Source organism: Notothenia rossii (assembly GCF_949606895.1).
Source record: "Notothenia rossii genome assembly, chromosome: 3".
Taxonomy (NCBI): domain Eukaryota; kingdom Metazoa; phylum Chordata; class Actinopteri; order Perciformes; family Nototheniidae; genus Notothenia; species Notothenia rossii.
Window position 1 is genome coordinate 69,132,134 of NC_136901.1, and position 144,179 is coordinate 69,276,312.

At 40.5% G+C, this 144,179-nt stretch overlaps 7 protein-coding genes and 2 long non-coding RNA genes across 16 annotated transcripts; 5 read left to right on the top strand and 4 right to left on the bottom strand.

The window, feature by feature from the left end:
• Positions 1-13,927: 13,927 nt before the first annotated feature.
• On the top strand, positions 13,928-16,113 carry LOC307031222 (insulin-like; the record flags this gene model as incomplete). The annotated part of the gene is made up of 2 exons (XM_079668133.1): positions 13,928-14,117; positions 15,813-16,113. 2 exons carry the CDS (start codon positions 13,928-13,930, stop codon positions 15,947-15,949), a joined length of 327 nt encoding a protein of 108 aa, XP_079524259.1. The 3' UTR covers positions 15,950-16,113.
• A 156-nt stretch (positions 16,114-16,269) lies between these two features.
• Positions 16,270-30,607, bottom strand: hmmr (hyaluronan-mediated motility receptor (RHAMM)). 3 transcript variants are annotated; one of them, XM_079668132.1, is made up of 21 exons: positions 30,450-30,607; positions 30,074-30,172; positions 29,881-29,960; positions 29,679-29,756; positions 29,315-29,503; positions 29,087-29,173; positions 28,858-28,969; positions 28,697-28,762; positions 27,461-27,534; positions 27,311-27,375; positions 27,049-27,232; positions 26,865-26,973; positions 26,634-26,782; positions 26,328-26,554; positions 19,894-20,010; positions 19,604-19,801; positions 18,813-19,520; positions 18,643-18,715; positions 17,072-17,248; positions 16,815-16,965; positions 16,270-16,685 (listed from the first exon to the last, which is right to left on the bottom strand). In XM_079668132.1, the coding sequence occupies exons 1-21, from the start codon at positions 30,493-30,495 to the stop codon at positions 16,669-16,671; spliced, it is 3,006 nt and encodes a 1,001-aa protein (XP_079524258.1). In that variant the 5' UTR covers positions 30,496-30,607; the 3' UTR covers positions 16,270-16,668. The 3 variants fall into 3 exon arrangements, with proteins under 3 accessions (XP_079524258.1, XP_079524257.1, XP_079524256.1); XM_079668131.1 differs by having other exon boundaries at positions 26,865-26,976; XM_079668130.1 differs by having other exon boundaries at positions 26,865-27,232.
• Positions 30,608-37,659: 7,052 nt separating this feature from the next.
• Positions 37,660-42,869, top strand: LOC307031372. The gene is made up of 2 exons (XR_013805936.1): positions 37,660-40,800; positions 40,901-42,869. It is a non-coding gene; the product is annotated as an uncharacterized lncRNA (long non-coding RNA).
• cyfip2 (cytoplasmic FMR1 interacting protein 2) lies at positions 42,544-67,001 on the bottom strand. 2 transcript variants are annotated; one of them, XM_079668437.1, is made up of 30 exons: positions 66,832-66,997; positions 60,486-60,638; positions 60,304-60,393; positions 58,539-58,616; positions 57,503-57,604; positions 57,110-57,291; positions 56,922-57,018; positions 56,150-56,278; positions 55,938-56,042; positions 55,757-55,845; positions 55,137-55,374; positions 54,854-55,006; positions 54,233-54,372; positions 53,985-54,132; positions 53,428-53,581; positions 52,719-52,875; positions 52,532-52,628; positions 52,373-52,449; positions 52,186-52,294; positions 51,980-52,099; positions 50,658-50,857; positions 50,481-50,568; positions 50,238-50,381; positions 50,033-50,123; positions 48,284-48,414; positions 46,027-46,099; positions 45,815-45,909; positions 45,439-45,677; positions 44,722-44,869; positions 42,544-44,330 (listed from the first exon to the last, which is right to left on the bottom strand). In XM_079668437.1, the coding sequence occupies exons 2-30, from the start codon at positions 60,600-60,602 to the stop codon at positions 44,163-44,165; spliced, it is 3,759 nt and encodes a 1,252-aa protein (XP_079524563.1). In that variant the 5' UTR covers positions 60,603-60,638; positions 66,832-66,997; the 3' UTR covers positions 42,544-44,162. The 2 variants fall into 2 exon arrangements, with proteins under 2 accessions (XP_079524563.1, XP_079524564.1); XM_079668438.1 differs by lacking the exons at positions 42,544-44,330; positions 44,722-44,869; positions 45,439-45,677; positions 45,815-45,909; positions 46,027-46,099 and adding an exon at positions 46,107-47,944 and having other exon boundaries at positions 66,832-67,001.
• Positions 67,002-67,814: 813 nt separating this feature from the next.
• Positions 67,815-73,782, top strand: LOC307031371. 2 transcript variants are annotated; one of them, XR_013805934.1, is made up of 5 exons: positions 67,815-68,121; positions 68,564-68,725; positions 68,808-68,882; positions 71,767-71,906; positions 73,647-73,782. It is a non-coding gene; the product is annotated as an uncharacterized lncRNA (long non-coding RNA). The 2 variants fall into 2 exon arrangements; XR_013805935.1 differs by lacking the exon at positions 73,647-73,782 and having other exon boundaries at positions 71,767-73,062.
• itk (IL2 inducible T cell kinase) lies at positions 73,195-81,407 on the bottom strand. Its single transcript, XM_079668439.1, has 17 exons — positions 81,177-81,407; positions 80,930-81,034; positions 80,736-80,817; positions 80,291-80,416; positions 80,086-80,123; positions 79,470-79,624; positions 79,284-79,349; positions 79,116-79,170; positions 78,587-78,666; positions 78,152-78,294; positions 77,922-77,996; positions 76,988-77,156; positions 76,277-76,493; positions 76,124-76,188; positions 75,886-76,004; positions 73,637-73,794; positions 73,195-73,529 (listed from the first exon to the last, which is right to left on the bottom strand). The coding sequence occupies exons 1-17, from the start codon at positions 81,312-81,314 to the stop codon at positions 73,473-73,475; spliced, it is 1,848 nt and encodes a 615-aa protein (XP_079524565.1). The 5' UTR covers positions 81,315-81,407; the 3' UTR covers positions 73,195-73,472.
• A 1,240-nt stretch (positions 81,408-82,647) lies between these two features.
• med7 (mediator complex subunit 7) lies at positions 82,648-84,855 on the top strand. 2 transcript variants are annotated; one of them, XM_079672549.1, is made up of 2 exons: positions 82,648-82,786; positions 83,803-84,855. In XM_079672549.1, the coding sequence occupies exons 1-2, from the start codon at positions 82,715-82,717 to the stop codon at positions 84,574-84,576; spliced, it is 846 nt and encodes a 281-aa protein (XP_079528675.1). In that variant the 5' UTR covers positions 82,648-82,714; the 3' UTR covers positions 84,577-84,855. The 2 variants fall into 2 exon arrangements, with proteins under 2 accessions (XP_079528675.1, XP_079528676.1); XM_079672550.1 differs by having other exon boundaries at positions 82,722-82,880.
• A 1,488-nt stretch (positions 84,856-86,343) lies between these two features.
• On the top strand, positions 86,344-101,831 carry lonrf4 (LON peptidase N-terminal domain and ring finger 4). 3 transcript variants are annotated; one of them, XM_079669364.1, is made up of 13 exons: positions 86,348-86,851; positions 87,151-87,453; positions 88,836-88,954; positions 89,510-89,632; positions 91,406-91,588; positions 93,051-93,177; positions 93,389-93,464; positions 93,644-93,758; positions 94,633-94,754; positions 94,913-95,071; positions 97,129-97,291; positions 97,400-97,549; positions 99,259-101,831. In XM_079669364.1, exons 2-13 carry the CDS (start codon positions 87,156-87,158, stop codon positions 99,406-99,408), a joined length of 1,785 nt encoding a protein of 594 aa, XP_079525490.1. In that variant the 5' UTR covers positions 86,348-86,851; positions 87,151-87,155; the 3' UTR covers positions 99,409-101,831. The 3 variants fall into 3 exon arrangements, with proteins under 3 accessions (XP_079525491.1, XP_079525490.1, XP_079525489.1); XM_079669363.1 differs by having other exon boundaries at positions 86,349-86,851; positions 87,069-87,453; XM_079669365.1 differs by lacking the exon at positions 99,259-101,831 and having other exon boundaries at positions 86,344-87,453; positions 97,129-97,238; positions 97,400-97,548.
• A 16,371-nt stretch (positions 101,832-118,202) lies between these two features.
• Positions 118,203-120,255, bottom strand: LOC307034101 (general transcription factor II-I repeat domain-containing protein 2-like). Its single transcript, XM_079672845.1, has 2 exons — positions 118,959-120,255; positions 118,203-118,757 (listed from the first exon to the last, which is right to left on the bottom strand). The coding sequence occupies exon 1, from the start codon at positions 120,232-120,234 to the stop codon at positions 118,963-118,965; it is 1,272 nt and encodes a 423-aa protein (XP_079528971.1). The 5' UTR covers positions 120,235-120,255; the 3' UTR covers positions 118,203-118,757; positions 118,959-118,962.
• Positions 120,256-144,179: the final 23,924 nt, after the last annotated feature.

A 144,179-nucleotide genomic window follows, 5' to 3' on the forward strand; every position in this document is an offset into this window, starting at 1 on the left:
GAGTTATATTTCAATCCCCCTTCTGTCCCTTAGCCAGGTGTTAATGTGAAAGCGCTGACCTCATATTTACCCTCATCTTTGAGTGAGTTCTGTCACTCTCACATTAGAGATGTTTCCTCTTGTTCACATTCTGTGTAGCAGAATGTGTTAAATCCTGTAGCTGTTTTGCATGTTGAAATACGTGAAAGCACCCAAAGTGTATTATTTTCTAGTCGCTTTATAATGTTGATTGACTGCGTGTGAAACTACAAAAGTGACTTCCTATGTAATTTCCCCTGGCTTGAAAATTTTTTATTAGTGTTGTCCACCACCCACAGAGAAGTCCAAACAGGCACGTGCACGACATCAAAGTGGGCTTGAGCCCCTGCCCTTTTTCTTCCTCCAGAGAAAGTGCCCTTTTTTTAAATAAATGAATATATCTACTGCTGTTTGCACACAGTTTCCCTTTCCAAAAATATATTGATTGAATACAAAATAAAAAGATCAGGTCGGGAGATTAGACTGTGAAGTTCCAGCGGTTTTGGTCCGACCTCCTCCTGCGTCACAACCAAGCGGCAAACTCTTGGGCAGAGCCGGGAGGCCAATAAGGAAGTGCCTCAAACTGCAGTTCATCTAGTGGCCAGTAGGAGCAGTCTGCAGAAGGGAGCAATTTCCATAGACCCCCATGTTAAAATGACTTTACAGCAGAAATAAACATGTTTACATCGTGGTTCAAAAAACCATATTCTCTGCATAGTTCGATTCCCCCTTCATGACAACTGTATGGGGGTGCATTGTTTTATAACACAACCCTTTTAGTTATATTAGGTCTTAAAGTGTTTTGCATAAATTAGGGCGCGGTCACCTTGAGTGACAGGTCTCTGGCAGTGAGTGCTGATTCTAGCTTTCTGTCTCTCTGCTAGCTCCGTTAGCTCAGTAAGCTCAATGCTACAGGGGCGAGGCTGTGAGGCTGATGCGGGGAACACAACTTGAACTTGTTGATGTTTTTGCTGTGTTGATGCCTGGTGGAGTATTCTTCATTTAAATATCGGACTTATCTTATGGCTCTGCGGTTAAAACAGACCGTCCCTGAATGCAGTTTCTTCGGTAAGTGAAATTCAAGCACTTTATTTCTTACTGGTCTTTTTATTCAGCTAAGCTACATCTGTGCTAACGATGGTATCCGTAGCATACAAGTTAAAACATATTAGAGAAGTGTAAAACATCAAGAAGGATTATACTGTAGAACGGCTTCTGTGTGAGGTTGGTAAAATAAGGTCATCCTCGTACATTACTTAGTTTGCTAGTTAGGTAACTGTATGCATTGATATTGTTGATTTAAATTCGCTATGCTCGACGATGCAGACAGCTAACGTCTCATTAGTGTTGAAAAGCAGCGTAAGATCTGTGTATCTGAAAAATATGAATCTCACATTTCCAGATGGTTCCAGAAATAACGTGAACTTAGATATTGCATTATGATTTGTTGAGCTGGAGTTGATTAAAGAGAGGCGAAGTCCCGCCCTTCTACTTCCGCCCCATGGGACCTTATTTCGGAAAGATTATGTATTGAAGTCAATGGGGAGAGAAAGATTATCTTTCGATCCCGTTTGAATTGTGCCACGAATTACACATATGATGTTTGTCAATCTTAAAAAATCCTTTCCATGTCAAAAAAGTCACAGTTTGTCGTAAAACTGTTGAAATATAAGACTATGAAAAATACACAACTAGAAATACTACAAATCCCAGAGTCCCGTAAGTGATGTCATTAACGTTACACATTACACTTGTGTTACTCACCGAAACCTTGTAAAGCCGGTCCCACATGCTGGCTCTTATGGAACCGACTAACTCCCCTTGTGTGTATGTACTAGGGGTTTCACCAACTAATCGACTAGTCGACTAGTCGACTACCTTTACCACTAGTCGGCGCTGTAGGGCCTAGTTAACTAGTCGTGAAAAAAATGGAGGTAAACGAGGTGCTGCAAAATGCTACAAAACACGTCCGACATTCTTATGTATGGCAGTACTTCAACGAAGATGTAACCAACTCCACAGTGAAGTGTCAGTTGTGTACAGCTGTACTGAAGTACAATACGAATGCATCTGCTATGCGCAACCATCTGAAGATGAAACACCCGCTGCCGACAGCTAGCACTAGCAGTAATGCTAGCACCAGTGAGCAACGGACCGGCGTCAGCACTGAACAGAGGCAAACGAACAGCAAGAAAACACGGGTCAACAGTGATGCGGATGATGAGCTACGGGATTACTGCCAGCGGACACCGCATATCCCCACAATGGATAATCCACTGGAGTGGTGGGCAGAAAACGTGCACCGCTTCCCCCGCTTTCGAGGAGCTACCTGGCTATTCCAGCCACAAGCACCCCGAGTGAGAGGGTTTTTTCCCTGGCAGGCATCACTGTCACCCGAAAGCGGTCAAGCCTCCTTCCCTCGCATGTCGATGCGTTGGTGTTCAAACCAAAAATATGGAAAGGTGGACGTTATCGTGGAGGACAGCAAATAAAGTGTTGCGCAATGCGCTGTTGCGCACTGGATTTACGTGGCATTTATGTAAACAAGAGTTTTTTGCTGTCGATTTTGGTGAGTCCAGTTACTGTTTGTTATGTATTCAGCCATTTAACACAAATTAAAATGCAGTGTTTAATGTTACTGTATGAGTTCCAATATAAAATACAGTTGTACACCTCTCTTTGTGTGTCTTTATTATGACGTAACGACTAGTCGACTAGTCGACTGCTATTTTGAAAAACGTGTCGACTAGTAAATATTGGTAGTTGTGAAACCCCTAGTATGTACAGTTCTCAACATGCCCAGACTTGTAGTGATTTTCACCTCTTTTGATACTTTTCGCCTCATTCTGAAAGAAAGAGGTGAAATGTGCCAACGTGACGGCCATCTTGGTGTTGGTGACGTGTGCGAGACCAGAGAGGTAGTTAATTGAGCGTTTCACACAAAAAAATGTGTTACTTCACAGTTTTACGAGACATTTTTATTTTTTTGACTTGCAAAATTGTCTTTTAAATTGACAAACATCATATGTATAATTTGTGGCACAATTCAAACGGGATCGAAAGATAATCTTTCTCTCGTCATTGACTTCAATACATAATTTTGCCGAAATAAGGTCCCATGGAGCTCGACCGGAAGTGGAGGGACTTCGCCACTCTATTGAAGCTTACTGGTTAACGTTCATCATAATAAACGAACGAACCCAAACCTGTTGTTCTTATTAATATTAATACCAAGACTTACTAAGCATTTTATTATCATTACACTAGAAAAACCGACTTATTGTGGTAGCAGAACGTGAACATGTAACTTAATAATGCCTGCATTTAAGGACGAAAAGTAGCGTAGTCAATGCTTTGGACAAGGAAATGATTTGTTTAAATATTAGATATGACGTTATGTGTGCTTCTGTGACAATTAAGCTTATTCATCGCATTACATTTGTTAAAGATGTTTGTCTTTCACCCTTACGTGTGTGTTACAAATGAATGTGAATATGGCATAGGACATATTTAATTTGACTGTCTCATGAACAACTATTCCAAAGTAACAGTAAAATAAAGAGGACCCCAACTATACAAAAATACACAATCCAACTGATAAGATACAGTAAGGGCTGTGATATCCAGCACTTTTTTATTAAGGATAATTAAAAAGATTTTGACATGACGTTTGCATGTAAAAAGGTCTGTGACCAACACATTGTTACTTTGCTATCTGTTTGTTTAAAGTTTCCAGGTGATGTAGACAGACCAGAGGATGCTGACCACGAGAGACAGACCTATTCCTAACATCAGTTAACTTCAGCATGGAGTGAAATGTAAAAAGACCCCTTTCATATTGTACAAAGAATCGAGAAAGGTTCTGGTTTAAATAGATAAAGTAACAACTATAATACACTGATATACATTCCATTAAACATGACTAAATACTGACATCAGGGAAGTTGAATGTTCTTTCCTTGCAAAAAGTTGGACTGAAAGTTGACCTGCTCCCTATGTAGATATAAAGGTCTCATTCGGACGTTCTAGCGCGTAGTGACAGAGCCAGTAATTATTGTATTTTCGACATGTGTTATTTTGTATTAGCTTGTTGTATTTTTATTGAATTCTCTTTTTTGAAAGGCATTTTGAAATGTTATTCCGCTGCACTTAGTGTTTTTCATTTTTGTAGAGCACTTTGAATTGCCTTGTGTTGAAAGGTGCTACAGTATACAGTATGTATAAACTCTTGAAGCTATCATCTGAGACATTTTCAGGTAAAAGAGCATTTAGCAGCTGAAGAGATAGAAAGTTTCTCAGAAGGTGTATGAGAGAGAGCAGACCATTGGAATTACATTCATCAGGTGGACACAAACAACACTTCAGATGAATGCTAATGTTGCTCATGTCTTCTGGTTGTGTAAATAAGCCACTGCTTGATAACAAGTTCCCCATACTGATTTTTACAAGTGTTTAATATTTCAAAGTTTTGTTTATCCCCTAGTGAACCAGAAATTAATAACCTGATAAATGTTTCTCTGAGGGGTCAGCTTTGAGGTTTCTTACTTGTGTAGAATAATATCTTTCAGAGATCCATAATAGAGTAAGAAAGTAAGCTCTTTTAACCTCATCCAAAGTCATCCATAACTGCCACATTATATGTAGCCATGTCTACATTTTGTTACATTTGCAGCTTTGATAAAGTTCATGATGCAGAATGAGCATTCAGAAGGATTCACATCATGAGACAAGGCCAGGGCAAAGGCCAATCACCCAGGTGATTGTGCACGTGTGTGTGTATCATGGAAATATTGTGTGGACGAGGTGTTCAGGACCAGATACTGTTGAATTATGGAGCAGGCCCTATCTGGGAAGAATGAAGTATTAATGCACGGTATCAAGAAGTCCTCTGTTTTCGCCTTTCTTCATCCCCCACCCTGCTTTCTGTTCCTTGCAAATCTGTCTTTGCTGCAACTCAAAGGAGAGTCCTCTGCTTTCACTTCCATGAATTATCTTCACCTTTCTTTTATGCTAACGCCGGGGAAAAAAATCTACTTCCATTAATGGTTAACAACCCCTGTGATTGTGCGTCACATATAGTTTGTTGTTTGGGCAACACAAGCCAGTTTGTGCTAGGACATAGTAATGATAAATGGAATTATGCCTAACAAAAAAGGCTATCACTGGCTCTGGTACAAAGGCCTTTCAGCAAATTCTCAATTTGTGGATCTAACACTGCCCTTGAATTGTTTAGGCACAACTGGGACGGTTGAAGGAATTAATTTCAGATATTACCAAACAGCGGGGCACACAGCTCCTCAGGCGCCGCCGACAAAATCTTTCATCCCTGTTAAAAAAAAATTGAATGGGGATTTAAGGAGAACACAGATAATTCAATCTTTATCTGCGGCGAGCCAAAATGAAATGTTAAGTTTCCATGGTATCCTCTTACCTCAAAGGAGGACTCTGGAATGAAAGGACAACACATCTGAAGCATCGCCTTCCTCCTCTTGAGCAAAACAAATGCGCAGAAACACACACTGATAGGCACACAACATAAAAGGTTCTCATCAACATATCAAAGCTGCAGTGCCTACTGTTCAACATGCTATATGCAAACCCAGTGGAAGCCAACAAGGCAAACGTACAGCCCCTCTCTGCACGCTACACAAGACTTATATATATCGCGCTGACAGCTCCTGCAGATAGCAGACAGTTACAGATCGAGATAAGTCCCAGGTGTCAAGTATACAACTGCATACACGCAAACATGAACTTGTTTGGCATTCTGCTCCATAACCCCTCAGCGACTCTCTCAATCGCATCAGCAACTGTTACCAGAGAAAGTTTCAGAGGAAGAGATAGTGCGGGAGGGAGTGAGACGAACAACTCAGGCTTAGTAACATCAACTCAAACTCCCTGGGATAACCGGTCACAGCGTATAGATACCTCTCCAGAAAAGCTCCACTGTTGCATTAAAGTTGTCAGCATACATCTAATCCAACGGTTTGGAGACCGTTACACCCAGTCAATATGCAATTTGAGGAAGGTTGGCAGAGAACATTGGATTGATTGATTCTGACCTTTTACTTGACAGTACCTGCTGTACACATTCTCCACAAAATAATGAGAAGTGTTGAAATCCCTCTATCTTTGGGCCTGGCCTCTTTTCTTTCTCCCAAATAAGCGCCTGTTGTTAATCCCACTCATATGTCTGGCTGTTGGTCTGCTTTCTCTACTTTATCTCTAAGAGCAAGGGGGAGACAGACTCAGGGGGGTGATACCAGCCGTATCGATTTGTGCAAACATGCACAGGCACACACACATAAGCATTCCCTGTGTGTGGCAGTACACAGCTTTGCTATAATCCCCATGATTTACTTCTATCTAACCTGCACCGCAACCACAAGGTGATTTGTGATAAAAAAAAATAAAAAAACGTTTTCTTACTATCAATATATACACATACTAACCCAGAACTGAACCTTCTACCATAATAATACTCTCAGATGGAAAGATACTGCTATGGCAATGTCAGCAGGTCACTCCGTCCACCATATTGTCCAGATTGAAATATCTCAACAACTATTTAATGCCTTCATTTTCCCTGTAATTATCTATTTTAATTGTTGTTTTTAACTTTTCCACTGGGGCCATCAAATCAAAAAGTACCTTTGCTCCAATACTTGATTTATGACTAAATTGGAGGAGTGGCCTTTTCAATTTTAGTTGTCGCTTACCCAGGCAGTCTTCACATCTTTAAAACTCAAAAGACAAGCCAAGGCAAGTTTATTTATATAGCACCTTTCAACACAAGGCAATTCAAAGTGCTTTACAAAGATGAAAGACATTAAGAGCATTAAGAAACATATTATAACATGGCATTTAAAAACCACCTGTTTCCCCTTTAGCTTTGCCATCGAATGAAGAAGAAAAAGAAATGGAGCACTTAATGAGTTAAGCTCATTTTATAACTAATGCACCAGCCCATGTACAAATAACGTCTTATTTGAAGCAAATATACTTTGAATATGTACTATTCTTGTTGTTCTGAGTTTGTTTCAATATGGTTTCACTACTTAAATAATGTAATGTAATTGAAATACCTGCAAACAGAGGGTGGGATAATGTCATTGTTTTGCAAGCACAAGTGCTAAAAAAAAGTCATGATGCATTTCCATCTGTTACCTGCATGTTTTGCTTACGGCAATTTGGAAGATGCATCTAAATAAAAGTGTACCTGTGCACCTCTTTTCACCCTCGGTCTGAAACCAGAGCCCAGTCTGCTCTGATTGGTTAGCTGGATTGGTTCTGTTGTGATTGGTCACTCGAGTACTAGCCGATAAAATTGTGAGTGTTACAAAGTGATGTCACAATGTTTCAGAAGAAATTGAGGCATCTCATGCAGGGGGGGGGGGGGGGGAGGGGGGTGTGTGGGAGAGAAACTTTAATATCATCAGTATGTTAGCATTGTCACTGTGAGAATGCTGACATGAGCATTTAGCTCTATGCAGCTGAGCCTAAGCAGCTCCAGAGTCAGCGAGTCACAACCATCACTACAGTGTCTTACAGCCTTTAAATGACTGCACCAATAAAACTGATGGATACAGTCAACATCAACCATGACAAACACTGTACACCGTCAGTCCCGAGCTGAAGTGAATCCACACCCACTTCCGATGAGGAATGTAGGCGATCAAGCACATTTCAAGCTAATGGGACTTCTCATTGTTGCATTGAAGGGTTATAATACCCATTTGGGAGGGTTGCAATACAAAGAGACACAACATCCTTCTCCCCCCAGATGTGATGTGAAAAAAAAAGTATTCCCTTCAGAGAGGAGGCGAGGCGCTCTCATATCAATCCATCAAACTAAAGATCGCTTCGCACAAACTAGAAAAATGCCAGTTCCAAATGAAATTCTCTTGTCTCGCGCTGAGCCCAACTTGAAAAGGCCGGTCGGTCACATGAGGTTTTTAATAGAAATCTATTTTCTGGCCTGAAAATCAAACTGGCCATCATTCTGTACTGCCTCACCTCTCTCTTGGGAACTTGTCAGATTTATAACATGTAGTCATTTTCTAAGCTGTCAAACTATGGCTCTTACCCAACCTGTCAACTTCTAATTCTAATCTGCCCCAATGTCTCTCTTTGTGTGCTATGAATTGAGTAGAGTTTTTTAAAATAATGTCTTGAATTACAAGTTGATTTCCTTCTTTTTATTCATTATTAGTGTGTGTATTCTGTAAGGGTCCAGGCACAGCTAAGTAGGTCATGACAGAGGTTAGTACTGAATTAGCGACTGTCACTGGATGGACAGGAGGGTGCAGACACCGGGGCAGCCCTCTCACTCACAGTCCCACACACGCAGACCAAGTATTTCTGAATTTCTGTGGCGTTCTGTCATGGTTCTGAGCCAGCGGGCCTTGACACACATGGAGGGCAGTGTCTGGAACAAGTCGCCATGTCCAGTCTGTCTTCCACCAGTCTGTACGCGCAGACAAGCATGAGATAACGTTCGCATATGACAGGCCTGTTTGCCTTTGCAAAAGATAACAAAACAACAAAAAAATAACTTTGACGCTTTTTTGATGATTTCTCTTTTCGACCTTCAGTCATTTTGAATGGCACTCGTTAGGCATTCAACGGTTTGCTCCGTCTTAGCACAGACGAATCTTCACGAAGCCTTTGTATCTGGATCCAGTTCTCAACGTTGACTTATGGAAATCTGTCTCATTACTTCTTACGGCTCCAACTCACATAAAAACATAATGATCCAAGTTGTTTCTGTTGTCTGCTGTGTAAGTAAATTATTTTTTTCTCTGATGTTTCACTGAAGTCAGTCTCCATCCTCACAAAGTCTGGGATAATTATGGGAGTGAAAAGACTCTCGCTATCAGAGCAGATTAACAGCATCTCACTGGGCTGAACTCCTCACTCCCTTTTATCTCCTCAAACGCAGTCGAAGAGAAGACGAGTTACGCAACTCCCACCTTAGGGACCCAGCCGACTTTCCACCCAACTTCTGTCTGTCTCTGCATGTCGAGGGCGTCTGCCAGGCCTCTGCTATTTGATGTGGGTGTTTGATGCAGCCATGTGACCGGGGCGAGTAGGATGTGCCTTTTTGTTTGCAACCCTGCCGCTATGCTCAGTTCCCTGGAGGAACGACTTTCAAAGCATGGCAAAGTTGGACCTTTCCTGGTTCTACATTTAACACCGTCTTAAATCAAACTGCCAAGGGGCTGGATGGCTTTCTTCCTCCTTTCTTTCTTTTATCATTCCTCCAAAAGACTACTTTTTACTTTCAGGTTTTGAAAGACCTGACCCTCCTTAGCTACTACATGTCATAGGAGGAACATTTACATCTGATGATCTTTTCTCTGTGACCAAAGGTCGCTATAACACACTTAAATCCTAATGTGATGGGCTTTCTCTCATGTATAGGAGGAGTATTTGATCCTTTCTGCTTTATTATACATCAAAAATGCTAAAAGGTCACAAGATATTTTACAGTACACTCATTAGATACAGCTTTGATTCATCAAGTTGAACTTGGGGTAATTAGTCTCTAACGGTGCTTGGGGAAATTTCCACTTGGAGAACTTTTGCCTCTGGTTTTCTGTCTTGAATCTGCCTTTAAAGTACTATATAGGCTGAGAGCATATGCTGTATGGTTCGTAAAAAATATAAAAAGGGTACAAAAAGTGGCTTAGGAGGGACCACAATTGAAATGCCAATACCATTAGATTAAAAAAGTAGGTTAGGAATAAAAAGGCATTGAGAGGAATTCATGTATGACGGCTGAGTGTGAAAGATGCAGATGAGGAGTTCCCAGCTTTTTTCTTAAATCTAACATTGTATACGCACATAGCAACATATGCTGTTGTTATTTGAACACCCATTAATTTGAACAACATCTAAAGCAATGTCCGGCAAAAATAAGAAATTGGGTTCAAGAGGCGAGGTGGATACTGATTTGAAATTGTCAATGGCAGAGGTCTTGTTCTAGAATTTCACATACAGAAAGGCATCATAAAAGCTTGACCCCTGTACAAAACATAACATAAATTAGATTTTGTTAAGATCTCTCACATACATACATAATATATGTACATCCTTGCTGGCATGGAAGCATGCTAATCTAGATCTGCCTTTCATAACATATCATAATTAAACGTATATCACGTAACGGGGTCCAGGAGCTGCAGGAGTTGAGGTCTATTACAAGTGATAGCTCTATCAATCAAGAGTTCTTCGGGTTACATATAATTACAGAAATCTGTCTCACTTATTAAAATGGACTGGAATTTATTGGCCACTGGATCATTTTCAAGGTGAGCATGCAGCTCCTGGATGCCTGTAAATCCAATGCCGCGATGACAGCTTAAAGGGGAACGCAACACATTTTAGGGAGGAAATGATTTCTGCTCCTAGGACAGTTCAGCTGATTCTCATGACCATGCTCCTCTATTTACTACAACCGGAAAATGCATATCTGACCCCTGAAGGTCACTGAAACACAGAATACCTGCTACACATGCAATGAATAGGTAATGAGTTTGGTCTTTATAAAACATTTTATGATTTTGCCTAATTAAAAGTAACTACTTTTGTGCATGTTATAAAATGCAGAGGTGGGAGAAGTACTCAGATCTTGTACTTAAAAAAGTAAAAGTACCACTGTGTATGAATACTCTGTTACAAGTGAAAGTCCTGCAATCAAAATGTTACTCAAGTAAATGTAGAAAAAGTATTGGCATGAAAATATACTTAAAGTACCAAAAGTAAAAGTACTTATTCTGCAGATTGGTCCATTTCAGATTAAAATATATTCTATATGTTTTGATTATATTTATTGATGCATTAAAGTGTTATTAAAGCTGGTAAAGGTGCAGCTAGTTGTAATAACTTGTACTGCAGGGTAGCTTGTGTACAAGCAGCATAAAAAGGGAAATACTCAAGTAAAGTCCTCTTTTCTAGTCACTTGTTAAAGCTTGTGTTCTTTTTCAGGGCGCTGCATCATAACAACACGGTGTTCATGGAGTGGTACCTCGTATCGAAGCGGCGGCAGTACAGAGCTGTGCTGCTTCCTCGGGGCCTGACAATTGAGTTATCATTTGACATAAAATTATACAGCGTGTCACCTCTCATCTAAAATTGGCCCACCCTCAGATACCATCAGCACATTACAATTAAAATGAACAGCTGCTGCACATGACAGGAGACAAGTCAAAACCTGCGCAGTAAAACAAAGCTTTACGGGAAGAGAACTAAAACAACCTGCCCAGAAATACATTTATTTTTGTTTAAAAGGAGACCAAATCCGTTTTGACAACACAGAATATCTGTATACATTGCCTCTTTTGTGTAATATCATGACATACACTAATGCCCCATCATGCAAAACACATTTAATACAAGCAGGAAAAATAAAGATAAATTGCCATAGAATTATGAACCTTGACTCCCACTATATCAGAATTTTACTAAACGGTTGAAGTGTCTAAAATAATTATTGATAATAACATCCTCATATCTAAAAAAAATCTGTTTTTAAATGATGCAGTCAAATCTGTCAATTCATCTTTAACCTTTTTTTAAAAATATATATATATATAGCTTAGTATTCTGCTTGTCGAGTTTTATGAAATAAAGGTTACATGCCAACAAAATAAATCCCAAAACTGGTATTATATTTATTTATTTGCAAATAATTGCACATGTGTGAAAGGCGTTGGGGGAGGTAGAAAGATTGATAATGGAAGAAACGGGAATTATTTAAGGGGCGCTGGATTATTTACACGATATTGACATATGTTTCTAACTGGCATATCAACTTAATATTTCAAATGTCACCGATACATTAACCTAACCCTAACCTAACCCATAAGTGGTGTTTAGTGAAAACCATATTTGAATGTAGTATTTTTGTGGTTTACATTATTGTAATTTTAGAATTTAGTGTTATGACATTTTCTTACTAATAGTCAGTGTTGATTGAATTTTTTTCCGATGAGAGATAGACAAAAGTAACCTTATTCTCATGTTACAAAACAATTGAGTTATTCAATATTATATCAATTTCATTTTTTAAATATCACAGTTACCCTCAATACTGTTGTGTAGTGAATCCCCTGTTCTAACATAACAGTTGTGAGGTTTATTTAAATGTTTGCCTGATTTTTGTAGAGTTGATGTTTTACACCTAGGGATAGACAAACATAACTTTTATTCTTATTCTCATTCAATCAGCACCAGCCTAAAACCCATCAACCCATGTTCACTAACGCACCTAAAAGTCCTTATAATCTGCACTATGAACTAGGTCATGTGGTGTTTGTCCCTGAGCATGTGAGCAGAGGTTAATTTGGTATCGCCAAGGGTCACTGCTCTCTCTCAAATGTATCCTAACTCTTCTGTCAGTCCGCAAAAAGACTTACTGTAGTGCCACATGGAAGCAGATTAACATGCTAACACGTCAATGAGGTAATGATAGGGCCGTAGCGTTCTGCACTGACGCTGATAAAGGCCAGACGGACGTGGAGAATTAAAAAGTGAAAGAGAGCGGATTCATTTGTACCTACCAGCTGCTCTGCTGCACTGAGGCCTCTCACACAGGTAAGCCAGCTCCGTATTCCCTCAAGATTTCAACTTTGAATATTGATGTGAATAATAACCAGGGAAGAAAGTAAAGAGTAGCACAGGCAGGATCTATAATTCAACCAAGGAGCCTGGCACACAGCCAAGAGGGATAGAAGGAGTGGCGGGCCAGATAGAGCGCTGTGCCAATGCTTTAATGCCTGGCACAGGTGCATTGTTAAAGACACAGTTAAAATGATTCATTTTCAATCCAATAATCTGCTGTACTATAACATGTCCACAAAAGGTCTATATAGCTTCCAAATGACTGCTAAATATGTTTTTCACCTTGAAACAGGAGCTGCACGTCAAACTCTGGAGCGTACCCATCACAAATGCGATTTGACTAATAACACTAATGACAATTTAGAAATCTTAGATGGGTCATTCCCACTCTTTAGCACTTGGTCGCTAAACCGGCGAGCCAGGTGTGGAGTGACCTTGAGGACAGTATTCACCACGGTGATGCATTTTTAGGGAAAAGCATTCTTTCTATTTTGTAACAGATTTGGGTTTGATAAAAAGAAAGCAAAAGGTATCAAATATAAATCAGTTTTCAATTTTCTTCTAAAGGAGCAGTGTAGAAATAACATTAAGCCCTGGGTGGCTCATCTCTAAAATACTGTTTGTACATAAACACTTTAAAATGTGCAAGATCAAAAAGATAACAAACAGCCCTGGGGTCATTTTAACTTTAAAAATATCCAATTTTTGTAGGGATTCAGATCTACGATTACGACATCACCAGTGAATAACAGCTTGAAGCCAACCTCGCTCAACCAAATGGCATTTTTGCCCCCATCCCTTTTCTGAATATTTGAATTTGCCCGCTTATGGCTCAAGCTAGTTTGTCAGACTTAGAGATTTGAGTCAAATATCAGCCAATGACTTTTCGGCCGCCTTTCATCCCTGCCCTTTGATTTCCAATAAAATAATGAATTGTTCAGTTTTCTGCTCACTTCAAAGCCCTTATTTTGAGTTTTGGTTTGCTGCGTGCCTACAGAGCTGTCTCTGAGTTATTAGAACACTCTCAAAGCCTGGAGCTATCTGGCAGAATTTCACAGGAACATCGCAAAAAAATATCTATATCCAAAGTTATTAAAAGAAAGTGGGCTCATAATACCCGTGTGTCATTAAGAAACGTCTGATCAAACATCTCTTCTTTTAGCTTTCAACCATCTATCCTCGAGGTATTAAGTATTGATGGATTGGTTGAATCTGTTGGAGGAACCTAGCATATACAATTTTTATCAAATGTACTTTTTTTCCCCCTTATATAGGAGTGCCTCTTATGGCCAGTGTACCATATGCAGTGTCCATGCTGCTGCTGCTGGCGCTCTATTCTCGGGGGGTGTCCGCTGCTCCGGCCCTCCACCTGTGCGGCTCCCACCTGGTGGACGCCCTCTACTTCGTATGTGGGGAGCTGGGCTTTTTCTACAGTCCAAACCGACCTCATAAGCGAGATCTGGATGACATGCTCGGTAAGGCCAATAACCTTTTTCAACAAGGGCCACATACAGAAAAATATACGAAGGGCTGGGCCGCTCACTAGAGATGAGGTATATTGCTTCATAAGTTATAAGATAGAAAAATCAATCAAATTGAGGTAAATGATGGATGATATTGATGAAAAAAACACACAGCTCTCCGTAGGGTTTCATTTATTGAGTTAGCAGCTCTTCCCTTAAAACAGGAAGCTCAAATTGCTTATCATAAGAGGAAATATGAAGGGTATATTTCAAGGTTGTTATGTAAATATGTTATTGGGCTTTTTTCTTAACAACTAAGATTTGTTAGAAAATGTTTTCAACTTTAATAGACTGAATTCATTCAGAAATTAGGCTTACACATGAATACTGTTTTATATATTTGAACATATATATTTAAGAAGTACAATAGTAGATGTATAATTTGTGGGCCATATATTCATTATACTTTTTTAATTTGCTGAGGGCCGATTCAAAATGGTCCCTGGGCCGTAGTTCGGACACCCCTGGTGTAGGAATACTCCGTTACAAGAGAAAGTGCTGCAATCAAAATGTTACTCAAGTAAAAGTAGAAAAAGTATTGGCATCAAAATATACCAAAAGTAAAAGTACTCATGCAGATTGGTCCATTTCAGATTAAAATATATTAGATTTGTTTTGATTATATGTATGTATGTATTGATCATTAAAGTGTTCTCAAAGCTGGTAAAGGTGCAGCTAGTTTGAATGACTTTGTACTGCAGGGTAGCTTGTGAATTTACTCCAGGTGGAACTAAAGTCTGATTTAACACTTGATTATATTTCAAATCATTCATCCACATCTGTAAAGTAACTAAAGGTACAAAATGAATGAATGAAAGTACAAGTAGCATAAAAAGAGAAATACTCAAGTAAACAACAAGTACCTCAAAATTCTGTGTGAGAGTTCAATTTATAAATGGCATTACAAAATAAGAGATAGTTGTCCATGCTGAAGGTTCAGCCCCACTTTTTTAAAAGTCCAAACCGACCTCACAAGCGAGATCTGGAAGAGATGCTCGGCAAGGCAAAGTAAACTCCAGGAACAGCTTTGTTTAACTTGTGGAAAATAAGTTCTAATGGCCCCCTTGATGGCAGGAGTTCAGAGAGGAACAGTGCGACATTGCCCCCGACATACAAGGCTAGTTTTGTGTCCCAGCCCGCTGCCCACTTTCAAAGTTCACTCTCAGCCTAATGAGAATGCCAATTTGGATCCTAGCTAGTGGAGAAAATAACTTGCTTGAAACTAAATCTATGTATTTGTCCGATCATTAGTGTGCAAAGCCTGTCTCCGGCCTCTTTTGAATTCTCATTGTTGTGGCTAGGGCTTTTGGTTTTATATCTATGGTGTGACAAATCCAATAATCATGCAACTTGCAAAAATCCCCCAGCTTCCTCATTACATCATTCCCAAAACACATTATTTGGATGTTCCGCATCAAACATTCCATCGATGTCTTTGAAGTGAACTTCAGAGGTGCGAGCTATGATATGCATCTATTGGGATCGCCGTCATATTCTCGTCTTGAAGTGGAGGCTAACAAGATCGAATGGATTTGGGAGATTAGATTACCAAGCCATTAAGTCTCCATTCAAGTGTGAACAGTTTAAAATGGTAGTTTTGAGTGAACAGCAGGATTTAACACACAGCTATGGAATCTTTCTCAAAAGGGTTCCTGTCTAAAAGGGAGCAGCGGCCGCGGAGGGCTAATTCTGGCCACAAGGAGACGAAGGTGAAGAGAGGCATCGTGGAGCAGTGCTGCCATAAGCCGTGCAGCGTTTACCATCTGGAGGGCTACTGCAACTGACCCATCTCTCCACAGCTAGCACCACTCATAGCTTGTAAAAAGTCCATTTGTGGACCCGGTACTCGCTGGCTATGTCGTATCAACTAAAGGAAATAAAGCTTCATGACCCATAACCCGAGGCTCCTCTCTGCAGAGAAGTGAGTTTGTGTTCTTTGTAGCAGATATATATTGTGGATGTGCGCAATAGACTTGTGCTTGGCTCCATCTGTGGCTGTAGTCCTACAGTGCCATCTATTGGCTCAACACAGGCATGACACAGTGTTTTCACACTTGGGGAGTTAATAAATCTCATTAACGCTTTTGTTTAAGAAGAGTGTTAGATTCTGTTTTTATTTACAAAGAGGAAAATATTTAAACAAGAGCTATACAGCATGAAATGTTCACTGTTCTGCTAACCCTACCCTAAGAAATGGTAAGGTAGTTAAAAGAATACAAAATAAATTCATATTGCATATTTAAATGCTGACTGTCATTGTCCTCTGGATTATGTGTCTACTTGCAGCCATCTGTTTGCTCATTCTTTTCCTGCACACGTACAATCTGCTCATTACAATTATTTGTAAAACTTGCTGGCTCTATGTAAAAGTCTGGCATCAAAACAGCTGAGAAGAAAACCAGTTAGAACAAAATGGGACAGAAATTATTCGAACAAATCAGTATTAAAACCATAACGTTAGATGTAATATAGCAGTCAGTTCCCGTCTGGCAGAAGAGCTCCATTATGCATAATGGTTTCCTGACAAATAGAAGAAGAAAAAAATTAGGCATTCAAATAAATATTTTAAGGTGACATTCAACTATATTACATATTGTCATATCTCCTAAGATCGCATATATGTTCAGGGTGTAGCAGTTTAGCACTCACCTTTAAGAGTTTCAGCTGTCATGTTCTCCTTGTCGTGCTTGAAGGCTTTGCTGGGATCAAACTTGCGGCGAGGAGTAGCGGGGGGGTTTGACTTGAGCTGCTCCAGATCACTCTTCTGCCGGTTCACCTGGGACCGCAGCTTCGCGACCTCCTACACGCGCAAACAGACAGACACATTTTAGAGAGTACAGGCACTTCGACTGAGACAAAGTGTATGAGGAATGGAGTGCAGTCAGTGCTCCTCTGGTAGAGCTCACCTGCTTCAGGGCGATGTTCTCGTCTTTCAGCTTCATCACGTGTTTGATCTTCTGCTTCTGGTTCTGGTGGCCCAGCAGACGGACGTAAGCATCAGACAGCTTGTTCAACTCCTCCTGGTTCGCTCCATTTTCATTGAGCAGTGCGTTTCGCTCGGCTGCAAACGCGTTCAGCTGTTCCTGTGGGTACATGAGAGGGTTTTAATGCGCTAAATTAATTCAACTAAAACATGGAATAAAACTGCTGTTCTCCCCAATTTGGGGAAATGAAACAAGCTGTGCACACACCACTGCTAATTAGAGCAGTGAGACTAAATCAAAACAGTGGAATCTGTAAAAACCAAAATAACGAGCTGAAAGACGCCAAAATGAGTTGGTACACAGAAAAATAATTCGGCAACTATTTGGATAATTGTTAAGTAATTTTTCACGAGAAAGTGAAAGAAAAGTATATTTTTCCAGCTCAATCCTGTTTTAAATTGTATTAGATGGGAACATCTTTGGGTTTTTGACTGTTAAAACAGAAATCTAATCACTATGGGTGAGGAAAAATGTTCTTCCCAGTTTCTCAACTTTAAACACTAAATGATTAATTCAATTCTAGGAAAATAACCAGCAAATAAAAAAGTAATTGTGTAATTCTTGGTTGCATGCTTACTAAACTGTCGCTGGAATTGCAGAGATAGACGATTCCAATTAGTATAAAAACATGGATTTAAAGATCCCATGTCATGGCCATTTCCACTGATCATAATTCCATGGTTGAGGTCTACTAGAATAGATTTATATTGTGCAATTTTCCAAAATCACTTTGGTTCCTCATACAGCATCTCTGTAAACTACGTGTATTCACTGAATTTCACTCTGCCTTTAACGGCTCGTTGTAGCTCCAATAGCTCCAGCCCCCACCCTCCCTGTGAGCACAGTGTGCTCTGATTGGTCGGGACGTTGTGAATCGCGCGGAGCTCCGTGGAGGTGTTGTTTCCTTGTTTAGCGATTCACAGCGAAACACAGCCAAACTCACCCTGAGCACACACAAAGTCACAGCCGAAGTAAAAACAATAAGTGTGTCTTGATATTGAGTAAGAAAAAGGTTGATAAACGCTGTGAGAATGGGTCTGCAGAGAGAATTTCGCCACGATCCCAACTGTCTGTTATCAGCCTGCAGCCAGGGAGGAGAAATGAGCAGAGCTGCATTCACTGAGTGTGTGTGTGAGGAAGTCCGTGGATTGGTCAATTTGGACCAATCAGCGGGGGCTTAACGTAACGGCTCCGCAGACGTAACGTAACGGCTCCACGGATTGGTCCATTTGGTTCCGGGTAACGCATGACATCATGCGGCACCCGGAAGAATCAATGGACAGTGACGTATCTCCAACGAGGCGTTTTGGAGAGGTATTTTCTGTTTTAGAGTTTTACTCACTACAGGGTGTACTTTGAGGGTTTCGACTCTGCACACCGTTTACATACAGAAAAACCTTCATAACACACAAGGGGACGGGTAATAACTGGAAAAGCATGACATGGGAGCTTTAATAAAAGATGATAATCGATGTTCTTTTTTTATAACTCACCTGGAAGGGCCTGACTTTTGCAAAAAGCTCCTCATATTGTTTCCTCCACTTTTCATTCTCTGAACTGTGGGAGCTGAGAAGAAGAAAACGCAGGGTTAAAAAGTGCAATTAAAATCAATTAAAAACTCAATTAAAAACTGCGCACACAAAAAGAATCCAAACTCCCTCACCTTTTCTCCTGGGCTTCAGTTATCTGTCTCTTGAGTTCCTGCCGCTGCTCCTCCATCTCCCACTGCAGCGTCACCTTCTGCTGAGTCAGAACTTCCACCTGCTCCTGCAGAGCCCGCCTGTCTTGTCTCTGTTCCTCCAACTGGCGCTGCAGAGTCAGGGTCTTCTCCTCCATGATGTCTAATCGCTCCTGGAAGTTCACGCCACCTTGCACGACCTCCTCCAGGCGCTTTCTCTCCTGCTCTGCCACGTTTAGTTCATTTTCCAGAGCGAGCCTGGACTGCTCTTTGACTTCCCCTTGAGACAGAAGACTCTTCATTTCCTCGTCTATTCTCTCAATCTCTGCGTTGAGTCTGAGCACCTCTGACCTGCCCTGCTGGTGCTCCTCCCTCTCAACCTCCAACGCTTCCTTTTCCACCTGTAGAGCTATCTGAATTTCAAACTTCTCTTCTCTTTCTTGTATGAGCTGTTCCATTATTTCCTCTTTCTCTTGGCGGACCTCCTCTACCAGTTTCTGGGCTTTTTCCTTTTGGAGCTGAGTCAGACCCTGACCTCTCTGTTCCTCTAGCTGCCCCAGAGCCTCTTCTCTCTCTTTCGCCTGCAGCTGTATGTCCAGCTGTAGCTGAGTGATCAGGGCGGCGTGGCTCGTCTCCATGGCTTTTATCTCCTCATCTTTTTGTCCAAGGCAAGTCTGGACCTCCAGCAACTTCCTAATGAGTCAAGGAAAAAAGATAATAGAGAAAAACCTGGAAGAATGAGAGTTATTTCTACGCAAAGGGAATTGGAAGCATACCTTGAATTATCCTCCCTGGCTTTTGCTCCGGCTAACTGTCGCTCCTGGTGCTCCTCGAGCCCCTCCTTAAGTTGGCTGACCTCCTCCTCTTTCTGTTGAAGCCCTTTCTCCATCTCCTCCACCTGCTGCATCACCCTCTCCACCTCCGCTTGCAGTTCCTCCCGTCTTCCCTCTGCCCCCCGCAGAGCATCCCTGGTGCTGAAAAGCAGTAGAGAAGCGTTCTGTGAAGCGTACACATTGACTGAATGTTACCTCATAACTCCAGAAATACTGACAACTGGAGCGCTCACCTTTCAAGCTCTGTGACGGAGACTGCCATCTTGCTCAGAGCGTTTGTGTGCGCCTCTTGGAGTTCTGTGATGGCTGCTACATTTTCCTCTTTGAAAGCCGCGCCCTCATTGCTGTTACTAAAAATGACAAGGAAACACTTTGTGTTAAAATTAGGTACATTTACTGATACAAGTAAAGTAAACCTAGCATTTTACATAATTTATTTGGATCCTTTCTAAAATTGACAGACTTTTCATGCTTGGTTTAAAGGTGATACTAAATGTAATTCTAAAATACTTGCCCTGCTGTCAAGTCAATACAAAATCTAGAAGTTGATAAATAATGACACTTAAGAGAACTGGTCCAACAGTGCTTTTGAAAGCGGAGCAGTTGGCTCATTCATCAAACAGTCGTTGGAGAGAAAAATAATATGCAACAATTTGGAGAATCAATATCATTTTACAAGAAAGAAATGACAGACATTATCTGCTTCCTCGCTTCTGAAATGGGGCAATTTGCTGTTTGTTTGTCATGTTATGTGATAGTACAGTCGATATCTTCGAATTTGGGACTGCTGGTTGGATACAACAACGAGGAGTCATCTGGGCTCTAGCATTTCTACTAATTATTAAATAACCCAGCAATTAAAAGACAAATTAATGATAATGAAAATATGTTTTACGGTGCAGACATAGTTGCAAGGGTGTCTCAAAAGACTGTCGTCCTTTAATTGTCTTGAAAGCCAAGTGCTTACAGCGCATGCGGTATAAATGCAACGGGCCAGGTTAGTTTCTGGCATTCGGACACCTTTTGCACGTCATACCCCTTTCTCTTTTCCCAATTTGTTCTCATGTCTTGTCAGAACATGCAAAAAACAACCTGTCATTGTTGTCAAATATGTTTTTTGAGTGCCAGGCCTAGTATTTTTTACTGGCTCCGCTCTAAGCTTTTGAATACAATAAAAAAAAAACTTTTTTCCCTCCAATGCCCTGGTTTCCCACAGATTCCAGAGATGAGGTGCTAAGGTGACTTGCAAACTTGAAATTGGGCACAGCAGAAATAGGAAATGACCCGCTGTGTCAGATTTGTGATGGACTGGCAACCTGTCAATTATTTTTTTCAATTGACTTTGTACTCACTGCACTGGGACACAATTCCAACTGCTTGCGGCTCTAAATAGTAATACCCAGGCAGTGGCAAAACAAAAAAAGGCCAACTCCGTACAAGTATGATTTCAAACTTCCTCATTTAATGAGATATATATATACATATACATATACATATATATATATATATATACATATACATATATTAAGGCAGATTAATCACAGCTTAAAAATGTATTAATCATGATTAATCACCATTCGAACTATGTCCAAAATAGGCCATTTCTTTATGTATATTGTTGTGGGAATGGAAAGATAAATGAAAGAAGGCGGATATATCCATTTAACATACAGTATGTATGTATGTTTATTATAACATTGTTCTGTGTGTCAAAATGAAAGACATTCCACACACCTATCAATCATCAAACCGTGGGGTCTTATTTCATTACGTGTTGATTTCTATCAACATGTAATGTTGTACTACAGCAAAGGTATTCTCCGTCAGGACTTCCTGCAACAACACCACGCCATTATCTTGATTCTGATTGGCCAGAAGACATTATCAAAGATGTTCTATTGAGAAGACGATCAATACATGACAAAAGTTTTCAAAACCGTTTCTAGTCTTTGGTATTTCCAGACAAGTGACTACTGAAATCAATCTTACTAACTGCCGTCTGTGCAATTTACTCGGCGCGAGTTGGCGGACTTTAACATCATTTTTCATGGTGGGGCTAAGCCATTACTTGGTATGGCTGGAGCCTACCCCAGCGCTGCCACCGGTGGGATGTATGGGGCGGGCCATTGTGCACATGCGTTAAATGCGTTAAATATTTTAACGCAATTCATTCAAAAAATATATTACCGCCGTTAATAATTTTGACAGCATTAATATATATATTTAAAGTGCAACTTCCAGGTTAAAGACACCTGTGAATAAATGTGTAGGAAAATGATGTATACACTAGATTTTCAAAAAGATATACATAAATATACACTACAGTGACCTCTGGCGTTGTTTTTGTAAGACATTTTTACTTCCGCATCAAAAAAGCCTCCCCGAGTGACCTCCCGCGTGTGGCGTAACAAAGGGGAAACAAGGGGGTGTGTAACGTATTAATAAACATGGATCCCAATGCTAGTTTCGACATAGAAGACACAGAAGAAGTTGAACATGTATATTCAAATGCATATGACGGACCACAACCTTATAATTATGAGCCTGCTAGGCGTCCAAGAGACCAGGAGCAGCCAAGGATTAGAAGAAATAACGGCCATCGGAGAGAAATTGAGCTGTGGTGTGAGGAGAACCAGTGGAGAACTGGGCAGCTATCTTGGTGAGTGACCTGCGTTAGCTACAGAATGTTAGCTAACGTCACATCACAACATTGTAAAGTTAGCTATCGTTAGCAGCGAAGGGGGGGGAAGAGAGAGAAGTAATACGGTTTCCTGATAAAGCTGTGTCGAGTATGTGTTGCAGGGAGGTGGATGCACAACGCACCCAGGAACGAACGCTAGCTCCGGTCCTTTTCCCGTGAGGGAAACTGTGGACTTGATGTCCTGACAGGCTGGTATTTGTGCAACCTGCACAAACACAATACTGCACCGTAATTTTCGGACTATAAGGCGCAACTGAATATAAGCCGCAGCAGCTAAATTGAATGATGTGTACATATATAAGCCGCACTGGACTATAAGCCGCAGGTGTTTTAATGTTTAATTACCATATGTAAGGGTTCGTGCACAGAGGGGATTGTCGGGAAAGAGATGGCTGTTTGAGGAAGCTCCCATTTATTAACATTTCAACAAACAAGTCGCATATTTGCATAACGTATTCAAGTGTTACCATTTAGTGCAATAGTAGCTACAGAACATGTACTGTGCTGTGTAAACTGTACTGTATCACATAGCGTTTCAGACACACAAACTTTTCAACTTTCAAACTTAAACGGTGCGCTCCCAGCGCACGTACCGGCAGTGATCTACAGCAGCGGTTTTCAACCAGTGGTACGGGGACAAACTGTCTCGCTCTCATAATGTCTGTCTGTCTTGCTCTCGTTCTGTCTCTCGTACCACTCTCGGTTCCACTTTTACTTTTGCGCGCTACCTGTCTCACTCTTTTCCGGCCTCCAGCTTTTCCTGCTGGAACCCGCAGCTTAAAGGTGGGGGTCCGCGGACCGGCCATAGAGCCCATAGAGTTAAAGGTGGTGGACTGTAACCTGTAAAATCCATAGATTTAGGAGGTCCCCTAGTGGCCGTTTTAGATTAGCCGCACCGTTATATAAGCCGCAAGCGTCGAGAAATGGGAAAAAAGGCGCGGCCTATAGTCTGAAAATTACGGTACAAATGGTGAAATACAATGTAAAACTACCAAAAAATACCAGCTCACTAAAACACTCAACGCAACTCAACGCAACTATTAACTATACCCGCAGTCAGAGAGCGGAGATGTTTACCCTTTGTGATGTAATATGACGCGTTTGACGTGTGACCTTAAAAAAAAGCAGTTTTTAAGAGCAGAGCTCAAAATTGCTCCTTTCCCTCTGAATTCCTGCCCTTATGTCTCGTAAAACATATCAAATCCTGCATTCACTTTTTTTTATTGTAATTTTCAAGCAAGTTTAAGCATAAATGTAGAAAAAAAAAAACCCTGCAAGATGCTCTTTAAAGTACACCCTGTAGCGAGTAAAACTCTAACACAGAAAATACCTCCCCAAAACGCCTCGTTGGTGAAACGTCATCATCCATTTGATTCTTCCGGGTACGTGCTTACGAAAGCACGTACCCAGAACCAAATGGGCCAATCCGTGGAGCCATTACGTTACGTCCGCGGAGCCGTTACGTTAAGCCCCCGCTGATTGGTCCAAATTGACCAATCCACACACACACTTAGTGCAGGCAGCTCTGCTGATTTCTGCTCCCGTGCTGCAGGCTGATAACAGACAGTTGGGACGCGGCGAAATTCTCTCTGCAGACCCATTCTCACAGCGTTTATCAACCTATAAACCTTTTTCTTACTCAATATCAAGACACACTTATTGTTTTTATTTCGGCTGTGATTATGTGTGTTTGTTCAGGTTGAGTTTGGCTGTGTATCTCTAAACAAGAAAATCACACCTCCACGGAGCTCAGCGTGATTCACAACGTACCGACCAATCAGAGCACACAGGGAGGGGGCGGGGGGGGGGGGGGAGCTGCAGCGAGCCGTTTAGTGGAGAAAGTGAATACTGCTGAATACACACTTTACAGAGATGCTGTATGCGAAACCAATGTGAGTTTGGAAAATTGCATAGTATTTTTCTATTTTAGTATACCTCAACAATGGAATTATGATCAGTGGAAATGGCCATGACACCTCTCCTTTAAAGGTGGGGTAGGTAAGTTTCAGAAACCGGCTCGAGATACACTTGTTGTTATATTCCATGGAATGCTCTTAACATCCCGATAGCAATGAATATCTTAAGTGCTTTGACAAAAAATCCATTAAAAGAAAAACGTCATCTGTGGAACCCGTAATACTGTAAAAACTACAACCAATCCGTTTAGCCGGAACGGATTGGATTGCCGCCCTGTCTGTCAGCCTTCCATCTCGTGCACGCACAAATGTATCTCGTGCCCTCATTGGGCGTGCCGTCATTGGGCGTGCATTGCAGCAGTACTTCAATGACTCGCCAGCAACAGGCGGCCACTTTCACCATGGCAGAGTTAGGTTCAACATCGTCTACTGGTCGCAAAAGAAAAAATGTAACGGAGCAAATAAAGAACAAAAAGAAAGTGGAAACTAGGAGAAGTCAAACCAGAGTCAATATCGGAGTTGCTTTGGCTGTGTAGTATTGCTAACCTAGATGTGTTTAGCTTTGCCTGGTATGTAACGTTACTGCAGCCTGCTCTCGTGGAGGAGGTGCTCTGTAAGGAAGTCTGAAGGAAGGGGCGGATTCTTTTTGGCTGTGTACTTTCAAATTTTAGTGCACTCGAGCTGGTTACTGAAACTTACCTACCCCACCTTTAAATAAACTAAACGCTTTCATTTGAAGTTGTGAGTTTAGTGTTTTTGACCCTAAGAAACACTGATGCATTAATCAATAACAACAATCCACAGCTCCTCTCTGCTCCAGAGGATTAAAACATATATATGTCCCAATGCCTTTGCATTTTGAATTTCCATGACTTTTCCAGGTTTTCAATGACCTTGCGTACCCTGTTTATCACACCTTTAATAGAAAATACTGGTTACCTTCTGTTCTCTGGCATTTGACAGACAGAAGGGTGTGTGACCATTGTCAGGCAAATTATCATACAGATGTCACCGGTTATACTTAACATGTCAAAACTTAGACCCCGTCTGGCAACCATTTCAACAGCCTGTAATGTAAATTACCTAGCTGAGACCTTCCCCTTTTTACTGTATAAAGTGCTGGTTCTTCTGTGGTAACTTGGTCAGATCTTGGAGCAAAATCTGCTGCAAACACCTGCCCTTCCAGCTGGAAATAAGATTGATTCTGTTATATGCTTTAAAAAGGTGTCCTATAATGCAAAATTCACTTTTTGATGTCCTTAATACATAAATATGTTTCTCCGGTGTTTCGGGGAACTCACATAGTGTCAGAAAACAAAACACTCTCACTTTTCCTCCGTACCCAAATCTGTGAAAACAGGGGTACAACGGAGCTGATCCAGATTTGCTGCCGACATGACGTAATATCGGAAATGTAGGCTGGCTTCACACCCATGGCCCCATCAGAAACGTCGCTGTATCAGAAATAATGTCTTTTTTTACATTAGCAAGCATCGCTAACACTCAGAGCTAACCTGTACTGGAGAGAGCACATGTGTAAAAGAGAAGGAACCAAAGAAAGGAACTCATCTTGAAGTAAACATGGAAGAGAAAAAGCATTTGAGCTCCATACTGTTTCAGAAATAATCCTTGATGTGGTTTTGAACATAATATGGCGTTTCATCACGGCAGTATTTAGCTGAGAATCTCTCGGTAGAATTCTGAGCAGGTATTAGCTCCCCTTCCTCTTTTTTTTTAAGCTAAGGAACCAAAATCAGCACTTCTCTAACAGGGCTGAAATAGAGGGATATGAAGCATGGCTCGAATGGGTGATCTGTTGGGTATTTTGTGCAAAACACGTCATAGACATGTTTTTTATATATCTGAGATCCATAATATATGCCTAAAAATAGCATGATAGGAAACCTTTAAACTTTTTATCAACTAATACAATTTGGTTTGAAGCTTGTAGATTTGTTCATTTCTTACCAGAAGGTGATTTATTGTGGAATGTCCACCACAGTGTTATGCCTACACATCTAAATCGGCATATTAGCCAATAGTTGCTCACCTCTCAAAGAGTGCCCTGGTGTCACTCAGCTGTTTCTCCAGCTCATCGTTTCCTTGCTGCAGCCTCTGGATCTCCTCCTGCCCGCTCTCCTGCCTCCTAAGCTCCTGTTCCTCCAAGAGAGTGAGCTCCCCCAGCACCTCCTCCATCTCGTCCTTCAGCTGCCTCAGCCGCTCCTCAGAATCCCCCCTCTCCTGCTCCACTAGCACAGTTAGGGAGTCCACAAGGTCCTGTAGAAAAGAGTTAAGGGTCAGTTGCACTTAGGCGATCATGTGAATCAAAATAAGAACTTTCCAAGAACGCTGTTACCTTTTCTTTCGTCAGTTCCTCAGTAAGTGCAGCATGTTCTCGTTGGAGCGCAGTCTGTCTGTTTTGATCCTCTTTTCTAGCTTCCTTTAGCACGATGAGCTCTGCTTTCAATTCCTCGACTCTCCTCATTCCCTCCTCCTGAGTCTTGCCTAAAAAATGATAACATCTTATGATATTGTCACCTCTCAATTTATTTGAATTACCAAAGTAATAGGATCGTACTGAACATACTTCTGTCTCCCTCAGAGAACAGACACCTCTGCTCCAGGTGAGCCACTCTCTCGTCCAGCTCCTTCTCGGTCCTCCTGAGCACGCCTCTCAGTCTGGCGAGCTCCGCCCCCTGCTGGAAAACTGTTGCGTGAGACTCCTGGACTTCTTGGTCGGCAGAATGCATCTGCTCCTCCATGTCACTCACTGAGCTTTGGGAAGACTTCAGCTCCAGCTCTTGGTTCTTTAACCTCGTCTCCACTTCCAACAAGGCTTCCTTTGATGCCTGCAGCTCTTGCTTGAATTTATTTGCTGCCTCCTCTTTTTGTCTGAGCACAATTTGGGTGGTTTCTAGCTCAATGGTGCGCTGCTCTAGGTCGGTCTCCAGATGCCTGCGGGAGAAGTGGCGAGTGAGTGTCATGACATGCAGTTAATATCAGAATGTATAAACAATTGAAGCATCTGCTTACTTTACTTTCTCCATCTGAGACTGAGAGTTCTCCACTGTCTTCTCTCCGAGCTTCAAGAGAAGATCCTGCAAACACACAAACATGACTATCACAAAGACGCCTAAAAGATGCCTACTTTTGTAAGCTTTGTTCTTGAAAGACAATTGATACCTGGATCTGGTCATTGGCCGTATCCAGGTATCCCTCCAAAACTCTGATCTCCTGCCTTAGCTCCCGAATCACACCTGGAAAATAACAGGGAAGAATAGGATTAGGAAGCAAACCTACAAACACATGCAGAAATAGGAAGTTGCCTGTACCCTGTGTTGTACAACAAGGGCATCGTTACATTAGATATACTTTATTCACCCTAAGTTGGGATTTGTTTTTTCACAGCAGTATGTGAACAGTCTATGCAAGAATTACAATTAAAAAAAAAATACAAATAAATAAACAGTAAATATACAGTCAAAATAAATCAATAGAGTATCTAAAGAAAACACATTTTAAAATATATAGAATGAGTTAGAATACTCTTCATACTAGAATAGACCAACATAATTATCAGTATTACTCAAAACACAGGATAGTAAATACATTATCAAAGTGTGAAAAGTAGGTGCATGTACTTTTAATAAAAATGTTAAAGGTCCCATGTCATGGCCATTTCTACTGATCATATTTCCATTGTTGAGGTCTACTAGAATAGATTTACATTTTTCAATGTTCCAAACTCACATTGGTTTCTCATACAGCATCTCTGTATAGTATGTGTATTCATTCTGTCCTAAACGCATTGTTGGATCTCCTGCCAACCCCCCCCCCCCCCCCTCCCTGTGAGCCCATTGGTCAGCTCGCCCACTCTGTTCTGATGAGTCCACCACCGTTACAGCTGAACATCAGTGTTTATGTGTTACAATGGCGTTAGCAACCAGAAAATTACACCAGTAATGACAAACAGATGAGAATGCTGCGTGGGGTCTGGGTGCCATGTTGGCGGACGTTGCGCTGCTCGCTGCTCCGCCCTTTGAGGCTTGAGGAGCGAACAGTGTGAGGTGGGTTCATTTCCTGCTTGCTGCGTGGGGTCTGCGAGACAGCCAGACATCGCGAATGGACGCGAAAAGGTGCTGAGGGGGCTGCAGCACCCCCATCTGCAAGATTCCACTAGCAACCTAGTCAAGATTATGCTAAAATATACTTTCCCCAACTATATTTATGTTCCCAACCTTCAATTTAGAAAATTCCCAGTTTATTCCCATAAATTCCAATGGAAAGTTTCCATCTTTGAAAATTCCCGGAATTTTGCAAACCTAAATTTGAATGTGCTCGATGCAAGCTGAAAAACATTCGGTAGTTCTGGGTAAGAAACTACATGTGTTTCAAATAAAACAGCCATACAGAACTCACCGTGTAATCTAGCGTTCTCATTCTCGAGCTCTTGGTTCTGACGTTTGGTCACGTGATGCAGGTCCTCTGTGAGGAAGAAAACCCCTGTTTACTGTTGTTCCTCTCCATATGTAACCATGTTTGTTTCTTTACTAACACTTTCTGTTGCTTTTACATCTTACCCAAGTCCTTATTCCTGTCCTTCAGAGATTTGACAGTCGCCCTGGCAGCTTTCAGGTCAGTTTCAAGCGCCTTTACTTGGCCTTCAGTGTTAATCTGCAGAACCTTTAACTCCTGGACCCACACAGACACTTTACGTTAGAATTGTATATGTGAATAGCTGTCAGTTGTGATTATAACCAATTGAGGATTTTTGTAATACTCAATATTTAAAGAATGTGTAAGTGATACCTTGTTTTTAGTATCCAAACTGTTTCTGGCCTCCGTCAACTCTGTTGTGAGCAATATAATTCTCTTCTTTGTAGTGTCAGCAGAAACCTAAAAAAGCAGTCACACTTGTCATGCAAGACAGCAAGGAACTCAAACATGCTTTTAGCACTGAAGACGCTCCCATCAAGGCTTAATCAAGACAGGATTTCTAATTATTACACTTAATATAAACATCAGAACTAATCACACCTTGTTTTTAAGGAACTCATTGATTTTCTTGAGCTCAAGCAGCTGTCTGTCAAGGGTGGTAACGTTGGAAGAAAGGCCCGTCTTTTCCCTGACTGCAGCCAGCAGCTTGGCCTCCACCTTCTTCAGGTCTTCTTCCAGAGCCAGCATGCGACGGTCCTGCTCCCCTCGCTGCTGAACCAGGGACCGAATCTGGATGGAAACAAAGCTAGGGTTATGATTTCAACATTTGTAGTAGTAGGAACAATGGTAAAGAAAACTTGTATGTATCACCAGTTGCTCAGTAATGCTTTAATGACATGGAACAGGAATGATACAATCTAAAGTAGTAAATCTATAGCACAAATGTTGATTTGATGAAGTGTACCTCTTTTTCCAGGAGTTTCTGCTGCTTCCTTTCCACGGTCATGCAATTCTTCTCTTTCTTCACACCTGAACCTTCCATCTAGGTGTTCACAAAAATGGGAGCGGGTTAGTTTTATGACAGTAGCAGTTGTTGGACTAGAAAATATGTAAATCAGGAGCTATCTCAGTGGAATATTAACAAGCTTAAATAAAATAGAACTTACAAGACCATCAACTGACATGGTCCTACGGACAGGAGACATAAAGTCAATCCTGGTCGTTGGTGTTGGTGGAGGAAGAGCCGCTGGAGACACAGGACGGTGAAAATAGCAGGGGACACTAAACGTTAGGTTTTAGATCATAACGTTATTGTTGGTAATGTTTTGTTTTAGTGTTGTTCTCATCAAATGTACCCACCTGCCTTAACATGTCTGAACCGATCAGCTCTGTCGAAGGAAGCAACTCCCTTAAGGTCCCCGGGTTTGATCTCATATGAGCCGGGTGCAGGGGCACACCCTTCGGACAGAATCACAACGTTAGCCGCCTCTTCTTAGTTAGCTTCACTAAGCGTTACTTAATTTAAACATGCACTTCATGCATTATGACTTGTCAGTAAACACGACAGAAAACCGTACTGACAAAGTGTAACCGGTTAACGTTTGCTGAGCAATAAACACCGTTAACGTTAAATTGCTTAAGCAAGTCAGCTAACATAAGCTACTTACCGTTGAATAACTTAAAGTGTATAATTTGCCAACATGCTTCTGGCTACTAGCTTGTAAACGTCACTTACCTATGTTCTCGTTGAACCTTTTCAAAGGAGCTCTTGGAAAAGACATTTTAAATCTACTTTCAGTAAAGATTTTTCTATTTCCAAAGGTAAAAAACAAGGCTGCAGTGCAGCTCCGAGTAACACACAATAACAGAAAGTTCACCGCTGAAATTTAAAAAGAACGTCATGCGTACGTTACGTCCGTGTGGCCAATAGGGAGCCTCGCCTGGACTACACAGTCCCGCCCATCGTTGTCGCGCACACATTTTCGCCCAAACCCATATTCTTAAATAACTGATTTTAGAGTATTTTGTGGAATTATTATCAATTCTGTATATTTTTTACGCTATTCATCGATCAAAGATGATTGCAACATGACCGCTTATTCAAAGCTGGGATGCGGTGGGATAGTTTAAAAATCAGCTCCTAAATTCTAAGCCTATCTCCTATTCCTTGACCTCTGAGTGAAACGTCACGGGGTTAAGGCATAGTGGATAGGAGAATTCAAAAGGACTTAGGAGAAGAGACTGCGGTACTTTAGAGAATCTGAATGCACTTTCACTATCCGACGTGTTTATGATGAGCCAGCGGACTTCATTGTGTGCGTCTGCTGCTGTGGTGAAACTATGAAAACTACAGTGTTCTATACAACGGACTACATGGATGTTTATTAAGAACGAGGGACTACTGTAAACTCATCTAGAGACTCTGCACCTTGCTCTGATGTATGGGCTCAGAACAGTCTCATAATACACACATGCACACAGAAGGATTCACACTTGTATTTCATGATCCGCAAAAGGATTCACACTTGTATTTCCGGATCCACACTTGTGTTTTTCAATGCACACACAAATGTGTTCCGTTTCAAGTACATGAAAATAAAATCCTAATACAGAAAAAAGTTTGACATGTGTATTTTTGATCCACACATATTTGTTTTCCGTTTAAAACCTCTGAACCTTGCAAACACAAACCGCTTTCTGTGCATGGATTCGTGTGTGGGTTTTTTGAGACTCCCCTGACGGTCAGCCGATTCGTACTTGTAATTTTTTCTATCTATAGACAATGAGATGTCTCCTCAATTCTAAGCCAATCACATGAGCGTGCCCCCACCAGGGTAGATTTCTTGCTTTCATGACGTAGCGCTTCATGTACGCATTTTGCGCAGTCCGGAGCTGACAGGTCCATGGAGCCTGCCTGCAGGCGCTAATCTCAGGACACCTCCACTCTCAGTACATTGCCACTTTCCGTACAGGAAATGCACGCAAATACAAGCCTTTATATTATTAAGGTACAGCTCCACTTTCCGAACCATTGATGAATGCTTGTGTACACAAAAACGGGAGGCAAAACCGTTTTAAATGTGTGTTTCCTGTATGGCGAATACAGATGCTTTATTTATTTCTGTATGAAGTTGTTGTGAGTGTGGAGGGAGCAGCTACAGGTTAGCTAAGCTTAGCCTAATCGATCAGTGCACTACGAAACCAGTGCTAGACAGTGAACTGTGAACGGGGGGAGTCCCACCGGTCATTATTAACAGGACAGCTGGATCTGATCGAGTTGGACATAAACGCGAGTGAAGTATAACCGGACGCGAGAGAGAGATCATATCAGCTTCTGAGTCTTACGGAGAGAAGCAGCTCTGCATCATCACCTGTAGTGATGTGTCGGTCGCGAACGAGCCGATGAACGGCTCTTTGGTATGAACGAGGGGAACCGAGTCGTACTTGGTGATAGCCGTTCTTGTTATCGTTCAATCGTTAGTCCGCACTCACTGCCTGCCAAAATCCACTCGCCTGTTAAAAAGCTTGATTTTGTTCCCCAAACGTATTATGTGAAGACCCGCCCCTACTCTGATTAGTAGGTTTCAGTAGGAGGTATGAAGTGGGGTGGGTCTTAACGGAATACGCGAGAGAGAGAGAAGTCATAACAAGTGGTAGGCTACAGGACAGGTAGATGACGTGTTTTTAGGATGGAAAATGAGCCAAACGCGTAAACGCAGCAGCATTTGGATGCACTTCAACCAAAACCCAGGCAGTGATAAAGCGCACCATTTGAAAAAGGCAAAAATATCCTTTAAAGCAGACTCTGCACCGTGCTCTGATGCTGTTGTTTTATGCTTTATGAACGTGGACAACAGAAAAACATATTCTTCATGACCAAAGTTGTAATTGAAATAAAAAAGGAAAGTGAAATGTATGCTCGTCACCCTCTCCCTCCGGTCCACATGAATACAAATGATCCCAATACGTATGATTGTATGAAAAGATCTTAAAGAGCATCTTGCAGGGTTTTTTTTTTCTACATTTATGCTTAAACTTGCTTGAAAATTACAATTAAAAAATTGAATGTAGGATTTGATATGTTTTACGAGACACAAGGGCAGGTGGTTCCTAAGCTAAAGGAGGTTATAAAGGAAGTTTGAAACTTTCACTATCCGATGTGTTTATGCGCCAGCGGACGTCATTTTGTGCGTCTGCTGCTGTGGGGAAACTATGGAAACTACAGTTTTCTATACAGCGGACTACAACATGGATGTATAATAAGAACTCATCTATGCAGCTTTCACACCAGCGCTTTTCCCTTTCTAGCTCCGAGCGGGAGCTTTTCTGGTTCAGCTCCGGTTTCCCTTTTCTGCTCCCGCTCTGTTCACACCACCCAGAGCTGCCACTGCTGCGTCATGACGTCACCGTTGACATCGCTGATTTGCTCCCCAACGGCGTTACGGCGCTCACAACAACAACAACGGGGGACTGCGTCGGGTCGATGATCGTGTTGCTTTTAATCACACGAAGCCAGATTAAATTAAATAACGACTTCTCCAACCTTATGTTTTTCTCCAGAGTGCCGTGGTTAATTGTTTATTAATGTGTCTCAGCGGCATTTACCGACCGCTGCAGTGAGAGACGTAAGCGGCGCCACTGAGGTGTGAACAGGAAAAAACTGTACTTTTCAGGCTCCAGCTCCGAGCCGGAGCTGAAAAAAATAAAACGCGTGAAAGGGGCACTAGAGACTGCACCATGCTCTGATGCTGTTGCTTTATGAACAACAGAGAAACATATTGTAACGTTCACAGATGGAGTCGGAAACAGGCTTCCAGTTATTAGGCTTTAATAACTCTTATTTTCTTAGGAGATCACAGGTACAGTTATAGCTTGCGGGTTCAACCTCACACACTCTCTACTAAACTCTCACACACACCTTTATAACCAAGACTACGTCACAACTTCCCCGCCCTCCCCCGTCTGCTCCCCCAATCACAGACCCGCACCTAGACCAGCATCACTGTGCAGCTCTGTGATTGGCAGAGAGACGGGGGATGCCTGAGTGACACCCTCAGCATCCTATCAGGGCCGCTACACTATTCTTCATCACCAAAGTTGGAATTGAAATAAAAAAGTGAAACTAACGGAGCCTACACACGGCGGCGTGCGTTGCCGCTTGCCGGCGGGGGGGGCTGAAACTCAACCAACAACCAATCACATGAATCTCCCGCCCCAGAGACACAAGCACGGCGTTTGATTGGCTAGAGCTTGCACTGGCATATGATTCGATTGGCTGACGCCTCCGTCGAGGCGGCAAAAGTAGAACATTGCTCTACTTTTGCAGCGAGCACCGCGAGGGAAGCTACGCTTTGCTCCCACAATGCAGTTCGGTGAATCGTGACGTCACCCCATTCAAAGTGAATGGGCAGAAGCGTTGAAGCGGCAACGCACGCCGCCGTGTGTAGGGGCCGTTATGCTCATCACCCTCTCCCTCCAGTCCACATTAATATAAATGATCCCAAAACGTATGATTGTATGAACTATGAAAAGATCTTAAAATCAATACAAATGTATTTATTATAAACGTTAGTCTTTAACACCTATATCACCATTCAAACCTCTTTTAAAAGTTGAACAAACCCCACACAGCTCAGTGAAATGTTGACTTTATTTGATAATTTCAGTAAAAACTAACGTTCATATTTCTCTTTTTGATTATAATACTGATGAACGTAAAAAAAAAAAGAAGCTCTTTGGCAACTTACCACATACGTTTTAAAATGCTTAATAAGCACCGTAACTTTCATGATATAATTTCTCCGTCATAATCGTTTGTGTCCGTGAACGGCCGACTGTTGTGTGACGTCAAATTCTAGACTCGGAATTCGAACGGCACTTATCATGGCTGCCACTAAGGGACTTCCGGGCCATTTCACTCCGTATGGTTAGGAAGGTTCCTAAGCTAAATGGACTATTCAACTTCAGCCCTGGGTTGCGTTCCAATAGTCCATTTAGCTTAGGAACCTTCCTAACCAAGTGAAATGACCCGGAAGTACGTCAGTGGCAGCCATGTTAAGTGCCGTTCCAATTCTACAAATGAAAGGAAAGGAGGTTTCAAACTTCCTTTATAACCTCCTTTAGCTTAGGAACCACTGGACCTCCCTTACCGAAAGGAGAGGAGAAAATGCTGCCCCACAATGCCTTGCAGCCGCAGCATTTGACGTCACACAACAGTCGGCCGTTCACGGAAACAAACGATTATGACGGAGAAATTATATCATGAAAGTTACGGTGCTTAATAAGCATTTTAAAACGTATGTGGTAAGTTGCCAAAGTGCTTTGTTTTGAACGTTCATCAGTATTATAATCAAAAAGAGAAATATGAACGTTAGTTTTTCCTAAAATGATCAAATAAAGTCAACATTTCACTGAGCTGTGTGGGGTTTGTTCAACTTTTAAAAGATGTTTGAATGGTGATATACACAGTGATAGGTGTTAAGGACTAACGTTTATAATAAATACATTTTTATTGATTTTAAGATATTTTTATACAATCATACATATTGGGATCATTTGTATTAATGTGGACCGGAGGGAGAGGGTGACGAGCATAAATTTCACTTTCCTTTTTTATTTCAATTACAACTTTGGTCATGAAGAATATGTTTCTCTGTTGTCCACGTTCATAAAGCAAAAAACAACAGCATCAGAGCACGGTGCAGAGTCTCTAGATGAGTCCCTCGTTCTTAATAAACATCCAAGTTGTAGTCCGTTGTATAGAACACTGTAGTTTCCATAGTTTCACCACAGCAGCAGACGCACACAATGACGTCCGCTGGCGCATCATAAACACGTCAGATAGTAAAAGTGTATTCGGATTCTCTAAAGTCTCTTCTCCTAAGTCCTTTTTAATTCTCCTATCCACTATCCCTTAACCCCGTGACGTTTCACTCAGAGGTCCAGGAATAGGAGATAGGGTTAGAATTTAGGAGCTGATTTTTGGATTATCGGAACGCAACCCTGGATTCGCTAGAACCTTCCTAACATACTTTTGGAACCGAGTGACGTACGTTTTATGTTGGCAGACTTAACCAAGCCGCCAGGATGCGCGCCGGACCCTGATGAAAATATTCGTTGTGTCCAAACCATGGTCCAAACGGCGGTACTACAATTTCCATATCAGTACGTGACGTCACTGGGACCAGAAATACTTTTTCCCATTGACTAACATTGGGAAAGAAACGTCTGTAAATACTTTTTTTTAAACTAAATAAACTACCCAGTATGAACTATTTTATAGCCCTTATTATAATCATTAGGTCCTTAAAGTTGTAAAATGCACTAAAAGCCGAATCTAGATTTATTTTCTGTCTCCATTCATTCTACTGGCCCGAGAGTGGGAGCTCGGGAGATAGGCATGACGGGTAATCTGTGACGTTTCGCTCTCTCAAAAGTTGGGCCATTTTGTCCTCATGCGCCAATGAGCAGCTCTCATAGGAAAGAACGAGACCCCGCCTCCCACGCTGTATCTAGTTCTTATTATACATCCATGGACTTAACTTCCATAGCCAGTGACATCTTCATCAACTCATAAGTCCATCCATCCATCCATCCATCTTCTCCCGCTTATCCGTGGTCGGGTCGCGGAGGTAGCAGTTCCAGCAGAGAGCCCCAAACTTTCTTTTCCCTGGCCACATCAACCAGCTCTGACTGGGGGATCCCAAGGCGCTCCCAGGCCAGAGAAGAGATATAATCCCTCCATCTGGTTCTAGGTCTACCCCTTGGTCTCTTCCCAGCTGGACGTGCCTGGAACACCTCCCTAGGGAGGCGCCCAGGTGGCATCCTAACTAGGTGCCCGAACCACCTCAACTGGCTCCTTTCGACGCGAAGGAGGAGCGGTTCAACTCCGAGTCCCTCCCGGATGACCGAACTTCTCACCTTATCCCTAAGGGAGACACCAGCCACCCTGCGGAGAAAACCCATCTCGGCCGCTTGTACCCGCGATCTCGTTCTTTCGGTCATGACCCATCCTTCATGACCATAGGTGAGGGTAGGAACGAAAATGGCCCGGTAGACAGAGAGCTTTGCCTTCTGGCTCAGCTCCCTTTTCGTCACAACGGTGCGGTAAAGAGACTGCAGTACCGCTCCCGCTGCTCCGATTCTCCGACCCATCTCACGCTCCATTGTTCCCTCACTCGAGAACAAGACCCCGAGATACTTGAACTCCTTCACTTGGGGTAAGGACTCATTCCCTACTTGGAGTGGACAGTCCATCGGTTTCCTGCTGAGAACCATGGCCTCAGATTTGGAGGTGCTGATCCTCATCCCAGCCGCTTCACACTCGGTTGCGAACCGATCCAGTGAGTGCTGAAGGTCGCAGACCGATGAAGCCATCAGAACCACATCATCTGCAAAAAGCAGTGGTGCAATCCTTAGTCCACCGAACTGCAGACCCCCTCCCCCACGACTACGCCTCGAAATCCGATCCATGTATATTACAAACAGGATTGGTGACAAAGCGCAGCCCTGGCGGAGGCCAACCCTCACCTGAAATGGGTCCGACTTACTGCCGAGGACCCGGACACAGCTCTCGCTTTGGGAGTACAGAGATTGGATGGCCCTGAGTAGAGACCCCCTCACCCCATACTCCCGCAGCACCTCCCACAGTGACTCCCTGGGAACCCGGTCATACGCCTTCTCCAAGTCTACAAAACACATGTAGACTGGATAAGCATACTCCCAGGCCCCCTCCAGGATCCTTGCGAGAGTAAAAAGCTGATCCGTCGTTCCACGACCGGGACGGAATCCGCATTGTTCCTCCTCAATCTGAGGTTCGACAATCGGCCTGACCCTCCTTTCGAGTACCTTAGAGTAAACTTTCCCGGGGAGGCTGAGTAGTGTGATGCCTCGGTAATTGGCACACACCCTCTGATCCCCCTTTTTGAAAAGGGGAACCACCACTCCGGTCTGCCACTCCTTCGGTACTGTTTCTGTACTCATAAGTCTCATTTATTATTTTTAAATTGTGGAAATACAGTGCTGAATTGGTTCGAACCCATTGGGTCACATGACATGGCTCTTAAACATTAAATGAGACTTTTCAATAAAGCAACTGCCTAATTTTCACCACAATATTCATATACATTACAGGTGTCCCTCTTTTCAAATGTAATAAAACAAATATATAACCTAAAATTGAAAATGGACAACAATTCAATAAAAATAAGGGTGACTTACTTGTGAACGTTTTTTGACTTTCTAATGAAAACATTAATTAATATTCACACAAATATTCAGATAAATGTAAAGAAAACAGAACACATAAATGGTTCCTAGATAACCTGATACAAAAAGTATGACATCCTATGCTCCTATCATTTGTCAGGTTTTCAGTTTGAGTGCAAGTATAACGTAAAGTTATCTGTCACAATCATCACAATGCACATCGGGAAAGGATGCTTTAAGACAGGGCTATTCAACTTCCTTAGCAAGTGGGCCAAATAGGAAAATCACTGGGGGTTTGTGGGCCACACAATACTTTGTCAAGGAATCACTACACATAACTCTTGCTTACAGTAGTGTTAATAGATACTAAAACATTAAACTAGTGACGTGCATCCCTTTTTTTCACTTTAATTGTATCACCATAAATCATTGCAGCAAGAAACCAGTCCATAAAAAAGTCGGAAAGCTTCGGTTACAAGGCTTGACACAAAAGTGCAAAATGTTGCATCTTTAAAACTAAGGAGACATGAGGTTTTTTCCCCCAACAGTTCCATGTCCACTAATGTACAAAACAAGATGCATATAATAAAACAGTATTCATCACATTAACAGTAAGTAGCCCTCTTTATAATATCCTCAACACTTCCAAGCCTACATAAGGTGCTTTGAAGACAACACAAATCCATAAAATGTAATATTAAATGCAAATAGAACATAGTAAAACAATAGCCATCAGACTCACAATAACATTTATATCTTTGAATTGTGTTTACAATTTGCAAAACAGTAAGTAGGCTTGTTTGAATGACCATACAATGAATGACCATAATAACAGATCTGCATACATACCATACATCAGACTTCTTTCATGTTTAGCCTGTTTGAGTCAGTGAGAGAAATTACACTGCTTTGATTTAGCTATTTCAGCATAGTTTGGCTCATAAGTGGTAAGAGCAATCCTGAGACACTCATGCAACTTCTCATTGGTCATGGAGCAACGTGCCCTTGTTTTGATGGCATTCATATGAGAAAAGCTAGACTCACAAGTATAGGTAGATCCAAACGGGGGGTTACGTATTGTAACCCTAGTTATATAAGCACAGACGGAGCCCTCTACTGGATTCTGTGGGTACTACCTCTCAACCGTACTATGCAAGCATTCACCTACTGAGATATCTATAAACGTAGCTGCCCCCTCGGGGCGGGCCTACCTGAATGCGCGCGCAAACTCACCGTATATATATAAGGCGGCCACGCCTCCTGACTGTCATACACCCTCTTCAGCGAGTGGCATAGGACAGACTGCAGAGGTCCTTGAATGCACCGCGGCCACTCTCACGGGGGCAGCGCCTTCGTATTAACACTGTGTTTCACATTCAATTGTGAAACCCATTAATCTGAGCTATTATACCATGCAAGGTGTGTTTTCTGACAACAGCATGTCGGCAATAGCGTCTCTTGAACCCGCATAGTGCTTTGACAGCACTTTCTGCAGTTTATTCCACGTGCGCGCGCCCACCTGCTGGTTCCTTTACTGGAGTTTACAGCGGGGCGGCGAGTGTGGGACAGTGTTCTGTCCTCTGAGGATGAGCAAGAAGCAGCATACGCCAAGCTGCGACTACTCCTCATCCACGTGACCAAGGAAATCGATCCAAAGAGCCTTTCCGTAAACACGGGGGCTCCCAGGAGATCATCACGGTCTTCGGAAAAGTGCCATGCGGCGTGATCCCCCAGGGACATCACACGGCAAGCAGCGGCACCCACCGTAGACCAAGCTATTCATTTCATCTTGCAGAAGAGCAATGAGCGAGACGCCCAACACACCCGTGTTTATTTGCAGCCACCCTGTTACGCGGCAGCGGGGCAGAGGCTCTCTGCCCAACCTACTGCCTGCTATGAGGTGTGATTTGTGCCAAAGAACAGACAACTAAGCTGACTGAGCAGAGAACAAACGTGTTAACGTGCGTTAAAGCCTCCATACATTTTGAATGGGTTGACGTAGAATACAGGCGACGTCACGACGATGTCAGAAGTCACAGTGACGTATCATAGGTGCGCTCAAAGTACGCGCTCACGTGGCGGTGGCGTAACTTGGAAAGCGCTATCTCACCCCTCGATTCCACCGGGTCCGTCTGCGTTGCGTCACGGCTGCGCCGCGGTTTTGGTCCGGTCTCCTCCGGCGTCATACCCTACGAGAGGGGTCTGCCTGCAGGCCTCCACTCTCAGGACATTTCCGGTGTAGGCTCCACTGTCAGGACACCTCCACTCTCAGTACAGGAAGTGACGATTCTGACGAACACGTTTTTTTCCCCGCCCCCCGAAGGACTCGTCTGATGGAAGTTTTCAAATTACAATGGAGACTCATCACGGAGCCGATGAGTCCACTCACCATGCACTTTGGGTCGGCCTTGGTCAAGCCTTTTTGACCCCCCTAGCCTGGTTCTCGTAAAAGTTAACTTAGCCATTTTTCTCTCAAATGACACCATGGAGGAATGTAACACGAGTTGACAGGGGATTCTGCCCGCCTCACGAGTGAGTATTTTCGGACACTTTTTTTCACTTTTCCCCCTATTTCCCCCTATTTTATAATTTTTTTAAGCTATTTCACCCGGTTCCTTCTACCGGGAACACTGCGCGGTCTCGTGTGTCCCCCAACGGCCTGTGTCCAGCCGTTCGACTCTGATGGCCGGGAGGGTGGACTGCGTTGGGGCAGGGGACTTCCCCCACTCTGCGTGTCTCTTCCTTCCCGGGCCGGCCGATATGAAGCGTGACCAAGACGCACCGTCTGACTCAGGGGTCCCACCACGGGTCCCGCAGTGGGGTGGAGGTTCCCGACTGGAACCTCCCCACCTCCGCACCAACCCTGCACTGTTAATTAAGTAATGTTATTGAAGAACTGAAATGCATAAAATTGAAAGTTAATAGGCCTATGTATCATATCCCTCGGCTAGCTGCTAACGGCTATCAATCCTTTTGTAGCTTTTTCTGGTGCCTGAGAGGAGGTTCAACCATGTCCGTTCGACCTCGTGTGGACCCTCTCGCCTTTTCACCACCTTGACGGCGGCTTCGGACGTCACCCGCGCTTTCATCGCCGCCTGGGTGGTGCGCTTCTGGACCCCGTCTCGCCTCGACAGTTTCGGACGTCGCCCATGCCTTCATCGGCCCGTGGGTGGCGCGCTTCGGGAACCTGCCTGGCCTCTCCTCTTACCGCGGCTCACGGTTCGCCCCGTCTGATCCCATCTGACCCTGTGTGACCCTGTCTGGCATCTTCCCTGTCCACGGCTTCTTCCTCCCGGGGATACTGCTCCTGCCCCCCGGGACCCGGCTCCTTCCTCCCGATGACTTCGTGCCCGCCGCCGCTGTGCCCTCGCCTGCGGCCGGGCAGCGCTCCTTCCTGCTGGGGACCACTGGGTTATTCACAACCGTCGCGGCTCAGCGACCCGGCTTTCACCGACTGGCGGGTGATGACTTCATTCGCCACGACGCCTACTGCGGCCCCCTTACAACTTACAACGGCCCGTTCCATCCCCGGTGGGGATGCCCTCGCCCTCGTTAGGGCCCCTACCCTCTCCTGCGGCCCCCTTACGACGGCCCGTTCCATGGCCCGGCCCTCACCTGTAACCCCTTCTCTTCGGCCCCTGTGGTGCTTCCTCCCGGACGCGAGGATTATGCCAAATTTGAATTCTGGGGGGGCTTGTGTGGTGACCACTGTATAACATGTCATAATTCACTCATGGAACTAGTTAAGGGTGTTGTTTCCACACGGGCATATGTGTTGCCCTCCTCCCTTTCTCTCTCTCTTGTTGTCCCGGGGCTGCGACCCAACAACATCTCTATTTCTGCTGCTTATTAAAGCAAGCTTTGTACCTCCATTGCACCGCCTCCGACTCCCTATCTATCGGCACTACAATAATTAATTTGCACAGTGCCTGTAAACCGGAGGAGAAAGCTGGCATTTCTCCTCCTACTTGAAAGACTAGGGAGGGATAGGGTCTGCAAAATTCGTTTATTTTGGGAATGGGCCGGATGCTCTGACCGGTCCACTTCCTGCCCGGCGCCTCTGCAACGCCAGTTGCAATGAATGTAAAAACCTGCGTTTTCTCCGCATCGTCGGATTTAGTGTGATCAGACATTAGTTTTATTTATGCTATTATACATAGGCCTATGCCATTTCGATTTGCAGGCAACCTCTTGTGGGCCAGAAAAATGCCGGATTCGGCCCGTGGGCCACTAGTTGAATAGGCCTGCTTTAAGACTTTATAAAGAGTTGTTCGCTTATATAAGTTGCATGTTTTTCCCTAGTTGCGGACATCTAGCCTACTGACTGTTCCCAAGAAAACAATTATATTCACAATTGTTTTCTAAGTGGCATCTCCCCATCAATGTAAAATGTGTAATAATAACTGCCTCATTGAGTGTGAAACTCGGGGGAAATACTAAATCAGTTCCATTTCTTAAGATCTGTGTTAAAAGAAAAACACCATTTGTATTCAATTGTCAACATGTCAGCTGACTTGAATGCTGAGTTTAAGAGTCACTTAAAAGGGTAGAACCATTCATTTTTTCAGTTAAACATTTTTTATTTCATGGAAATACAACATAACTTCAATCCGTCGCAGGAACCTTGTTGTACATTTTATTATTCTTTTCTCCACTTTTTGTACTTCAAAACATGGTCACTTGTACAACAATATCATAAACAAAGCCTCATGTCACAAATGAAGCCATTGATGACAATAAATTACACTTGCCATGCTAAGGTTTTGAGATGATACATTGGTACCTTCATTTTTACTAGATTAACCTTTAAATGAACAATACGTCGAGTTGAATAAATATGATAAAAAGACACCGGAGTTACAAAAGAAAGTTTGTTCATTCAAAACGGAGCAGAAAAAGATCAAAGGGCAGCTTAGGGATAGTTTCTTCTTAATAATTCATTTGTTTTCCTTCATATGAAAAAAAAATAAGGACACATTTTGCATATTCTGATAACACTGCTAAATCTAAAGCCAACAATAGTAAATACTGACTATATTAGGAAACTGCCCTTTAATGATAGCTGACATTTTTGTTAAGATGTTTCCTTTATGTGCAGAATATGTCATAGGTCTGCTAGATAAACATCATCCATTCACACTCAGAACAGGTTAATCTAGCACTGTCTTTATACAACCTGGAGGTATTTTCTAATCTTCTTCCTTGAATGTTTTTTTTTTACTCTTGAAAAAAGCAAACACATTTGCCCAGATGAAGATGTGTCTTTTCAAAAATTGTAAATAATATCACTGTATTGATGTACAGAATATAAAAAATCTTTTCAACAGACAAAAAATAAACGTCAATGAGATTTTCTTGCAGAGAGGCAAGTATACCGAGGATGAGTAAATTAAAAATATTAATAATTAAAAACAAGAACAATTACAACACTCAACACTTCACTTAGTTCAACAGTGAAATTTACAGTGGAATTGGTACCCAATAAAAATGTGTCGGGAGGAAGCAAGAAAAAACAGATGGTGGGAAGGCGGGAGTGATAAATAAAAGCAAATCAAGAATGCGATGTACCTTTGAAAGCAAGCAGGTGAGGTAAATGCATCATGATAGACACTGTGCACCATGAAACAGGGTAGATCAGATTATTATACAAATGAGTTTGATCACAATAAACAAGTTTGGGCCATAATAGAGGAGACACTATGGTTATTAAGTGGTGCTAGAACAGTTAGTAACTTTAGTAGCACTTAAGTGCACCATGTTAAAATATCTTTATATAACTTAGAAAAATTAGCTCTTCTGTTGCATTATTTTGTCTTTTTTTTTCTTAAACCTTGTTCGATTTTATTTGCTCCTGATTGCCAATTCTGAAAGGCGTTTAGGAGTCCCAACAGCTCGGACTTCAAACAAGTGGCTTCCGATTTTAAGATAGAGATTCTCTTTTGGCATTTGTGTTCAATCCACATGTGTGCAGCGGAAGGAGTGAGACAAGGCATGCATGAGTCTGAGTGAGAGCCACACAGATAGTAAAATAAGGAGAAAAAAAAAGGTGTGAGTATACACTTCTGCCTCTGGCCTGGTCCACTTCGGAGTGCTTCAAGGATTCATAGACAGCCACATTTTGGATAGAGGAACTGTTTGATTGTATTCTATACCCCTAGGAGACCAGGAGGAGGCAGAAATTAGTATCACAGCTATGTTTGTTTTAAGTATGTGTGTGTTCACTATGTGTGAAGGGTGTATTTCAACAGGTGGTAGCCAGGGATTGGTGTATAGGAGGCTGGAAACAGCGAACGTGCTCCACAGTGGAACTGTCCGTCTCCACCGCCTTCATGTACTTGTTGAGGATGGCGAAGATCTCATTGTTAAGGATCTGGTACTTCCTAATGCGGTCCGCCATCTTCTTCAGGGGCTGTGAAGAAAAATAAAAAGGAATAAATCCAACATATCAAGAGATGTGTTTATGAAACGCTAAGGGAGAAAATGAAGGAAAGGTTGGAAAGCGAGAGGTGTTACATCAATTAAATGATATGTGTTTAGCTATAGAGAGAGGGGGCAGAGGGTGATGAGTAATATAAAGAGAGAAACATGGCTTAGAAAAATATCGTTTTTTATCGTTTGTTATTGATTTCTAAAAAGGCGAAATTCTCCCAAAAAAACTGCTGTGTCGCTCCAACAACTCTCTTTTTCTCTGTTTCCTCCAAACAAATGAAGAACATAAAAATCCATCATGTCCTGTGTACATTTTATTTTCCTGATGCTCGAAGTGAATAACATCAGAAGGAACACTGAGGTATACCCACCACATTTTTGATGATCTCATCCTTGCCGTCCTGTCTTTGGACTTTGAGCAGGTGGTAGCAGAAGTCAAAGAGGTCAAAGCGACGCTGCTGTCCCAACAGCACGATGATGGCACAGCCGGCCCAGTTCAGCCCGTCCCCGAAGCACTGCCTGAAAGCCAAGGAAAATATAACTCATTAATGACGTCTGCATTAAAGTGGACAAGCTGAAGAAGTATTAGCAACACGAATTGCAGTTTAGTACAGTTTTTGTGTCAAAAGATTGCAGAAGATGTATCAGGTCTGCATAACTGTGTCATTATCTCCCCTCTTCTGATTCAAGAGTAGGCTATAGTGTTTCTATCAGCTGCTGATGGTGAACGAAGAGTCTGCAAGAAGCAAAGATGGCCTATTTCTTTGTATTATAATCGTTTTCATGAGTATGAGCAGGAAGAGCGTTACATTAGCCCCGAAAAAATCACTTTACCTTTAATACATTTGTCTTTGTCTAAAAATGCCAACTCTTTTCTAAGCTTTAAGTAAAGAATTCTGCAATAATTTGTTTATATCTTTTAACTCAGTAAACTAATTCCGCATTAAATCAAAATAAAAAAAGACAAAGGAATGAAGTCAAAGTAAAATATAACCCATTTGAATACAGTATCGACAAACCAAAACAGAGCTTTAAGTAACACCTTTGAGAGGCACTGCTACACTGAACACTGATCAGGGGCCACTTACTCTGCGGTGAACTCGTGTGTGCCCACTGGGATGCAGTAGACGAACTGCATGGCGCTCCACAGGCGGTGGAACTCCATACACTCGTCGACATGCATCACACCGTTGGTGGGGGGGGGCCCGCGCCACACCCCGTCCTGCAGGAAGCTGCGGATGCGCGTCAGGATGACCTCGAACATGGAGAGGCCGCAGCACAGACGCTCTTTGGTCAGCAGGTCCCCCTCACGGGCAATGGCAATTTGCTGGTAACAAGAACAACCATGATACTTTCTTAATAAAAAATGTCAAAGGAAAGTTGTATTATCAAGTGTTGGATATGAAAAGAAGGAGAAATATATACATCTTTAAGTTTGCTTATAAAAAATGACTTGATATTAACCTGTGGGGTTCCCAACCTCTCAATTAGAGGCACAAGGTGGAGAGGGGCATACTTCGCTTCCAGCCTTTTCATCCTCACCTCCAGACGCTCTCCCTCTGTACAACACAGGAAAAGAAATGTATGAAGATATACATATTGTACAAAAAAACAAACAAATCAATGGGTTCGACTTTTTTTCCACCATCTGCCTTGCATTTAACCCTTTAGTATACCTTTGATGTAGACTCTGGGCAGAATGTTCTGGAAGGGGGCGGCATGGAGCAGGTCACACACTTCTTCCTGGGACTAAGGTTTAAGAAAAACACACCAAAAAGGGTCATTTCAAATCAAAGAACATCACCCACTTTGCTTTACCATGCAGGTAGCCACAAGGATGAAATAGATTTTTAAAGAACCCATCCCCCAACACTCCTAGCTTAATGCATTCATTTAGACCTAAAATGTTAGAAGGATAGCTTATAAAGCATATTGTAGATGCGTAAAGAAATCTGCCATGAGCTCCATGCTGGAGGAGAATTCTGATGATTGACACTATATTTAGCTTATGCAGAGAAGAAGATAAAATGGCTGAATGAATGGGTGTTTATCATGAAGCTATAATGACAGGCAAATTACTGACAGAATTATAAATGTGTCACACAAAATCTAATCTGGTTAAGCAGCATAACGTCAATTTACCATACATCTTAAAGTTGAGGTTGGCAGTTTATGTTTGGAGACATTGGGCAATATTCTATCATTTCTTTGCAATTTGAAGTACTGTAAAACCCTTTTAGATAGCATACTTTGATTTAAGGCGTCGCTAGCTACACATTCGGCAAAGCGTTTCAGAGATGTTTAGAAAATGTTGCTATTTTTCAAACTTTTGTCAAGATACCTTTAGTAACATACCTTTGTTAAGATACCTTTGGTAAGATACTTTTGGTAAGATACCTTCTTATCTTACCATTGCAGACTGGAGCCTTGGGCCTTTTGCTTCGGATAGCAGGAGAATTTACTATAAACCTTTTTCTCTGAAACGCTTTGCCTATATTGTCTATATGTTTCTGATCTGAAGTCTGGTTGCTTTCCAGTGTAAGAAGATGTTGCCAATGCTGGAAGCAATATTTTCCTGCAGGATATTCTGTCTTGAATGAGGTTTTCAACATCTAGGACATGCATGTCTAGTTATCTCTAAAATGATCTGTCAGTCTCCTGGCACAGGCTAGATTGTTTAAAGCCTGAAAACAGAACCAGGAAGAGGTGCAGACGTTTAGTTTTCCCTTAGGCCACTTGATTATTTATACTATAAAAAAGATACAAAATGCTAAATTATTGCCCATTGACTTGTGAAAACGAACTGCCTACCCCGGCTTTAATAAACACTAACCCTTCTGGGTAAAATGTCACTGTGTTAGTAACATTCAAGCTATTTGTGCTATGTTAGGTCATTCTTAATCATCTAGGTGTTTTTCGTGGTGATTGTTAGTCAAGACAACATGCTGTGAGTCAAACTATATGCAGACAGGTAGCCTAGATGGCGCTGAATGAGAAAAGAGCCATGCAAATGGTAGAAAAAGCAACACACACAGACTTACAAGTAGTCCAAACTAACATACAGACAAACACTGTACACACACAGATCAGTGCTGCCTGACAGAAATGGTTGGTAGAGTGACAGTTGCGTAGATGTATGTAGACATGCACCAGCAAGAGAGCCAATAGAGTGTAAAAGAAGAAGAGTTAAGCACAAATCTGTACCAACAACCAACCAGAAATATACCAGCACCTCATCCATGGAAGAAAAGGACATTAGAATTAGATTATATAGCAGCCAAATATTTTTTTTATATATATTTATGTCTCTTTTGAGCAAATTTCGTGCTTCAAATTCAGATACCTTTTTCAGGTTTTTGTGTGAAAAGGGACATTTCACTTAATTTCAAATAAAATCAAAGAGTAAAACTGTCTTAGTCCCTTTGCTTCCATGGCTGACTGGGGGTGAAACCATGTGTGCAAAACTAACATAGTGGGAAAAAAAGAATATATAGAAACAAAGCAGCCAACACCAACAAGAGATAAAAAGAGGGAGAAAGTCATTCAGTGTCTGGGTTATTTTGGAACCAAAGAGAAAGCCTAAATCCTTACCACCTGAGGGAGTAGCCAGCGTGTAATGAAAAATAAAGTTGCAATTCAGAGATTAAAAAACACATCAAAGATCAAACAAACTTTGGGGGCACCTGGACTGGTCGACTGACAGTTTTAGGCACCCAGGTTATTCGCCCACACAAAAACATGGCAGTGCAGAAAGCTACACTAAGGGATTTGAACAGTGTAGAGATTAGGAAAGCAGTGGAATAAGCAGACAACAAAGACTGCAACGCAAGTTATAATCATCATTTCAAAACAACAAAGAAAAAAGAGGAAGCTAGAGTAGCGTCATACAGTAATGTAATAGTTTAAAGGGAAAAACAAAAGGAAATGTCGTACCAGAGCTTGCTCGATGAGAAGGCAGAAGAGGATGGCGTTTCCCACCTCCCTTAGGCTCTGGAAGACATCTGTCTTCAGCTCAGCATACTCAATGATATCCTTGAGCTGATGGTGGAAGAACTCCAAGATACCTGAAATGGCAGAAATTAAATTAAAGCCATGATACCACACAAAAAACCCCACATTTTTGCTAAAGCTAAATCTGCCGAAGTGCCCTTGAGCAAGGCACCTAACCCCCAACTGCTCACTGGCGCCGGCTAGACTGGCTGCCTCCGCTCTGACCTCTCAACTGCATGTGTGCATATAACTGTGTGTGTATTTGTATATGTATGTGCATGTTCTAAAAAGTGTGTACTGTGTGTACTGTATGACCTGTATAGAAAACGCATGTGTGTGTACGACAGAGTGGAAACTGAATTTCCCTCTCGGGGGATTAATAAAGGTCCATCTTCTCTTCTCTTCTATCACCCTTTTATTTCTTGCAGTCAAGCAGTAGGCAGCTGCTAATACCTCATTGGTCATTGACCCACATTTTAAGCATCGCAGCAGATGGAGGATCATTAGCTGCTGACATAGATGACACGCAGTAATCCAGGTACAGTACATCAGTAATCTGGAGATTACTATGCCCTCCTCATAATAGGTATATGCCATCTGAGTGGCCTCTAATCTGTACACACAGCAACAGGTAAGTAGTTCAAAACACATTTTATTTTATCGGATGTTCATCCTGAGCTCCTATAATAGGTATACAATGAACTGTGTAGGCAAATCCCAACACTCAGACCTATGAATAAGAAAGCATGTCCTTTGAAACACATTAAAAACAAATGTTTGATTAGTTGCCATTACAGCATAAAATCATGCATTATATTATATCACACTTTCAATCTTTGCTTCAAATAAATCCCCATATCATTTAACATACAGAATTTTTAGTCCGTTTCTTTTCAACTCCCAAAATCATAAGCTCCTGTCTCCAGTGTTTCTGTAGAGATGTCCAGAAATTAATAATGAATATTGAGCAGTTTCAGGTTTGAATTGGTTATAAGTTTCAACATATATTGTTAAATATATTTTTTAAACAAACATTTCTGACCTCTAAGGACAACAGACTGTTTTGAGGTGAAGCACGATGGCTAAATAGGACACTATTTACTACATTTGAAAGCATTTCTGGCCTTTATTGTGGTTCTTTATTGCACTTTGACAAACAAATCACTTACAACTCTTTTATGTGTTTTTTTTTCATAATATATGACACCACCTATCCCAAACTTGATTACATTGCAGCAAAATTGCTATTTTCCCACATTGGCTTGTTAACACCCCTCCTAACTGCTGGCTGTTAGATTATTGTTGATGCAGCGGTTCAAATGTCGTCAGCATTTTTCTTCTGCTGGCTGTGAGCTGTAAACACCTAACTGCTGCTTCAAGTGATAGCTTTTTCCAGTAATGTTTCCAAGCCCTGACTGCTCTCAAAGAAGTAGCACTAAACACTAGAGTGCTTAGCAAGGAGGAGGAAAGAGCTATTGTTAAATTGGGAATGGGATAGCGTTGAAGTGTACGGAACGTTGCCACAAATTAAATTAACTGAACCCAATAGCACATTAATATAAATCTGATTTGAGTCTCATTGAGTGTGCGTCTTTTTGATATGTCCACCAAATACATGGGAGTTGATGTTGCAAATACATATATGTCCCTACATATATGTATTTGCCTGAACAGTAGGGCCTATGGACTCACCTGGGGAGCCGTACTCATGACGCGGCAGGCGGCAGATCTTGGGCATGACTTCGATCAGTGTTTTTACGTACTGCAGGATGGTGCCCTGTAACTGCAAAGTTACATAACAATATAGATAGTTAAGGCTACAGGGAAGACAACAAAACAGCTAGAATCAAGCACACTGAGGAAGGAACCATGTGCGGTGGAAAATGGAGATAAATACCAGGCTCTTGACAATCTTGAGCAGCTCCTCCATCACTACAGCGATGCCTTGGTAACCAAGGAGACGGCAGATGGTCTTGAAGTGGGGCGGGCCGACAAAGTTTCTGTAAGAGCTGTATATGTGGGAGTAGGCAATGTTCAGAGGCTGAGAAGAGAGGGAGAGAAGAGAAGATGTGTTAGGAACAGAAGGAAGACGGGTCTTAAGGAAAGTCTGTCCAATTTCAAAACATCAGTGGCCCCATACCTTGGACCCATACAGGTAGTAAGGCTGCACGTTGGCTGGCTTGTCTCTTTGAGGCTCCTGAGTGAAGGGAATGGCTGTACGTACAAAGCTGATGAGAGGAAGCAACGTTAATAACCAAAAGATTGAACAAAATCTTCCAAAGAAAAAAAAGAGAAGAATCTCTGCAACTGAACTTACCGGTTTGTAGATCCGTTGTAGCAGTAGTTGGGGAGGAAGTCGAAGTTGAGCTCCCAGAAAACGTGGAGCGTGATTCGTCCGTAGGGGGCGGAGACGTTGTGGTTGGCCTCGCGGAACATGGCGTCGAAGCTGTCCAGAGTCAGGTGCTTGCAGAGGAGCCGGTGGGTTAGTCTGTTGATCTCCAGGAGCCACTCCAGCTCCTGGAGGGGAGAGATACGGGGAGTAAGAGAATGGAAAGTTGAGATGGGAGGGTATGTAAATTATAAATGTATAACCTGTTAACAATGTGGTCAGTAACCTAATCACAATATTAAAAGTAGAGTCCCTTTATTACTTTCCGATACTTTCAAATGACCTTAATACCAAATAAAGAAAAGACAAAAGATATATCAATAAGATAACTTATTTTAACTTTATACACACTTGTGTATTCTGTAACAAAACAATCTCTTTGTAGATGCAGACAATGCTTATATCCTGGTCAACAGCTTTTTTTAGAATGCAGAGTTATTTAGAGAACTATTGGTATTTGGGATTACACCGCACGGTATTCAACTCCAGGTAGGGCCTGTAAGTGAGTAGCATGCTAAAAAGCAGAAGTTGGAGAAGAGGAACTATTCTTCCTCTAGCCTTGTATTTACCTGTCATAGCAAAAAGAGCTGCATTCCAAACCACTTACTTTTAACGTTCAGTGTGTACTGCAGCTACCCTTACAAATGACGTACTGTTGCATTCATTATGCAAAAAGAAAATGTTTAACTAAAAAAAAAAAAAAGATTATATGGATATAATAATAATAACAACAACAACAACAATAATAATAATAATAACTGTTATCATAATTATCTTAATTATCATAGTTTATATAAAAATAGGATGAGAAATTAAACTGTCTTGTTATCTGAACATGGAGTTTGTTTTACTTTATTATTTTCTTTTCACCCTGGAAATGGGTGTATGTATACGTGTACATATGTATGTGTATGTAAATATAGAATTTTGTTTAATTGTGCGCAAATTAAATGACTGATTTATATTCTTTCTTTATCCTGCAACTGGATAAAGTGGATACCGGGTGGGCTACCTCTGTATATGCTTTCTGCCCTCCAGCTTCTACTAATTTGGTTTGTTTGTCGGATATATAACGTGTTTAATATTGAAAAAGTTGAATAAAGAAAAAATAATAATAACATGCTTGGAATTGAGTTTGGTCAGAGTAGCCCAAAAACGGTGTGCTCATGTGCATGTCTTGTTTAAAATGCATTTCAACACTATAGTCCTGCTAATAATCCCCCCCAGAGATGTCCCTGTTGTGATCTTACCACGATGGAAGTGAGGTCCTCGCTCTCAAAGCGGCTGATGGCGTGGTCCAGGGACTTGTACATCGCTGCCGAGATCCTCTGGGTGATCAGACGGTTCAGGTCAATGGAGCGGCCTAACAGCTACAAGACACAGGATGGATGGTTAAGAATAACAGTAAAACACACAAACAAGAAGGTGCAGAGGACAGTTTTCATGTCTCCCATACCTGAACGTGTCTCTGTTTGAGCAGCGTCTCGTAGCGGTTTGAGGGAGGGTACGGGATGATCACGCCATAGTTTTTACACTCTGCTCTGAAGCGCTTATCTAAGAGGACGCTGTGGAAACAAATGTGATTTAGAAAATACAGAGTGAACAAAAAAAGAAGCATATACAGAGGAAGTCACTTCTCCTACCTTCCAGCCATTGCTTTGTAGTAGGCAAATATCTGATCAGCTAACTTGTAGACAAACTGGTCGAAGCAGAGGTTTACCTAAGAGCAAAGAAAACACTATGAGGTCACAGAGGAAAAGATCAATGCATTGTATTCGAAATGTATTCATCTTGTGGCTTACCTCAGCCTCGATTTCATCATAAAGGAACTGCTTCTTGAACTTAGTGAGAGCGTAGTAGCCGCTGTCGTTATACAAGTCTAGAGGATACAGCACATATCTGGAGGAGAAAGAAGGGTGGTTATAATAATGTCAATTTTCGTGAGTTAAAAACATAACGTGAGTTTTGGGCTGGAAGTGTTAGTCTTACTCCATCATGGAGGGCTCCTTGGTCTCCAGGATGTGGTCGGTGAGGATCCAGGGCATGGACATCTCAATGGGGAACTGGATCCTGCGACCCATGGTCAGCTCCAGGAAGAACTCTCTGAACCACAGCTGGGAAAGGTCGCAGCACTGCTGCAGGGCCTCTGCACCAGCGAGAGACAATTATTAAGATCTAGAGGTATTACAGCTTGTTGAGAAAATACTGAATGTACTCCTTCAAGGACAGAGGTGCAAATGATGACAAAGGCCCAAGTGTAACAGTGTATGTGGCAGGATGTATGATTACCTAGAAGACCATCAGGACACACTGTTTTAGGCATGATAGCTATGTGACAACAATTAACATGATGAGTAATATGGCATATGATCATTTCTTACCTGGGCCTTAGCTAATCTGAACAAAACAATGTATACTGCTTTGAAAAGGTATTTCAATTTTGTTTTACTGTGTAACACCCTCTCTTGTATATAGGCATGTGAAGGAAACTGTTCTGGGAACTAGTTGTCCCATATGCTCTGTATGTGATGACTACTTCCATTCTTGCAAGGATAATAAATACTTGTTCATGATTATTGAAACTCAAGCATGTGACGAGTGAGATTTTTCAAACATAACTTATTTTAAACACATGGGAATTGTGGAATTTCTTGCTATATGTTTTACAAAGTCTTTGTCATTTTTTGTCTCCACTCACCGCTGAAGTTGAGCAGGTGTGTGAAGAAGAAGGAGTGTTTGTGGAAGTCTTCTATGGCCGTCACTATGGGTCCATCCAGGCTGCTGCGGAGAGTCTTCTTGGAGCCACTCTTATCTGCTATCAATGACTCCAGCATGGTGCGCACCATGTACAGCTGGAGAGGGACAAACATAGGAAAACATTCGTTATTTTCTGGTCATACTTTGATGTAGCATGGGGTTCATTCAAAATAAAAATGTGCACTTTTTTAGGAGGATATGAAAGGGAAACATCTATTTTTGACCTTCAGAATAAAAGCCTTACTCAAAAGAGAAACTAAATACTAAAAAACATATTTTTTGCAAAAGCGTATTAATATGTGCAGTAACACATTAAGTGACTCAGTAAGTTAGAAGATATGTGAACATTAGAACAAATGCATTTCATCCCCCCTGTTTGAGCCATTGCACATAAGTGAATATCTTCAGTGAAATATTATGTTTACATTCAGAATCAACATCATGCTGTTTTGGCTACATTTCCCCTGAGCACCCTGATCTCTTGTCATGATGTCATACCTGTGTGCTAGAGGGTCCTACAGCCCTGCGGGGCACTTTGATGTCAAATCCACCTTTGGGGTCCTTTTCCCCCCTCAGGCAGGGGTCATTTGGAGGTTCCCTCGCCCCATCCCAGTCACAGACAGTCTTTCGAATGGCCTGAAGAACACTATAGACAAAGAAAACAGTGTTATAGAAGTGCTTTGGGTCTTTAGGAGTCCCACAAAAGCCATGAGGGTACATTTAAAGCGATCAGATAGTCACCGTACCTGATGAGGACGTTCTTCTTCTTGCGTACAGCCTGGCGCAGAGGCTCTCTGAGGGTCATCTGGGCAAAGTCCTGCAGCGCTGCGTAGATGGTGTTCCTGATAGCCTGGTTAAACACTGACTCCATTCGGCCCATCAAAACCTAGGCAGATCATAACAACATTATCATCCTCCCTTTCATTTGGGCTACTGACCATCAAGTTGGGACACAGGAACAATATATATTGACATACTAACATAAAGGGAAATACATGTATTCAGAAAATGAAGTGAGCGGTCAAAGGATTAGTTCACTAAAGATGACTTCCAGACATGTTTTAAAGCAATACTTTAACCCCAAGTGGCCATTTTTTTAAATCAGTTAATAAATCTCAAGTCACAGTTAGAATTGTTTAAACACTTTTAGTGTTGCTAAGTAAAATATATATGGTTTACAAATCATTGAAGATGCTTACATGTACTGTTCTTTTTATATTCCATTTACTCCATTTCCCTCCAGGATCAAAACGAGCCAGTTGAACAGTTTCTGCATTTCCATTCAAATACCTGCTTAGTATTTAAAAGATGACCATTTGCTGTTTGGAGCATAAAGAAGGAGCCACTAAGGGTTGCCAGTGTTTTACCTGTAGTCCTTTGATCATGGCAATGACCTCCACCAGGGCAAATTTCTCCTCACTGGTGTAATTGTATCGCGTGGCTCGTTCGTACTCCTCCGCCGTGCCAGGACAGTCCTTGTTACAGAATTTATCTGTGGGATGGACCAGCTTCCACGAGTACTGGAGGAGACGAGGAGAGTTATAAATAGATCAGAGATACTACGATCAATGGCAAAACCAAACACTTTTCATACCGAATCCCTCGCACAATGCTAATGCCTGTCCCACACAAACTCAGTGTTTCACTTACAACTTCCATGACGTGCGTGCTCCACTTGGACAGCAGCTGCAGACCCCTCAGAGCGAGGTCGAACAGCTCTCTGTACTCCTCGTCGGACTTCTGGCTGTCCAGGCCCGAGCCCGTCACCACCTCACTGTTGCTGTAGCGCGCCAGCTCCGAGATGAAGCGGATGTGGTCCTCCCTGATCTGCACCATCTGCTCGCACAGATTGTACTGCGGGGAGATGCTGCTCTGGGTGCACGTCCACCTGGGCACAAAATAGAGAGGGTGGAGGGTTAGTGGTGGGCGGGGGCAGATGGCGTGGTGGCCAAGAATTACTGGTTTTGTCTACCATAAATGTCCACATTCTGACCAATCACACATGGACCCACGTGATGCCGGTACAAGGGGCTTGCCATTAATCAAATAGTGGAAATAAATTAGGGTTAACGCCGTTTCCAACTAATTATTTTTGGGGTTTTGGCTTTTTTCTTTAGTGTGTAATAGTAGTAGTGCATGTCTAAATTGTTAAGTAAGGAAGTAAGGAGTACAATTAAAGACAGATGCACAGCTGACAGTTCACAATCTTTTTGACAATTAAAGGAAATGTTATATCCAAGCATTTCTGCACTTTAGACACATCCTCTTACTTGGATTTGTTCTCTTCATAATGGGCACTCGTCTCGATGTAGCGGGAGAGCTCTATCTGCATGTCTCCAAAAAGAGGCACCACTTGAAGCTGAAACACAGAGGAAACAAATGTCACATTCATCTCATGCACACAAATTCAACTCTGGATGAAAGAGATGCAGGAAAAGCAAAAAGCCTTACTTTGAAGAACTTGTCAATCTTGCTCAGGTTGATCCTCTTTTTGGCGTCGAGTTTATAGATATTACTCACGTTCCCATCCATCAGGTACAGACCAAAGCCCATCACCTGACACACACACAGAGGTGGTTTGTTTTACGTCAGCTGAAGGACATGTAGCCGGCAGAAGATCACACTTTGACTGTTATGTTGGCAGAAAGAAAAGATGTACGTACCTTTAGCAGCATGTGTTTCTCACTGGGTGTTAAATACATCTTGTTCTCATAATAGTCTACACAGATGTTGACTATGTCTGCCAGAAGCTCCTCGTAGCCAGGAATCACCTCCAACTGTTGATGCAGGCACTACACACAGAACAGAGATGGAAAACGGGTCACCTTCACATCAATTCATTTACACATATATAACAGAAAGGGATCATTCTGTACGAAGATAAATAATACTGCATTTACAATGAAACTAAAGAAAAGCACCTTTGATACAATTACAGAAAAATGTTTGTTTGATTATGATACGTTTTTATTTTTGAAATGGGCTTTTAGTCACTGAAAAAAACAGATTGTTTTAGTAAATGTACCATGCATTATTTTTATTAAACCAAACATATGTTTGAAATGATTATAATTATGTTTACATTTTAAATGAACTACCAGGTTACAGTCAAAAAACAATCATCTAAAACAAATGTTCTTCTTTTGTATTTCCCATCATTATTTGAGCAAATGTGAAAGTTTAATACCACTTGTTCAGCAGGTCACCTGTTGATATGAAGAGCTAAATGGCTTCATAATATTCCTAACATTATCCTTCGGAGAGTAAAAATCTCATCTCATGTGATTGTGTAGCAAGGCACAAAGTGTTTTGAGCAACACAAAAAAGGAAGCAGCCTTGAAACTACAGTTAAGTGAACACAAACTCTAGTTATTTCAAAAGGTAATCAGCTATAATCCATATGTTTACCATACCCTACAGAGTCTGCACACCAACCTGAGTGATCCTGTTGTGGTTGGCTAAAAACATGGAGAGGTTTTGGGACTCCTGGATGGACTGAGGGTCGGCCATCTTCCTCAAGAATTGAGCTGCCCTGGAGGCGGGAGAGGAGGTGATGTTGAACAAAAAAAATGACTGTAATGAAGTATTCTAAATTAGCAGTCTTTTGTATTTTGGTTCATTACCTTTTGTAGGCAGAGTGATCGTTCTTAACGCTACACTTCATGTTCTTCAGTTCGTCCAGCACTGCAAACATGTTGATGAATTTTCCCAGAGTGAGCAGGTAGGCCTCAGACACAAAGTCCTTCCTTCTCTCGGCGTGACACAGACGCTTCACTTCGCTACAGAAACGTTCTATGGCTTTCCGCTGTAAGACAAAGGAATCAGGATATAGGGAATCATTAGAATAAAACACAAGAACACTATCTACAAAAACACACCTGACATGCAAATTCAACATGCAAAGGATAATTTGCATCATCATTTGAGCCCAATTTTAGCCGACTATGACTCTTACCCTTATCTGGTTCATTTAAATCATAAGGTATAAAATACAACATGATGTGGCCTAGTCTCACCTGGAAGTACATGAACTTCATGAGCTTGGTCACTTCAGGTTCTAGCACCTCCACGGTTTTCTCATAGATCTCCACTCTGTTGGGCTGCTCGTTGCATTTCACCTAGCAAAACACAAGAGGGCGTCATTTTACAACATGATCTTGCAGCAGGACAGTGTGTTTAGTTCATGCACAATTCATGCTATTATTTTATTTTTTTTCCCTCACCCAAGGTTTAATTGTTCCATATATATATGTGTTTTTATTATGTGCCATGGTTACATTTGGGAAATCCTATTATGTGCAATAATAATAAAACGTGTTTTTTTTCTCCACTGCTTCTGATTAGGTCATCACAGTAAAGAAGAAGGATCTTAATCTACATCTACAAAATGAGCCTTTGTATACCAATTTGATAGAAACTGTATATCAACAACAAGACCTTCCTCAAGCAAGAACAATTATGTTTACACGAAATTTGAAAAGGAAAGCGAAAAAAACAAGATGAAGTAGGGTTACATATACAAATGGTCATTTGGAGGATGAAGTACTCAGTGGCTGAATGACATCATGTCATTTGTCCAAAGCGACTTACATACTCAATACTGTGGGCAATCCCCACAGGAGCAATTTGGGGTGAAGTGTCTTGGCCAAGGACACAACGACGTGCTGACTGCAGTGGGATTTGAACCTGTGACCCCTTGATCCGAACACCAACCCTCTATCCACTGCACCAGACGCCTCCATCAGGTTTGGTAACACATTTCGTGTTAAGCAACCTCTACCATACTGAAGCTACACATTTCAAAAAGACTTTGTCTATGTTAAAGGTGACACGTTATCAGGAACTTACAGGTGGACAAAACCAAGTTGAAAATCAAAGTGTTGAACACTATAATTCATGTCATAGAAGTGTTTCAGACTCAGTCAGCTGAGCAAGCTCTGAGCGCAAAGGAAAGGGAACATTTGACATGGATGCAATACAAGCAAAGGATAAGGTATCTTGTTAAAAGCGAGTGTGGTGAATATGTGTGAGTATAATGTGTGTGTGTGTTACCTGGGGAATGGCTCTGGAGCAGCTTCTCCAAGTGTAAAGCATCACAGCGTACTCATGTCCTTCCTCTAGCATTTCATTCTGCACAAATGGATAAAATAAAATAAAGTTACCATACATTTTTAAGAGGGATAGCCTCATTTGAACCAAACGACATATATATGCACCTTCATAAAAAAATGATGTATGTGTTCAGTAATTACGATTGTGTAATGGAACAGACAATACGGGTAAAGATTAATATCTATGTAAGTGCAGAGTCATGATATGTGTCTAACTCCTTTGTCTGGTATAAATGGAAATGTTGCATAGCCACTTGACAGCCAACATTTTTCCTACGTCTTAGACCAGGCACATATTCCAGGATGAATGGGGCATGATAAATATTTAAGCAAGGGAACATTTACTTCCATTCAGAAGTAGTGTGAGACAGATTTCTCAATCAGGCTATTAGGGATGTAACGATATATCGAATATCACGGTAAATAAATGTCTCAATACCGTCGTGAGGCTGACAAAATCTACTGCGATATTTTAAATTATTTTAAAATATATATATATAATTATTTTTTATTTTTTTTAGACCTTTATTCAACCAGATGATCCCATTGAGATCATCAATCTCTTTTTCAAGGGAGACCTGTCCAACATAGCAGCAAGTAGGTTACAACATGAACATAAAACAACAGATAACACAAAAGGACATTGTATTTACAGGGCTACATTTACACACCTAGAGACATTGACAAGTACCAACAGTATATTTATATCTCGCCCTGTCAATAAGCCTCACCTTCTTAGCAAAAACGGTATTGTTTTTGAAGTGGTGGAGAGACAATGCGCAGTTTTACCCACTGCGGTCACCCATGGCCAAAGCATATCTCTCTTTCCCAGCAACATCAGTACCAAGCAAGAGAGTTTTTTCCACAGCAGGGGATATTGTAAACGCCCAAACATCCCAGCTTTTACCTGGAAATGTGGACATGCTCATATTCCTAAAAGATAACCTTGATGATGCTGAGTGAGTGACTTAGAGTTGAGTTACTTGAAAAACTAAAGTGAAACTTGATTTATTCTATTGCAGGGTCGGATTATTATATTGTTGACACTTTAAAATACTACTATCCTACTAAAATGCTGTACAAATCAGATTTATTATTTAATAAATTAAAAAAATTAAAAGAATAAGAAATACATTTTTTTCTTTATTTTTCAATATCGCGATAAATATCGTACCATGGACTTTTTATTGCGATATTATCGTACCGTGAGTTTTTGGTATCGTACATCCCTACAGGCTATGGCTAAAGAGAGGAGTGTCCTCAAATAGATAGGCTTCAACCTCAGTGGGAATTCCTGATTAAATAAGGTTAAGTAAAGCGCTACTTCCCCTCTTTGCCAGTCAAATCACACTCTCTGCTCATTCACCATCAGGGGAAAGAGGTTTATTGGTTCATTGCCTGCCTCATTGTGAGAAGGTGGTGTGTGTGTGTGTGTGTGTGTGTGTGTGTGTGTGTGTGTGTGTGTGCCCGGCCACAGGCCTAGCCAAATCCTTACAAAAGAGCCAAATGATAATCAATTCACAAACAAACAAGGCTCTCTTTAAGGGAGTGAGGCTGCTTCCCAGTTGTCTTTGTCTTTACTGAAAGGGGAACACAAACTATTCAAGATAGACAACAAAAATTGATTCAACCAATCTGATATAAAAGAACAACACGATGGCAAGACATGGCATGTTTAATTACTTAAACTGGTGCAATTTTCTCACCATGCTGGAGTGGACCGTAGCTTGCTCTATATAACGGGCGATGCCAGTCACAAATGCATTCCTGTCTTCAAAGTTGGTGTCAAAATTTGCCTGCAGAAGGAGAGAGAAAAGCGTGAGAGGGGTATATTGAAAATGGCTTTGTGTGATAGTGGGTGGAGGTGAAAGCGTGTGGGAGTGTGTACCTGGTACATAATAGAGGAGGGGGGGGGTTCAATGCATGGCTGCTGGTCCGGGAGGGGCAGCTCCTCCAGCAGGTCCACATTGGACAGGGCATCCTCCAGGGTCACGTGGGTCGTCATGGTAACAACAAGGCGTCACTCACACAACACCCCAGTCTGAGAGAAATAAAGAAAAAGAAAGAGCGAGAATATGAGATAAAGTTTCATAAAAAGCTCCATTACATAAAGTAAAAACGTGCAAAATAAGACTGAATAATAGGACAATAGGGGCTCATTCTGACGTTGCTGGGTGGTACATGGAAAGACTTTGTTATAGATTTAATAAAAGAGAATATGATTTGGATGAATGAATATATCCATATAGAATCAGAACAGCTGAAAATGATGTATGCCAAGGATGCATAAAAAGAATGATTGAGCTAAAGTAATGGATGAACAGTTGAAATAGATTAATTAAAGTAATAGATAATCTGTTAAAATAGTTAGCTAAATTGTGACCTAAAAGTAATGGATACATTGTTGAAATAGTAAGCTTAACGTAATGGTTGAAATAGATAGCTACATTGTTAGTTAAAAGTACAGATAACCCGTTTAAATATTAATCTAAATCTTTAGCTAAAATAAATGGATACATTGTTGAAATAGTTAGCTTAATTGTTACCTGAAACAAATGGATCATCTATTAAAATCTTTAGATAAATCTTTAGCAAAAAGTACGCCTAATGGAAAAAAGTTTGATAGTTTAAATAGTCAACTAAATAATTAGCTAAACATTAAGGATAAGTGGAACAAATAGGTGTCTAATTAGTTAGCTATAGGTTATAGAACAATTGTCGTATTAGCCAATATTAATTTAAAAAAATGAAATAGATAGATAGACAGTATAGAATAAACAGATGAAATAGATTTATATTTTGTTTTTAAATGTTATTTGATAACTGGTTGAAACATCCAGCTTCAGAGGAGAAGTTGCAAAATCAATATATGAAATGCGTCAGTAATGTGAAATATCAAAATGTCAATGTTTGCTTGTACTCAGATTCTAGTGCTTATCACTCATAAACAAGTTCAGCAAAAATGTATCTTTCCGTATTCCACTTCCTCATCTGAAACCCTGTCTTGCTATGTGGTGCAGTCTATCTGTGTGTTCACGACGCACCTGTATCCTCTCCCATTTCACTATACTGTACGTCAATATCAAACTTTCTACTCTGCGGAAGTAAAAGGGCAGAGGCCCGTCACTGTTTCCGTTTCACCTTTTCATTTGACTAGACTAGAGGCATACTTGAAGCGTACAAATCTTGAAATGCCAAGACCTGGAAATCTCATTGATTATAGAGAGGTGTAGAATGTTATTGCACTGAAGGACATTTGACAAACACAAAAGGAGCTTTCCTGTGAAGATTATTATGTAGTTTTCATATATTATTTAGAAGAGCTTATATTTTCAAATTGTATTAACTAAAATGAATGTGGGGGAATATATATGGAAACAGAAAGTACGTGCATACAATACATGTGGCTTGAAATGTAACAGCTACTATAATGATTGTTCTCCATCTGATCCATCATTAAAACATTACAGTCGTAGTAGTGCCCTCTTCTTCCTTACAAATCACCAACCCAGCCAAAGCAGTGTGTAAAATCAGTGTGTGTGCGCCCTCCGTTATATCACGTGCCTCTCAGAAGTGTGTGTTTTACGTCTGACCTGGCAGACAAGGCTGACAGGGCCGATAATCAGCTTAATATTCACAGCCAGAGAGAGCACTGCTAGAGCTGAGAGGGCCAAACAGCACAGAGAAAAGAGGCAGATAAAACTAAACGTCACTGTCTCCTTCTCCGTGCCATAGGTAGGCAAAGTGCAGCATTAAGATATAAAATTGCTAATGTAGACAGTCATTTCATATTCCACACGGATAAAGTTTGGGCATCTTGTACATAGTCAAACTGCTTTTTTTTGTCCTGGATTTCGAACAGACAGAGGAAAAAATAACCAATTTATATCTTACACATACTGACCACGGGACAATGAAGTCTTCTTGTAGCTATCATGGATGTTTGTTACTTACAAAACATGTAGACAAAGGACAAAGACAGGAGACACATTGTTCTCGATTTTGTCCCACATGTATCTGCACACTAACACTGTATGATGACAAAAAGCATATAGAGGAGTTGGGTGGAGTTTCCTGTGCAATGACTCAACTATCGCATACATTTATAAAAACATACAAGGTGATATTTACATGAAGTAAACCACCACAATTCAGAGAGATGGCTGAGTCATCAATAACTCAGTGAGAAACACTTCACTGTTTTGGCAAACAATAAGCCAGTCACATAGGGATGGTAATCCAGAGTAAGTATCTCTGAGTATCAATGTTATTGTATAGTTATATTGTCAAATTCTATAATTTATTTGAATACATATATAAATACTGCATTTTCATCCGAGGATGTTGGGAGTTATAGACATTGGCAGAAACATTTTATTTCTGCTAAGTATAAAAATGTTCAACAAGTATGACAAATAAATAAGACTACATGCAGATTTAGATTGCAGATTTCTGGTATGCTTGTTACTGATGTGTCTTCACAACCTGTTCTCACGCAGGTTTTTTTTTCTTTTTCTTCTATGAATACTCAGTTATTTTTAACTGCTCAGCTTATAGAAAACGAAACATGCAGCTTGCTACAAGGGGTTCTGTCAGGCAGACAAACATGCTCAGTGCTACTAAACTCCCATCTGTGCCTGGGAATACAGACGGGGACTGAAGCCCGTTGGCTGAGTAAACTTTCCCACCCTGTACCCTACTCTGTTCAACAGTTGGTGTGTCTGTCAGTTTGTGTGTGTGTGTGTGTGTGTGTGTGTGTGTGTGTGCATCTTTACAAAAGCAAAGGAAGGACCCCCTCATTCCCTTCTGGACACTTATGGCGCATTTCCACTGCAGGGCCTCGCACGGCTTAATACGGTATAGTTAGGCCTTGGTAGGCCAGGCTCACTTTATGCTGCGTTTCCATTACAGTTTAGGAACTGGGGTAGTAACTATAGTAACGCTGTGTAGGCGGAGCCGTGACGTCATTTTCAATGCGAACCACAAAAACAACATCAGCCGTTAGCTGTTAGCACTCAGAGCTCACAGCTCCTCATATCTGTTTAGAAACTAGACAAAAGTTAAACAAGTACAAACCACAGACTGTCTGTGTCATGGCGAATACAGTCGCTGGTTTATTTATGTCTGTATAGGCCGTTGTTGTGAGCCTATATTGTTGTTACTTCGGCATCATTTTGAAACGTGTATTACAATTAAATCATGGTAAAATATGTTCATTTTGTTGTAGTTGCCAGCGATTCTCTCACTAGTTTAGCAAACTCAGCCCGGTTGTTGGCCCGGAAAGAACCTCGATTTTGAAGAGCCAGAAAACTGTGAAAAAGTAGCCGCTAGCTGGAACTACGCCTAGTGGAAACGCAACCAAAAACGGGCCGGGCACGGCATGGCACGCTTAAACCGCACTGTAGTGGAAATGCGCCATTAGTAACGTAGCAATAGGCCTGTTCCCCCCCCTACAACAACATAATCTCGTACAGTAGTTTTACTTGAACATCCATAATATGCGTTGCAGAATTCCCTCCGGTCAATCTGGCATAATTACTAAAGCTACAAACATGACAAGCTTGGATCAGATCTCCCCGTGACAACAATAATCCAAGGGATTTGAGGAAGTGCTCAAAATACTACAACAAAATAAGAAGAATGGAAATGAGGAAAAGTACCAAAATAGCAAAAAGCAGCATTTGTAAAAGTCAAGCATGTATGCAGGATGTGCTGCAAGGCATGTGTGTAATACATTTAGCGTCAGAAAGACAGACAGTGAGAGAAAGTGTGTCAACTACAGGGTCACACAATTCAATGGGATCTCCCCCCCAAGGCAAGCTTTGTAAGATATATGTTCACCCTCACAACAAGATGAGATCTGATCAGCGTGGAAGCACTCTTGAGCAATTGAGATACAAGCACACACATGATTATTTACAACACATTCCAGGACAAACACACACATACACCGGTCACATGTGTGCTCCAGCAGCATCTGTGCAGTCATCATGTGCCGGACACTGGTATGGCCAAAGTATTTCACAGGCGGATTGTCATTTCAGCGACGGCAAAACTGCTGTTGACTCATGATCCCCACGATGTCACACTCTCCTTTTAGACCAACAATAATAACCATCACATGAGTATAAAATGTGTGTGTGTGTGTGGGGGGGGGGGGAGATATATAGGTCTGGCACACATGACCAAGCTTGACAGGAAGAGAGGATGGTAAACAAAGACCTAAACTGACAACCCCAGCCTATATTATTTTGGGTCAACGTTTCTTTATAGATTTTGTAGTATCCTGCTTACGATAGTGTGCAGACTTTTCTGTATGTAAGAACAAAACTGATGATTTGTGACATTAAAATGGTTTCTGTTCAACTTAGTTGGCTGCATGGTGTGCCTCTACTTCTCTTTTCCTTGGCTCCTTGGTTGGTTGGTCATTTGTTTACAGACCTTTATCTCTGTGTCTAAATGTACTCAAATTAAAACAGAAGTGGTTCTACTATTTATGGGTATGTGTTTGTGTAAAATGAACATTTAACATTTTTTTTTTTTTTAAACGTTTTAATTGTATTCTATAAACTACTGACAACATTTCTCTGTTTTGGAATTCAACAGACACTGGAATGGAATGGCTGCCTGCCATACATGTAGAGATTGGGATTTAAGAGAAATGTTGAGTGGTCTCAAAAAAATGTCCAGAGCTGTATGTATACTTTGATAGCATATTCAAGATTACTATACATAACAACAAAACTGATCCCATAAGCCATACTATGGGGATATTTCTTTGGATATAGGTAATGGTTATCTTCATAGGGTTATGGCTAACTGTCAATTACGTCTTTGAATATCTTTATAAAATGTCACAAAATGTCTGTCATGATGTCTCAGAGCTTTGATGACGCTTGTTTTGTCGAACTGACAGTCCAAAATTCAAAGACGTTTTATTTACAATGGTATCAGAGAAATACAAAATAAAAAGGAAATGCATTTGGGAATCTGGAATCTTTTGCAAATATGCTTGATTTATGATTTGTGATTACCTTCTGATAATCAATGAATCCATGTATCTTTAACAGCCAGACATTACAGCAATATGACTGAGGAAATGAACCTCAAGATTGTCATTGTCAAGTGTCATATCAAATCAGTAATCTAGACTTCTACAGTTTCTTACATACTGCATGCCTGTCCTGTTCTGTTCTTTGGGGAAATTATATTTCCCTTACATTTAAAAAAGAAAATCCAAACCATGGTTCTAAGGAACGAGGACATCATATGTTATACAGATTGTGGAATATTACTATTTTAAAGTATATTGACCTGCATTTACCCCAATAGCATAATGATTTTTCATTTACTATGGATCAGATCAGCAGCACAGAGCATCAACAGCCTGTCATTACATCACTGCTTGCTGGTGAGGGGCTGACATACCAATTTACAACTCGGTGAGTCTGCAACAGTATCACCATAATGTTCCTACTCCAGGTTACTGGGTGGATGGTTAGATAATAATCACAGGATCGATGGTGGAGAGTTTTGGCATTAGATCAAAAGAGCTGTGCTTAGACATTCGTGTGAAACGGAAGTAGGTGAAACCCGACTGTCATTTGTGCATCATTAATAGGCCTGCCTGCCATGATGGCTGTGAAAACGGCTGTAATGCATGTACATGGTGTGCCCTACTAGCCGGGTGGGTCAGGGGGGCGATCGAGGAGAGGAACAAAATGCAGAAAATGATGAAATAGAGTGAAAAGCGGCGGGGCGAAATCGAGCCGTCTGAAGCATCAAATGTACTCCCCTCCTTATCATAGCGGACATCTCCTTCCTATGTGCGGCGAAAACGCTGTTATCAGGTCAGAAAATTGTCTAGCTTTACCGTGATCCATCTTTCATCACTGCACTTGCTACACAGGAACCCTCTCTCCTCACCCCACCCATCTCAGTGTGAGCTACGATGCCAATGCAAGCTAACGGGGATCCCATTCAGAATAATCCGCGAAAAACCGGGACGCTCATTCCGGCTCACGGAGGGCGATTTTTCCGCGATCAAACATATTATCTTATTTGTGCCCAGGATATATGATGAACTTGGATTGATGCACGGTGCAATAAGGAAGAAGAAGAAGGGAGAAAAAGCAGCCCTCCAGTCTCCAGCCATCATCACTACCCAGCGCACATCACCAGCCCCCGTTCAGCGCTGCAGCGGCTCCATCCATCGCTACATTTTACACACATACCTGTAAATTGCATGTCCGTCCGGCGAGATCCAGAGACGGGTGGACGGTGTCGCGGTGTGCGACGGCGATCTAATGTTTGCTGATATTTTTTTTGCTTGTCTTCTGTGCCGATTGATGCTCTAGTTTCGCCCCGTACCTACCCAGCGCTGCTAATCCACCCCACACAAAGAGCAGAAAATGGCTGCAAGTGCATTTTCTTAAAGGGACAGTCACATAGAGTGAGGGCTGATGATGAGGGGCCAGGCCCCCCGACATGTTGATTACATTATTTTTTAGCTTTGTGTTGGCAGCCTACAATTTAGATTCATTTTTTATTTAATGTTTGTACTTTTAGAGAAAGTATCCTGCCTTCACAATTGTACTTATATTAAAAGTTGTGGGCCTATGAGTGTATGGGGAAGTAGCCTGGGATCAAGGGAACTTTGAGATATGGTGTGAAATAGGCCTGAGGGTATTTTCCTCTTAAGGGAAGTTAAATCTAAACACATTATTTATATATACTGCCATTTGGATTAAGGTGTAACTATAGACCTGATGGTGAAAGTGTTTGTTAGCTGACCTTCAAAGATATATGTCAGGTACAATGAAGTTTTAAATAAACAAAAATACTGACCCACTTGTCCTTTTATCCAGTATTGCAGGATGATACTGTACTGTAAGACTTTGGGCTACACAGATATTCGAGTATTATAATAATGAAAATGATGTCATTATTGGTTCAGTAGTTGGCAAGATGTCTGGCTGTTTTATTAGGAAACTCCCTTGTTGGCTGTATGGGTGCCCTATTGTAGCTACTACACTGTAATACAATATGAAGGTGCTCACGCAATGCATCCTACTATATGTTTCTATAATCCATGGTGTTGTCTTTTTCGTTGACTCTTTCCTTACCCCCACATTAAAAAATGTTTGGAGGAAATAGTAGGTCAATTGTGTGTGATGCTACACTGATAAAAACGATTACTAATACTTTTCTTTTACTCAAAATCTCTCCTATTATTGAATGTGTTACTTATTTATGGAGTCATTTTGTATCTTCATTTTGATAAGTACATTTAAATCATAGCACCAAGTAAATGTTAACTAAAGTAATGTGTTGACCTACAACCTGTGAAAAGCTAGTAAAATGTACCTGGGCAATGTGAGTAAAATTGGACAACGCACCCGATGACGTCAGAGGAGTTTGCGCACTGTACAGATATTTGAAAAAAAAGCAGACGGTTCCAGACAGTAGAAGAGATGAAAGCATGGACCCTCGTCTAATATGAATACTCGCGGATTTTGAATCATGTAAGTATCTTTTTGTACTTTATTAACTCTGTACATCCACGTTAGCTTGTCAGCTTAATATGGATATCAAACAAATGTTAGCTAACGTCAGTGTTTCAGCTTAGCAATTTAGCTAGTTAGCGTGCTTGCTAATTTAGCCTGCTGTCATGGACGAGGCACACACAACATGTAATGTTTAGTAGTTGCTTCAAATTAGTTAACAGTTGGCGAAATTCACCGTTTTGAATAAAACATGTGGCAGTGGGGCACCGCACTAGTAGTTCAGAATAATTTTTTTGTTGATGGTGTTCGCGCTACATTTTCAAATGCTGCTCGGTAGTTAGCAGTGTGTCGCAAAACGGTGAGTTTTCCTTTACTGTGGAAGTCAAGTCAGTTCACTCACATGCATCCGACTGTGTGTGATGCACATGTGTGCTTTTATTTCCTGTGTACACTGAGACAGATAGCGGCATCAGATTCTTAAAAGAAGGGTATGTCACATTCACTGCCATGGACGCTGCTCTGTGGGCCAGTATGTGATGCGGCCAGAGGGGTGATCCACGAAGACTACTGGGAAGTTGAACTGTTGGTGCCTCCTTCTGTAGCACGTTAAATTGAAGTTAAGGTATACTCTTTGTCTCCAGTATCTTTCTGTACTTACAGTAAAAGGTGTGTTCGCTACAATAATCGACATGTCTGTTAAACAGCACTACGTTGAACTTAGATGGAAGCCGTCCTCCCGCCTAATGGAGCTTCTGGAAGAGCTGATTAAAGAGAACCAGGTAAATGTTCTGCTTGATTTGTGTTAAAATGTGCCTGGTGTTCTGTTTGTACATGAATATCTCTATTCTCTAAAGGTAAGTACATCTTGCCAGTATGTGAAAAATCTCTTCAGTCTCCAGTTTTTAAGTTAACATTTAGATCAAGTACATTGGAATCTAATTGGACTGTATCATATTTATATATATTTTCAAACTTACTCAATTTCAATGTTTAATATTCTGATTCAAAATGTGTTTTTCAAGAGAATTGATAGTTTGAGCTTGTCGAACCCAATTATTTAATCAGGTTTACTTCCTGTTGGGAACAACGCAAACATTTAATGAACTGAGCTTCCTTACTTGTGGTCATACTTTGACCGTAACAAATAAGAGTTAATTAGACCCTCCAGAAAAACGCGATCCTGCGATCGCAGAATTTATCGCATAATCAGCAAAATGCCGATTTTTAAAAGGCCGCATATTTATCAAAAGACCGCATAATCCCTGCATTTTTCCCCACAAAGTTGAGGGGGAAAAAAGTTAACTCGTCTTGACGTGAAGTAGTGATGATGACGTGACGTCATCAGCTCGCGCATCACAGAAGGTAAACAACACCGTAGAGTGAACGTGTGGAACTCACACGACGAACATTTCTGCTAAAGACCGGGCAAAGCAGTACCCCGATGTCTTTCACGAAAGTGGGGGGAAACTATTCTGCACCCTGTGCAACTGTGTGTTGGAGCATAAGTCTTAGAGAAAATCAACGGTGACGACCCACTTTGATTCATTCGAAAATGCTTTCTGCTGCTGCGGACAAGAAAGCCAAATAACTCGCGTTCACCGAGGCATCAACCTCCAAAACGCTTTCGAGGGCTACAAGAAACGAAGTGAGTAGCCTACAAGGTGTGTGTGTGTGTGTGTGTGTGTGTGTGTGTGTGTGTGTGTGTGTGTGTGTGTGTGTGTGTGTGTGTGTGTGTGTGTGTGTGTGTGTGTGTGTGTGTGTGTGTGTGTGTGTGTGTGTGTGTGTGTGTGTGTGTGTGTGTGTGTGTGTGTGTGTGTGTGTGTGTGTGTGTGTGTGTGTGTGTGTGTGTGTGTGTGTGTGTGTGTGTGTGTGCGCGTGCGTGCGTGTGTGGAAAAAAAATCTATTCTATTTCGCATTTTCACCGCATGTTTAATCGCATAATCAAGGATTTTTGCCCGCGTTTTTCTGGAGGGTCTAGTTAATATAAATTCCCATATCCACACTGTAGCTACTGCATATGATAATAAAGCCTTTGAAGCTTACCCCATCCCCTCTGCTTAAAAAGAACATGGCTACTTAAACACTAAATTAAATAGCTAACTCAACCCAGTCAGTTTTTAGTAAATTCACGAAGGTTTACATTATTGTATGTTAAAGAGCAACTTCCAGGTTAAAGACACCTGTGAATAAATGTGTAGGAAAATGATGAATACACTAGATTTTCAAAAAAATATACAAAAAAATACACTACAGTGACATCTTGCGTCGTTTTTGTAAGAAATGTTCACTTCCCCATAAAAAAGCCTCGGCACGTGACCTCCCGGGTGTTACGTAACATGGGGGACACAAGGGGGAGAGCGGCCGGTGTAACGTATTAATAAACATGGATCCCAATGCTAGTTTCGACATAGAAGACACAGAAGAAGTTGAACATGAATATTCGAATGGATATGACGGACCACAACCTTATAATTATGAGCCTGCTAGGCATCCAAGAGACCAGGAGCAGCCAAGGATTAGAAGAAATAACGGCCATCGGAGAGAAATTGAGCTGTGGTGTGAGGAGAACCAGTGGAGAACTGGGCAGCTATCTTGGTGAGTGACCGGCGTTAGCTACAGAATGTTAGCTAACGTCACATCAAAACATTGTAAAGTTAGCTATCATGTATCAGGCTATAACTAAAGTAGCATTGATAATATAGTAACGTTACTGGCAGGACTGTTGATACTGATCCATAACAGAAACTAATGCGCAAGTATCAGCCTTATCTCGCGTTACCTAATGCAAATCCACACTACGTCTTACGGTGCTGTGTACCGGAGGGGAGACGCGAGATACGGCTGATACTTGACGATCTTGCGGAGAAAGGTTGTGGAGCCTCCGTTGATATGCCGTTGTAAATGGCTTGATGGAAAGCAGGTGTGTAGTCGGGGAGGGTGAACAGCTGATCGCAGCAGGTGAGTGGAGGTTGAGCCGGGAGCCAGGAGTGACAGCCACCACGCCCACACAAACAACACAGACAGGGGGAAACGAACAAACACAAAAGAGACGGCTGGAGCAGTACAGCCACCACAGCGTTACCTAATGCAACTCCACACTATGTCTTACGGTGCCGTGTACCGGAGGGGAGAGAGATAGAGCAGCGAAGGGGGGGGGGAGAGAGAAGTAATACGGTTTCCTGATAAAGCTGTGGAGAGTATGTGCTGCAGGGAGGTGGATGCACAACGCACCCAGGAACGAACGCTAGCTCCGGTCCTTTTTACTGTGGACTCGATGTCCTGACAGGCTGGTATTTGTGCAACCTGCACAAACACAATACTGCACCATGATTACAAATGGTGAAATACAATGTAAAACTACCGAAAAATACCAGCTCACCAAAACACAACCGCTCTACTCAACGCAACTCGACTATACCCGCGGTCAGAGAGCGGAGATGTGTCCCCTGTGTGATGTAATATGACCTTAAAAAAAAGCCGTTTTTAAGAGCAGAGCTCAAAATTGCTCCTTTCCCTCTGAATTCCTGCCCTTATGTCTCGTAAAACATTTCAAATCCTGCATTCACTTTTTTAATTGTAATTTTCAAGCAAGTTTAAGCATAAATGTAGAAAAAATGTAAACCTGCAAGATGCTCTTTAACACTGATTTACATGTTTTGACAGAATGGGGGCAAAGATATCGTGGAAAAAGGACTATGCTGAGTGTCTTGAAGATCCATGTCCCCCATGAAGTTCAGCAAAAGAAGACGCCACACCTCCCAACGTGTCCATCTCCATCGAGGGATCGGCGGTGCTTGATGAGGGTGAATGCCTGCCTTCTTCGTACATCATCCATGCAATGAACTCAAAGTGGACCTATCATGCTATATTTGAATAATATATTGTAGGACCATACCTATATAAGGCATATTTATACTTTTTATTTTTCAAAATACCAAACAGATCATGAATTTTAGCCATTCCTCATTTCGCTCAATTTAACACTGTCTTTTCATGGGCTGGTTCTGTGAGAACAGCACCATCTACAGGCCTGGCATATGTACTACAGCGCTTTCGAACGGCAATGTCCGTGGCTGTCTCCTCCTGATTGGTGGAGTTGGCCCAATAGCCGTAGCCGTAATTTCCCATAGGGGTTAGCATCGTTTATGATATGGTTGTTAACACACGTGTGAAATGTATGATATGTTAAATGATTGCTAGGCTTGAAATGAATGTACATTTTCTTGTGTGTCCAGTTGTACAGTGCTTTCTGAGTAAAACTTTAAAACGGAACTTCTGAAGCAGAGTGTTCTTCCTCTTGTGCGGGGAGCGGGGGCAGAATAGTGTTGTTTTAAAAGTGTAAAACAGTTTTATTGAATTTATTTTACTTAATTATATTTAAATATTACCTACATGTTTATTAAATGAGAGATAAGAATAGCAAGTAAAAATAACCTGAAAAGCCAAATATTTTTTACTGGAGATTTGTAATAAAATGCACATGTAATCTTAAGTAAAATCTACTATACAATAGTAAATAAAATGTACTTACAAAACTGAGTGTGACAGTAAAGTTTACTTAAGTGCCTTTAGTAACAAACACTTCTTAACTGTAAGTAGAAGCTATTTGAAATATACGTTGTTAAATTTACTTATGGTTTTCTGCGTGCGTTTTCTTACCTCGATGTTCCTAAGTAAATCTTACTCCCCGTTTTTTTCAGTGTAGATTAATTATTTAACATTTGTTCTCGTGTAATACATATTCAGATCTACATTTGAATTGGTAGGGATTTTGTGAGTGTATGTTTCTATTCTTTTTTCAGCGTTGCAAGGCCTGTAGTTCCATTTTTGTTCTCTACACCAAATGAGCAGAACGCCTGGTTCAGTTGAAGGACAGACTGAAGCTGATTATTAATCTATTATTGTGGTACCACATACACACTACTATTGTCCCAGTAATGATTATTAGTTAGTAGCATTTTTATCAATCCCAATACTGTATGATCATATCAAAACTGCATTTTTGTAGTGACTTCTGATGGAAATGGTGGTGTATTTAGCTGTTTAGTGCGTTAAATATGCTGAAAACTAATGAGGGAGGAGAAAAACATGTTTATTAAAAAAGAAACTGTTTAATTGACAGTGCGTTAAACAGTGTTAAAAAGTGAAACCTTTATATAAACCTGCAGTGTGTGCCTTCTTAGGAAAAGACTATACAAAGAAAGAGATAAAGTGCAATATCCAGCAATTTGAAAATGGCTTGTGTTATATAATCATCTGAATGAAAACAAAATCACAGATATTTGACAAGTGACTGGTGATTAATGAATAAATTAAATAAATATAACTATTTTCATAGGTTTCAAACTCAGATCCTATCTTCACTGGTCTTAGACTGAGGCCAGTTCATGCACGAGGAGAGCAAAGGATGGGCGGTCTTCTGGTTTCTGAGAATGAGAACATGAAAAAAAAACCTTATTATAAAGACTTTTGTTGCATGAATGTTGTGAACCTCAGCAGTTCTTCTAGGACAAATGTTAAAATGTGTGCCCACCTCCTTCCAGCACCACTCCATGAGCAGGTGGACGGCGTCTGGGGCCAGGCGGGGCTTCAGGAGCCTCAGGCCCATGTTCAGGGACTCCACCACTTCAACATTGCTGCGGTTGTCATAAGGGAGTCGGCCCTCGTTGTACACCTCCCACATGAACACACCTGAGTGGGGGTCAACAGAGAAACTGTTAGATGTAAACAGTTTAAAGTGATGCGGTAAAAACTAAAATCAGTTCATGTGTGCCTGGTCAGTTATTTGCATGGTTGCTCCATGCAAGCTGTTTTGCATACATTATTTTTGCGTGCTTCCAAGGACTTATGTAACTTTATTTTATCATAACTGCTCGTCCACATTTGAATGTTTACGTTTTCAATTTGTTTTGTCATCAGACACGCTCAGCAATGTATTATATCTAGATTTATTCTATTTAGTGGTAGGTGTCACCGTAAGCTCTTTGTTTTCAGTTTTTTTAAATTAAATCACATATCACAATCACATCTATGTCCTAGAAAATCAGTTTCCTTCTGACTGTGGTTTCAAATCATAGACTTGTTTTGTCTAGCTTTAGTGCACTATGCAACACCATGCTATCAGGGAAATCAAGGTGTAGGGCAGGCCTATTCAACTGGCGGCCCGCGGGCCAGATGCGGCCCAGAACCAACTCCCGAGTGGCCCAGCCTCCCGTAGCCAAATTCCTACACTAGTACAGACCATGAACGCAACACTCCGCGTTGCATAGAAACCACCAAACCACAACGCAGCACGTTTTTTGAAAGTGCATCTAGTGGTGCTAGTAACGGTGGTCCTATGATAGCAACTCTAAAACATGTCTCTCTCAACTCTGAAGCGTAAACAGAGACAAAACGGTAATTGATCTTGTGGAGCAGATCCAAGTCAAGCTGGACCTTTTCGCGACCGACTTGAGCACGGGTCGGATGCTGCATTTTCCGACGCTCCCCAAACACATCACATCTCCGGCACAAATCACGGATGTGATTACAGATTTCATTGCGAGTTTGAAAGAGAACTTTGCCGGTCGATTGGATGGACTTGCTCTGCCCACAGAGGTGATGGGCTTTGCCAGAGACCCCGTCACTGTTGCAATAGAGGGGGACGCATCAACCAGAGCAAAGGAAGCGGTCCCCTGCATCGACAAGGGGAAATATACACTGGAACTTATTGACATGCAGCGCACTAACGGGCCAGCGAAGTTTTGGAGTGATGTCAAAAAACGGCAGTTCCCTAACGTTCAGAAAGTAGCGATCTGTGTGCTCAGTATGTTTGGATCAACATACAGTAAACATGTGAATCAAGCTTTTCACACATGAACTCAATCAAAAGTAGCACTCGCTGCTCCCTGACTGACAGCACTTTTCACCAATGTCTTAGGATTGCATTGACATCCTATTAGCCCAAAATCACTGCTCTTGTTCAAAACAAAAAATGTCCCTTCTCCCATTGAGAAAGTCAGCGATGACAAATCACAAATGAGGTGATAGTAAGCACCTAGTTTACTATAGTAGACGTGTAGTGTAGTATTCATTCATATAGTTACCCGTATCCCTTGTTATGGGTTTGTGAACTTGACAGTTCTTTCTGTATTCATTTAAATGCACTTTGTAATGTGTCTGGGTCAAATGTGACCGAAACGTATGATTTTTTTGTTATTACTTGAAAAGTGAAAAAATAGTATTGCTACAGTAGCCTACTACCTCTTTGTGTTGCATTGCTCTTTAGCTTTTTTTTTTTGTATGTCAGGAAATGTATTAAGACTGCTTGTATTCAGTAAATGCACTTTGTGATGTGCTTGGTTAAAAAAAAATAACCTGAATATTTGACTTCTAAAGCAAACAAATGTAATGCTACAACTGTGCACTTTTTTTTCAGATTCTGTTAAATTAATGCTAATTTGTTGTGTTTTTATGCACTTTTTGACCTACCTTTGTTAGATGAACAATGAATAAAAATTGCATGTTTTTCATCGCAGTAATATGTGTTTGTTTAAAATGTGTCACTACCCGCTTTTTACAGGCCGCTGAATGTCTGGCCCAGCTGAATTTTGTAGTTATAAAATCTGGCCCAACTGAATGTGTAGTTGAATAGCCCTGGTGTAGGGCATCAGCCACCTAAACTCCTCACTAAGACCTCCGGTAAAAGCTATTCATGCAATCTCAAAAAATATAAATGTTTAAAAATGGACAAAGGAAGGATGTTATTGTACTATACTTAAAGATATGTAGTTATGAACACACCGAATGACCAGACGTCGGACTTGCTGCTGAACTTGCAGTACTTTATCACCTCGGGGGCCGACCACTTGATGGGGAACTTGGAGCCCTGTGAGCTTGTGTACTGATCATCAAACACAAATCTACAAAATGGAGCGGGGACAAACACGTTTATACAGCAGTGGATGTAAGACAACATTAAAATATAGTAAAATGAATACTGTGATCTAGACATTTAAGACAGATTTAGTGAAAAGCATACCTGGTCATGCCAAAGTCAGATACCTTCACCTCATTGTTCTCTGAAACTAGACAGTTCCTGGCAGCCTGCAGATGAAAAAGAAGCCAGGAGGATTATTGTAATGTTATGTAAATACAAAATTGTAACATAAGAAGTTTTTATCTGTCAGGTTACCAGATCTCTGTGGATAAAGTTGGAGCTCTCCAGGTATGCCATCCCCTCACTGACATCCAGACACATCCCCAGCATTGTTTCCTTAGACAGTTGTCCTTTCCTGGCTCGCAGGTAGTCTGACAGACAGCCGTTCTCCATGAACTCAAACACCAGACACATGGGAGAACACTGTGTGCGCACACCATAGAGCTGGACCAGCTTACTGTGGAACAATCTCCTGCGAAAAACACAGAAACAGCAGCTGAAATCTAAAATCTTTTTTTTTGTGTGCAATTTTTGGGGAATAGAAGATGTAATCCAAATGGAACTATGCAAACTAAATCTACATTTCATACTGAAACATCTTTAGGTGTAATAGTCAAAACAAAAACATAACAAGTTTGGGTGTAAAAAAACATGTGGGTGGATTCAAATAAACGTGGGTTGGAGTTTCATATGAAAATAATAACTGTTAATGTGCTGTGTACGTGTGTTGACATGTCATGTGTTTCATTTTGTATTTGTATTACTCCTTATTTCCCTTTTATCTTATTGTATTAATTTTACACATATCCATAGTATTATGATCAATTTTAAATTCTAGCGGGAAAGTGTTACTCTACCCCCTTTAGGGTTTCTTACCTCTCCTGCACAATACATGCTGTGTTTGTTGTTATAAACTTCTGTAAAATCACTTACTTTGTGTTAATAAACGTTATAGAGTGCACTTACATCATGACCTTTGCCTCCTCTTTAAATTCCTCGTCTGACATGCACTCTTCTCTTATCATCTTCACTGCCACCTTCTTCTCCCTCCATCTCCCTTCCAGCACGAGCCCAAACTGTCCGCTGCCTATCTCCTGACCAAGGGTCAGCTCTGCAGGGTGGATTTCCCATTGGTCTGTTGAGAAGCAAACAGGCGGAAAACAACAACACTTATAATCCTAAAATCAACAAACAGGTTAGATAGACTTTTATTCTAAAAAAAAAGTACAAAGGTTACGCTGCATTACGATGACCATTCCAGAGCTAATCCATTAGCTGCTGGCTTTTAGCGTGCAACACTGTTATTGTGAAATATTAAATGTCAAAAGGAAATCGAGCCGATTTAACAGCTTATGTGTGATTGATATTGTAACACATGTCAAAATAGCTGTTGTAAAATCATTATTTTCCACAGCCTCTCATGGCTAATTGCAATAATTTGACATGTTTTTACAAATACGTTTTCATTGTTTCTCTAAAGCTTTAAGGAATTGTATGGAACCGGAACCATTAATGGAGCTACAAGCTCATTATCTTTGGTAATAAGTTTTAAGAAAAATAAAGAAAACCTGCTTTGTATTTAATTAAATAATTATGATGGGTACTATAGCAGGCTGTGCCGTGTCTGTTTCTTTGTTTTTGTTTGTTCTTAAAATAATAACAATATATATACACTTATAGGAAATAAAAACAAAGTACACAATGATTAGCTTTTTGTGTTATGATCAAATAATTATGAGTTGTTGCAGAACACCAAAGAGTCAAAGGGAGAACTGAACACACCCTGAGTACTCTTCTGTGATTACCATAAGAGGTCGGCAAAAACAAGAACCTCAGCATTTAAGTCATAATTGTTTTGAGCTGTAGTTTATCCAGTTTTCACAACAGAACATCCTCCTACCTTTGGAGGGATCAACAATGTCCGGAGAGCAGCTTCCATCCTGAGAGACAGGGTGTCTCAAACGTGTTATCAGGCCTGCCACACAGATTATAAAATATGAATACACATCATCTTTTTACAAAACAACTAAGGGAAACACATTATTTTGACAGTTGTTATTGTATGAAACTTCCTTTTGGAAATTGATCTTGTTTTTATAACTGTTGAATGCGGAAAGCCAGCAAACCTACCAGCAGCATTGTGTTGGTGGTAGTGGATGAGCTCAGGAATGGTGCTGAACAGGTACTTCTCTGCCAGGTAAAATGCAGCCTCTCCCCTTTCTGTTTGTCTAATATGGTAATGTATAACTCTCGGAGTCTTCTCACCTTTAGACCTTGAGGAAATAAAGAGATGTTTTTTTTTTGTCCCATAAGTTCCCAAAGGGGGAAATGTTCACAACAACTTACGACAAACAGCACAAGATGAGGAAAAAGGACATCGATTTGATGCTATGTTCTTTCTAAATATACACCAGGCGTGGCGAGATATTATTAGATATAGAACATGTAATTATTTATGCAAAGATTCATGTCATCAAATATATCAGTATACATATATTGAGCATCATTATTATCAATAGATCAAATGACATTATTTATAGTTAAATATGCATTAAGGAGGATTACCCAGGTGCTTTGGTGAAGACTGAAACAGTGTAGACTCCCACATGACTTGAGTCACGCACCATAAATGCACCTTCTTTTCCCTTAAAAGTAGACAAATATTAGAAATGAAACAACAAATGTAAATTGTTAGACATATGAATTGGTTGTTTGTTTAATTTGCAGCTAATACCAGCAGTCATTTTTATGAATAGATGAAGAATTGCTGTTTTAACTCCAGCTTGCAAAATTAGCAAAGCACAACAAGGCAGGAAATTGGAGGAAAGACTGTGGTTGTGGCGAGACATCTTCTTACTTCCCATGTCTTCTCACATTCTTGATGTGCAGGTGCATTTGCATTATTCTTTGCAAAATGCAATAATGCCGTGGGTGGCACAGTCACAGCTAAAGTGCACTGTGTCACGGGAGGCAACATGGTGCTAATTACCATTAGAACTTGGAGCATGTTTCTTCTGTCAAAACATGGCCGCAAGCATAAACAAATGAAAATCGAATAATTATTTGATTCTTAAACACTGGCAATTTGTTTTACCTGTTTCACTAATAAAGTCTCTGCTTCCCCTCTGGTCATGTTTTTATTGTACCATCTGCGAGAAAACAAATTAACCAGAAATAAATTGATCTTATAAACGGCATAATCGCTTTGCAGATGCCCACATTTTAAATTGAAGCAACGAGCAGAGAAATAAATCAAACTCACTCAAATCTCTGAAAGTTGTTGCCAGTTTTTTCAGCTAGGTAATTACTGGGTACAAAGCCAGTGTTGCTGAAAAGGTGTAAGTAAAAATGATTCATTAATCATACACTCATTATCATTCTAACTATAAAAAGGGGAATTATTCAGATGTGTAACTAAGCTCAAGAGGGGCATTTGTGTGTGGCTTACCCCCTTCCATCCTGCACGGCCCACCACTTAGAGGTGGAGCTGTTAATCACGGTGTACGCCTGGTCCTTCTGAAGGAACAACTCATCGTTTCTGACCGGATTGTAGTCTTGCAGGGCAAAGACCATTCTCTGATCTGATGCGTCATGCGTCTCCGTCTGGCAGTAATAATAAAAGGAAATGTATCCAAGTAAACAAAAAAAAACTGATTGAAAGACTGAGCTAAATGAATTCCAAATTAATCAATTATTTAGTTCAAGCAACATATATTTTGAGGATGAGTATTTCAAAAAACACAAAATGCTTTAGCTGTTTATCTTTTTCTTAAGAAAAAAATGCATGTCACCAGCCAAAAGAAACAGACTCTCAGAAACTAAACGAAAATCCTCACAATTCTACTTGGGTTTGTTAAATGTAATAATTACCATGTTGTGTTATACAACACAAATGTATTATACAGGAGGTCAGGCAATTTAGAAATACAGAAAAACAAACCAATATGCAATTGGTAAAGTAAACCCAAGACATGACTTTCCCTAACCCATGTAATTTGAAGAGAATAAACTAAAACAAGAATACATCATTGGCAGCACATGGTCTTCATGATTTAAAATGGTACCTCTGGATCTGGGAGTTGAGGGAGAGGCTTTTTAGAAGCTGTTGAATTAGAAAAAGGACATTTGAATGTATTTAGTACATCCTAAAACACAAATAAATTGTAGAATGCTAAGTATGTAACACTTCTAATCAAGGTCCATTTAAGGGCCATGTTGAGCTTCAAATACGCATATGCAAAACAAGAGAAGTGAAGATATAATACAAACCAAAACCCCATGGGTCATACACATGACAACCTGTCGCCAGTTTTTCTGTTTGTTGGCAACATTTCCATTTTCCCTCCATCCAGAAGTTTGGGTGGTATTTTTCAACCAAACTGTTATGCTTTGTCTCTATATAAAAGACAATTAAAGAAATACGGTTTAAGTTGACATCTTGTGAATTTTAATCAAGTGTTCACCATAATGGGTTGCACCGTCATTCACTGAAAAAACTGAAACGTTTTCTTTAATTAAGTGTATTATGTCAACAAATGTCACATAACTGTATGAGATTAGTTCAAAGCAATGATATTAAGAAGCTTTTTAAACTTAATAATATTGCTTTCAACTAACCTAATACAGTTATGTGAAATGCGTTGACATAATTGGAGTCCATTTTTCAGTTTCTTCAGTGTTGTTGTCTGAAACAGGATTTTGTCGAATTGTTTACCCTCTTTGAGAGCCTTGACCCATCTCTGACGGCAATCGTTGTCTGGGGCAAAAACGTATAAGTAGTGGTTGTTGTGAAAAACCTGAGGAAACATTTGCATTTGAGAAAATAGTATTTTTGTTCTTGTGTTTTGTACTACATGCTTACATCATACTTGCTACATATAGCACTTGAAATATTCTGTGTAACCTCACCTGAAAAGGGTACTTGTAATTGCAAGGTATTGGGGAATCACTACACACAATCTCCACACACTTAATTCTGGACAGCTCAATGCAACCTTTCTGCAAGGGCTTTTTCTGAAAAGAATAAAAGCATCATCTTAACTTTATGTGTGCAAATAATAGCTGATTTCCCTGAAGCACAATTTACAGACTCAGCCTCCAGATTGTAAATTCCACATTTAAATCCAGATTACTCATGGGTTAAATGAATACTTACGCCATGGCGGCATTCAGAATACTTCAGCTCTTGGGTGTCCAAAACAAAAAACCTCTCCTTGTAGTTGCATGGTGAAGTTCTCTTCTTTTGTTGAGACTTTTTAATCATAGTTCCATTCAAAATCACCCTGGGGAACATGGTAACAGCTATGAAAAACACTGTGAGAAACTGTGCTGGCTTTTGCCGTACGGAGAGTGATTGAGTGCCAAGCAGTGAAAAAAAAAAAGTGTGGATTAACACTTGCCGTGGAGCTTCCGGAATAAAGTTGTTGCACTAGGTGAACCACATCCTTAAGGCATGAAATGGGTTGTGCTTTTGTATAAACACACACACACATTACACGCACACACAAACCATACAAGTGCTCACATGAACTTTCACTTTAGACTATGTTGCAACAAGTCAGTGTGTTTGCAACACAAGGATTCATCTTTGTTCTCTACACTTTTTAACCTTTTCCAATTCTGATGCTGGGACAATGTTTGAACAAAATGTAAACATCTAACAGGGGTGTTAAGTCAACAAAATATTTAGAATGTACACTAGATTTCCCTAAAAAAAACATAAGTTATTGATCAATTCAAATATACTAGAAAACAAAATGACTTGGGCATTTAAACTGAATATTAGAATCCAGGCAATACAAGGTAATTATTGCATTTCTGCATCAATAATGAAGATTTTGAATAGGTGTTTAGTAGTAAATCCTGTTGTTTTGCCTTAATATAATTTGATTAACCCCCAATGTCTATCTCTGCTTTTGTAAAGCACTTGTGAAAACTCGCTTTCCACTCTCAATTATTATAGTCAAAAGTTGAGACATAATATTGTAGGTGATTGTTTGGTTATGTAAGGAAAGTTGTTGATTATCACTTCAAACAACAATGGATTTTTACGCTGTGAAGAAAAATACTGGAGGACAGTACAGATTGGAAGTAACTGTTAAAACAAGAAATGAATTAAATGGCCTTATATATATATATATACAAAAATCCTACCAATTATATACAAGTTGGAAATCAGTGTCCCAACACTTTCAATTAAAACTAAGTACAATATATGGTAAGAGGAGAACAAAATTGGGAAAAGACAAGAAAAGGTAAAATTAGGACTTCTAAAACAGGTTGACGCTTACGGCAGCGCCAGGAGAGTACTGGCCTAAATCATATTTGTTGATGAAATTGAGATATATGTCATTACAAATACAAATATTTGTATATTTTGGTAAATGTTTTGTAAAATGTTTAATTACCTTACTATTACACAGTGTGGTGCAACCAAAATCATTTAAAAAATAAATGGTCTCCTGACTGTTTTCTACACTTATTGTGAATAAATATTATTTAAAATATGTCTGGTGATGTTTTCTTGTGTAAAATATATAAAAACATCACTATAACTGTTATTTACTATTACTATCATAGTAAGTGATACATCCATAGGATACATCACACATTAAGCGTTTGGCTATCCACACTCTAGCTCAGTAGGTGGCGGTAATGAGCCTCATACGATAGGTGGCCGCCCGCCATGAAACCATGGGAAGAAGAAGAAGAAGAAGAAGAAGAAGAAGACGTTCAGCCAATGACAGAACCTCCATGTCAGTGAACGTAAGGCTAGCTAAAAGTTACATGTTCAATTTGATAACTTGGTGACATTTAATACGTAAAGTCTACTTCCAGCAACTGAGCAGCCATTTAAAGGGTTTGTACAAGTGTTATCGATGTTTTCATTTCCTTCATTTGTTAGAGTACGATACCGCAGTCATTAAGCTAGTGAGCAGAGGTTAGCACAAGTACTGTCCACTGCTAGCCTGCATAGCTAGTTAGCTAGCTACGTAATTTTTTCTCTAAATATAAATGGTTCAGCTAACGATTACGCCTGGTTGCTAACTGATGAGCAACACACTTACAATGTTAACACATGTTTAGCTAGTGAATGATAATATCTGCTCACCAATTGTTGAGACAGTTAATCGCAAACGTTACTTGCGCTGCTCTCTTGTTACACGTTACCAACCATTGACAACTTGCTTTTAGCATTATCACATTAGATTATATATAAGAAGATCTCGACGCTGCTGCGAGTGGAAGCAGCCATATGTTGCACTGATTGATAACAAAAACTTGTACAGAGAAGCTTTATCCAGGGTTGGAAACTAGAAGTTGAACATAATTATGAAAAGGCTGTTAAGATGCGTTTACTGCTAACGTTACAATTCATCAATATCATTATTTTACTCCACACCATGTAGGGTAGTTAAGGTTATTCTTTGTTTTTTACAGCTGCAATTACCGGTTCGTTTAGAAATTATTATAATTCACATACAAAACAGAAGAAGCCCATGAAACGCATCACATCACTGTTAATTAAAAAAAAACAAATGAACGTTGTATAAACCACTGGACTGGCCACAGCAATAACTATTAAATAAAATACTGATATCAATACTCTGAGAATTGAATATCGCAATTGTCTGTAATTATGTTGTGTTCTTGGTACTCACCTAATGGTGTAGTAGACAATAAGCACTTGACTGTTGCACAGGATATATGCACTTATGAACATTTATTTGCATGTAACTTGGAAAACAGCCTTTTTGACATTCTTTTCGTTGACGTTTCAGGCCAGCATAATGGGTGAACCACAGCAGGTTAGTGCCCTGCCTCCTCCACCTATGCAGTACATCAAAGAGTACACGGATGAAAACATTCGCAATGGTATGGCTCCTAAGCCACCTCCACCCATCAGGGACAACTACATGATGTTTGGCAACCAGTTCCAGTGTGACGACCTCATCATCCGGCCACTTGAAAGCCAAGGAATTGAAAGGCTCCATCCTATGCAGTTTGACCACAAACGGGAGCTTAAAAAGCTCAACATGTCTATTCTTGTGAACTTTCTGGACCTGCTGGACATCCTCATTAAAAGCCCTGGCAGTATAAAGCGTGAGGAGAAGCTGGAGGACTTGAAGCTTCTGTTTGTTCATATGCACCACCTGATAAACGAGTACAGGCCACATCAAGCCAGGGAGACGCTGAGGGTGATGATGGAGGTGCAGAAGAGACAGAGACTGGAGACAGCTGAGAGGTTCCAGAAACATCTGGAGAGGGTGGTGGAGATGATCCAGGGGTGCCTTGCCTCTCTACCTGACGACTTACCACAGATAGAGGGCCTGGATGGTGTTAGTGATGGGACAAGGAGTGTGTCTGCAGCCCCTAGTGTGGTTTGTTCCTCTGGACAGGCCCCCAGGCTGAACACAGAACCGATGGATGTAGAGGAAGCAGGGGCTAGCTGTATGGCAGCAAGTCACCAGGACAAGAGCGTCCCTGCTGCAAAGAGGGACAAAATGTGGGACAAGGATGCTGCCATGTGCAGTATTATTGATGAAATCGCTTAAGTGTTCCGTGAAATAGTCATGCTTTTTTTCGACACCAAAATTGTGTTTGTTGTTTTTTTTGTATGCTGTACTTTGAGCAAGTATATGAAAACGTTTGGTGTGTTTTCACCTGGACTGCAGTCCTAACTGGAAGTGAATGGTGTTTTATTTAAAAGCCATTATGTAGATATTATTAACCGTTTCTGTGTGGATATTGAGCATTGTAAATATAAAGCAGACCAACTTGGGTGAGAACTTTCAGTTTTTTTAATAAAATCAATAAAGACAATTACAATTGCAGTGGGAGTGACATGCTGTTTTCATTTAAACTCAATGTTTTAAGAGAAAATGGTTGTATAGAAAGTCCTCCTAAAGCCCTTGCCTTTTTGCATTTTGTTAAAGCACTTTTATAATGTGAACATTGTTATGTTGCTTTCTTCATGGAACTGTTTTCATTTCAACACAAAGCCAAATCCTTCCCGGGTACATTAACAATATTCAAAAATACCTCCTTTTGAATCCTGTAAAAAATGATTTATGGGGAAGAAAAGCTTGCACACTAAAGCTAATTCAAACTTAAAGTGGCAAAGCGAAATATTTAATAAAGAATGATAAGAAGACATTGAATATAAAATAATAACAAGAGCAAACATGTAGTTAGAGAAACATTTTTTTTAAATGCAAAAGCGATAATAGTAACACATTTAAACAAAAGTTAAGTAAATCATTTATTAGTAAGTTGCTGTAATAAGTGTTTAAGCCCTGAATTATATGACAAAACCTATGGTATTCAGTATGCTTTTTCCACAGGTGGGGAGCATGGAAGATAAAAGTTGCTTCACCTCACTTGGTTTGGATCCTGGATACATTCATTAGACCTTAGAGATGACCCGAGGGATATGGATGCTACATTATTTATAGGTAAATAACACATGTATTTAGGCCCAAGACCTTTACTACTTCAAAGACAAGTAACTGATTTAAAAAAAAATGAAAATCTATCCTTTTACATACTGAAATGATTCATTGACTGCCATGACTGGGTAGATGTGCTCCAAATTTGTGTTCCACGTAAGTGTAACCGCGGCCGTGCACACGGCCTAAAGTTGAGCTGTTCTACAGATCAAATTGGCTCTTTAACTCAAATGTATCAAACAGCAAAAACTCAATTCAATTCAAAGAAACACGATACAGTTGGCAGTCAACAAAAAGGTTCAAGCCAAGGATTTTCTCCCAAGAATATGATATGTATTTATCAATATCAGACACATTTACAAACAATACTTTAACCAGTAAAAACAACAATTTATTATGAATTAATCTACACCGCTATCAGCTGTTTAAATATTGTTTACCAAGTGAAGGGAATGCGGAGGTGGGCGGTACCTCTGTAGCGCAATACTACGGTGGTCGAAAAGTGGTTTACCCCTATGGTCGGCTACATAAGGTAAATGTTATGTGTTTCTCTATGTACATACTACATAAAGCATGGTGTTACTGTTACATGTATGTCTTTTGGCCTGATTGCTCTGACCCAAATATTTACGAGACAGGTCCCACCACCTGACATGCAATGACTTGTAACAGATTTGCAGAAGTTTATCTAACACATGAGTGATGAGTAAAACTGCAAGGAACAGTAACTCAGAGCATATTGTTTGCACCTCTAGGCTCTGTCAGCTCTTTCTAGCCATTCTACACGTGGCCTAATTTTTCGGGTATATAAGCAGTATCTGGGGATGAACACCCGCCCCCCCCCCCCCCCTTCCGATTATCCTCTGCTGGGATTCCCTACACCGCGACAGGGTATTTTCCATATAGGCCTACTGCACTCTTGACTTGAATTATAAAAAATACTGTGATTACATTCACGACATTGTCAGATTACAACACACCTCCCAGATGTGTTAATTATACCGAAAGAAACCCAATAACTTTCGTCGCAGGCATTATGTTATGAAACTCGGCATCCTTGGTTTCACAACAGGGCAGAGAGCCCTCCTTTCATCCAATCGGATAGCGCGCTGCTGCGTCACGTGGTCTTTATTTATGTAAGTAATGGTGTAACACAGTAACCCCGTTTTGTGGCCGTGGATACGTCGCTACAGGGGTTAAAAGCGGACACGGACTACTAAAAAGAAAGACTACTAATATGAAAATCTTCTGGTGTGGTTCGCGTTGCGTTTGTGGAGTTCGGAGTGGCGAGGAAAGCTTTTTGTTTTATTCAACCTGGTTGAACGGGAAAGACGTAATGTGTCCCAAACCGAAGAGTAAGTTAGTGCTGGAAATGGATCGGGTAAGCATAAGAGTATATAATAGATACATATTTGTCTGCAAAGGGAATGTGTAGGGTAAGCATAAGAGTATATAATAGCTCTTTATTAGCAGAAGCTTAGCTAGACAGAAACCGGGTCGGGTTCGAGCAGATGTGATCGGAGAATTAAGGGACACATTAACTGGATCGTTAGCTGTCAGTCTGTTATTTAAGTGGTGCATGCAATACTATTTCACAGACAAGACTAGCAGCCCTCGTCGCTTTGCCAAAAAAGCAACCTATTTTCCCGTGGGACGTTTTTTTTCGGTGACATAACCCAGCCACCATGGATATATTGGAGTGTCCGCTCTGCCTCTTCCTGATGTGCGAGCCGGTGACCATGGCGTGCGGCCACACGTTCTGCCGGAGGTGCGTGGGGGGCTACCTGCCGTCCAAATGCCCGGTGTGCAAAGAGAGGTTAAAACAAAGAGACGTGAAAAGCATGAAGAACAACATCATGCTCATCAGCGTTATCGAGAAGTGCTGCCCCGACGAGACAAAGACCAAGTACCAAGTACAGGAGAAGCTCAAATCCAACGACTTCACGGAAGCTTTACGCATCGCCAACGAGGGGCTACACTTAGGTAAGGGACACATGCACAACACCATACCAACAATACAGTGCGTTTGTTGCTTTTTTGTGTCAATTTAAGCCTGCGGCACTGCTTGTACAATTTCCTAGGATTAAGTAGGCAGACAGTTCAGAGTCCTACTTTTACGCACTGCTCACAGGTTTGGCTTGTGCCCAGTGCTGGTGACAGATGGTGCATCCCATTCTGCTGTCCAGTCCTAATTTGCACAGCAGTGAGACACAGGAGGTGTTATGACAGAAAACAGAAAAGTTGGTGGGTCAAACATAGATCCTGATGCCTTGTATTCACAATATAAAGCGATTGATGACCTAAATAACTGTAAACAAGTATCCAAATGCCCCCCTTTCCAGAAGAGAAACTAATTTGATGTGCTGGAGGCTGTGGCTCAGTGGAAGGTATGATGGACTTCGAATCAAGGGATAGCAAGTTCGAGTCCCACTGCAGTCAGCATGTCGTTGTGTCCCTGGGCAAGACACTTGACCCCAAATTGCTCCTGTGGGGATTGCCCACAGTACTGAATATATGTAAGTCGCTTTGGATAAAAGCGTCTAACAAATGACATGTAATGTGCTGCATAAGAAGGATGCACTGGAGAAAGTTAGTCAGCATCAGTCTGGTCTAACTTGTCGCCTGTGTGTGTCAGCTGTCACATTTCTGCGGTCATATCATGGTTGGAAAATAAGGAAACGATTAGGAGGACGTGGATGCAGCCTTCTATCTGTGCACAAACTTATCTCGTGCCCTCATTTTTTTTTTTTTATCGTGCCCTCATTTGACATGTGGAGGAGCGGCTCTGTAAGGAAGAGGCAGATTTTTTTCGGCTGCGTAGTTTCACATTCTAGCGCACTCGAGCTGGTTTCCCCACAATTACATACCCCACCTTTAAGACACAAGCACAATTAAACATAGCCATAAAGTGATTGTGCATATACAACATATTTGAGATTTGAAAGTGTCCTAAACATATGCATTACAATCATGTGAGCAAATCTTTGAATTATTTTGAATTTTGCACATTTCAGTATAACACTTCCTCCTTTTAAGCATTCAAAATGTGCCACTTTAAAATATATTGTACTGTATTTGTCGTCATATTTTCACTGTACTTAGCTTACATTTCTTGTATATTTATATTCTGTGTAAATGTGTCTCTTTATTTGTTTAAAGTCTAAACAATATAACTATGTGCAAATCTACTTGGCAATAAACCTGATCCTGATTCTGTAAAAGGAATACAAATGTTGAATGTTTGTATGTAGAAAGGCGTGTAAATATTCTATACAGCGTTAAGCCACAGCTCTTAAAATACTGTTCAAATGAGCCTATATAACCTCTTTATTTTACTCTCTCTTTTGTTTGTTTTTCATCCTCAGTCCCACATGATCAGAGTTTGAAAGTGTACCGAGCTGAAGCTAACTGGGGCCTGATGCACTTCTCTGATGCTCTGACGGACCTCGACTACCTCTGCTGCCTTCGTCCTAACTGGACTGAGGTGAGTGACTTTGACAGTGTTCAACATATACACTACTCCCGCTTGTATAATCTGTTTTTGAAGTTACCCATTAACAACACCAAGTCAAGGGCTTTACTTCAGTTCAGCCCCCTGTGCAACTCAATGCTGAATCTCATCCCAAATGCACTGTTGGTTTTGTAACATGCATGTAACAACACACTCATAACCACAAAGAAAGAGGTGTGGGCCCTTGTATTTTTAGAGTTTAATCTAAGCGTGCTAAGCGGTTTTCTCTGCTTGTATTGATGTTATGTCATTAACAAAGTTATGCAAACAGATTCTTATGTCATTATGTCATTCAGCCAGTGGGTGGCTCGCTGCATATGCATCAATGCTCTCTGTAGGATATTCATTTATATCGTTTTTTTGAGAAGTGTGCAACACATTTCTCATCCCATCTCAAATTTCAAAACATTTATCTCTAGCAAAAATAGGGGATTATAAATATAAATGACATTGGGTTATTGATGACTTAGAGACTTCTTTCACTCATACAGGAAGTGGTGAGCTGATGTCCCTTTTCTGTTTTTGCAGGGCTTTTTACGTAAAGGGAATGTTCTGCTGGAAATGGGTCAGCAGACAGACGCCCTCATCCAGTTCCACCGTTGCCTAAAACTCCAAGCTGACTTTGCCCCTGCGAAGAGCCAGATCAAGAAGGTGTGTTGATTTTACTAACCGCTCATCAAAGGGTCCTTAATGGAAAGTAACACCAAGACTTAAATTGGAATATATTGGATCTAATATTCCAAAGAGCTTAGGTAGCATTTGTATATAGTGATAAAGTTGCATGTGTTGTTTTATTTTTTCTTTCTGTGAGAATAGCAGCAGTGCCAGATTCAGACGGACACATGCACACCTCATGCATGTCTATTAGGTGATCAGTTACCTCCCATAAGTTGTTGTTGTAAGAATTGATAAACTTAAAGGAGATTAGTGTTTCAATGTTTTTATTTGGCCACATCATGGTTCAATATGCTGCTATTATTATCATTACTATTAATCAGTGTTTGGGAGTAACTAGTGGCACATTTAAAATGAAACACATGTCATTTCATCACTCACTGATGAAGAAATATGTATATCCTAAATATATCCTTCACTGTTTTAAAGGGGCCCTATTATGCAAATGTTCGGGTTCAAAGTTGTATTTTGTGTCTCTACTGCATACTTGCCAACCCTCCCGATTTTCGCGGGAGACTCCCGGTTTCCTCCCGGTTTCCTCCCGGGGTCATATTTCTCCCGCATTTCTCCCGATTTCTGACAAAATCAGATTTACTTACGACTGTTTCCACTCGGACTTGCCAAAAGCTACACCATTGTTACGTTTCCATGGTAGCGCGTGTCTTTAGTAGCGCGGGCAACTGAAAGTTTGAGAGGGTGAGGCAGACAGTCACAGAAAACTGAACAAGCATCGACAACTTGACCCTCTGCTCACACCCCCCCCCCCCCCCCCCCCCCCCCCCCGGTTTTGAAATGCTCCCGATATCTGAGGTCTCAAGGTTGGCAAGTATGCTCTACTGTGACATGTGGTGTTGCTTTAATGTTCAAAATGTTTTCTCATACTGCAGCACCTCTTTTCACCCTCTGTCTGAAACCAGAGCCCAGTCTGCTCTGATTGGTTAGCTGGCCGGCTCTGTTATGATTGGTCAAGTGCTTAGAGATGTCCCGCCCCTTAACCAATCACTTACAATGTATTGCAGCGCTAACCTATTGAAGCGCAAGTGTGTATTTATGTTACGAAAGTAAACAAGGGAGTCAAATCGAGGCCTTTCAGGCAGGGCGGGAGTGTGTGGGAGAGAAACTCCGTATGGAGGGAGCTTAGGGAATTTAGCCTTTGCAGACCGTTTGCATGCACACAATATAAGAAAGGGAAACCCATAAAGCATAATATTCAATTCAATTTTTCAATTCAAAGGTTTATTGTCATATCATATACACAACTACGGTGTAGCATGTAATGAATGACAAACTTGTGTCACAGGTTCCTCAAAAATGCAAATTCAAGACATAAAACACATTTAAAAAAACAACAACAATAAAAATAGTGCAAGCTCAGGCATTAAGTAGTCTTATGGCCTGTGGGATAAGACGGTCTCTGAGTCTGGAGGTTTTAGCTGTTGGTTAATAGAGCCCCTTTAAGGTTTAAACTTGTGTTTTAGGACTATTCAGTTTTATAGCCCAGTTCAAAAATACCTGTTAGTATGTTAGTAAGAAGTTACATTACTTTCACAACTTTTGAATTCAAACAGTATATATTTAATATTATGTAATTGACATTCATTTGACATGCAGGGTGCATCAAATGTTTGCAAATATGTTTTTTTACATTTTTGTTATATTTGATTTGGTGTTTAACACTGGGTAAAACAAATAACACTTTTATATTCATACCTATTACTCATTTTTATCATGACATCTTTCATATGGCAGATTCTGGAGGCAGAGGGACGGACAGTGCCGGAGGAGGGGTCCTGCATCTTGCAAGTGGTGTCCGAGTACCTGAAAGGGACCTGCCCCATTACCAGCCTCAGTGGCTCCCAGGGGCCAACTCACCCTGACAAACAGGCATGTGGGGACGATCGAGAGGGAAAAGGGAGGAGAGAGGCACACGAGGTAAGCTAAGAGAGAATATTAACAGCTCGTATGTGCACTTTAACTATAAGCATGGAAGGTGTGAATGCAAATAAATACATATAAAAATGAGTCAATACATTGGCACAAGGACTTACTTTGCCATCAGCAAACCCTTTTAACCCTTTAACTGCCAGACCAAGAAAAAAGCTATAGAATTCTTTTTTTTTTTGCATTTTCTTATCAAATGGGCCACACATAACCACAAACAATTTTTTTTGTTTTGACTGACCACACAGTTTTGTTTTTATGAGCCTCTACCAACTGGTCGAGCTGGCCTTCTATGGTAAAAGTACATTTTCAACAATTATCATATACAGTACAGTATTTGTATGCATCAAACTCAAATAAAACACAAACTCAAATACATTTGTTTCTTTTATGGAAAATGAGCAATATATACAATCAGATATATTCATAAAAGATAATAAATTATAATTATAAAAAAAAAAAATGGAAAAAAGTGATGTAAAGTGTTTTTCATGATAAGAAAAAGACTTGCTCATCTTACTGTATATGCTGAATTGGCCTAACAACAAACAGCTGGCCTAACAGCAAATGTCTATATCCTGTGTTGGCCTAACTTGCTCAACTGTGTGCAACTTTGGGCTGAATGCCATGCATGAAAGGTGCTATATAAATTATTATCACACTTTCACTCTGAGACTCATAAGGCAGAACTAGATTTAGTAATATTACCATGAATCAAGCCATTTATTTACCATATTTTATTGGAAAACATCTCTGAAACTCTGAAGAAGTTATATTGCTAGCTTACCAAAAAAGGCCCAACATTTTTTTTTCAACAAGATATCAAGACACAAAATGTGCTCTACCAAATGGTGGTGCTGGCAGTTAAAGGGTTAAACTTTAAAATTCAGCATTCATTTTTTCCTGATACTAATACACCACTGTATATTTTGTAATATACATGTAATATATATTAATATGATGTGCACATTTTTACCTAACTTCTTACGTTTAGATAACATTTTAAATTAAAATGTACTTCATTTTATTACGTTAACTGCTAATGAATTATATGAAATTCTTAATTATATCATATTTTATCTTTTTTTATGCATATTCTTAATTGAACTTCTTCTGTTTTTATATATATTAATTTACTTAAATATGTATGTATATCTTTTTTTTATTCTTCTTTTCACGTTTTATTTTAGTCACATAAAACCTAATTTCTTTCAAAAATAAAAAGGTATTCTGATCATATCTCACCATATCATAGGATTATCATATCCTAACTAATTATTATCTTTGTTTATTATTTTATTCCACATTCTTACTTTAAATCCTTCTGTTTTTAAACATTTGTATTTTCTTCTTTTACTTCTTTTTTATCTTTTATTTAAGCACAACAAAACCCAATTACCTAGACATTTTCTTTTTGATTCTGATATTTTAACGACTAACTATGTGTGTTTAGGGTTCCAAGGCGAAGTATGATACGGGTACAGAGTGCTGCCTCAGCCTCTGCCAAGCTGTCTCCTTCCTCCCTGCTGCTGAAGAGGACGAGGAGATGATGATGAGGAAGGAAGATGGGCACGGCCGGGGTACGCGCACACACATACAGCAGTGTACACACAGACACACCGTTGTGATAAATTGTCTGTCATCTTCATCATCATTGTCCTCATCATGAATCCTCTTTGTCACTGTCGCTACAAGCAGCTTTGCGGTAACACCCACCAGATGCTTTGAAATTGCATAATAACCGTTAGTTCTTCCTCAGCCGTGCATCATAAAGCTCTCTTTGTGTTTCAGGTGAAAGTGGTCACAGCAGGGAGAAAACTCTGAGTGTCCTCACCGTGTCAGACTTTGAGTGCCCTCTCTGCATCAGGTCGGTGTTCTTTATTCTGTCTTAGTGTCATAAATCAGGTTAATCCTATTCTCCTCTCTCTCTGGTTAATGTTAATCACACATACAGTATGCTCACAATCACTCACTATAAACTTTACCAGCAGCACAAGCATCCATCCTCATCCTGGTTGTTTCAAATTCAGTTGTTCTCCTCTGAAGGTTGTTTTATGAGCCGGCCTCCACTCCCTGTGGCCACACCTTCTGCAAAAACTGCATTGAGAGGAGTCTGGACCACAACCTGCGCTGTCCCCTCTGCAAACAGCCCCTACAAGAGGTGACTATCAATTCATCACAACTACGACTATCTCAGACCCTTCTTGGCCATCATCCTTGCAATTCCTCTTCCTTTGTCCACACATTGTTTTAAGTCCGATAAGTACTGCTAATCTCTTCAAATAGATATACTAAAAAATAATAAGCATTAATACTTTCATTAATACACCACAGTTTATATTTTCATTTTTTTTAACAACATTTATGGTTGTTGTATATTGTCAAATGTGCACATTTGTAATTCAACTTCATTAGAAATGATTGTTTATACAACTATTTTCATTTCATTCTATTTGATCTTTTACTGCACATTTTCAATCTACCTTCTTATTTGTATATACAGTTTTTATTTTATTTTACTAAATTGAATTTTGTTGAGCAACTGTTAAAAAAAACAATTTGCCTCCGGTTTAAGTAAAGATTCTGATTCTGATCAAGCTAATAACAACCTTTTTCCAATATATCTTCTGCTCTCCATTAAGACTGTGAACCTGCTTGCCTGTATTTCCTGCTCAACTGGATAAATCAGTATTTGTCCGACTGCAAAAAGACTCCATAAAAACGCCCTGCGATACATGTATCTCTGTTGTTGCCTTCAAACATCTATAAACATTTTTAGATCTATTTCTTTTTGTATTAGTTAATCACCATTTGAATACATCCACTTGCATACAAAGCTGTGAACAACATCTTATATCCATATTTTAAATTGCTTTGCAGGACTTCATTGCCCCAAACTATATATTTAAATGCTTGGGTTTGTTCTTTGTTGCAGTACAAAGATAACAATTTGTTACTATACTATTATGTATAATTGGTTATGAGCGTCATTAAATTGCAATTATGGCTGATTATGTTCACTTTTCTCTTCCCAGTACTTCAAAAACAGGAAGTACAACCCCACGATTCTGCTTCAGGACATCATGACCAGTCTTTTCCCTTCACAGCTGGCAGAGAGGAAACAGGTCCATGAAACGGAGATGGCTGAACTGTCCAAGTAGGCGTCCACCACACACACAATGTACACCCGTGATTCATTCTAGCAACTCGCTAGCAACCATCTCGCCTTGGTCACACAAACCTCTCCCTTATTCTTCTTAATTTTTTTCTCCCTGCCTCCAACTTCTCTTTTCTCTTCTATCTCCTCCTCTGTAGTCTAACAAAGGACATCCCTATATTTGTGTGCACGGTGGCGTACCCCGGCGTGCCCTGCCCCCTGCACATCTTCGAGCCTCGATACCGGCTGATGATGCGTCGCTGCATGGATACTGGCACCAAAAAGTTTGGCATGTGCAGCTATGAGCATGGCAAGGGGTATGCAAGTTTTTAATTCTTTTTTTGTTGATTTGGGTAGATAATTGTGTGTTAACTTAAGCAGCATCGAAATATAGCCAGTTTAGACGCAACTGAGGCAAACGCATTTACATTTTCACAGGTAAGTTCAGTTATTTAGAGTATGGGTATTGGGAGACTATTTTTGAAATGTACCTCACTGTGGAACTCGCAGCAGGCGAGGCGGAGCCTTATAGGATTGCCCACCGTGCAGGAAGAACAGTCGGCAAAGTTTAGATCAGTCATAAGTGACCCTGAGTGGGTGGGAAAAAGCAGCGTGGTCACCAATCTGGTGCTGGAAATCAGATATTTGCTTGTTCTGTCACTGTATTTGATCATGCCATTGCATTTTCCCAGCTGTTATGAATACATATCCAATTGCAACTAATACTAAAATATGCAAACAATGGGCAAAATAATGTTTGCAAACACTCCTTCTTTAACTCATTGGATTGATTATGCAACTTTATTTAACTTTTTTGTGTAAGTATGCCTCATTAATAACATTTTAGTTGATCCCCCTTTAAAAAAAAAAATCCAGTTACATTTATGACATTTTTCAGATTTTAATCCAAACGCCAATGACAAGCTACTTTGCTGAGATTATACCAACAAATATATATATAGAAAATTCTTCTTCAGTTATTCTGAACCTTTTTATGTACTATGACCCTGCCTGGAGAGGAACATTTTTATGACATAATATTCTATGTATTATCAATCACTTACTGATGGCACACTATACTTGATTTTTTATGACATTTGTATGACATACTGGACTATGACTTTTTAAGTACTTAATTTATTGCTTAAGATTCTAAGTTTTTAATGACTTCTTTTCAACGTACTAGCCTATGATTTTAATGTTACATTTCTTAAAGGAGAGGTGTCATGGCCATTTCCACTGATCATAATCCCATTGTTCAGGTATACTAAAATAGAAAAATACTGTGCAATTTTCCAAACTCACATTGGTTTCGCATACAGCATCTCTGTAAAGTATGTGTATTCAGCAGTATTCACTTTCTCCACTAAACAGCTCGCTGCAGCTCCCCCCCCCCCCACCCCCCCCACCCCCTCCCTGTGAGCCCAGTGTGCTCTGATTGGTCGGTACGTTGTGAATCGCGCTGAGCTCCGTGGAGGTGTGATTTCCTTGTTTAGCGATACACAGCCAAACTCACCCTGAGCACACACATAGTCAGAGCCGAAATAAAAACAATAAGTGTGGCTTGATATTGAGTAAGAAAAAGGTTTATAGATTGATAAACGCTGTGAGAATGGGTCTGCAGAGAGAATTTTGCCGCGATCCCAACTGTCTGTTATCAGCCTGCAGCACGGAGCAGAAATCAGCAGGGCTGCCTGCACTGAGTGTGTGTGTGGATTGGTCAATTTGGACCAATCAGCGGGGGCTTAACGTAACGGCTCCGCGGACGTAACGTAACGGCTCCACGGATTGGCCCATTTAATTCCGGGTACGTGCTTTCGTAAGCACGTACCCGGAACTAATCAAATGATGATGACGTCATGATGACGTTTCACCAACGAGGCGTTTTGGGGAGGTATTTTCTGTGTTAGAGTTTTACTCGCTACAGGGTGTACTTTGAGGGTTTTGACTCTGTAGACCGTTTACATGTATAAAAAACGTCATAACACACAAGGGGACGGGTAATAACCGGAAAAGCATGACATGTGTCCTTTAACCTTCAACATACTACACTGTAATTATAAAATAGGGTATGACTTTGACAGTTTAAATGCCATACTACTAAAGCGTATTATAGGACTTACAACACTTTTAATTGTTTTAATAATTCTTCAATCGTAAACAATGGCTTTGACTTGGCATTTTTATGATGAATCAGAAAGCTTATTTTGACAGCATCATAATTCACTATAAATGTCTTCATAATGAACTACAGATGTGGTCTTCAAAGAAAGTGTTAACTATTCTGACCTATTTTAGTTTTGATACTTCAAATTAAGGAATAAATACCAGTGAATTGATTTGAGAGTTTATGGTTTTTCCTGCTGTGCCCCAGGTTTTCAGACTTTGGCTGCATGTTGGAGATCCTCAGTCTGGAGGTGCTGCCTGATGGACGCTCCTTTGTGGACGCAGTGGGAGTAAGCAGGTTCAAGGTGTTGAGGAGAGGTCAGCGAGATGGATACAGCACTGCTGATATCGAGTACCTGGAGGACCTGAAGGTCCCAGAGATGATACTTAAAGCAACATGTAAAGAATTTTCACTCCGAAAATATTACAACTTGAACCTCTTCTCACTTTTCCTCCTGTCTGTCTCCTCCTTCTCGCAGGTCGAAGGCAGTGAGTTGGAGGTTCTGGAGGGTCTCCATGACAGTGTGTACCAGCAGGCTCAGGACTGGTACCAGCGCCTGGCCGTCCGCATCCGTGATCAGATCAGCAGGCAGTACGGCACCATGCCAGAGAAGGATGAGAACATTCAGGTTAGCACACATATGGTTCTTACTGTAGATTAACATGTTATTTTCTAGCAGCATCCAGGAACCACAGAGCAATATTTACTTATGTTTTTTCATGTTGCCCACGGCTAGAATTACCTTTCATTACAGACCAGAGTAACATTACAATGTGGAGAATATTTTTGTTGTAGGACTTTTCTACCTATTTATGTCTTTGTAAGTCATTATTAACTTAGCTAAGGTTAATGCATCGAATAACTTTCCAAAATCATCAAACACATGCAGTCTTTCTTTTTTTTAATGTTTTATCCATGGCCCATTAATTAATTAGCGATGGAATGATATTTCAAACACGCTTCTAATAAGTAAATTGATCACCGAGAAAATAATAACTGCTTTTATTTTCAAAGCTATTAGTTATTGTTTTATGTTTATACAGCACATACCTTTCCTGCATTCAGAGCTCCCTTACTGACAGTGGTAACAAAACGCAATAAAAAAGACTTTATGTTCAGGATATAGTTCCAGTTGAATGAAAAAACATTACAGCATGCATGATAAGATTGTAATCTGGAAGAAGAATAACTTGATGAGCTCTAGATATCTTTAACTGAAAACATACAGTATGTTTATTACAATACACATCTGATCAGAGAAGCCTTTAGCATAGCATGTTTAACTGGTCCCAGACTTAAAGGGGACCTATCATGCAAAATGCACTTTTGTACGTCTTTTATACATGAATATGTCCCCGGTGTGTCAGGGAACTCACCAAGTGTCAGAAAACACAACCCCCTCTCTTTTCCTCCATACCCAAATCTCTAAAAACGGGGCTGCAACGGAGCTGATTATTATTTGAATGTTTCTGACGTCAGAAAAGGGGTGCTCCGCCTATATGGGCAACTCTCCACCTATCAGGGGAATGAGAGACCGCTCGAAAGCGCTGGAGACGCTGCAGTATATATGCCAGGCCTGTAAGTGGCGCTGTAGTCTGCCACAAAAGCAGATTCAGCCCTTGCAAAAACAGGGCTGGAAAAGAGCAAATAGAGCGAAATGAGGCATGGCTAAAATGCATGATCTATTTGGTATTTTGAAAAAAAACCTTCACAGACATGTTTTATATAGGTGTGGCCCTACAATACATTATTCAAATATAGCATGATAGGTCCACTTTAAACAATCCTTCAGCTTCTGACAGTATGTCGCACATCTTATTATCATGTATAAAACCCCCACCAGGGAGGACACTAAACAATGTGTAGCCCTGGGTCCAGACCATTCACTGTGATATTCAGAGCCTCCACATATAAAGCATACCAAGTGTAAAGTACTCTTAAGGCCTCTCAAAATGCCAAGGCATACAACATACATTCCTTCACAGTTGTTAAACCATGATTGAAAATTATTTTTAGAAACACAATTTCAAGGATTAGTCATACAATTTAGAGAAAAAAACATCACATTTAAGAAAAGAAAAAAGAATGCTCTCCCAGAATAATAAAAAAAAAACTACACAATTCTGTGTGAATTTCTTTATTTCTTGAATCAAGCTTTTTGTCAAGGAACCACATTGCTTTACTCAGTAAAATTGGTTCATTTTTTCCCAATCTTTAAAATGTGTGACATTAATTCTGAGTATTTTTCAAAAATGTATTTTTCTTGTGGGTTTTTGACTTGGCTTGCATTATACTTTATGCATTTATCTATGCTACACCTGTGTCACTGTCCTCCAGGCCTCTTCCAACGGGCCGGCCTGGTGCTGGTGGCTGCTGTCCGTCCTCCAGCTGGACCCTGCCTATCAAACCACCGTCCTGTCCCTGGCCTCCCTCAAAGACCGCTTGGGACACCTCCGCCTCGTCCTGGAGTACTTTTCTCAGAGCTAGACCCTCCTTAGCTCAGTGGTATTGTGAAAATGATAAACCAATGAATCCATCCACACAGATATTGGAGCTGGGTGTGCCCTGCATCACCAAATCATGCGGTTATAGCAGAAAGAAAGTGATTTTAACACATTACAGTTGTACATTTGGCTGTTTTGAAGTTTGCATGTGTTATATGTCTTACACCGTCTTCTATCCCATGGGTTCAGAGTATTTGCTGAACACACATTGTACATGGCTGACCAAAGATGCTTCTTACTTAGGTCGATCGAAGGTGGTGAATTATTATTTCTTGATCAACTAAATCAGTTTGAAAGACTAAGCACTAGGTGTCACTGTTTTTTCTCTCAATTGTAAACATGAGGAACATACAGCATCAGCCAAGCTAGGACAGTATGCTGAGCTGTTATGTGTTGCCTATTCAAATCAGACTCCTTGCATTAACATAGCGTGATTTGGGAATTAACATTAATAGCATACACACTTTGTAGAGATTTCTAGACAATTATTTCAGGACTATGCACATCATTATCAAAGTGATTTGGATGTTAGCCATAGGGCACTGCTTGTAATTCTGATAATTTAGTTGCATCTATTGGCCTTGGCAGCCATTGACTATGGCTCATTTTATACGATTTAATAACCTTAAGAGATCCCTATTTAGTATTAGACATTGCAATAATAATTTGTAATTTCACATGAAAAGGCAATGACTGGAGGATCTTTTTTTAATAATGAGAACTTCTGCTGGGTGACTTTCAGGATTTGTCATCAAGTGCTGGGAAAAGCCTGTGAAATGATGACATTGAGGGGATCAGTGAATGGTAGGCGTGCTGTACCAGCTTTGTTTTACAGTATAAACCTGTGTGATGATGCAGCACTGTATGTGCTGTGTGTCAGCTGTAAATAAGTAATTTTCTCTGGAGCCATTTTCATGACTTTCATTATCCGTTTTTTAAATGTCATATGGTGTGGTGTCAGCATTGAAAATGGCAACTGTCAGTGGTCTGGCGTGAAGCCAGGACAGAGAGTTTACCATCTCTTGTGCAGAGATAGCTGTAAAATAATGTAGTGAGTGTTTGACCAGGTGCCTGGCCCCAGCTGCATCTCCCCATCTGTGTGGCCGCTCTACCACCAGACACCATGCCTTTGAGAGCCTGGGCTAACTCAGCAGGAGGCTACAAGTCTTACACGTTCTATGATTTAGAAAGTGCTTTTGTGTTTTATTTGGTGATTGATTTTTATTTAACATAGTGCTATACATTCCATGGAATGTTGAAGCAGCAATGTGGCGTATAGTTTACAAACAAATACGAGCTTTTAAGGAATACTTCCCCCACTAAATGACAATGTTAGTAGATGGTTTTTCCCACAATTCATCAAGAATGTTTTCCGGTTTTTTATTTTTTATTTACATTATAGGCGTGTTCAAAGTTTTCTTCAAGAATTCAGAGAAAGTAATTGACATACAAATGGTCATTTGGGGGGTGAAGTATTCCTTTAACTGAGTGAAGCCTAAGATCTTTTTTTTACCTTGATAAATGTGCCATAGATATATCCATGTTATGTGTTTTAGAGGAATAGTTAACTAAAAAGTGTTTATGTTTTCTTCACCATGAACTCTGAGGTTAGTCTTCATCAACCCTCATGCCTTCTGTATGGTGGATACTCTTCATGGCTCTTCATGGCCAACATATCACGTTAAACGGTCAGAATTTCTCATAGATACACTCATAGATACAGTTTGTGTGACACAGTAAATCAGCCCTGCTAGTGTGGTAAAGATATATGGTAGAATAAAATGGGTAATCGTGAGATATGCTCAAAAATATTCCACTCGGGCCAGCCAATGGAAAGACTGTTGGATAGTGGAGCACCATTACCCACCCAATAAACAGACTGACTATTGCACTCCTGGACACTTACACTACTTAAGATCAAGGAACACTGTCTCTGAAGATGGATGAATCGACCTTTGTTAATAAGCTGGCGTTTTTAAAGCCATCCAAGAATGACACTGAGGTGAAAGATTTTATGATGCCAGATATCACAACACGTTTTTAAGCTATAATTGTTGATTTCACTGAAAAATACATGTACCATAAAAGGTCAGTTTCTTGCTGCTACCAGAACACCCAACGTTCTCTCACACATAAAAAGGGATTGAGATTCTTATAGAATATTTGAATTAATTGCCTTGTAAACCCTTGTGGTAACTGCATGACTACAAGCCCACAGACATTGAGGTGAATTCCTCTGCCCTATCACTTATCAGAACATGTATTGTTTTGTTTGTATTTTATTTTTCTGGTACTCAGCTGCAGTTTGTCACTTTTTCTCTCTTTTTCAAATTGTTCATATTTTGCGTGTGTCTTTTATTACTTATTGATGCCAACTTTCAATGAATAAAGTGGTTATCACAGTAATCTGTCTTGTTTTACTCTGTTTAAAGGAGCACCTTATCTCTCTGTGTGCATTTTACTTCATGATACATTTGAAAATAAATAACTCCTAATGCTGTAAACTTAGGACAACAGCGACTCCTTCTTTATTAAAACTTTCAAACGTATCTGTGAAAGGCTGTGAAAGGCTTCAGAGATGTGCTCTTATTATGGGCTGTAATGCCTAAATAGTTTTGGAGCTAAATTAGTTATAAAGAAAATGTGGAAAATTGATCAAATGACTTATGAAAGTCAATGGCTAAAATGAAATACAATACAAATACAACATTTTATGAAAGAGTCAATAGTAATGTAGTACATAATGAATGTATAGTAAAGTACGTCATAGTGAGTCACTCAAAGAGGGCATTACAAAAAAAATGTCAAAGTATGTAAGTAATAATACAGATGTATTCAACCCTTAGATAAGTGGGTCTTTTTTGACCCGGTGAGGTGGTTTTCTTGAAGTATCTTTGTGAATAAAAAGTGTTATCATTTCATATTCCAGCTATTCCTCAAAAAACATGTTTTGGATATCATGCCATTCAAATGTTTAATTTAAATGTTATACATTTTAAGAAATTGTAGTTTTTGTATTACTACCCCAAGCTTCCATAAGTGGGTTAAAAATGACCCGCATGCATTTTCTATGGAATCCTATGGGAACCTTTGATTCTTATCACCTGGCTGTCAGGAATACATTCACTGTAGACCACACAGACTACATCACAAGTGACACCTCTCAGGAAGATTATTTTACACAGCAAGATCTGATACCTGTCAGTATAATAATAATAATAATAATAATAATAATACATTATATTTTTATAGGGCTTTTCAAGGACTCAAAATTGCTTTACAATATAAGGAAAGGTTAGGGTGGGGGGTATAGGACTATCACACTTGATCAACTGGCATGGATTGACGGGGGGTGGGATATGAGTAGACAAGAGGAGAAGAGATGAGTTTTGAAAAGGGACTGGAATACTGTGAGGGTCTCAGAATAGCAGAGATCTTTGCATCAATATGTTCAAAACGTTTTTTTTCAAAATGTAAAAAAATGTCTAAAATTATAAATAATGAAAAATTAAATATAAAATATTTCTAGTGTGAACCAAAATATAATACTAAATACTATACAAGTGATTTTTCTTAACCAAAATGACAAAAATGGCATAAAAACATATATTCTTCTAATACGGGTCCTTTTAGACTTTATTTTTTACTTATGGAATAGTGTAGGGTCCAGTCACTCGTGCATCTATGGGTTAAAAAATCTATTTGAAAAAAAAGGTTAACGATGTCACAGTAAAGTATGGCATCCAATTACATAAAAAAATATAATGGTATATTTTGCCATGAAAACATATAATTAAAAAAAACATTGTTTAATATGCCATAATACTGCACAATGGACACTGAGCAGTATTAATTAGAGATACATGTGTGCGCTCTGTGCTCAAATACCTCCCCATTAGTCCGATAACAAACGACCCACTGAAACAAAGCAATTTATGTCTCATTCATCAGTATTCAGTCCTCTGCCTCCAAGTCAAGAGCAGTAAATATTCTTAATGGTATTATTGTTTATTTGCTTGCCCCCTGGATGACTTTTTAAGTGTTATTATAAATAAAGCTTCTCAAAGCAGATTCTGCATTATTTTTATTTAATGTGCCTGACAGAGTGATTTGAATGTTAGGCAGCCAATTCTGTGGTCATTAAGGTGGCATTACAAGCCACGTGGAAGGGGTTAGATATATTGCAATTCCCAGCATGACAGAATTCGGTATAAAGGAGGGGTGATTGCAGTGAAACGTGTCTCACATACTGATAGAAAGACACTTGAATTTAAACGGAACATTACAGAGAACTGTGAAGTGCTGCAGCCGGGTCAAAGAAGCCTTGGGTTTACACTTGCAGTCAGAAATTAAAGCTATGAAAGATAGACCCAGTATTTTTAGTGTATGTCCAATTGGAAGAGTCAATGTAACTTTGACTGTATTGCCACCGAGAAGTTGGTTATGGATATGATCATAATGTTTTGTATTTTCCTTAATTTGCAACAGATTTAAAATATAGTCTTTTAGATGTGTAATTGTTGAGATTTATACCAATGTATATATTCTAAAGGGAGCCATTTCAGAGAGTCATCCTCACTCCAACAAAATAAAACATTTGAAAAACCTTCCTCGCATATAAAAAAACAATGCAGACACATGCTACACAGTTAGCTTCCACCAGGGGGCAGTCTGAAGCTGTGGAAGGAGTGCTACACAGATGGAATCATACTTTATAAACAAGGAGACATCTCATAAGAGCAAGGCCTTGTTTTTTTTTATCATAAAGGCTCAATATGATCACGTGAGTGTCACAAAATAGGGTCACACGTTTGGCTGGCAGGCAGAACCAATCGTATGAAACAAGATAGAGGGAAGTAGTTATTTCACATGCATCTGAAACATATAAATGAGGATGTGTGAGTGTAGGTGTGCACGCTGTGAACCGCATGGCACAAGAAAAAGAATAATAATACTAAAACACAGCATAGCAGAAGTGAGGCACGTTTCCTGCCAGCGTCCTCTGCATAGGAAGCAGGCAGATGAAAAGAGGTTTCAGTGGCTTCAGCAGGGCTCTGTAATGCAGCTCAGCGTCTACATCAAAGCCCATTACATTTGAAGAATGCCACAGCTTTTCTGTACTAAATTGATCCATCGGCTTGCGCTGACTCCCTGCTTGTGTATGACTGAGTAAGGATGACAGGCGTTTTGTAGGAGTTATCGCAAAGGGGGAACCGGCTGTGGCTGTGTGTGCGTGCACTTGTACTTCTACTGTTAAGAGGACCAAATTCCCCCACATGGATAGAAAATCTTCTGCAGGATGGATATATTTTTCTGGTTTCGAATTAAGGTTTAGGACCAAAGTTGAAATGTATGTTTATGTAAAGGTCAAGGAGTCATGAAGAGAAGACAATGGATTCCGTCCTGAAAAGCATCTGAATACACACAAGTGTATGGGAATCTTTTGTAATGATCCCTCATAACAATGGAAGAACTCACTGGGGTCTCTCCACTAAAATAGACTTGTATAACAGTGAGAGAGCCATGGAGAACATCAGAGGATGAATGCAGCTCTGTTGTCATAGGAACAAAACCCAGCATGTCAAAGCTTGATGTCAAGAGCAGAAGTATCAATTATGAAATGGAGAAACTTTGTCTTTGAAGTGAAAAGCATTTTGTTTACCTTACAAATCCTGTAAGACAACATGCGGGGAGCTAATTCCCGCAGATATGAGGAAAGGTGAATTAAAGCAGGAAGTATTGAAGTGAAAGGGAGATAGTGGGAAAGAGCTCAGGTTGCCAAATATATGTGTGTATTTGTGTGTGTGTGTTTTCTGCAGTGCTCCATGGCCCTCTTCTTTGGAGGATTGCAGTTTTTTACGTGTGTGTGTTCTCCTGTGGATGTGAGGCTGATAAACCTTGCTTGTTTCTGTCTTTGTATAATCCCCTTGACTGTCAACAAGATGATAAACCCATGAGTACGCTCTTGTGTGACAGTGCCTCTGAGAGCCAAGGTAAACATATTGGCCACCTACTTCTGTTAGCACCATGGGAAACTTAAATATAAATGCTTTGCTATAAAACACACAGTCATGCAAATAAACAAAAACCCATGAAGTCTTTCCTTACAAATATGAAACTTGTTGATTCAAGCCTTAAACTTTTGATTTGTGAGGCGGATGAAAGAATTTGACCTTCCACATTTTATGATTGACAGTTTACTACCTCAAAAAAACGGATGAGAAATCTCTTTGCCACTCTACAAAGAAGGCAGCACTGGCACAGATGGGGTTTGAGGAGGAATAAAAAACCTGGCAATCCTTTTATATTCTGGTGATTCCATAAAATAAAATACTCAAAACAAATGAAGCAGATAGGGATCGCCTGCTGGGAGATGAAGGACAGGAGAAACAGGAAGCGGGGTGACGCTGCAGGAGATACGATGTCACAGAACTTGCTCACTGATACATAGAGTTACTGCCTGCTGAGACACACACCTGGCTGTGAGCTGCTTTCTTCACAGTTGTGTAAAGCGGACTGTGTGTGCAAGGACACAGAAAGACTGACATAAATATAATATTCAGCAGTCCTTCAGAGAACCAGTTTTAAACAAGTCATGTGAGCTTGTCTGCATTCTTGACTCACCGTCGGGATGGTGTATTGTTCAAACAATATATGTTTGAAGGTTTTGTGTTTATGTGTGTTGGATGTCAGCTGCATACTCCAAGCTAAATTCAATGTCTTTGCAAAGTTTGTTTTGTGACCACAAATAGCACCCAATTTGGCTTGCACTCACTGTTGTGCACAAAGACAAATTGGGTGCTATTTGTGGTCACAAAAACAACATGTCACCTGATTTGTCTTTGCTTTGTAGTTTTATTGATTTGTGATGTATCTATTTCCATTGTTTCCAAAGAATGAAACCTTACTGACCCACTTTTGGATGAGTCATTGTAAATAAATGTTCTCCAGCTAAATATTGTTCAACCTTAAAGTGGACCTATCATGCTATATTTGAATAACATAGTGTAGGACCATACCTATATAAGGCATATTTATACTTTTTATTTTTCAAAATACCAAACAGATCATGCATTTTAGCCATTCCTCATTTCGCTCAATTTAACCCTGTCTTTTCATGGGCTGATTCTGTGAGAACAGCACCATCTACAGGCCTGGCATATGTACTACAGCGTCTCCAGCGCTTTCGAACGGCAATGTCCGTGGCTGTCTCCTCCTGATTGGTGGAGTTGGCCCAATAGCCGTAGCGCCACTTCTGTGACGTCATAGAAGTGTTCAAATCTGGATCAGTCTGTATCAGATCCGTTGCAGCCCCTTTTTAAGAGATTTGGGTATGGAGGAAAATAGAGAGGGTTGTGTTTTCTGACACTTGGTGAGTTCCCTGGAACACCGAGGACACATATTGATGTATAAAAGACGTACAAAAGGGCATTTTGCATGATAGGTCACCTTTAAATTTCCTCAACAGGTTACAAATATTCTGTCAGGCTGACTTTTGGGAACATAAATGTCTATACAATTATGCAAAATATATCTAAAACAAGATGTTACAGAATATATATGAGACTGTCAGAGGATGAAATTATTATTCTCTAACATTGAAGCTAAAGAATTGTCGGCCAACTTTACATTCCCTTTAGCTAACGAGCTAACACATTTAGGAACTTTCCTTAAGTGCTTTAGTTTTACAATTTACAAACTTTACTGTTTTAGTTCAGTCTAACCAAATTAACCTTAACCATGTTTCCTGATTTAGCTGACAACCTTTTGTAATGTCAAACAGCCTTTACGCTACCTGCTCAGCACCGAACGGCAGAGACAAAACGTTAGCGACTAGCTTGTTGTAGCAGCATCTGAACAGCCAGTGTTGATTAAGCCAGTTAATAACTGTTTCAAGTAGAAAGAAAAACAACTTCAAATTATTGCTGATAGTGCTCTGGGTACAATAAGGCTACCCTTATAAAGTGTCCACGAATAGTTTGAAATTCGTTTATTAATTAGGTTGTGAACACTTTATAAATCATTAATAAGCTTTTAGGAGACATGAGATAAACAGGGCAACTGTGACCGGTTGCTTGCCAAATAGTGAGCCCACATTTATCTGTACTGCTAAGTCTTATATTGGCTACTTAGCTTACTTCGTCTTCTTCATCAGCCAGCATCCTTATATCTGTTGCTCACTGAGTTGAGCCCTTCCATCTTGATGTTTCTTGGCATCTCTTATGACCATTTATGAATGAGTTACTAACATTTATAACTGCCAAAAGGGAGCCTTATTGTAAAGTGTAAAACACTTTCCCATTTATTAATGAGTTACTACCATTTATAATTGGTAAAAGGGAGCCTTATTTTAAAGTGTGAAACACATCACCATCTCTTGATGAGTCACTAACATTTATAACTACTGAAAGGGTGCGTTGTTTTTAAGTTTAATACACATGTCAAATTATGAATGAGTTATAATATTCACGCTGAACTAATACACATTTTTCAAGATGCAACAGAACCAAGCAAAACATTTTATTCACACATGAAGAAAATCAGGACTCAAAATAATGACTATTTAGTATGACTGATACACATATTTAAACATAAAAGCTTTTCTCAGACATAAATGAAAGACTTGGTAAGACATAATGGTACTCAGACTGGAAAGGCTTTGTGTATAACCATGAACAAGCGTCCAAGCAGTCCATCAGGGTGAGCAGAGCCAAGCCAAGATGACCATTCAAGAACCTTGAGGTGTTCCTCCAACAAACTCTCTGTACGGTTTCCTCTCAGTCTACGGAATCATAACACCATCTTAGTTCACAACAGAATGCACACACATTACATTAAAAATGGTTGCACATCATGTTTCAAAATGCCATACTTTTATACAGTGATGGTCCATATTGATTTCTTTTTGTATTCTCTTGTACAAGAAAGCCCAGTCTATAACTGCCAAACATAGGAACTGGGTACAGTACCTTCTCCCAGACACAAATACTCAAATAAAATAGTTTACTTTATGAGCATTGGTATTACCAATGCTTACTATTTATTTGATACCAATTTGGTAAAACAGAAAGAAAAGGGGTTAGGGGGTAAAAGAGCACAGTATGTGGAAAAAAGTAATGTTATGTTAAAATAAAATGAACATGAAAGAAGTCACAGTAAAGCATCTGAAAAACATAAAAAAAAAAAAAAGTCAGGTTAAAGTTCTCAAAACTATTCAGAAAAAGTACTTATTTTTTACCAGTTTGCATGCATTAAAGTGTAACTAAAAATATCTTAGTGACACAAAACAGCAAAAATCAGTAAGTTATCAAAAAACGGCAATGTTTCACTGAAAAAGGGTTAGAAACCACAAACTGCCATTCCTTACAAAGTACTTCATTTTCTAGTTTTAAGGTGTTGCATTGATGCAAGTTTATGTTTCAGTACCTTGGTGAGAAAAAAACCCAACAATCTGTAATTGTATAAACATAAAATACAAAAACTGCCTCGTTTCACTAGTGTTAAAATAAACTGCCATTTAGGAAACCCCATTCCTTACAAAGTACTTCATATTCTACCAGATGTAAAGTTTTACATACATCAAAATCTAACTGAAAGTATCTTAGTAACACAAAACAGAAACAAATCACTAAGTTATCAAAAGACTGCAATGTCTCACTGAAAAAGTGTTGAAAAATCACAAAAACTATCCATTTAGAGTAACAGTCTAGTGTGTGTGTGTGTGTGTGTGTGTGTGTGTGTGTGTGTGTGTGTGTGTGTGTGTGTGTGTGTGTGTGTGTGTGTGTGTGTGTGTGTTTGTGTGGGGAGACAATTGGAGACACCTTTCTCTCAAAAACATTTATAAGGGTAAAGGGTAAACTGTGACATTTAAAGAAACGATTTTCACTAACACTGGTACTTTATATTTCTACCAGAAGTAACGTTTTACATACATTAAGGTGTAACTGAAAGTATCTTAGTAACAGCAAAAAATCTGTAAAGTTATCAAAAGAAAACTGCAATGTTTCACTGCAAAAGGGTTAGAAATCACAAACTGCCATTTAGGAAACCCCATTCCTTACAAAGTACTTCATATTCTACCAGATGTAAAGTTTGACATACATCAAAATGTAACTGAAAGTATCTTAGTAACACAAAACAGCAACAAATCACTAAAGTTATCAAAAACTGCAATGTTTCACTGAAAAACTGTTAAAAATCACAAAGTGCTTTAAGAGTCATATTCCTAAAGAACATATATTCAGACTAAGTACTTATTTTTTCTAGTTTTAAGGTTTTGCATACATACAAGTGTATCTTTCAGTACCTTGGTGAGAGAATTAAGCAAAAATCAGTAAATGTATCAAAAATAAAACTGCCGAGTTTCACTGCCGTAAAATCACAAACTGCCATTTAGAGTCACAGTTTGTGTGCGTGTTTTTTTGTGTGTGTGTGAATGTTTTTTGTGTTTGTGTGTTGCATGTGTTTTGTGTGGGAGAGACTGTTCTCTCAAAAACATTGATAAGAGTAAAGGGGTAAACTGGGACTTGTAAAGAAATTAAACACACTCCTTACCGTTCTCTGTCATGTTCAGGTCTGCACGAAATAGATTCTTCCTCTGTCTATCTGTCTGCTGGAGTTTTTAAGGGGAACTTTCACTTTACACTTCATTGCTACAGAATATAATCTTATCGGTTTTATTGAGAGAAAATACTAGCTTAGTTTTACCTGCTTTCGTAAAGTAATATATTTTCTAACTTTTATAGGGTGTGTTGTTAAATTTAAGGAAAGGGATTTCGCTATTACGGGGATTTTTATACCCCCAATGTCCATTATTCTTATCCTTAGTGCAAGAAAGGAACTAGATTATCGGAAAAGATAACATTTTTTTTTTTTTTTAAAACAACACCTTTCAGAGGTCGCAGGTAAAACTCAAAGCCTCCCTCTCTGTGCTCATAGGATCAGCAAGGGTGGGAGGGGGTTTGTGGAGGGGTGTGTGTGAGAAAATACTAGCTTAGTTTTACCTGCTTTCGTAAAGTAATATATTTTCTAACTTTTATAGGGTGTGTTGTTAAATTTAAGGAAAGGGATTTCGCTATTACGGGGATTTTTATACCCCCAATGTCAATTATTCTTATCCTTAGTGCAAGAAAGGAACTAGATTATCTGAAAAGATTACATTTTTTTTTTTTTTTAAAACAACACCTTTCAGAGGTCGCAGGTAAAACTCAAAGCCTCCCTCTCTGTGCTCATAGGATCAGCAAGGGTGGGAGGGGGTTTGTGGAGGGGTGTGTGTGTGTGTGTGTGTGTGTGTGTGAGGGTTAGGAATCTGACGTAGGTGCAGTAGGGTAGGAGGGATATTATGGGTGGAGGAAGAAAAAAAAGAAGGGGGAAAAGGGACATTTAAAAAAGAAAAAAAAAACTAGCAAAGATTACCCTTTTAACCCTATATTAACAACAAAGGGTCAAAGTATTATTACCTACCTATACAACTGCAAAATACATACTTAAATGTCATATAACATATTACCACAAAACAGCCAATAAGTAATATTAACCCACTATTAAATAACATTACCTTATAGAGGGCACCCACAACAGGTGACCGAAACAAGTCATACTATCCTCATTGACTATAATAGCTTACTAGGGGGACACTACAACAGGTGTCATATCAAAGGGGCAATAGTCTTATCACCCCCTATTGAGCAACATCCTTATGAGGGGGCTATAAAACAATAAAACAGCTAAACAAGTCATACTATCATTAACTATCTGGTTTTATCATTGACAATAATGACCAAGACACTATACAGGTTTCACATCAAAGGGGCAATAGTCTTATCACCCCCTATTGAGCAACATCCTTATGAGGGGGCTATAAAACAATAAAACAGCTAAACAAGTCATACTATCATTAACTATCTGGTTTTATCATTGACAATAATGACCAAGACACTATACAGGTTTCACATCAAAGGGGCAATAAAGTCTTATCATCCCACTATTCAGCAACATCCTTTATGAGGGGGCAATAAAACAATAAACATACAAGTCATAAAAGATAAAAGTGTCAAAGGTCATATATGTAAAGTCTTATCACACCCCCTCTAGAGTGGCGAAGTCCCATGGGACCTTATTTCGGAAAAATTATGTATTGAAGTCAATGGAGAGAGAAAGATTATCTTTCGATCCCGTTTGAATTGTGCCACTAATTACAGATATGACGTTTGTCAATTTAAAAGATAATTTTGCAAGTCAAAAAAATCGAAATGTGTCGTAAAACTGTGAAGTTACACATTTGTTTGTGTGAAACGCTTAATGAACTACATCGCTGGTCTCGCAGACTCTCACAACAACACACGTCACCAAGATGGCCGTCATTACTGTCTTGTCAAAAAAGTGATTTGACTACCCTCACTATCGTATCAACACAATGAAACACGTCCAGAAGAATGTCATGCAAAGCTGCCTGCCTGCCTTCCTTCGATTCACTCTGAACTGCCTGTTCTTTTTAATATTTAATGTCAACCATTTGTGCAGATAGCATGAAGTAGAACAGATCGCCGGTGCTAATGCAGCATTAGCATTTCTCCCCCGGGCTTAAATGGTGTATTATAGAATGATCACACCGGTGTGACAGTACTCTTCAAAGGGTTCACGAAATATGACTACTACTCTTACTGTTTAACATTTTGGGTTACTTGATGTTACTTCATGTTAAGGCTAATAAAAATGACAAGGCTAAGACTGTAATGCTAACTAATGTGCTTGCTAGTAACTAGCTAGGTAGCTAACTTGATCCAGCCAGCCACTCCTGGTCCTTTCATCAGACGGGAAGCGAAAGAACGAGCAAGACCCATTGCTGGTATGATTGCAGCCTGGTACTAAGCACACAGGCATCTTGTTAAAGTTATCTTATCTTAGCTATCTCTTATATTTAGCGGAGGAAAACAATTGTGACATCAGTTATGACATCACTTACGCGACTCTGGGATTTGTAGTCTTTCTAGTTGCGTATTTTTCATAGTCTTATATTTCAAAAGTTTTACGACAAACTGTGCCTTTTTCGGCATGGAAATTGTTTTTTAAGACTAACAAACATCATATGTGTAATTCATGGCACAATTTAAACGGGATCGAAAGATACGTTTTCTCTCTCCATTGGCTTCAATACATAATTTTTCCGAAATAAGGTCCCATGGACCGGAAGTAGATGGGCGTGATTTCGCCACTCTATTGAGCAAGATCCTTTATGAGGGGGCAATAAAACAATAAACAAACAAGTCATAAAAGATGAGAGGGTCAAAGATCAGGGATGCCAGAGTGACAGGTGCCACATCAAAGGGATTTGGAGGCGGAACTAAGGTTTATGAGGGTCATAAATCACTTATGAGGGTCATAAATCACTCTCTTATCAGGTACTTAATCTCATTTTGACACATAGTGGGGTCTTATAACTACTGACTATGACGTTAACATGTAATCTCAATGATGAACTCCAGCTCTACCAACCATATTGTAATATCTAAGTAATCATCGTGAAATATGACATTATTATTTGTAATATTATCCCACTTAATGCTTAACACTTCTCTATTAGGTTTTAACTTGGAGGCTATGATTAGCATCGTTAGCACAGCTACCACTTACTTACATGCTAACCCAAGCCTTAACATTCATTAACGTTAGCTGACTCAAAACATAAGCAACAAATAAATAAAGTACTCATATGTCACTTACGGCCCGTCCACACTACAGCTTCGACAGCTTCAAAAACGGTTTCCAACGCGTCTGCCCATTCACTTTGAATGGGGTGACGTCGCGTTGCCTCGCTTTTCGCCGAACTGAATCGTGGGTAGCAGAGCGGAGCTTTCCTGGCGTTTCATAGTGATGTGTCGGTCGCGAACGAGCCGATTTTTTTTGAACGGCTCTTTGGTATGAACGAGGGGAACCGAGTCGTACTTGGTGAGAGCCGTTCTTGTTATCGTTCAATTGTTAGTCCGCACTCACTGCCTGCCAAAATCCACTCGCCTGTTAAAAAGCTTGATTTTGTTCCCCAAACGTATTCTGTGAAGACCCGCCCCTACTCTGATTAGTAGGTTTCAGCAGGAGGAGTGAGATGGGGTGGGTCTTAACGGAATACGCGAGAGAGAGAAGTCATAACAAGTGGTAGGCTACAGGACAGGTAGACGACGTGTTTTTCGGATGGAAAATGAGCCAAACGCGAAAACGCAGCAGCATTTTGATGCACTTCAACCAAAAAAGCGCACCATTTGTAAAGGCAAAATATCCTTTAAAGCAGGGCCAACAAATGATCTCCATCGCCACTTAAAAACACAGTATCTATATTAAGAGTTGCGTGAATTTCATTCAAGGCAAGGCAACTTTATTTACTTAACACATACGGAGGGTAAATTCAAAGTAGTACATTCACGGACATGAATGACATGGATATGGCGCCACCTTGTGTCGTGTTTACAAAGCAGATTATTGACATTAGGTCTGGCAATACAGTCAATCATTATCCTGGTGATTATTTCACAGAAAAACCAAGTAACCCCGCCAAAAAAAACGGCTCTTTTGAATGACTCTTTTGAACGGCTCTTTGAAAGGAACGGAGCCATAAGATCCGGCTCCCTTCAAAGAGCCATAAATCCCATCACTAGCGTTTCAGGCTGCAAAAGTTGAGCAATGTTCAACTTTTGAAGCTTCTGAAGCTTTCGGTGGAAGCGTCAGCCAATCAAATCATATGCCAGTACAAGCTCTAGCCAATCAAACCGCTGCTTGTGTGTCAGGGGCGGGAGATTCATGTGATTGGTTGTTGGTCGAGCTTCAGACACGCCCGCCGGCAAGCTTTTTTTGAAGCTGTAGTGTGGACGGGCCGTTACCGCAAAACCACATTCATGCACCGTCTGTTTTAACCGCAGAGCGAGTCACAATAGTACGATATAAGGATGAAGAATAGTCCACAAGGCACCAGCACAACAAACACGGCCGAGTTCAAGTTATGTTCCCCGGATGAGCTGAGCAGGCAGAGCCCCTGTAGCATCACAGAGCAGAGCAGAAAGCTAACAGCAGCAGTCACTGGACAGACCTGTAACTCACAGTCACCTAATTTATGCAAAACTTTAAGGCTTAACCTCTTAAGCCCTGAGCCTGTTTTTCAGGTTTCAGGCTCGAAAATGCCACTAACACAGCAATATATCTTCACTTCTAAAAGGGGTAAATTAATAATCTTTTCTCTCAAAGCAAGGTTACATCTGTGAGTTGGAAGTAGAAGTGTCAGAATCAATATAAATGTTTTTATTTTAAAGTAAATTCAGATGGAATATAGTAAAAACATGTAAATTGTAATGTTCGCCTACATTTTTTTACTTATAGTGAAAACCACCCTTGAATGATGGGTTAGTAGACTAAAAGCTTTAGGAATCCAAACTATAACATATGAAATTTGACCTTTTTAGAGAGGTTTAGAAAAATAAAGTCCAGGCGGACTCACCTCTGGGTAATTTGGGAACCATCAGTTCCATTTGACCTTTTTCACTGTAAAAATCATTTTTATTACTTTGAATTATCACTATAGTTATTCATTCCATCCAAATACAACTGTTGTGAAAAAAAAAAATAAAAAAAAATAAAAAACACATAATCTCTTATCCTCTTAGGCCCCACAATGCTAACAGTGAGCCTCTGGATTAGCCCCGAGCGAAAAATGCTCACCTATTACTGCACCGAAAATCACTCCTAGCTCCCTTATTACTTATCCTAGCTGCACATCCAACACATCGTTTATGATCGTAAAGACACAGAATCTAATGGTGCCCACCTCAACACTGAAAGATACAAACTCGCGACGTTATCAACAAAAACGTACATCAAAACAAGTGCCGCTAGATAGCTACACAATGCTAAGATGGCTTACCTTTGTCTTTGTCTGGTCTAAACTGGTCTTCAATGGCATTAAAACGATAACAACGATGATGTAGTTAATCCATAGGTTAATATGCAATGTGGCTGTGTCCCCTTTGAAATGTTCTGATAATCTTTAAGCAATAAAACTGCAATTCCGTTATCTGTTGTCCGCTCTGTGCTCCGTGCGCTCTGGGTCCTGCAATTCCTGCTTCCTTACGTAATAAACAATAAGTAAAGTCTTCTGCGTAAAGTGCTTACGCTGGCTGGCATTCTTTATACTTTACGCAGGACCATATCTCTGGAACCCATTGGTCGATTTGGGTGATTTACACCTTTTTCTTAACCATTACATCCAATAGAATCTATGAGCACTTCCCAAATCCACGTAAACATTACCATTGCGGGTGTAATAGAGAAGCAAACGAAGCACATCTGAAAGTACAAGCCTGGACGGCAAAACTTTATACCCAGTATATTGCCATAAATAGCCTATGATGGTGGATTATCAGTAAAAATGTCTACGTGACACAAAGACATTGGATTAACCTTGAGCGGCGTTTTTATTCCGTTGAACACAACTTTTGATCGCAAATCAAGAAAGGTAAGACGTAATTATTGTAATATTTTTGAAACCAGATGTTTTTTACTTTCTCTTTTCTGGCTGATAGCTCCCGAATTCGGGGTCGTACAGTGATGACATTACATGTGTGGAATCTGTGGAGTCTCAGCTTTAATCGGATATCTTGTTTGTGCAGTGACAATAAGTAATAAGGGCATTGCTACTGTGAGTGCTGTGCAAAATTCCATTAGCATTAGTTAGCATTGTTTCTCTCCATGCTAATTCAAAGGCTTGGTATTACTCTTGTGTTTCTTTTAGCTAAAAATGGTTCATATTGTCAGTTAGCTGAGTTTCTTATCGTTAAAAGGGTATGGAACATTAATAGTTTCATAAATGTTAAGAAGCCCTGAGACATAGTCTCGTAAAAAAACGGTGGGAGGAGTCCACTGGGGGGACCCTCGGGCTTAAGAGGTTAATATAACTTAACAAATTATAAATGGCAGCAACTCATAAATAAATGGTGATTTGTTTAGACAAGGCAAGGTAAGGCAAGGCAAGTTTATTTATATAGCACCTTTCAACACAAGGCAATTCAAAGTGCTTTACAAAAATGAAAGACATTAAGAGCATTAAGAAACATATTATAAAATGATATCTAGAAACACTCATTTAAAAGCAATGATATAAAATGACATTTAAAAACACTCATTTAAAAGCAAAGATAAAAAGCAAAGATAATAAAAGTTACAGTGCAGTTTAAGATATGAATAAATCAATTAAAAGCAGCGGCAAAAAGAAAAGTCTTCAGCCTGGATTTAAAAGTAAGAGTTGCAGCGGGTCTGCAGGTTTCTGGTAGTTTGTTCCAGATATTCGGAGCATAATAACTGAATGCTGCTTTACCATGTTTAGTTCTGACTCTGGGGACAGAAAGATGACCTGTCCCTGAAGACCTGAGAGATCTGGATGGTTCATAATTTAGCAGGAGGTCAGAAATGTATTTTGGTCCTAAACCATTCAGTGCTTTATAAACCAGCAGCAGTATTTTGAAATCTATTATTTGACACACAGGAAGCCAGTGTAAAGACTTCAGAACAGGAATGTTGTGATCCACTTTCTTAGTGTTGGTAAGGACTCGAGAAGCGGCGTTCTGAATCAGCTGCAGATTTCTAATGGATTTGTTAGTGAGACCTTTGAAGACACCATTACAGTAGTCGAGTCTACTGAAGATAAAAGCATGGACACGTTTTTACAAATCCTGCTGTGACATTAGTCTTTTAATCCTGGATATGTTCTTTAGGTGATAGTAGGCTGATTTAGTAACTGTTTTAATGCGACTGTTGAAACTCAGGTCAGAGTCCATGACTACACCTAGATTTCTGGCTTTATCTGTTGTTTTGAACATTGCAGGCTGAAGCTCAGCGCCAGCTTTTATACGTTCCACATTGGCTCCAAAAACCATTACCTCAGTTTTATCTTTGTTTAATTGGAGAAAGTTCTGACACATCCAGTCATTGATTTGTTCAATGCACTTACTCAGTGTTTGAATTGGAGCATAGGGTCCCGGTGAAATGGTTATGTAAATGTGGGTGTCATCCGCATAGCTATGGCAACTTATTTTGTAGTTTTTCATTATCTGAGCCAGTGGTAGCATGTAGATGTTAAAGAGACGAGGCCCCAGGATGGAGCCTTGAGGAACCCCACACGTCATATTTGTCAACTCAGATGTGTATTTACCTATAGAAACAAAGTTGTTTATTTCCTTTAAGTAGGATTAAAACCAATTTAGAACTGTTGCCGAAAGTCCCACCCAGTTTTCCAGTCGGTCTAGTAATATGTTGTGGTCAAAAGTGTCAAACGCAGTACTGAGATCTAATAATACTAACACTGAAGTTCTGCCACTGTCTGTGTTTAAGTGGATGTCATTTAAGACCTTTACAAGAGCAGTCTCAGTGCTTTGGTTTGGACGGAAGCCTGACTGGAACACATCAAAACAGTTATTTAAATGCAAGAAATTACTCAACTGTAGAAAAACTACTTTTTCAATGATTTTACCTGGAAATGGGAGGTTTTATATGGGCCTGTAATTGTTCATTACTGAAACATCTAGATCAGGGGTCCCCAAACTTTTTTCTCTGGGGGCCACATTATCGTTCCTGACTGTGATGAGGGGCCGGGATCGATCATGTGGGCTGTATACTAGGCCACTGCCTGTTATAGCCATAATTTCTAGCACAAAATAGTTCATCATTACAAGTGATTTGCAAAAGAAGTGAGTACTTCACATGTTTTTCAATCTGAAATACCACAGGTATTCCTTTTATTTTCTAATAACAACCATGTAAAAATAGCAAGGAAAGGTTAGAAAAACATGGTGATTGACAGTTTATGAGTGATACAATAGAAATGGTAGGCCTATATTACAGTGAGATGAGAAATCATCAAGACAAGAAACTTGGTGAACAATATATCAACTAACCAACTCTTATTTGTATATTCAGGTGAGATTTTTTTTGTTCAAGGTGAAAATGCAATGAGCACCCAAACACTTTTACAGCACAATTATCATCCCTTTGAAATAGGAGATTGAGATGAGGGGCAGTGCATAAAGAGGAGAAAGAGGAGAGAGAGGAGAGAGAGGAGAGAGAGGGAGAGAGAGAGACAACGATGGAGAGGCAGATGCTGAGAGAAGAGATTGGGAGGAGAGACTGAGCAGTAAACCCTCGGCAGGTTAAACTAGAAGAGAGTAACAGAATGGGAAGTCAGCAATATGTGCAGTAGGTGAACTGAATTGGTACTTGTAGCCAGGGTGGAAGGAAGGATGGATGGGCAGTGATCTTTGAGGTCAGCAGTTGCAGTCCCCTCTCTTGCTGCCTGGAAACCTGGCATAAAGGGATGACATTGGACACATTCAGTAAATTACATAAATATGCTGCCTGTTGTTCCTTGTGATGTGATTTTACAAATACAGTGTAGCATTATTCATTAAAATTCATTAAAAACATTAATCTTATTTCATCAAAAAATCATAGTTCATGTTTACAGCCATATAAAATTGTAATAGTTAAAATCAGTATATTTACCATATCAGTGTGAACTGTGTGCTTGCTTCTGGCTGGTGAGAAGTCCGATGTCTGGGTGTAGCCTAGTGGTTGCCAGTCTCAAAGTTTGATGCAAATGTTCATCTGAGAGTCTGTTCCTCGTTGGATTTTTTATTTGCTTCATGCGGGAAAACGTCTGCTCGCAGGTGTAGGTGCTGCCAAAAACGGTACACATCTTCAGAGCATGTTGTTTAATGTTTGGGTAAGTGCCCTCTGGTAGCTCAGCATAGAACTCAAGGAGGTGGTCAGGCTTGAATGCGTCTTTAAGGACATCACAATTCTGCAGCTCGGCTAGTTCAAACTGAAGAGAGGGAAGTGCGTCGTCAATGTCAGCAGCAAAGGGGTTCTGGAACAGACTTATGTCTTTGTTGTTGACATGGAGCTCGCGGAAGCGCACACTGAACTCTCGCTGCAGCATCTCCAGGGCATCTTTGCACTTCGCGACTGGGAAAGGGGCGGCTGGTTTCTCGGCGCAGTAGCTTTGGGTGGCAGGGAGATGTGTGAAGTCCAGCTTTTGGACCTGTCGCACAAGGAGCTGCAGTTTGACCTCGAATGCTTTTATGTGGGAATACATGTCGCTGATGAGATTCCCTTTGCCTTGGAGCTGTAGGTTGAGGTGATTCAACAGTTCAGTCACATCAGTTAAAAACGCGAGGTCCCATTTCCACTCCGGGTCGGTCAGCTCCCGTACCGTTTCACCTTTAGACTGGAGGAAGGTGTTGATTTCGGGCAGCAGGTTGTAGACACGGCGCAATACTTTGCCTCGACTTAACCACCGGATTTCGGTGTAGTACAGCACATCCTGGTGAGCAGACCCCAGCTCGGAGAGAAAGGCCTGGAACTGCCTGTGTTTCAGCCCATTTTTCCGGATGTAGTTGACACAGTGCACAACCACCTTCATCACAGACGCCCACTTCAAAACTTTGCAGCACAGCGCTTGCTGGTGAATCAGGCAGTGGACTTGAATCGGTGGGGCGAGACCTCGTTCCTCGAACTCGCCGTTCAAGCGCCCTACTAGACCCCTCGTAGATCCGACCATGCTAGGCGCACCATCTGTAGTGACACTGGCAAAATTAGCCCATTGCAGACCAAGTTCGCCCATTGTTTTGCACACTTCGACAAAAAGGTCTTCTCCAGTTGTTGTGCCTTTTAGGCTTCTCAGTGATGCCAGCTCCTCTGACACTTCAAAACGTGTGTTGACTCCACGAATAAAAATCAACAGTTGTGCCGTGTCCTGTACGTCATTACTTTCATCCATGGCTAAAGCAAAACACTTGAATTCTGCAGCTCTCTCTCTCAGTTGGTCAAACACGTTTCCCCCCATCTCCTCAATTCGTCTCGTCATCGTTTGTGCTGAGAGACTCACCCCACGGAAGGCATCTGTCTTCTCGGGACACACCTCCTCGGCCACAGCCAGCATCATGGCCTTCCCGAATTCTCCGTCTGTGAACGGCTTGCCGTGGGTAGCCAGTAGGTTAGCTACTTTGTAGCTAGCTCGGACAGCAGCCAGGTTGACCCGGGATTGACGAAGGAAGGCATCCTGTTGAACAGCTAGTCCGCCTTTCAGACGCCAAACCTTATCATCTCTCGCTAGCCCGCTCAAGCTAGCATACTCTCTGTGCCGGGTTTCGTGATGGCGGCGAAGGTTGAATTCTTTAAACACGGCCACATTTTCTTTACATATAATACAAATGGCACGGTCCTTCCATGGAACAAAAAAATAATCCTTGGTCTATTGTTCTTTAAAAACCCGACACTCTCTGTCAATTTTCCTCACTTTACTGCACGCCATTACACTGCTGTTCAACTGTAGCATAATATTTTCTGCGCATGACTTCGATCAGCTTGTAAGGTGGCGGAAATTCGGTCATAAACATACGTCATATAAATAATACAGACACACATATTAAATTATATAAAATATAAATGGTTAATAAAAAAATATTTTAGTGTTAAAAAAACAAGATGCAAATGTAACAGATGTCAACCAGAACGTTACATAACGTTGCTTTTAAAGCGTGATAGAGGCGCTGGCGGTCTGATTGACAGTTCCACTGTTTGGCTCGTGGCCACTACCAGAGCCGCTCTGGCCACTACATACTGACGGCCTCGAGTTCTAATCTCAGGTGACGGAATGAACAGCGATTACCGCCCTCGTTTGGAGAGTCATGTTATTATTTCACAAAACAAGTTGGACAACTAAAATAAAATATTTTAAAAAATATTTTATAATTTTTCTTTTTTTTTTTTTTTCTTCTTTGGGCCAGTTCAAATGGTGAGGTGCAGAGAGGTGGAGGGCCGGTCAAAGGGGCGTGGCGGGCCGTATGCGGCCCGCGGGCCGTAGTCTGGGGAACCCTGATCTAGATTATAATTTTTTAAGAGCGGTTTAATGACTGCCGTTTTTAGGGCCTGTGGAAAAACACCCGAGTGAAGAGATTTGCATGCAATGACATTTTTTTTCTGAAAAATCCTGTTGGAATAAGATCAAGGCAACAGGAGGAGGATTTCAGAAGTTGAATAATGTCCTCTAGGTTTTTATCATTAATCTGATGGAATTGTGTCATGGTGTTTGAATTGATATATTAAGTGGACACAGGGACAAAACATTTTCTGTACCTGATACAGAGGCACTGACTGCTTGTCTAATTTTCTGAATTTTGTCAGTGAAGAAGGAGGAAAATGTATTGCAGGCCCTGGTGGATAGAAATTCAGAGGCTACTGACACTGGGGGGTTTGTTAGTCTGTCAACGGTAGCAAACAAGGCACGTGCGTTGTCTTTGGCAATGATGTCAGAGAAGAAAGACTGTCATGCAATTTTCAATTCCAAATTATAAAAGCCAAGTCTCTCTTTATAGATTTCAAAATGAACCTGGAGATTTGTTTTTTGCCACCTGCGTTCAGTTTTTCGACACTCTCTTTTTTCTGTTTTCACGGTCATGGCCTTTCTCCATGGAGATATTTTCTTGCCAGTCACTTCCTTTATCTTAGTTGGAGCAATGGCATCTATAACATTTTAAATCTTTGAATTAAAATGATCTACTAGCTCATTTACTGAGATGTTAGCAGGGGCGAGTTCGGAAGAAAAATTCTGAGTAAACATTTCCCTAATATCTTCAGTTAAATATCGCTTTGTGGTTACCTCTTTTTGAAACAATTTGTGAACAGAAATAGAGCTCTCAAAGAAAACACAGGAATGATCAGAGAGTGAAACATCAGTCACCACAACCTTAGAGATATTTATACCCTTTGAGATAATTAAGTCCAGAGTGTGCCCCTTATTGTGCGTGGGCTCCGTCACATGCTGAGTCAGTCCATAGTTATCAAGAACACAAAACAGTTCTTTAGCCCCTCTGTCCTGGGGGTTGTCAACATGGATGTTAAAATCACCAACAATGACTAAAAGGTCAAAGTCAATACACACGATAGACAGCAGTTCAGTTAAGTCATCAAAAAAGCTTGCACAGTATTCGGGTGGTCTATAGATCTTTAGGAACAGAGCTCGAGAGGAACATTTCAGCTGAAGGGCCACATATTCAAAAGAAGCAAAGTTCCCATAAGATGTCTTCTTGCATTGAAGGGAATCACTGAACAAAATAGCAACTCCACCTCCTTTCTTATGCCTTCTTTCCTGACTCATAAAACTGAAGTTGGGAGGTGTTGATTCGATAAGAACAGCTGCACTGTTATTTTGTTCAATCCAAGTTTCCGTTAAAAATATAAAATCGAGATTGTGCTCAGTGATAAAATCATTGATTAAAAACGTTTTTCCTGGCAAAGATCTGACATTTAATAAAGCTAGTTTAAGTTTGTTAAATACACTATCAGTCAGATTTTTTGTGACAAGCTGTGGCTGACTTGGAATCACTGCTAAATTTGATAAACTCACAGAAACGTTTGAGCGCTTCCTGTTTCTAAGCTGATTCACCACTTTCAATCTATTACCCATCAACACAGATATCGGTAGAGCTACTGGCAGGCAGGGCCCCGGCTTGTCCTGGAAAGAGTTGAGAGTGCCATACGCCCTTGAGCCTGGACCCAGCACATATCAGATAGAGTTTGCTGCATTTTATACACACACATCCTTATCAGGCTTCGGAGACTACAGATGCTGTCTTGAACTGGGGGGAGGTAGTTGACGTAGGCATGGAAATGAAGACGGGGGAGATGGTGCGCGTCTCTGCTTCAGTGATTTTGGTGGGCATCGTTGAGGGGCGGGGGTAAAGGACATGCTGCCAACCCTGCATATCGCCTTCATGTGGTCATTGATCTCCAGGAAGGACTTGGTGCCAACCCTCTGTATCTCCTTCATGTGGTCGAACTCCAGGAGGGTGGGCGAGGGTGAAAGGGTGAACGGAGAGTAGAGATAGCTGGGGGGTGAAGGAACAGTATCCTCAAAGGTGATAAGGGGGGTGAAGGGCGGTGGAGACTCCTCCATTTGTGTCATACTGTAGGTCTCCCATAATCAAGACATTTCTCTGGCGGGTGCAGTGATACTTCAAGGTTTTCTGCGCGATGTGTTGTGTCTTTCTCTTGTTTTGATTCCTGTTGTTGCTTGTCCTTGGCAGAGGGAACAGAATGATGACGCAGGCAGTTGAATATTCTTTCAGCACTTCTGACTGTTGTTTCACAACATAATTTGTTCCAATGTACAGTAGGTCTACCACATTTTTCAGTCAGATGTTCAGCCCCAATATGCAGGATCAGAGACCATATACTTGGGAAAACAGAGTACTTTGGTGTTGTTCTTACTGCATAGACTTTTTACATCTCTTACAGCAAAATCACCCACAATCAGAGTTTCAGGCCCAGTCGTTAGCTTTCCCATAGCCTTTGGATTTTGGAGTAGCTATTGGTCCTCCTTACCCTGCTGTGTGAAGAGGACAGGTTATCCAGGTCATCAGAAAGAGATCTCCGGTTCTGGGTCAGCGGAGCGTATCTGTTCTGGATTGGCACACTTGGTGGTTTAGGAAGATTGTTTGTAGTTCTCCCTTAAGCAGCTGTCCACGGCTGTTTCCTAGTATGAAGAGGGGTTGAAGAGGCGCTCTTCCTGGGTGATAACAATGCAGGCCAGCCGGTCGCATCACAGATTTCAGAGCGCTGGGCTCTGCCTGTTATTCGTCCTCCAAAATCCCATGGAACTGATTTACTCTTAGGCTTTGCACCCAGAGAGTTCCAGGGAGGACTACCACTTGTAGATTTATTACCCAGTACACAGCCCTCCTGTTCCTTAGAATCCTTGTAGCTGCTAACTAGCTGTGAGTTAGCATGCCTTTGTCCATTCATTTAGAACACTATGGGTTCATTCCAACCTAGTCCATTCACTTTCACGTTAACTTCCAACCGTTGCATTTTAATTTCCAACACGGCCATCTTCTGTAGAAGTTTGTGGAAGTCATCTGTAGAGAACAGAGGCATTTTGCTGCTAACTAGCTTAAGCTAAATAGCATGCAATACCAGGCTTTAGCTGTTGCTAGGCCACGCTACTATAAGACTGAGGTCGTCGTACAAATATTGAAATATGGCTGAAACCCTCCGTCTATTTATGAAGAATAACTGTCCCAGTGATAAGTTAATGTGCAGGAGCCGCTGCTCGAAGTTTTCAGAAAAAAAAATAGGAAAATCAGCAAAAAAAAGTAAGCAGAGGCAAGAGCAAGCAGAAAAGCGTCTGCACTGTAAAAAAAGCAGGAAGACTTTCTAAAAAGTTTAACACTTTACAAGAAGCCCTTTTGGCAGTTATAAATGTTAGTAACTCATAAATGAATGGTCATAAAGAGATGCCAAGAAACATCAAGATGGATGGGGGGAGAATCTACTCAGTGAACAACAGATACCAAGGATGCTGGCTGATGAAGAAGATGAAGTAAGCTAGTGCCAATATAAGGCCTAGTCATCTTGCCTAATAGTGAGCCTGTTGATATATGCAAACTATGTTAGAACTGGTTTATACATGGTTCTTAATGATTAATAAAGTGTTTACAACCTAATTATAAACTCTTTATTAATCCTTTATAAGGGTAGTCTTAAATGCAATGTATTGTAAAGCAAACCAGTCTCATGGCATTTCGTGTTCACCAACACGATTTTTAATCTATTGATTCGTGTTCACCAACACGATTTCCCCCTTGTTTTCGTGTTGCACAGCACGATTTTAAAAGCAATGTATTTCTATTGGTAGTCTCACAACATTACGTGTTATAGGAAGACCGGAAGCTGTGTGGTTCATAAAAGCATGTTCTTACTCAATATCAAGCCACAATTATTGCTTTTATTTTAAATCGTATAATTTCGGACTTTTGTTGCCGTCTGTGAGGAAAATAAATGGGGCTGAGAGCCTCAGGATACTGAAATCTGTATATTTGTAAAACTTTTTTTCCTTCTAAGTTGTTATTCTTTTCAAAATAACACACTGTTATTTACTCACCAATAACACACAATTATCCTTGTTTTTATTTATTTGTTTAATTCCATAATCTCTGGCTTTTTTGGCGTCCGTCAGGAACTGAATTTCAAAATAAAAATAACCGGAAACAGACGTAGGCATTTCGAGTGATTACCCAAGATCCTCAGCTATGGTTTAAGCTCGCCGATTGGATGTTTTAGCCGCAATGCATGCTGGGATTTGGTGTTTATATGATATGAAATCCGGAAAACATTTTAAAATAATAAAATAATACTTAATTCCGTGTGTTCTTGCTTTTCTCTTTGAAAGTCATCACATAACGGCATTGTAATACACGGTTCGGCTGCATTAAATATTACAGATCTGCCGTAGTTCTTTATTTATAGAGCCCTGATGAGAAGACCTTTGGAAAAACTGGAAGAAATGCCGCCGAAACTGAAGACTTGACGTGGATCATATATATATCAACAATTAAACAACATCTTCAATTTTTCTTCACACAATTCGTCTCCTCGCAGTATCAACACTAATTCGGCTAAGTTTTACATTTGATCCAATTGGTAGATAGGTTATATTTACACCATAACGGTGCACAGCTGATATAAAAGGACTTGTAGTTTTTAAAGATATTACTGATTTTCTTTGAATATAAGAATGTAAATACTGAGTCTGAAATAGTATAGCAATATGCTGTAAAATTATGTGAAAGCATGAATAAAACTACACATCTTCAGATGTTGTACATACATAAGTGTCCTACACTAATAATAAAAAGTTATTATGGCTGTGTGCACCTTGTGTGCACCGCCTAGTGGTTAAAGCATGTTATTTAATTATTGTTTTTATGTGTTATATTTGATTAAAAAAATATTAAGAGTACATACTTTCATAGGGGGAAAGTAGAAGGTCTGTGATAGAAATATAGAATATAAAAAATCAAGAAGATACTGTAAGTGATCTCTACAATAAAACAGTTTAGTGCTGGATGTACAAAGATATTAATATGAGGATGTGCAAAACAGAAAAACGAATTAACCTTTATTCAAACATTAAATAATACTTTAGATTAAGGTCTTCTTTTAAATAAGAAAAAAGCTTTGGGGGTATCTACAGATAAATATTAAGCCAGACAAAGTACTTAACGTCTAATATATTGCTTTCCTGCAATGTTGACTATGTTGAAGCACTTATTTTAACTGATATCATACATATGAATTATACTCTTATGTATGTAGATAGTATAAGAAATGTGCAGAATATGACAGTTTAATGGTGGTGGTACCATGGTGGTACACACATATTGATAGATGTCTTGTAATGCGCTGTTGAGGAACCTGTGACCCAAGTTTTTCATTCATTGCATTCACAGTTGTGTATTATGATATGTCAATAAACCTTTGAAAATCTTGAAATCTTGAAAGGGATGTGCAAAATAGCCATTATACAGTCTTTAATTAACTATTAGTAGAGAATAACGAGTAATGAATATACTTTATTACTCGTTTCCATTCATGTCAATTGCAGATAAATGTTTAGTCTTCTCAAGCACCAACTATCAAATATCTCTCCTGATTGTTGGCACTTGACAATCACCTTCCCTGAATTTTACTCAGGTGTAACTAAAGTCTGCTTTAAGGGTTGTTTATATTTCACATCATTAATCAGAATCTGCAAAGTAACTCAAATACATTTAGTGGAGTAAAAATACCAGGTTAACCTTTGAATTGTAGTGGAGTAGAATTACAAAGTAACAATGAGCTGTCATGTGGGTATATATTAATGCTGCGCATTATGGACACAAGCGATTTTCACCCATTTATTAATTATATGTTTTACATTTGATAACACCAATGTGTTTAATACTGGCAACTTCTAATTGTGGGAAAAACGAAAACGTTCAGTAGAGACGTCCCATAGCATGTGTAGTCCTGGGGGGGGCGTTCGATTCCAGTTTTGGATAGTCTGGCGTGGTTTCGTTCCATTTGCGTAACCTTGGCGCACTGCCATTCCAACATCCAATCCAAGAGCTTGAAGATTAATCACGGGTACTGTAGTCCTAAACGATAGCTGGGTATTATGGGTAGTGTAGTGTCTTCGGCCATCCTGAACTCGAAATGCGTACATCTGTTTCCGGTTATTTTTATTTTGAAATTCAGTTCCTGACGGACACCAAAAAACCCAGAGATTATGGAATCAAACAAATAAATAAAAACAAGGATAATTGTGTGTTATTGGTGAGTAAATAACAGTGTGTTATTTTGAAAAGAATAACAAATTAGAAGGAAAAAAAGATTTACATATATACACATTTCAGTATCCTGAGGCTCTCAGCCCCATTTATTTTCCTCACAGACGGCAACAAAAAGTCCGAAATTATACGATTTAAAATAAAAGCAATAATTGTGGCTTGATATTGAGTAAAAACATGCTTTTATGAACCACACAGCTTCCGGTCTTCCTATAACACGTAATGTCGTGAGACTACCAATAGAAATACATTGCTTTTAAAATCGTGCTGTGCAACACGAAAAAAAGGGGAAAATCGTGTTGGTGAACACGAATCAATAGATTAAAAATCGTGTTGGTGAACACGAAATGCCGTGAGACTGGGTTGTGTAAAGTGGTACCGTGCTCTGTGCTGCAGGATGTGAAAAAACGCTGTTTTCTAGTTTTGGTTTCTAACAGCCTCAAGTGTCCAAAAATATAAGTATAAATTACGTTTTTGCTCAAATAAAAGGATGACAGGAAGCTGGGAGATATACTGGGAGATAACTTTTAAAAAATGACCATCTAAATTATGAAAAACCTTGTGAAAGATCATATCTCCGCGTTCCAAGACATTAGAGAGGATAATGATCACTATAACAATTATGAAAGAAGGAAATAAGTTGTATGAGGTAAAGTGAGAGGATGCAGAAGAAGTGCGATGAAGTCATACAGGGAGAAAAACAAGATAAGAGAAAACAGCGATCTAGAAGCCAGCTCAATCTGACAAATATGAACACATCAGTAAATACAGTGATATCAGTCTATTTCATCTCATCACCTAGGGTCATAATTTTCCCAGCTGCAAGTCATCACAGCTTTCTCACAGGAGAGAGTGCCAAGCCTCGCCTCGGGCGAGTTTGGGATTTAAGTTTGTTGCAAAGCAAAGGTGTGTCTGGAAGATAAGGCCCCATGTGAATATAAACAGCAGGAGCCAAAGCTGTGGATGATATCATTTACTGTGCAGCCTTTGGTTCTTATCACTATATTCCTGTAATAATTGAACAATATAGCCCACAGCAACACAAAGAAGTGAAGAGACAGATGTTCTAAAATAAAGACCAAAATAAATTAAGCATGTTTTCCCCCCCCTGAAACATGAAATATAACACCACCAACACTGATTTACAGCTTTGATTTGAAGCTTCTCGGCATCAATGAGCGCAGGGACTTTTTCAGATTTGGATTTCTGGTTGTCATGGAGGCATAACCTCCTAGGCCTTGGTTACTGTTGGATTGAAAATCTGCTCACTGGGCATTTGTTAATTTAGCTCTAGATGCAGATACCATGTGTTCTCAGATAAAAATATTTAAAGCTGTGTTTGCATGCAAATACATTAAGGTCTATCATTACATCTGCATATCTCCACTCGATATGTGCATGTGAGCATTCAGCGTACATCCTCCCTGAGCCTGCATGAGGCTGCTGTACAAACACTTGACTTCAGCATCTTGAGAAAAACAAACAGTGCTCTCATTTCTTAAATTGGCACTAAGTGCTGCCACAACAAAACAACAAAATCAGTATACTAAGTTTATCACTCTTGGCCAAAAAAACCAAGGGTCTTTTATGCCCGGAACAACATTTTTTTATATCTTAGATAAGGGTCCCCCTGTTATGGTTGAGTGAAGGAAGCAGGACCCAAATGCAGATTAAACTGATTAGACCTTTATTTCAAGGATAACAAATAGAACTTGGACAGACAGAACACTCACCGGTGAACACAGTCAACAACAAACGATGAACCAACAATGAAAGACAGAAAAACCAGAACTTAAATAAACACAAGACTAATCACACAAACAAGACACAGGTGAGGAGGGAGGAGAAAACACAGGGGCACCAGGTGAACACAATCGGGTAATTAAGTAGGAGGGAAAACAGACAGGCAGCAACAGGCAAGACAGGAAACCAAAGACAGATCTAAACAAGACAAAATACAACGCAGTCCGAAAACCAAAGACAGATCTAGACAAGACAAAACACAACACAGACAGATCGTGACATTACCCCCCCCCCCCCTCAAGGGACGGATCCCAGATGTCCCAAAACACCAATAAGTCCAATAAACGTCCAAAAAAAACAAAAAAAACAACGTCCAGCAGGGTGGGTGGAGGGGGACCGGAGGAGGGACACAAAACTAGGACCACCAGGGTGGTTGGAGGGGGTCAGGAGGACGGGCCTGGGCTGACAGTCCAGGAGCACAGCGGAGGGCCCGGAAGGGATCTCGGGCGGACGGCCCGGGGGCAAGGCAGAGTCCATGGAGGGAGTCTCGGGTGGACGGCCCGGTGGCAAGGCAGAGTCCATGGAGGGGCGAAGACCACAGCGGGCGAACTCAGGGGGCTGACCATGAGGGTGAAGGCAGCGGCAGGAAGAGTCAGGGGGCCGGGCCCGAGCACGAGGACTGCGGCAGGAAGAGTCAGGGGGCCGGGCTCGAGGGCGAAGACCAGACAGCTCCGGAGGCCGGACAGGACCCGGTGTCGGCCGAACTGGAACCGGAGCCGGTGGGACAGGCTTCGGCAGGATCCCCCATGGAAGAGGACCAGGAGTTGGCAGGACCCCCGGCGAGACAGGTGATGGCGGGGCCTCCAACGGATCAGGACAAGGGGTTGGCAGGAACCCCGGCAGAAGAGTTGTCGGCGGGAACCCCAGAGGAACAGGACATATGATTGGCAAGACCCCCTGCAGGAGAGTAGTCGACGGGACCTCCAACGGGACAGGACATAGGATTGGCAGGACCCCTGGCAGGAGAGTAGTCGGCGGGACCCCCAACGGGACAGGACATGGAGTTGGCAGGACCCCCAGCGGAACCTCCAACGTCACTTCAGTAGGGACTTGAGTAGGGACTTGACAGGGGACTAGAGAGGTGACTAGAGAAGGGACTAGAGACGGGACTTGGGAAGGGACTTGGGAAGGGACTAGAGGAGGGACTAGAGAGGGGGCTTGAGAAGGGACTAGAGAAGGGACTAGAGAAGTGACTAGAGGAGGGACTGGAGAAGGGACTTGAGAAGGGACTAGAGAAGGGACTAGGGAAGTGACTAGAGGAGGGACTTGAGAAGGGACTTGAGAAGGGACTAGAGGAGGGACTAGAGAAGGGACTAGAGAAGGGACTTGGGAAGGGACTAGAGGAGGGACTAGAGAGGGGACTTGAGAATGGACTAGAGAAGGGACTAGGGAAGTGACTACAGGAGAGACTGGAGAAGGGACTTGAGTAGGGACTATAGAAGGGACTAGAGAAGGGACTAGAGAAGGGACTTGAGTTGGGACTAGAGAAGGGACTAGAGAAGGGACTAGAGAAGGGACTTGGGAAGGGACTAGAGGAGGGACTATGGCTGCTGGGGCCAGAACCAGGGCCGGAACCATGGCTGCTGGGGCCAGAACTGAGGCCGGAACCCTGGCTGCTGGGGCCAGGACTGAGGCTGGAAGCATGGTTGCTGGGGCCAGAACTGGGGCCGAAACCATGGCTGCTGGGGCCAGAACTGGGGCCAGAACCATGGCTGCTGGGGCCAGGACTGAGGCTGGAACCATGGCTGCTGGGGCCAGAACTGGGGCCGGAACCATGACTCTTGGGGCTCGGGCTGCTAGTCTGGACTTGCGACTCCCTCTCTTAGGAGCCTTTTAGAGGCTCCGTGGACCTCCAAAAGCAAGACGAGTTCCAGAGAACGGCTCCTGGACAGGAGCAGGAACTGGGGAAGAAGCAGAGGTTGACTCCAGATGGAACACGCCGAGACGTATGGTGTCAGGTTGAGAATTGGGAGGCAGGGGGCTAGCATGCCTGGAGCTAGCAGGCCGGGAAACAGGTTTGACCTCAAAGCTGCCCAAAAAGTCCTCCACCCACTCGGGTAGCAACTCCCTCAACCAGGGCCTTGAGGTTACCTCCTGGCGTGCCGCAGAAATAACTGACTGCCTCTCTTCACTACTGGAGGTATATCTAAAGTCATTCCTCAAGCATGTTAAATTGTACTTCACCTCGTACAAACTGTCTGCTGGGTCCATTCTTGGTTGGTTCGTTCTGTGACACCCCCCCTTATATATAGAAATGTAACTTTTTAAATAAGGGTCCTCCATTATGTCCGGAACTAATTATTTAAATAAGGGACCCTTCTTATGTCCGGAGCTAATCATTTAGATAATGGTCCCCCTTATATAAAAATTTAACTTTTTAGATAAGGGTCCCACGTTATGGCCGTAACAACTTTTTTTATATAAAAACGTAACATTACAGATAAAAGTCCCCCTTATAGAAAACAATTTTTTTAGATGACGATCCTCCCTTATATAAACATGACAATTTTAGATAAGGGTCCCCCCTTGCATAAAAAGCTTTTGAGGACTTTTGATCCTTATGGTCTAAAGATGATACTGACCAATTTGAAGTCGATCAGATTTCATCTATAGGAGGAGTTTATTGAAGTATGAAGCCTGAAAATTGCCAAAGATATGCCATAAAACACACTCAATTCCAGATAGCAGAATTGTGTCGGTGCTAGGGCCGTAAAAAGCAATATGTGGTCATCCTTGTTAAATGAGACCCAATTCGCCCTAATGCTGAGTGACATCACCATGACGAACAGTCACATCTGTCCCATTTTACGTAAGCAGTGTGTGTGTGTGTGTGTGTGTGTGTGTGTGTGTGTGTGTGTGTGTGTGTGTGTGTGTGTGTGCACATTAGTGTCTGAATATTCATATGCAGTTGAGTGTTTTGTATCTGCATGAGGGAGCACTTACAGAGAAATATGAAAACACTCACAGAGACTTTAAAGCGCATGACAAAGATGCATAATGACTCTAACGCTATTGAAAAACACATTAGAGCATATATGTAGCCATATATATTTATATATATATCATATCATATATGAGTGGAAGTATACACTCTCACATGCACTCTCACACACAGAAACATGTGCTGTAGCTTTGCCAGTGCGGTGTGTGTCTCCTGTGGGGGATTTGCAGGAGATAGCGGTGAACATAGCGCAGGATTTCTGTCATCATTGAACACATGGGGAGAAGAGCCTGCCTAGACAGCAGCATTGACAGATTGCATGAATAATTTAGGAACAAAGTGAGAGGACTCATAGACCTCTGAATCACTACCAATGACAGCTGCCTGCTCTAACTTTGCCTCCTCTCTCATCTTTTTTAATGCATATTTTTTCCATAAATTCCTCTCCTTACATGTCTGAGCTCTGTCCAGATGCAAAGAGAAAAATTGAGGATGTCTAACACACGAGTAAGGGGTGTGACCTGAAGGGTAATGCAAAGTGGCTAAACTCCAAGGCCAAAAAAGGATTTGTGGATGACCTAGACCGGAAATGATTACCATCACAAAGTTACTGTAGAGGATCAGAGTTAGATCATGAACCTTTTATTGATCTGCAATGTCCTGTCAGAGATAATTGGGGGATGGTGATTAGTAGACTTGTTGATTTCAGAAGAGGAGGAGAAAATGTCTGCAGGGGAGAAGGAAAAAATAACTGGAGGAAAGTGCTTTAAAAACGGCTGCTGTATCGCAGAGGTCCAGTTTTTTTCAAAAACAAGCTATAAATCAGAGATAAGATAAGATAGAGCTTTATTGTCTCCCTTAGGAGAAATTTGTCTTGGGCATCGAGATAATAAACATAAAACATTCAGGTCAATCAGTCATAGATACAGAACAGAGATCATCACATGGCAAAGAAACAAACAAGAAACATACAGGTAAATTGCACATACATAATCAAATATTGCACTTTTCCCTATTGCATTCATACACAAATCAATATTGCACTTTCCCTATTGCACCTATACATAGTGTCCGTCAAATTGCACATATCCCTATTGTGTCCATACCTATTTACACATAATGCACTTTCCCTATTTAACCTTCTCGATTGCACATACTACACTGTAAACATTTCACCTCCCAACAACTCCTAACACAGCATAATCACAACTGTTTCTGACTGTTCAGCAGCTTGATTGACAGTGGAACAAAGGAAAATGTATACCTGTTCAATTTACAGTTTGGTAATCTATACCTTCTGCCTTAGGGCAGCAACTCAAACTCTCTATACAGGCTGTGTTTGGGGTCGCATGTGATTTTACGGCCTTGCTTTCTCACCATCTCCTCAAATATCTCCTGAAGAGAGGATGCTGGAAGAATGCCAATTATTTTTCCTGCCCTTTTTATCAAGCTCTGGAGTTGTGATTTAGATTTAACTGACAAGTTACCAAACCATGTTGTGAGAGCTGTGCTTAAACTTTTAAAGAAGAAGATGCTGTCTGAACTCCAGATGTTTTACTGATTAAGCCTTATCATTGTTACCCCATCATTGTCACCTGATTAAAAATAAAGCTTTTACTACAGTTGTGTCGAGTCATTATTTATGTTTGTATGATCATCACGGCATTTTTTGGCCAGCAAAGGTAATGTGCCTTATATTTCCTGTGATCACTTCCAGGTTCAGTTGTAATTACAACCCATGCGGTTTTTTGAAGTAATTGTACTTTAATTGATAATGATTAAGTTGGATTAAATGGCACTATTAAAGGTCACCTATTATGCAAAATCCACTTTGTCATGTCTTTCATACAGAAACATGTGTCCCCTCTGTGTAAAGAGATTCTGAAAGTTTCAGGAAAAAAGATTCTCTCTCTTTTTGTCCTGATCCATTTATATAAAAACCTGTCTGAAAATGAGCTGATCAGATGTTGGCACTTTGTGATGTCATAACGATTTTTTGGGTTGTGTAACCATTAGCCAATCACCAACCAAGGTAACCCCCCCACCCCCCCCCCCACCCCACCTTATCACCTGAATCTCCTAGAGCACCATTGTGTTCTTTCTAACCAATTATCTCTCAGTGGGGAGTGGCTCCTTATTTTCATCTAAAGTAACAGACAGAGAATCAGCACTTTTGGAACAGGGCTGAAACAGAGGGGTTTATGGGATGCTGCAATGATCTGTTTGGAGCTAAACACTTCAGACATGTTTTGTATATATCTGAGACCTATAATATATTGACCTTTAAAATAAACTTTTCTATCCATTTCCACTCCAATACATTCCTGAGGACAGTATTGTGCTTTGTATTACATTAGACATGTTTTATTAACTTTATTTGAGCAAAGGATATGCATATATTGCATGCCGGTTAATCTTTGGTTATCTTGATTCATTTCAATATAGAGATTCTAAACTACTTGAACTGATTTTGGTTTGGGACTCAATGTCCGAGGATATATCATTAGCTGAACTATTATGTGGTTAATTATATAGAAATGCATTAACTATTATTTGAAAGCTTCTTTGAGAGTCTTTTGAAAATAAAATAAATGTACAAACATACATAAATACACACAAAAGCTAGTAGGGAGGCGAAAAACTGTCCCACACTGCACCAAGTTTGCAATTTAAGCCATGCTGCAGGAGTTGAAATCTTCATTTGAGCTCATGATTTAAGACGGTTTAAAATCCTATCTGCAGTGTGTGTGTGTGTGTGTGTGTGTGTGTGTGTGCGTGTGTGTGTGTGTGTGTGTGTGTGTGTGTGTGTGTGCGTGTGTGCGTGCGTGCGTGCGTGCGTGTGTGTGTGTCAGGACAATAAGGTTGGACACGGTAGTCATAAAGGATTGCATGCTGCAGCATCAACGCCTTCCAGTGTTTGGCTTGATTGCTAACTTTTGACAACTTCCATCAAATGCAATGACTTCAGAAGTGTGTTCCAAGTCACTTCTCCCAGGGAACCAAAAACAAGGTACACCCATCACTAAATCCCATTGGGAGTTTTATAATCCCCATAGCCTTTATTAAAGATTGACCTTTCTCAATGAGGATTTAACACAAAAAAAAGTCACAGAATCCAATGATTTTTAAATAGACTTTTTGCACCAGAAGTGATTAGAAACAGCATTCCTGTTCCAGAGGTCACGTACAGAGGGACTGGCAGAAGGACCTACTGTAATCTGCATTTTCCCCACCACCCTCCTCCATCCTTTTTTCAAAGAGGAAGTTGAAGGTTTATTAGAGTTGGTGGCCTGTGATTGTGTTTTAATGAGAGAATGACTGCGGAGGGGAGATAAGGCACCCCGTTCAGGCTGAGAGGACCTCGTGGGATTAGAATAATCATCAAAAAACGCCATGTCTTTAAAAAACACACAATGGAACAGGGCCACTCCTGTCATCCTCCACTCCTCCGCCCATTCATCCTCTCGTCTCTCCATCCTTCCACCCTGACACCAGTCGGTCAATTGACATTCCAGTGTGGTAGTCTGCTGCCTGCGTAGGAATGTGACATTTTCTCTCATCATCACTCTCTGTACTGAGCCAAACGTGCGGTTTTACAGATTAGAGGGGGGGGGGGCAGTAGTGAGAAAACATGAAGTTGGGGGGTAGTGTGGAGAGAAGATGAGATAGATGAGCGAGGGGGCACGGACAGAGAGACAGAGGGAGAGATGGAGAGAGATAAAGAGGCATTCAAGTACTGAATTCATGCAAACTCATGATAATGAGGCATTCAAATACAAGCAGCATCATGCACCCTGATTTCAGTATTCCTGACTTTCCGTGCACACTTATTTACACATTCCCTATTTAATGTCAACAATCAGCTACTGGCGTTGCATTATGGAAATCACCAGAGTGAGTGGTATAAATATCAGAGTGCTTTTTATTTAGGTTACCTATAAATGTCACATGCTAATGTGACATTTATAAGACCTGTGATACAAAAAAAGAGAACTGACGGCAACAGCGTTGTTCATACACTCGGCTGCACCGTTTATTATATCAAATATTTCAGTCAATATAGTGCAAATTATCTTGTTTCTGACATACTGTCTTTAACTTTAACTCAAGTTTCAATTGCAGAAACAATGGTTGATAATTTCTCTCCTTTTTTAACCACATTTTTGCCTTTTTTTCGCATCCATATTTCATGTTGATATAGTCAAGTTTTCCAGCAATCATTTCGTTGTACTCTTGGAAAAAAGGGTTGGCCGGAAGTTCTCGAATGACAGTCCAAAATCAAAAATAAACAAAAATCCCATTCTCTAGTCTAGATCCTCAAAAAACCCACCTTACCACTTCATGTGAAGAGCTTGTGTGGGATGAAGTGTGTTAGTATTATGATGTGATTACCGTGTGTGTGAGGGAGGGAAAGTTCAAGAGGTGTCTGAGAGCTTCTGCTGGTATATATAGTAACACCTCCATCACCATGCCTGAGTCGTTTTACAAATTTCACCTCACTTCATATGAATTATGATCTATCATTAATATAATTCTCCCATATTAGCTTAGCATCGACTTGTAGATGTGAGCAGAAACATGACAGTTATTTTGAGGTTTGGTTATAAACAAGTCTTGATTCTGCAGATTAACATTGATACAAGCCACAGAGCCCAAACACAAAGAGGCTGCAGAGAGCGTTGTTACTTTTATCCTAACAAACATATCTCCATGTCCTGCAGGGGATAGGGATATGTGAACTCTGCTCAACTGGAACTCTCCCTTATTTACCGCTCATTAAATTCTGTTTAAATCACACCAGTTAATCTGAAAGGCTTTACCAATGTTGATGTGCGTGTGCACAGTTTGTGACAGAGAGCGAGAGAGAGAGAGGGATGGAAAGAGAAGGGTAGAGCTAGTTTGCGGTCTGTCTCTACAGGGAGAGGGGATTATGTTTCTCTGCTGTCATGTGTTCTGACATTCAGAATGTTATTAAACTTCAATAGGCTGAGCTCAGGGTTCACTGATTACTCTTACTGAGGCTGAATCCATTAAACGGGATGTACTTCACACCGTTTGTTTACCGAAAATAACAATCACACCTGCACGCTTCACAAACCGTTGCATATACACCTGCACATGCAATCAACTATGCATATGCATATATGCACGCTCTCTCCAGACGGGCGCTCAAATACAGACGCAGGTAAATGCATTACTTGGAATGCATTTTAGGTAATGTGACTGTCCTGGCTGATTTGAATTGTGCACCTACTAAATATACATTGGTTATCGAAGGAGAAAGCTGGAATTTAAGTTTAAGTTAAGTTTTTGAGTTGAGAATATTTCTATAGAGATGTGAGTTTCTTTCAAGTGAACTCTGGCTTTGAGAACAGAAAACATTTATGCTTAAACTCAATCAGATATCCCACTCACAGCTCGCACCACCATGCACTGACTGGTAGAATGAGAAATGAAAAAAAAAAAACTGTTCCTTTTCAACAAATGGAAAATACAATTGAAACATTGCTTTGTGTTGAGGAGATTTAAGTAGGGATTTCTGGCCTATTGAGTGAAATATTACATTGCAATGGAGGGTATTTCCTGTTGCTTGGATTTCGACCCTATCCACCAGAGTGATTGGCTCGGAGTCTACCTGTGTTGTGCGGGGAGCCTCCCTAACTTTGATCACTGTGGAAAGCAGCCCTGCTCCATAATCCCCTCATCTGTCATTCTGTCTGAGGCGATGTGGGCTGCCATACATCTCTCCCTCACTCCCTTTCCTGTTCTTTTTGTACCCAGCGTCCGTTTACTATCGCCATCCATCTTCCCCTCAAGGCCGCCGGCTGCCTCCGTCGGCCGAGATGGACAGATGGGAAACGGAGGAAGAGAAGTTGGGTTCAGTGTGCCAGCTTTCCTTCAACTTCAGGAGGTCTGGCAGCAGAGCAACTTTTCTGTTCGCCCAACAACGAGGAAGCACATATCTCAAACAGGGACAGTTAATCTTGAGCGCATGGCACTAACAGGCTCTGTTTGGTGATTGACCGTCCCTTTCAGGCGGTCTCGGGGTGACCCTCAACACCACAGAGACGCGGGAGGACCAATAAGGCTTCTACTGGATAATAACTCATCATAACCTCAGACGTTTTAATACAGAGAGCAATATAACTTGCTCGTATTATGAGTTATAAATCAGCTGCTAATGGGATACGTGAAGCTTGAAACTGCAAACCTTGATGTGTGTACTGACCACTGAAGTGTTAAAGCAATATTTAACATTGCCTCGGCCAGTGTAATATCTTTGTTCACCCACCTTTTTATTTTAGTCAGAAAGTACCTATTTTTTATTATTATTGTGGAATATTCATTGAAATAATTAAAATTAATTTATAACTCTGATTTATAGCTTTTCACATCCACATCAGATTAACAGTGTGGCTCGTTTTACTCATACCCACCAAGACAGAACATAGTTTGTCTATTAACACAACTTAAATCCAGCATAGAGAGGCAAAGTCGTTCCATTTCAGAGGCCCTATTGGGAACTTATTTTGCAAGTCAACAAATTGCAGTTGGTCATATGACAATTTAGTTTATGGTAAACCACTCAATGAACTACATAATGTTGTGTCGCGCAATATACGTCAACGACACTAGCTAGCTAGGTAACTTAGCTACGTTCCATAAACAATAGTGTCCTCTTATCTGACGTATCTTATCGAGATCTGGTGGACTTTATATTTGACATAAAGCAGAACATTAGCAAGAGTTGACCCTTGCCCGCATGAGTACATCCAAGGATGAAACACTCAGAATGAGAGAAAGTTATGAAATCACTTTCCAGACTTTTGGGTGTTTATAGTCTTTCAAATGTTTAGGTAGACAGTTTAACAACAAACTGCCTTACCACACAATTCAAATATGGTCGTTTTGTCTTTTGGCGCTAATTTTTGAACTAATCTTTTCCGTAAAATTATGATTTATGTCAATTTCAAATTTTTGTTTTTGTTTGTACAATTGATACGTCAAGTGTGTGTGTGTGTAGGCCTGTCGCGATAATCGATAAATTGACTTATCGTACGATGTATAAAAATGGACTCGATAATTTTTCTGAGCTCGATAAATTGCCGTTTACATAAAGATATGACCAGCATTTTAGCCTGGAGCGCTGTGGCTACCAGGCGCGCTGTGATGTGCGGGGCTGACGCACAGCCAGGTCAGGACACTCCGCGTGCACGTGCAGCAGCGTAGCAGCCAAATTAATAAGCGACAAGCGGGAGACAATGTGTGACTTACTCGCGGGGAATTTAAAGTGAAATGGAATTGGTTACAAAACCTAACTACACATCTCGATTCTCCGGTGTGGCAGTATTTTGGATTCAAACCAAATCAACGAGGCGAACCTACGGACTTGAATGAGCCGGGCGGTGTGTCGCATTGGTTTAAAAAAGGTAGCGACAAAAGCAGGCAATACCACGCATTTTAAACCACCTAAAACACAACCACCCCATTCCGTTTTCCCAGCTGGGAGCAAACACGGCAGCTGGAGATGGAGAGCCCCCGCCCGACAATGCAAACATGTTGGTGTTCCTTGCTCGAAAACTTAGAAAAACAGATTTGGATATGGCCTGTTGAGGCATCTGGGTCTTTGACAGTGGACTGTACACTTTGACTGTTGTTTTAAGGAGGGTTTTTTTGCTTGTGAGATAATGTGTGCTCATATTTATTTATTTATATATATATAGAGAGAGAGCTCTGTTTTCCAGCCTGACTCTATTTAATTGATTGTTTTGGTTGTGTGTGATTTAATTAATTTATTATAATTTAATTAATTTGTTTTATTTATTATATATAATTTATATATTTTAATATTATTTCACATTTCATTTGCAATGTTGAATGTTCAATAAAAAGTTATGTTTGAAAGGATGTACTTGAATTATTATTATATATTATCATTATGTCTAAAATGGTCTTAAAACGGCACAGACAATATTATCGTTTATCGCAATAATTTCCATAAAAATGTATCGTCCAACAAAATTAATTATCGTGACAGGCCTATGTGTGTGTGTGTGTGTGTATGTTTGCGATGAAAGAGGCATGCACATGCATATACCAGTGTTCTTGTAAATCAATCAAGAACTAAGACTGTCCTGAGGCGATTTCTGTGTGTTGCCAATGTGCCGTTAGATAGTCTTCAGATCTCATCCTGCTGTGATGTATAGAGATAGGGCCTCGGGGCTGGATGGATGAGAGAAGAGGGATGCTGCATACCATTGAACTCAGTCTTGCAGCATCTCCGTGGGCGGAGAGTGTGTGCTTGGGCTTATGTGCACCCATGTCCATTACTGTGTCTATGTCGTTGCTCGTGTTTACTTGCGGGATAAAAAAAACTCCCACACAGAAATGTGCAGCCACTGCCTGCAGATGCTGGTGTATGCAGCAGAAATGGAGGGAACATGGGCATTGGGGCAGGGACAACAGAGGACAGAAAGAGACCGTTGGATTACAAGTGACTTCCAAGATAAAGGTAATGAAGACGAGTCAACATCTATGAAAATGTGTGACTCTGCCCTTTTGCTATAGACTGAGGCCATTTACTCAAGCTGTTCAAGAGCAGAGCAAGCATTTCCTCCCTGATGGCGGCAGGACTTAACCTCGTCTCCCCAACACGAGCGGGCAGCAGCATCTTCACCACTATTGATTTCCTTTCCTCCTCTATTTGGAAAAACATGGCTCACGTGCCAGGAGGAGAAACTGATACAAAGTTTGACAAACTCTCTTCATAACTGCATAATTAAAATGCAAAGGAAACAAAGAAGAGAGTTTGGGAAAATACCTAATTTACAAAATAAAACACCCAAAGCAAAAATCTATATAATGCTTTTTTATCATAAAGAAGTAAGCAAATACTTTTTGCAAAAACTAAATGCAAGGCTAGTGGTGTGTTGATCGTCCCCTGCAGCAGCAATGGTCCATGCATAGCTTAGATAGCGTAACCACAGCAGACTTGCCAAGCTCTGGATATTTGTCCGTGTTCTGAAGCCTGTGTCAGGTCTAGAATTAGTAGCATATATATGAGTAGTTAATGTAAAATGTTAAGTACATATTTAAAAAAAACGTGTGTAATAAAAATAAATGTAACTGAATATTATTTTTTAACCAATGATTGTATCGTGCAGCAGCATTTCTTGAGTTTCGTTTTTTTTATTACATTTAATACAAATTACTTTATTTTGAAAGGCGTCTCTGCCCCTCAGTTTACGAACCTAGTGTCCTGATTACTTGGATTTCCTTTTTGTGTCTTTTTCCTGGGGTGCAAGCCCCCAGGTGGCATTGTCGGTCCTTTATTCCCTTTTGAAGATTCACTATAAATATTTATACACACCACCCCACCACACAAAGTTATATAAAGTTAAGATGACATACTGCACATGTTCCATATTATGAGTAGATCATTTGATATTAACAGGAGGAACACAACTGAGAGAATGGTGGGACTTGGATAAATCAGAGGTAGTCTATACTGAATTATAATTTCTTTATTTTCATGTCTTATATTTGAATCATTATTGCATGTAGCCATTAACCTTGTATTTGAAGTTTATTAAAGGGTTAGATAGCGACTGGAATCTGCTGGTTGACATCTTTTGAGAGTGTAAGAAAGAAGTTTCCTTTTATCTATCTGTTTGGAGTCTTTTTTTATAATTAGATTTTGACAACTGTAGCCATAGTAACTAATAGGCAATTAATAAATGTTACATTTTGGGTAAAGTGTATATTTTATTTTGTGTGAATAAACTGTAGCAGATCCACAAGTGAACAGGTGAGTGAGTCAACACCTGTCGAGGTCTCTTGGAGAATATCCCAGGTGCTAATAAACTCTCCCATTCAGCAGATCTGATTATTAGTATATGTGTGTGTCCACTTATCATCAAAGATCCTCTGAGAGACAGAAAGTGTGAGACATCTGCACCTGGACCAAATTAACCTGCGTACACTTTCAATGACTGGCCCTGTACTTCACACCTCTTTGTTTTTATGCTTTTAGGTTTTTTATAAGATGTATTCTTCACTCCTATGTACTGCCTTCCCCATCAACAGTGCAGGCTACACCTCTGGGTGTTTTTGAGACTTTTCATTATATCGACTTTTTTTATTGTACTCCTGAAGACATTACAGTTTTGAAGGACATCGTAATTAAAGATGATTTACTGGTCCTCAAATGATCCAGGGCAGGTGACACATCCAGATTTAATTTGAGATAAGGACTGATTAATTAAAACCTGGGGACATGATTTAATTCTCCCAAGATAAAATGTAATCTGAGGTGTTAGCTCAGAGCTACCATGTTTTGTGATGAAGTGGGTAGACCCTGGAAAATCATATACCAATCCTATAGCAAGGACAGGAAGTTAGTACAGTGTCTGTTGTCATTCAACTAAGTGGGTGCTGGAAATCACAGTGTATGACAAGTCTCTTCCAACAACTTAAAAAAAAAGTTATAAACAGGAATATCTGTAGTTGAGTGAGAAAAGACAAATCCAAATCCCCGGTTGAAACACCTAGCTGGGGACAGAGAAAGAGAGATGTTAATTATACAGCAGGCCTTCGGCTGTCAGAGTGAGAAGGAGCTGATGTCACTAATCACAGGCTGTGACACAGCATGCCTCCCTGCTATCTACAGTATTTGTAACGCACACAAATATAAATGTACACAAAAAGCATTTCATCAAACAATGACACATTCTATATTTGTATCTCCATCATAATAGCCATAATTATAGCATACAACATAGCTAAATGTATGCAATCAGTGAGAACAAAAACTAAACCTATTAAATATTCATCATGCAGAGATGTATAATCTTGCACATATAGGTACGCTGAGAATCTGTCAACAAACACCAGATAGTAATTGACATGTCACAGTATGTTTACGTTAATAACGTTCCGTTGAATTCATTTAAAAAAGTCATGTCACAGATGTTTCATAATGAACAGGATAAAGATTGGGAAAAAGCTTTGCAGTTGTCAAACTCCAAATGACTGTCGATATAACTGGCTATTGACAAGGTAATCGTTCTTCAAGTCTTTAACATCTATATTCTAAAATGTCTCCGCCTCACCTCCACCAGCATCTAGCTGTATCTCAAATGAATGACAGGGTTGAATTATCCCCTTATCGGGCGAGGAACCAGACAGCAGCATCATAAGAGGCCAACAAGAGTGACAGAGTGTGTCAGTGTGCTGAAGAATAGTTGTGACCAGCTATCCAGGCAAGTCTCTAAAGACTTTCCAAGGTGTGAAATGCTGCTGCCGGAGTACTGACTGGAAGTATTGCTGATATCAAGTCTACCATCCTCTTAAAATACTATGTCCAACAATATAAGTCTCATGAAGAAAGGTTTTTTAATGCTTATTCAAAAATAGCAGAGAAACATGCATTCTTGTTCTCAGGAGGGGACATTGACAGAGGATTATTGGAAAAGTACACAGTAGTGTACTTCATAGTACTTGTGGGGGTAGTTTCACTACTGAGTCCAACAGGATCAATCTCACGAAGAACTAATGGCAATATAAAATAATTCCCTCATCAAACTTAGCAGAAGTGGCTTGATTTTGTTCTCAGCAGGGAACTTTGACAGAGGATTTCTCCAAAAATACAGAGTAAAAGTACTTCAATGTATTGTAAGTAGTAGGCTAATACAAAGTCAAACAGTATCAATTTCATTAAGAACTAATGGTAAAATTGTATTTTTATCATTCATCAAAGATAGCAGAAAAACATGCATTATGGAGGGGACTCTGACAGAGGATTACTCACAA

Bases quoted from the DNA above. Each gene is read 5' to 3' on its own strand.
- hmmr (XM_079668130.1), bottom strand. From the start codon at position 30,495: ATGTCTTTTCCAAGAGCTCCTTTGAAAAGGTTCAACGAGAACATAG. The intron at 26,555-26,633 runs GTAACAGCGTTC...TCTTTTCTACAG, and splicing joins AGGAACTGACGAAAGAAAAG to GACCTTGTGGACTCCCTAAC. The intron at 17,249-18,642 runs GTGAGTTATAAA...ATGTACCCACAG, and splicing joins CAAAAGTCAGGCCCTTCCAG to GAACAGCTGAACGCGTTTGC.
- cyfip2 (XM_079668437.1), bottom strand. From the start codon at position 60,602: ATGACGACCCACGTGACCCTGGAGGATGCCCTGTCCAATGTGGACCTG. The intron at 55,375-55,756 runs GTAAGAGGATGT...TTTTGTGCCCAG, and splicing joins TATGAAGAGAACAAATCCAA to GTGGACGTGCACCCAGAGCA. The intron at 52,450-52,531 runs GTAAGCCACAAG...CTTTGCTCTTAG, and splicing joins ATGATGAAATCGAGGCTGAG to GTAAACCTCTGCTTCGACCA.
- itk (XM_079668439.1), bottom strand. From the start codon at position 81,314: ATGTTCCCCAGGGTGATTTTGAATGGAACTATGATTAAAAAGTCTCAA. The intron at 81,035-81,176 runs GTAAGTATTCAT...TATTCTTTTCAG, and splicing joins ATTCTGAATGCCGCCATGGC to AAAAAGCCCTTGCAGAAAGG. The intron at 77,997-78,151 runs GTAGGTTTGCTG...TCTGTGTGGCAG, and splicing joins CCACCAACACAATGCTGCTG to GCCTGATAACACGTTTGAGA.
- med7 (XM_079672549.1), top strand. From the start codon at position 82,715: ATGGGAAGAAGAAGAAGAAGAAGAAGAAGAAGAAGACGTTCAGCCAAT. The intron at 82,787-83,802 runs GTAAGGCTAGCT...TTGACGTTTCAG, and splicing joins GAACCTCCATGTCAGTGAAC to GCCAGCATAATGGGTGAACC.
- lonrf4 (XM_079669364.1), top strand. From the start codon at position 87,156: ATGGATATATTGGAGTGTCCGCTCTGCCTCTTCCTGATGTGCGAGCCG. The intron at 93,178-93,388 runs GTACGCGCACAC...TTTGTGTTTCAG, and splicing joins GGAAGATGGGCACGGCCGGG to GTGAAAGTGGTCACAGCAGG. The intron at 95,072-97,128 runs GTATGCAAGTTT...GCTGTGCCCCAG, and splicing joins AGCTATGAGCATGGCAAGGG to GTTTTCAGACTTTGGCTGCA.
- LOC307034101 (XM_079672845.1), bottom strand. From the start codon at position 120,234: ATGGATGAAAGTAATGACGTACAGGACACGGCACAACTGTTGATTTTT.